This window comes from Gymnogyps californianus, chromosome Z, assembly GCF_018139145.2.
Source record: "Gymnogyps californianus isolate 813 chromosome Z, ASM1813914v2, whole genome shotgun sequence".
NCBI classification, from domain to species: domain Eukaryota; kingdom Metazoa; phylum Chordata; class Aves; order Accipitriformes; family Cathartidae; genus Gymnogyps; species Gymnogyps californianus.
In genome coordinates this window covers 44301501-44423396 of record NC_059500.1, presented here as the reverse complement: position 1 = coordinate 44423396, position 121896 = coordinate 44301501, and the positions used below count along the sequence as shown (strand labels likewise).

Sequence of the window (121896 nt, the reverse complement as noted above, 5' to 3'; positions counted from 1 at the left end):
GCAGTTTCCATTTCTTTACAAATCATACTCTTCACAATTCAGTATTAAGGGGTTTTTTTTTATAGTTAACTAAATAACCGGGACTTTATTTTAGGTATTCAGCATTCTGTTGATAACATCTACTTTCAAATGCTTAACAGCTATGGCCAAAACCCCACTAATGAATTTTATGGCTACCTGTTGAAAAGCCATTGTGTATACAATCACTCCAATGCAGGTGAACCCTTGTAAAAAGCCTCCTGGTTTTAACTTACATGTGAAATCAGCAGGACTATTTTCTTCATCGATCACCAAAAACATGTCAAGTTTTACTTAAAAACCCAACAAAAAGTTATATATTGCTTAGTTTTACTTCTGCAAGCTAAATAGCTCATTTTTTCAAAAACACGTGACTGTCAGCCTCCTTGCTGAGAGAGACTTGCTAGAAAAATAAAGACCTATTTACCAAAAGCAAATTCCAATTTTGGGGAAAAAAACCAACCAAAAATCAGACACAGAATTAGTCCAGTATAAGCTAGAAAAATTAACTGCACTTCTGATGCTACATTACTGATAAAACAGCAAAATACAAGAAACTTCCTTTTTATTTAAAACTACTATTGAGAAAAAGTAGGTTTTTTGGAGAAAGAGGCCACTATGAAAGGTTTGAAAAAAAATCATGTACTTCAAATCCGTTACTGTTTTACACAAGTTTTAAGAATCAAAGTTCTTAATCATCAATTCTCTGCAGGTTCTCATCTTTCACGATCTCTGAAGTCTTGAAAGCCAGATGTTCCAAAAAGTTCTACAAAAACACTGTATATTTTTTTTATATATATATATATATATATGTATCACTGTTCATCCATCCTTCCAAGTCGCCGCCGCCGCCTACAGAAAGCCTTTAAGTTCCATTTGTTTGCCTCCAACATAAAAGGTCCATTGTAGACAAACAACACCGTCATCTTGTCATTGTAAGTGAGATTCTGCAGGAGCTGGGGAAAAACACAAAAAACAAAGTCAAAATAGCTAGAAGAGATGTTCCCCATTATCCAAAAAAGGTGAAGGAGGTCTACGTAAAGCGTTAGATCTCAAAAGGTCAATATAGCAGGATTATAGCCTTTCTGACAGATTATATATATTTGTTCCTAGAAACCCCCCAAAGACAATCCACTGATTTTTCAGGCAACTTCCATGCTTCACTATTCTTACTACAAGAAAATCTTCGTATCTAATCTGTATCTTCTTGCTGCAAATGAGGTCATTACTTTTTTGCCATATCCACAATGGGCAGAGAATATTGGCTATTTTTCCTTTTTTGCCAGGGCAGGGCAGGAGGTAGAGTTACTTGGGCACAATTATTATGTCTCTCTTCAGCCTCGTGCTCCTCTGAGCTAAGCAATTTCTGTTAGTGGAAACTCAAAACTTTCAAAACTTCTTAAAAGTTGCACTGCTGTCTTCTGGAGTAACTCCAGCAACTGTACTACTTTTCTGAAGTGTAACAGCCAAAGCTGGACACTTACCATAGTCCAAATCTTGTCAGGCACAAGCCCAGCAGATTGACAGATGTCATGCATGTTGCAGTGCTCAGGATGACTTTTAGCAATTTACTTGCAACTGATGCTTAACTTGTCAACCACAGCAACTTCTCTCTCCCCAGTCCTTCAGGCATTTATGCCTTAGTTAGACCAGATGCTGTTGATGATTCTTCCCACTTAAATACAGAGTCCTATGCTTGTCTGTGCTGAAATGCATCCTGTTTTCAAATAAAGTTACCTAATCTAAGATTGTTTTGAATTCTAATCTTGTTCTACAGCAAAGAAGCATTCACTCCCAACATGGTGATTATCTGCATGTTTAATAAATGTAATCTGTTTCAGCATAGATTGATATTAAAAATACTGATTTTCAAACCCAAGACTCACTCCTAAGGAATACATTGTATTCAGAACACAATTTTCCTAATCAACTCTACTGCATATTAATCTATACCTCTTCCCCTCTGTAGCTTGCTTAAAAATACAGCTGGGGAAAGTGTCAACATACTGAAAAAACCCACGATAACAATTTTTCCAGTATCCACTGGATACATACATGGAACTTAGCTTGGTATGACAATTTGTCATACTTTCTAGTATGTGATTACATACTTGCTTTCTAGTAAGTGATGACATATAGTGTAGGCTCAGGAACTGCAGGTAAGCCACTGGAACAGCAAAGTCTGGCTTTCTCCTAAGCCTACTCTGTATATTATCTTTTAATTATCCTCTGATGCAGCCTACTCAAACTATCTCATGGGCTAAAACCTTTACATGAAGTGCTATCTCCATAATGTTCTTTGTGGTACGCCATTACAACTTCACTATGTTAACTGTGGTGATCACCTACCTGCAGGGGCGTGGAGAAGAAAGAAATACCTTCATAACGCCATCTCTTGCTGCTGAATAGTGGTGCAACACATTCCTTGATCTTCCTCTTACCATAATGTTAAATGGACTTTTTTTTTTTAAGCCTCTGAAATTTCTTACTTCTGCTTTCTCATTTTTACTCTGATCTTTCTGGTTAGCTCTGCACGCTCGATTTCCCCCCTTCTCTATTCTTAGTAATTTGACAATGAGCACAACTTTTAAAACAGACTCTGAACCCTAGATAGTCATCTTCTACAGTTCCTTATATGCGGGAAGCATTATAGTTAGTAGAGCTATCTCTATCCTTTCAACACCAAACTAATTTCTTATTTCTCAAAGTAGGAGACAGCACAGAAAAGCAGATCCAATAAGGAGAGAAATCACAAGAAGACAAAAGGGGACAGATAACACACACAACAAAAAAGAAGTAATGTGGACAGGAAACGACCAAACTGTGTAGAAGTAAGAATACTGCAAGATCAGAAGGAACAACAAGCATCACCTTCCTCCTGCTCCCAGTCAGGTAAATGCTGTAGGTAGCTTTTCTCAGAAAACTGCTATTTACAGAAAAGAATAGCACATACCAGCCAGATTTTCTAAAATGCAGTGAAGTACAGGATGCAGGAGAACTGACATGTTAATAAAAAGCGTACAGCCCATTACTGAACGCTTGCCTCCTTGGTGTACAAGTAACCTTTTACTGGTTCAATCTGTCTTGGATCAAGTTGAACACAACATTAGCCTCTGCTAAAGGTGCAGGTGAACAGCCACCCTACTTACTAGTCCTTTCAAGCCACAGCATCACATCACCGCATTACGTAGTAAGTCAATTATAATTTTTTTTTAATGGAAGAGCACAACTAAGCACTGGTCATTCTTGACTGAAAAGTCCTCTTCAAGCCATTCTCCACGGAGCATAGCACTGACTTTTTCTGAGCTTTTAAGTCTCAGATTATTACTTGAATAGTTTTCCTCCATTAATGTGGGACTCCTCGAGTTCTTCTGACGTCAGCAGCACTAGCCTGTTCCAATATCAGTATCTGACCTGTTTGGAAGTTGGTCTCTGCTATAATCCCAATTCTCTGTGAGCTAGAGGCATTACATTTGACAGCCTTGTTACACAGTACCCCTATCCACTGGTGGTTAACCTGTGATACTTCCACAGAGGCCACAATTCCAGAATGTGTTTATGATGAGATGAGCCTTGTAATACGTTGTCTGAATTCCTGCCAGGACTCTCCTTAAAATGGGCAAACTCTCTCACAGTTACCCTTTAACATTACGTTCTTAGGTAAAACAGAGATAAGTTATACAGTGTTTATAGTGATATTATCACAAAAAACTCAACTCTCATACGCATTAAACTTTCAATTTCATTTTCTGCCACGCACCTTTGGTGTAATAAAGAAGTACTGAGACGTGCTTTCTTTACAAGCAGTTTTCACAACCATTTCAAAAACTCTTCTTTCATTCATTGGATCCATTCCCTAAAAGAAAAAAAAGAAGTCTGTTCTCTCCACTGTGTCATAAGCATCTATACAGTAAGAGGTTATATACTGCACTATTGATCCTCACCTGATTTATTTCATCTACAACCCTGAAAGGACATCTGTTGAGTTCCTGTAGAGCCATCAGGTACAACATGGTGGAAACACTTTTCTCACCTCCACTCTGATGATATGGAGTCAATTCATGAAGTTCAGTGCTACTGTGGAATTTGACTCTAATGCGAATCCCGTACTTGTCGTACTCCTCCTACAAAAGCCAGTACCTGTTAAACTCAGTTTCTCTGTACTACAGCTTATTTGATAATGACATGCAAATTAAAGGAAGTTTACGTCAAATGTTCCACAGGGGTCTACGAACTACTCAGGTTCAACTTAATATCAATATATTAATTCTGTTTCATATATTTTCCTTAACTCTGATCTATTCTTGTTAGATAGAGAATTTTCAATACCACTCCCTCCTTGTGACACCGATTTGTTAATTTCTGAATCCTGGTAAGAAAGACTTCATACATATTAAGAACTTTGACAAGAAAAAAAAATTCTTGGCTAGAAAAAGGAGAAAGCAATGCCCCTATAAATTCCATTCATCAGAAAAAATCCATTAGGGTACATGACGCTATCAACTTGAACACTAGGTGATGGGGAGGGGTGTGTGTGTAGGTTAAGATCCCATCTGAACCTCTTCAAGTACAAGCAGTCCAATTAAATCCTTCACTTGTCCTCCACTAGCAGATTGAGATACAAAGCCCCTACAAAATCCACCATGACAGCAATTTCCCTATCATACTCAGTCAGGAAAACCACACACAAGGATTCCTACCCTGGCCTTTTCTTTAACAGAAAACTGACACTTGTCAGCAGTCTGAGTCAATGATACATTGGTGTGGGGATAACAGATGTGGTTCAAAAGAAGGCCCATGCAAGCAAATACATTCATGACTTCAAGAAAAAAAGAAACCTTTGGAGTACTTGCTAATATTTCTGAAGTTCAGGTAAACTCAGTGCAGGAATGGGAATGCAATCTCCAGTGGAGAAAGCCCATTGGTTACCATTTGGTCTACATAAGACACAATCTTTATATGCACCTATCAAGTTAATGAGAGGTACAGGGAAGATTCAAAAGTTTTAGGAATATGAGTTCCAAGACGTCTATCCATATTCACTGTGGAAGCAGAAATCCTGCACTTGGAGGTCATTGACTCACATTCTTCTGATAACACAATTGTAATGCTTAGGGTAGCAGAAAGGAGTTGAGGTGATTCCTGATGGTTACTCACAGAATACTTCTAGATTTGGAAAGGAGAGTTGTGGCAAAGAGACAATGAAAAGCCCATCCCATAGAAGGTGGCACATGCCAGTTTGGTTCAGATTGCCACGTACCACAGTCATCAACAGCCATATGAACCTGGGTGACCTGGCAGAGTAGAGTCCCACTGTAGGGCTGTCTTTTATGAAGAACAACAAGGTCTAAAAGCCACCATGAGTAAATAAGCCAAACCATCTTCAAGTCTTAAAACTGCCTTAAGGAACTTCAAGTCTGTAGCAACAATTTTCAGCTTCTTTGCTACCTTCAGGTCTTGCTTTGGGATGAGTAATGTACATACCAGCTAGCATCTAACGTTGGAGAGGATCTATCAAATCCTCTCAGATCAGCTAATCTGCTAAATGAGAAGAATGAGCTGTCTTTTGGTGTTCCTGGTGTTTTACTACACCTGCAGGCAGACAAACATCCTCAGGACTGGAAAGTGTAAGGTCTTATACTGGTATTTTCTTTCATGTACTACAAACCTCTGGTGCTTCTGGTGTACCAGTATTATAGAAACATGGAACTGTGAATCCTTGAGACTGAGGCAAATGCATACACACTTTAGGAGAGAATTAAGGTGACCTGACACAGTTATAAACTCATGTTTGTTAAGTGCCAACTTTTTCCAATTTTGAAGACAGGTCACCTTTCTTACCCTTGATGTTTTCCCTGTTGGCAACGGGTTGACACTTCCAAAGACAAACTGAAGACCTGCCTTGAGAAGGAGTGCTATATGACCATGACAGACACACTGGAACAAAGCAACGCTTAATGCAGCTAAAACTATTTGCAAACTGATTTTGGTTACCATTTCTTTCTCCCCCACTATGGAAGAAATTTCTTCTTTGGCATTTAATGCAGCTTATCAGAAGAATAATTAGCTTCTTGGATTTGCAGATTGTAGCTTGATAGCCATGCCTGATAATCAGGAGCCTAAGAAGGAAAATCATGGGGCATGCTTTCAAAACAAACGAATGTTGCTGCGCTGACCTTTCTGGAGGTGGTATTTTGCTAAGGGGAGCTAATAAGACATTCTCCTAATCAGTGGAGATAACAGCACCATAGCTTAGATGAACTTTCTCCGTTTTAGTAGGATTTGGTACTTGATTGTCAGGATCAATCTCAACAGACCACAGTCTGGCTTGCTTATGACCAGGAACACTTAGCATAGTGCAGTGAAAAAATATCCTTAAGTTCACAATTTAGTTCCTGTTTCTTCTCTAGCAGATACTTGCAGAGCTTTTGCTATACTCTTTGGAAAGGGACGGTGCTGTGGGACATCAAGAACACAATGACTTCATGTAAGGAGAAATAAAAAACAAGACCTAAGGCCTCTAGCCCACTGTACTTTCAGATGCATTGGCACAGACTGAAACTAGGCTCGGAGAAGTGTACAAGGTACAGGCTGGCAAAACCTCCAGTAAAAAAGACTCGCCCTCCAGCACAGCCACAATGGCATCAGAAAGTCAGGCCTTTGTTGCCAAACTACTGGGAATGCCAGTTCATATAACTGACATATTCCAGGACCTGTCAAGAACGATGCTCAAAACTCCCTGCGGGGAACTGAGGAAGGTGAGGGTTATCACTGCTAGCACTCTGAATTCTGGTTACCAAGTGCTACCAAGGAAAGTCAGAACGTTCACTGAGGTTTCTGCTAGGATGTCAAGGAAGAACCTGGTGAAGTATTTCACACAGTAGGTACTATCACCAAGGACATCATCAGATCTCAAGGTTCCTGCAGGGCAGGCTAACAGAGGCTTGAACTTCAGTGTCACAGGAATATTTCTAACAAAGATAATTCTGCCTCAAGTGTCCCTCTTTTGATATTTACAGGTCAGGGCAAAAGAGTATCCTGCAGAGAAGAAGGGTAAGGAATCCAAGCTCTAGAACAGATTATCCACCTCTCTGTACTATAGCCGCTGATCCTTTGAGGAAAAAGTTTTAGTCATTAGCACAGTACCACTAGCTAACCTCTTAAACTACTTGTGACATCTTTGCAAGAGAAAAGCAAGATATTCAGAAAGACAGTCCAGACTCCCCTTGCTTTTAAACTGCTTTACTGTTTTTCTGTGTACTCTCTCCCAACTTACTTTTAGATAAAAGATAGTATTTGATAAAAGATGTAATATAGATCTGACTCTGTAGGTAACTATCAAAAGAACTGAAAAGTCCATGATTTAATGTCCTACTGTTTCATAATACTAGTTTCTATGTAAACATTTTTATGCAGTTCATGTAAAGAGCCTTGTCAGTCACTATTCTGCCCCCAAAAATAACTACCACTTCAAATATTTTAAGAAAAGCTGCTTGAGTAATTTACAACAGCAAAAAAAATGTTTAAGTGTCAACTTTCATTATTGTGGAGTCTATGCATTACATATGAGAGTCTTAAAATCATCATTACAGAGATCAATTTAAAACAAAATACCCAATTTCTCTTCAGCCCACTGCACTGAGTATTTCTCCCCAAGGTACTATTGATGCTTTAAACTCTTCATCAGAGGTAAATCCTGCCTACAAATGTTACACAGGGCATGACAGGCTGGGCCAAATGATTGCTACTTCCAAAACAGACAAAATGCCAGCAGACTTGAGTAGAAACTACATGTAGAACCAAATCAATACAACTCTTAATGATAGTAGATTTAGCCACTAAATGATAATAGAATAGCACAAATTAGCTACAAATGTAGAATTAAATCACTAACTTAATAAATCTGAGTTACAGCTAACGTAAATACAATGCTTCTAACCAAGCCCTGTCAGTTGCAAGAAGCTTCCAAAAGCGAGTGAGCTGAAGTCCCATGCATCTGGACAAAGACTCATTTTCCTTTAATCAGACTGCTAAGTCAGTTCTAGCACAAAAAAAGTGTGTTCATCAGTAAAAGTTCGTTACTGTTTTTAAAAGAACATCTTTCCTACAATCCAAATGACAACTTGTTATTTTTTCTCTAGCAATATACAAGCAAAAGATGATGCATGAAAATATGAATGTTATTCTTCCATATGAAAATCATACCTCATTTTCCACATGAAGATCAACTTCACCAACACACTGCATAGAACTAAAGAAGTTACTGAATTTCTCATTAATTTGCTCAATCAGCGTTTTCAAGGGGTTTAGCCACCTTTCTTTGACCTAGAAGTAGACATAGCCACGTAAAACCATTTTTAATAACTAAATTTTCCTTTAGAGATAGCATTTAAATTAAAAAATACCGTAATTACAGAAGCTAACATCTCAGCTGACACTCAAGACAACTTGGAATGTCACCCTTTATTTCTGTACATACGTTCTATTCTAATAAAGACATACTGATACAGAAGTGATAATTTCAGCTATTACCTGTGAAATGTTTTGCTTATAGCTATCCAATTCATTTTTCTTTTCCTCTAGATATTCCGTCAACTGCTGTATTTCTCGTGTCTGCTTATTGTATTCTTCAACAACCTGCCAGAATAAAAAAACCCCAAGCAGTCAACAAAATGTTTGCCAGTTCTAACCTTGACTGTAAAAATATCACACTGCACTGATTCTGTTCAAACACAATTATACAGATTATTGCACTGTACACTGAACAAGATACATTTCTAGCTTTAAAGCAAAGAAACTGTAAAGCATTGCTTATTTCAGGTTACTGCAACTTTTTGTTCTTTTTAAAAGGCACAGAACACACTGTTCTTTTGGAAGAACTTACTTAAAATTTTAATAGATGCAGAATCTGGCATTTACAGCACATTGTTCCTGCTGTCTAGCTTATTATACCAAGAGATCTAGCACAGAGTGGGAAGCAAGTACAATACGGCTGGAGGGGGAGGAACGGAGGGCGGAGGGAAAGCAGTGAACATACCGAAGCATTCAGGCCTGTGAAACAGGAGGCCCTGGTTTTCTCTTCATTCAGAAAAGCATCAATTTCCTCCAACGTGGTTGGAAGAGCCTGAAAAGCCTACAAGAGAAAGGATGCATGTGTTACACAGCAATACTAATGAAGGACTCAAGTTTGCTAAAAAGAAATCAAATAAGCCATAAAATATTCTATTACTTTTAATCAGGATGTCACATATTCAAAATTTAACACAGCAAGATTCCCTCACAAACTATTCTGGACAGAGAAAGAATGCTAGAAGTTCTACTGTGTAACAAAGATACACAATTAATTGCTCCTTAGTTGCCTACCTTGTGCAGGTACAGATGCTCACAGACTTGGTATAAGCCAGGGGATATGCTAGTTAAGCCACGCAAATACTTCTAGAGGCTGGGAAGACCTCCAGGTCAGTAGGTGGGCCCAGATTTCAGTTATTTTGTGTTGCTCCATTAGAGCAAGAAACTAGAAAAACACGGCCTCTAATTATTTCTACGAACACAAGACTATGGATTTTAAATGAAATTTCCGATCAAATTTTCTCTCCCCTGTGCACAGAACAAAGTGATAGTCAGAGGATATCCCAGCACTACTTAAAGGTGCTTTAAAAGGGTAAATGACAACGTATCAGCCAACACTAACAGAAGTACACATTATCCTTTACTCGTAGCCTTCTAATATAAAATATATAATATTCTTTGCTGGAGAAGTTAGAATGGTGTACATCATCCAAAATTTAAGAGATATGTGGAGTTTTGGTTTTGTACGTACAGTTTGAAATTCTTTTGGAAGATGTTGATCAGGACTCAGTTTGCAGACCTGTCGAGCTTTTTTCAGCAATTCCTTGCAGTTCTCTGTAAGAACTCGCTTCCTTTCATCCAGTTCACGAAATTGTTGCTGTTAGAAAAGATATTAAAGATATTAAAATACACATTATTTTTATTTTATTATAAATATCCAGAGGTGACACTAGCACACTGGCAACAAACAACATCCGAATCAGAGAATGTAGGTGAAATCAGACTGCTTAAAGATCGAAAATCTTTGTTTCAACACACAGAACTCATTCTGCCTCTCTGCGTGAAGTCAACAGACGTCAAGGTAAACTGATCAAAAGCATGTTTTTGTAGTATAGCTAAATTTATTTTCTCTCAACGAGACAAGTGTGCATGTAGATTCAATATATGTCTCAAACCAGACTATTTTACAGGAAATACCCTATAAGCCAAAACACAACTACTGTGAGCCTTATTTTTTATTAGTTCCCATTTAACTGCTTGGGAGAACATGGCAGACATGATGTACACTGAATGGTATTTTAGCTGAAATTTTACAGAGTAAACATCATAATTACACAATCAGAAGTACTTCCTTTGCTGTTGCATATTCTACCTCTGCAATACAGCCAGAAAAATACAAAATGGCAACACACATAATTTTTAAACTAGTGCTGAAAAATAAGTGAAAAGCAGGTACAGTTTCTGGTTTTGAACAGTGGTCCCAAGGCTAAACTCACTGGAACTTAGTATACGTAAGTGGCCAGCCCAGCCCTATGACTTTTATAATGCAATGTTATCACAACAGTAGTTAAAATACAATACACAAAATAGGATACCTTCATGAAAAGTGTTTCATGAAGTGTTTCAAGCTGAAGATTATCTCAAATAAGCAGTATTCAGGCAAAATACTTGGAAAGCCTCAAGTATCTCTTCCTCTCCGTCCCCAGAAATCTCACTCACTTATCTCTATACATGTGGTCCCTACCGCAGGCCTGTTGCTTCCAAATGCTGAGCTGGCAGTGCTTGGGAGTAACTGCTTGCTGCTGTCTCCCAGCTCAGGTGAGCACCCAACTACAGATAGCAGGGAGCTGCCAACCACTTAGAAGTGAAAAGGAGTACATACCAAGACACGGGAGCTTTTAATCCAAGTTATTTTACTATACATTTACTCAGTGATTACACACGCAATCTATCACATGTAACACAGTTACACCACAGGAATACACTGTTTTCACTTTTTTCAGAGGCATAAAACTCTAATTCAAAATCCATATGCACAATATTTTGCTTCAGAACTTTCTTCTGACAGTTTGGAAAGTTTATTTATGTTCCTACACTTGGGAGAGCTTTATCTTCCCAATTTTTATTGTTGTATACTTCAGTTAAATATGGGAGCCCTCCAGTGGCAAAAAAATTTTGAAGTGTTCATTTGGAGGTTATACAGTCAGATAAATAAGATTTTTAAATTCCACATTTTTAAAATACAGGACACAGACACTGATAGCAACTCACCTTACTTTCTGGCAATTTAACTAATCTTTATTTACTAAATACAACAGAAGCAGTAGTAATAGACACGATCATGAGTGATCATCCATGGAGCTCTCACACTCACTCAAGAATTAGGGCTGCTGTTCTCTACAGCATATATCAACTCAAAAATCCTGTTTTTCCTTCCCTCCACCAAGCACTACGAAACAGATTTTGCATTAGACGTAAGCATTTCACAATCTTCACAAACACACTGTAAAGATATTTTTCTACACTGTGTTGATGTTTTCAGAAAGGTTAAAAAAAAAAGGCTTTTTTTAGATTCCCTCCTCCCCCCGCTTCATAAAGTCTATTGTAGAGAAGGAAGGAAATGTCAGATGTGGGGCAAGAAGGACTGGCATTAGAGCTATACAGGTAAAATAGCAGTAAGTGGAGGATAGCCCTCTTTTTGGTTACAGCCAAGATCTGATGTCATTCTGAATTAGCACAAATAAAACTGTACACCACAACGCTTATGTTCCATTACATATCTGCATATGCCCTGTAATACATTCAATAAACATTTTTTTAGGAACATTTTATAAAGTTCTAAATTAAAACTGGACTGTATTTTGGATGTCAGAAATCTGAAAGCCAACTGGCTTCATCTGAAATGTGTTTGACCTCATGATAACGAAGGCAAAGGATCCAGTGAAAGGCAACACACCCCTACTTTTTCATACAAGAAACATCAATTTTATACTTATGTGTTTCACCATTTCCAGAGCCAAAGTCTGAATCATGTGAAGTGGGGAATCTCAGCTCTCAATTGTACATAAAGCTCCCATTTGAAACCCCGCAGAGTTGCATGAAACAAGATTTCGAGTTGATCTCTAGGCACTAAAAATCTGAAATAGATTCAATGTTGAATATGCCTGAGCCAAGCCTAAGGCAAGTAAAATTCTTCAGGGTGTGAAAAGGAAAATTCATATTTGGGCAGAGGAAAACCTCAGCAAGACCGGGAAGCAACAGACATTTGATGTGGTTATGAAGCACATACTAGAATAAATGCACTGACAGTTCAACAAGGTTAAGTCTCAATTTTCATTCAGGTTTGCCAGTTGATTGTCATGGCCACATGCTAAATAAAGTTAGATAAATATAAATAAATAAAAATACACAAGTTTTGATTCCTTCTCCCTCCTATATATTCAAAAGGGCAATGTTAAGGTTCCTGTTGATTTCCTGAAGGTGCCTCAATAAAACCATCTAGATAAAAAAGCAACTCCAAGTAGAAAAAATTATTGTTTTGAACAGAGATGCTACCATGAAAAATCATAGCTTAGACAGAGCTTTACATTTGTTTCAGCCAACAGCATAAGAACCAACTTGGAAAGAGCTTTATCCAGGTACTTCAGGAAAGTTCTGTACTAGTGTGGAGCTTCAATTACAGCTTCCTGAAAGGCATCTACCAAACAGCAGAAACCAATTATATTCTGTATGCACAAGCAATTTGTATTCTGTTGCACTCATCAGTATTGCAACCGGTTTTGTGCAAAATAAGAAGCTGGTTAAAGAAAATATAGTTACTAGTAGCCAATGTTTTCTCATGAATGTGTGTTTGAACGCATGCTTGGTGACAGCATTTAATTATTTGAAGTTTGGAAATTTATACATAGAAAAACAGAATCTGCATTTTCTTACAACTTGGCTTAAGAAGCAAATGCTGCGATGTACATACTGAGTATTGATACCAATTATTTAAACACATTTACACCAAATGAACCTGAAAATTAACAAGCTATCAAAGTAAGACAATTAGCAAGACTCTTTCAAACAACCATCATAAACACGCAGGCAACTGTGCCAATTATCTAATGAGCAGATGGGGCTAACAATCCTCCCTAACGTTCATTATGGGTCACAAACACAGATTTGCTTCTTAGGCTCATTAAATAAATTAAATACAAGGAGTTGTTAAAATAACACTAAGGTTCCCACTTGAACTGCAATGACAAAATACAAACCCCAGAAATCTGTTGTTGCTAACTTGACTTGTTCAAAAACATGTACTTTTTTGGCCTTTCCACCTAAGGGGTTAAAAACACCACCATAAAGCAACAAACATGCTGCTCTCTCCACAGCATCCCAGTGCCAAGACCTCACAAAAGGAACATATGTGATCTTCTCCTAGATGTATTAAGTGGAGTTTGTGTTTGCTTCAAATCTTAATCAGATATTTACTCAGGTATTATAAAGACTCAAGATTGCCTGGGAGATAAACACCATGAGTAAGCGCTAAGTATTAACAAAGTTTTGCGGCTTCTTTGGCTGATACCCACCATTCCAATTTCAATGAATGCATCATGACCAGCACATGACCTACAAAAATGTCTGATGATTAAATAGAGAATTAATGGTCCCATAATTGCAACATTTAGGTTCCAATTTAGTTCACTACACAGCTTTTTTACAACATACTTATTTCTATTTCTGTTTGGCTTCCTCCTTTTTGCAAGTTTATTTATTTTATAAAAACATGCAGCAACTGTTTGCAAGACTTCCTCAAAGTGTTGTGATGGCATCCTCATGGGCAGCTTTGGAGCAAGACTACCTTAACACAGCACTGCTGCAGAAAAAAATTTATCACAGCCAAAGCCACTAAGAAGTTGGAGGGAAGGGCCAATTTAAACGTACTATTTCAAATAACACTTAATTTGAGATGAAGCTAAGAAATACTGAGTTTTCCCCATGAAAGCGCATCTCTTAAGGCACAAAATAAGAAACAAACCACAAAGTGTACAACATACGTCATTCACAGGGCAATACAGGAAAGAGAACTTCTAAAAAAAGGGGCTAAAGACTTAATTCAAAGACTCAACATGCAGTATATGGGGAAGCGTGGCATTGGACTTCCATGTATGTGAAAATTTAAGATGCACTTGAATACTCAGAAGAGTTTTCCTCCAGAGCAGTTAAATTTCTTGAAATCCTAATTATTAGGATTACTGATTTTAGGTTTTTTTTCTGTTTTAATGTTCCTAGAACCAACCATCCAAAATATAAGCTCTGATATCATTTCCTCTATATATGTGGTTGAATGTAACCCAGTAACAACGACTAATGGGACCTCAGCTGACTCAAACACCTCTTCACTAGGGAAGAAGGCAATTTTTTTTTAATCAAGAATTATCAGAACTTTTACCTTACAAATCCTGTCTACTGATCTGACCAGACATCTACATATGCACCAGCCCAAGTTACTCTCTAAACGATGAAGATGATGGGCACAGAGAGAACTAAAACCATTAAACAAATTTCCCAGTGATGATACACATGACTCACATGAGGTTCACGGCTTTGTAACACATTCTTACTCCTTACTGAGCTCCAGCAATGAAGGATTTGCACTGGATTTTGATAAAGTCTAATAACAGCTGCATCACATGAGAGAACTGATGCAACAGTGATTTTCCAAGTAACATGCTGGACTTGTCTCTGTCTTCAAGTTGCTTTTTGCTCCTCTTGGGAAGTTCTCCTCTTCCTAATTTTCCTGCAAGTGATGATACCTATAACCTCAAGTGGTTTTCTAAATACATGCCAAGGTCATTCTTTTTGGAAGTGCATATCCATCCAAAATATCTATCACTTACCTTTTGAACTGCTTTCCAATTTAACAGCAATTTTTTTTTGTGTGCGTGGATCAAATTGAATTAGCAGTAGGTTATAGTTAACCTGACTCTTGCAAGATAGGAAAAAAAATTACCATCCTTTACTTTGACAGTTTTTTCCCCAGTACATTGAAAGATTGTACTACTACACAAATACAAAAATTGACCTCTACGCACCAATCCATGAGAGATCACAGCATCCTCTGCTCTTAGAAGAGAGTACTTCTCTGTGGAACTAATTCCTCAGAGACTGTCTCTTTACCTGAACACAGCATAGCTTCCTAATATGATCAATAGAAGGACCGTTCATCCTCCTTTCTGTCCTCCAACAAAGGCATTTAATTACAGTATGAGAAAATAAGCTATAAAAGAAAGGTAAAACAGCTCTGCTGTACTCTGATACAGTACTTTCTGGTTCATCTTGAGCTTGCATCTCCCACGATGCTACTTGTCTACAACAGACTTGGAAGAAAAATAATACTTCCAAGTAACAGCTAGCCTTTTGACACACTCTATGCATTATAATAAAAATATCCAGGACATGATGACTGTTCAGCACATTTTCACAGAAGCTTAGCTGTCTTAATTGAGGAAGGCAAAGCTCCTATTCAGCTTTAAATGAAGAGGCTGAAGTCAAACTACAGAAATCAAGGCTAAATATTTAGCAGTACTAATACCCATTTCTGAACAAAGACACAGAAGCATTCTTTTCTACACCATAAAGGCTTCCACAGAAGATGTTTTCATAGTAGATATCCCAGTATTCATAGAAATGGTTACCTCTGCAGCTCTTAGTTGTACGCTTGCTGCTTTATACTCTGATTCTAGTCTGTTCTTCTCAGCAGCCACTGTAGTGCTCTGAAGAACCAAATCTGCTTTGAGGATGTTCAGTGATACGCAATTCTACATAGGAAAACAGAAAATGTCATTTTTTTCCCCAAGAGACTCAAAACTGATATAATCACTATCAGGCTTTAGAAACTATCCATTTTTTAGTCATAGCATACAATCTCACACTGTGTTCAGCTCTTCAACACTGCTGTCTGTCAAATTCAATGAAAAAGAAAGGTGACTTACTGGTGACCCAGTATAGTATAGTATAGTGTACCAAGATGTATAGCCCCCACATACTTTTAATCTGTAAACACATACATATCACTTGCAACCAAACCATTTTACACCAAAAAAGCACGTTCTCTTTCCCTATGCCATATACTCACATGTGAAATGTGAGAAAAGACAAAGCCATCTCAATTCTTTCTCAGAGACAGAATCCAAAAGGTGGATTTTGATGGACTTCAGAAGTCACACACAGAGATGGAAAAAGGTCAAAAAATAAACACATAAGATATATGCCTCTCTCACTGACAATGCCAGATGACTGACCAGATGTACAGTGACTCTAGTGTCTTGTGTCTTAACTGGAATAGTGTATGACAATAGAAGGAGGCTCTACTTTGGAAGTTTCATAACAGGCTTTAGTGATCCCCAGAACCTGGTTTGACAACTTTGACATTAAAATGGTTGCTTCTTTAAACAAGTCAGCCTCAGGAATGGTCTAGATGCTGCAAAATCAGCAATATATTCTTGACTGTGTGAAGGGTAGCTTCAAACCTTGAATTATGGGGCATTGAGAACACCGGTTTACCATTATTTTTTTTTATGATGGGCATATAAAGACAAAGGAATCCTCTCTCTTAACGAAAGGGAGGACAAGGTTCCAACCATAGACCAAGGGGACCTGTAGGACGAAGTTTTGAGAGTGTTAGCTTCTGACCACGATAGTGAGCCAAGGTCTGAGATGTCTATCGTTCCTCATTTCAACACAAAGTTTCTACAGTGTGAACTTGGACATAGGAATAAGTTTATTTGTTTCCAATCCACTTAAACAGTTGAAAAACAATTATCAGAGAAGTAAACTGAAAAAAAAAAGTCATAACGAAAGGAGATGAAAAATGGAAAAAGCTAAGATTATTCAAAGACAACAGCACAAAGAGAACTACATGCAAAAGCAGTATCAGAATCTGAAACAGTGGAACAACGCTGTTTCTGTCGACTGGTTGTAAAGTATTGACGTGTATTAGGTACGTGCCAGGTACACTCTGCCTTGCGTATTTGTGTAAATATACATGCAGCCTGTCACTCTATTTGACTGTTCCACACAAGGCCCAGAACTCTTAAAAAAGTAGATCATGTTGCCACCACGCAAACACACAAAAATCCCATACATGTTTTAAAGTTCCTTCTGTGGCAGAAGTGAGTATGCCTGAAACATATGACTACCTAAATTTTTATCACTTTAATAGCCTACAGCTAGTATAACTGCAAAATCTATTGAAGAAAGTACAAAGACTCCCATAAACTTGGAAGCATTCATGAAGTCTGGTTTGGGGATGACCAGAAATGTATGGATTTCAACAATCTTGATAAAACATATAACGAAACATCTTTCTTGTATCAGATAATTTTCTTCTCTTCAGTATGTACTAGCATATATTTTCTACAGCACACAAAGTGTGAAAATTAAGCTGATACACAACTGAAATAAATCCATTTTGTAATCAATAACTATTTCAGGCAAATACCATCCCTCCTCCCCTACACAGCTGGTATACTGAGAAATACACAGTATATGTTAAATCCATTTTCCTATACTGGGTGAAAAAAAGATTAAGACACTCCTTCAGGCAGGTCATACAGCAGTCAGTAAACAACTTCATCTGCACTTTACAACAGCGACACACTTGGACAGTTTACGTACTGAGAAATGGGCATCAAATACAAAAATCAAAAAGCATATTCTAGAAAGTCTTGTTTTAAATACATAGCATTTGCACAAGTTTTGAAATGAGTTACTTTCCAGTACTGTTATTACTTGCACAAGTTCTGTAAGTTCTATAATCTATAGCCTAGGCAGCCTTTTAACATGGCAGGTGTCTTCTACCATTCTTTGGCATTTTCAAAATTGCTTTGGCTAGCTGACCCAAAGGTGATCTCTGAAACACTTCAATTGTTGCAATCCATGCCTATGAACAAATAGAAACAGCCCACCCATTTGGAATATTTTCTTCTTTATTTATTATATAAATACCAGCCTCCCTTGAAAGGTAATACTCAACTCTTTTCAGGGGGAAGCAAGAACATTTTTCAATGTTACGAAGGCATGATGAAGGAACAACATACACGCTCAAAGCGGCTGCAAGAATGGCACCATTTCTTGCTGACTGCAAAAGCACAAGCAGATTCCCTTGGAACTGAAAGTAACTGTTTCTTGTGCCTTGGTCATTAAAAAAACCCTAAGAAAATTCACCTTGTGGCAGCTCCCATTATTAGGGCTTACAGGCTAAGCTGAAGCACCAATTAAGTCCAGACTGGTTTTTTGAGTTAAAGAAAACCTCATGACATTGGAGCCTGAGACTTGAGCACTTTTCCCATCCTAGCCCCCTTCCACAATCATGGATCCTTACACTTTTTTTTCAATAAAAACAAAAAAAAGGAGATTATGAACTAGGACGGAAGGAACAGTTCACAGAATTATGCAGTATTCCAAAAATGTCTAAGCTGAAATGGTTACACAGTTCATTCCTAGTTCATTCCTGTATTTACTGAATCAGACCATGGATTCTAAGACTTCAGTCACTGAGAGTCTAAATCAATGCAAGCAAATGATCTACAAATTGAATCAACAGATGAACAAGTTCAAGTTCATCTAAGCTGCAAAAGATGTTTATATTGAAGCAAGTTAGCTCGTAAACATTTACAGTAACACATCCAAATGTTGCACACCTCCTACTTAAGTTACAAGAATTGGACTTTTCACAATAGTGGAACACATAGCAAGTTAAAAATACATACCTTTATGAGATGCATTAATTCAGTAACAAGTCTTGCTTTTTGGATGTTTATTTCTTTGATCTTTAAATTTGCCTGTTGGGATTCCTTCTCTAGGTTGATAGCATCTTGTTCCAGCTGTCTTAAACTATGGGAGGAATCAGTATTTGATTAATAGTGATTAAAAATAAATTGTACAAAACCATAAAAATTCTTAATCTTGGTGATAAACCAACAGCTAGCAAGAATAGGAATTTGTACACCTAAACATTCCAAAGACATTAGAGGCATTCCCAATCTATGCACTTTAAACCTAAGAAATTCAAAAGACAAAAAATTCCTAATTAAAGAAACTCTGATTTTGGCTACTAAGGGCATCACTCAGCAACCATACTCCTTTACTTCTGTAAATTTCAGATTTAAAAAAAAAAAAAAAAATCAGCATAAGGATGATATTTTTCTTCTGCTGCTAGTTCCTTGCAACAATACAACATAGGAGAGTTCAGGAGGTTTGCTTAATTCTTGTTATATATACTAACAAAAAAAATTATGTCCTGAACTTACTGCAGAAAACCAGAATTTTCACTTGTTTTAAACCTCAAAACACGTAACTATGAAGAACTTCATATGAAATGATCATGATGTTTAGTGAGCTGCAAAGCATTTGGAGATCTTCAAAAATGGCCAAACAGGCCAAGAGGATGATCCAGGAAACTACAAACTAATCATTCTTACTTTGATCCCTGGGAAAATTGTGGAACAAGTCCCCTCAGAAAACAATTCTAGGGGCATAAGGGAGGAGGTGATCAGGAAGAATCAGCAAGCGTTTACCAAGGGTATATCATACCTGATGAACCCAATTGTAAAACGACAGGATGACAGGAGATCAAGTGGTTGCCATTTACCTCAATTTTAGCAAGCCTTTCTGTGAAGTTATCTGATAAAAGCTCACCTGCACACTCAAAAAGAAGAGATAATAGCAGGTGGGGAAAGCCCAAATAATATCCTACCCTGGCTACCTCCAGGCCCATCACAGGAGCCATCAGCCCATGAAATGCCCATCTCCACAAGCCCAGAGGAGCACAAGGGCACCCTAGCAGGCGGGAACCCAAATTAAGGACTAAGAGGAAGGGACACCCTGTCCCAGGACAGCCTCAGCACCAGTTTCCAGGTGTGAAACCCAACAAGGTAAGTCAACACCACAGCACCCTCTGGACTGAGGGGGGTTGTTTCGTGGGGGTACAGGAGACATTATGGGATGCAGCAGAAAAGCACTTTGCAACTGTGCAGGACTTACTATTGGATATTCAGGGGAGAAACCAAATGTGGGGAAAGGGAGAGATCTAGATGATTTGGAAAGGAACAAGTGTGGGAACACAGAGGGATATGGAGATAAAAGGGACAGCTGCAAGTAAATAGTTGGCTGGTCAATACACTTGTCCAGACATGCCCAATTGGCACACCCTCTTCTCATTCAATTCCATTTTTCACTCTTTTCCTGGGTGAGGGACCCTCTACTCAACATTCATGTGTGTGAATGGAAGCCTAAGTGCAAGCAACTATAATCACAAGTCAGAGGAGAGGGCCTGCTTGTCTGTGATGCCAGCAACTGGAGAGACCAGAGTGAGTAGACTTATGTGACAGCCACTGAAGTGGGACCATAGGTCAGAGGCCCATGTGTCCATGGCACCAGCACTTGGTACAAGTGCAGGTGTGCAAGTGAGTGTGTGATCCCTAGCGAAGACCAAGCCAGACTAGCTGGTAAGTAGGTGAAGTGGCCTGGGACCCAAGGGGGCATCTGTGTCACTAAGGGTGAGACCACAGGAAGAGATGGCTATTGGAGGGACCAGGGGAGTCCAGCCTGGCTGCCAGAGCCCATGAGGTCTGCTGTCTCCAGGGGTGAGACCTGCTGGCATGTGTTTGTATTTAAGGGTAAGATGACAGGGGTACTTGCTGTTGGGGGGGACTACGAGAGTCATGGCTACCTCTGCGCATTTGTATGCCTGTGTGTCCCTGAGGGCAAGACTGCGGAGCTGGCTACTGGGAAACCAGGGAGTCCCAGCCAGTTCTGCATATGTGTGCAGATGGGTGAGGGACGCAGCCTGTACAGGCAACAGGAGCAGGGCTGCAGCCTTGGGCGTTTGCATGTCCAGGTACCAGCAACTGGGGAGACTGAGGTCCAGGGGCAGCTACTATGCAGACTCAGTGTCTGGACCCAGCTGCTGATGGGATCCACACTGCCCGTATGTATGCGTAGGAGTCTCACTAGGGGAGCCCCATCCTGCTCAGACAGAGTAGGAACATGATGAGGCCACTGGTGCTGTCTTTACCCAATTGCTCTGTGTGTTCATCTGTGCTGTGTGCCTGGCCACGTGTAAATACATACATACGTGCTGTTTAGATGTGCTCTGTGTGAAGGTGTCTACTGGGAAGACAGGCTTCGCCTCACTACTGGTTGCACCTGGGAGCATTAAGCTGCATCAGCCCCACCTTCCTCTCAGAACCCATTCGCCTAACTTTTTTAATGCTGTCTCCCACAATATTGTTGTACTCAAGTCGGAAGACTACAGTCTGGATGGATGGAAGACTAGGTAGGTAAAAAAAAAAAAAAAAAATGGTTGGATGGTCAGGCTCAGAGGGTCATGGTTAGTCTGCTGTATTCTGCCTGGAGGCCAGTATCAAGTGGGGTACCACAGGATTAAGTCCTGGGACCTGTCCTGTTTAACATGCCCGCCAGGGACACAGAGGAGCAGACAGACGGCACTCTCATCAAGTTTTCAGACAACAGTAAACTGGGGGGAGCAACAGGCCTGTCATTCAGAGGTGTCTGCTGAGGCGGGAGGAAGGGGTTGACAGAAGGCTCATAAGATTCAGTAAGGACAAATGCTGAGTCCTGCCCCTAGGAAGAAAGTGGGTCTGGCAGGGATACAGGCTCGGGACAGACTGGCTGTGGAGAAGGTCTGCAGGGAAGGACTTGAGGTATTGGTGGACAGTGAGCTGAGCGTAAGCCAGCAGTGCGCCCTGGCAGCAACAAGGTTCCCCAGCATGCTTGGCTGTACGAATGGAAGCACAGGCAGGAAGAGAGTGATTTTTCCTCTCTGTTCAATGCTGCACCCAGTTTTGTCCCCTGCCCCAAACCTCAACAAATTGGAACAAACTTGGAAAGCAACCAAGATGGTCAGGGGCTATAGCACAGGCCTTGCAAGGACAGGATGAGGGTGCTCAGCTTGTTCACCCTAGACAAGAGACAGCTTCGGGGCACCTAATAGCAACCCCCCACTACCCTTCCCACAAGGAAGCCACTGACAGGATGGAACCAGGCTCTTATGAGGTGCATAGCAGAAGGCTGACAGACAGTGGACATAAGTTGAAACAAGGAAGATCCACACTGGATGTCAGTAGAAACTTTTTCCCCATAAGGACAGTCAAGCAGTGGAACAGGATGTCCAAATGGGTTGTGCAATCTCCATGGAGACTTTCAAGATGCAGTGGGATACAGCCCTGAAAACCTGGTCTGAATTCAGTGTTGACCTTGCTTTGAAAGTGTGGCTGGACTACAGACTACATGAAGTCCCTTCCAACCTAAGTGATTCTGTCATTGTATATTACTTTCAAAATTATATCCAGCTTTATTCAGATACTCATATCAATTAGAAACATGAATATTTGAAAATAGTTATACTCACTGCAAGGATTATTTAAATAATTTCTATCTCTACAGAAACACATCCACATTATACAAGAAAATTTGTAATGTCCTTGTCTGTAATTGTCAGGATTCTTACCTCTATTCAAAATTAAGAGTGTTAATTGTTTTTTCAAAGGGAAAGATTTAAATAAATATTTGTTTAGGTAAAGGGTGCACCTCCTGCCTTCAAACTGTATTCTGTATTCTAGTAAAACACCATGACAATACATGTATCCCTAATAAGAAGACTGAGAGCAATACTTGGCTTTGAGGCTAAGCTCACATTCACACTGTTTAAAGCTGCTTCTTTTCACAGCAACCTGGACACATGTGACTGTACAGCAGTTGATTCTAGTCCTGCTATCATCCCTGCAGCCCTGTTTTTCTTTTCTCTGCGCCCCCCCGCCCCCCGGCCCTTTTCAGTTTAATGTACCATAAGTAACACAAGAGCTGTGCACACAAGCACCAGCACCAACTTTTGGAACATGAGAAGTAGTGTGGCGTAAGAACATATAGGAGTATTTGAGGGTACAAGGTCTGCTGGGACCATGTTACAGGAGTGGAGGGTGTGAAGCCTGGGGCAATCTCGTCTACACTGCCTTCTGGGAGTGTGAGCTTAAGTAAAATACCTCTTGAACCATGCCCAGGTTCTCCCTTATGACAAAGCAGTAACAGAAGAACTAACTGCAGAGGCCCACAAGACCAGAAAATACATTACGACAAATACTGTGGACAATCAGGGTCCAACTTGATCCCTGACATGCTTACTTAGTACGTTATGGTATTATCTAGGTACGTGCTACCAAGACAGAAGACTATGGTAATATTTGGGTAAATGAGTGCAATGATCTCTCACTGGAATCCTATGATTTTATTACAGAAAACCATTTGGAACATTGTCACATGGTTTCTCAAATACTGTGTTAACCTCCATTTCTAAACACCTTCTTTATCTTGATTATCACCTGTATCTGATGCTCAACTACTGCTTACTTTGTAAGCGTAAAAGCACACTGCAGTAAGAGGAAGCCAAAATACCTTTGTTATTAAAATTGTTCATGTTTCATAGATAATATGGCTAGTTTCCTACCTATCATACTTCACACCAATTTTTGATTCCAACTGTCTCCTCCTGTTTCCTCTCTCTAAAAGCTCCTTCTTCTGTTGCCTGAGCTCATTGTCTCTGTGTTCCAGATGTTTCTGTCTCTCAAACAATGTAGTTGAAAACGTATCCAATGACTTTAACGTGTTATTGATGACCTGAAATAGAAGAACACACACGACTAGCATTCCTACTACAAACACACCATACTAACACATGCAAGGCTATTGTCATGGTTTAACCCCAGCCAGCAACTAAGCACCACGCAGCCGCTCACCGCTCCCCCTTCCCCCTCCAAGGGGGATGGGGAGGAGGATCGGAAAAAAAAAAAAACCTAAAACTCGTGGGTTGAGATAAGAACAGTATAACTAAAGTAAAATAAAATATAGTACTACTAAAAATATAATAATAGTAATGAAAAGGAATATAACAAAAAAAAAAAAAAAGAGAGAAATAAAATCCAAGTAAAGACAAGTGATGCACAATGCAATTGCTCACCACCCGCTGATCAATGCCCGAGCAGCGACCCGCCCCCCTGGCCAACTCCCCCTGTTTATATGTTGAGCATGACTTCCTATTGTATGGAATATCTCTTTGGCTAGTTCGGGTCAGCTGTCCTGGCTATGCTCCCTCCCAGCTTCTTGTGCACCTGCTTGCTGGCAGAGCATGGGAAACTGAAAAATCCTTAACTTAGGATAAGCACTACTTAGCAACAACTAAAACATCAGCATGTTATCAACATTATTCTCACACTAAATCCAAAACACAGCACTGTACCATCTACTAAGAAGAAAATTAACTCTATCCCAGCCAAAACCAAGATAGCTATGCTTATTGCACGATACAATGGGTAGTAGGTCACATCATATACAGCACAGAAATAAATTCCTACCTGTTGCTGGTTTTCCAACTGTCTTCTTTCATCTGTATCCACTGAACTAGTGAGAAACTGTGCCGCCCTCAGGGATGTGTTAGTAGAGAAGGTTAGGTTTGTATAAGCAGATACTTTAACAACGTATTTTTCTTCTGCTGTGTACATTTGCCTAAGGTTGGCTTCTTGTATGACCTAAAAAACACACGAAAATATTAATCTGACAAAAGCATTACTTAAGGCAAGGCTTTTCAGAACAAGAACTAAACTAGCTAAAATCCACAGTAAAGAACTTCAGCTTATGCAAGACTGTGACTTGTTAACAAGCCTTTGCAAAAAGATGATGCTAAGTTTAATGCATCATTATACTTGTAATTCAGACTGGTCGGCAAAGAACTGTTAAGATACTGTCAGCGTATGTCACCATAACCAATAAAACAGGTTCTGATTGTTCTGATATTACAGATAGACACTGTAAAAATCCGTTAATATTTGTACTGCATCATGAACAAGGATTGTACTTGCTGTAGATGTATAACATGCAAATGTAGTCTGTGTACCAAAGAACCAGAAGTACTTAAGAAATTAATAGATGAAACCATAAGATGAGCTGTAATGCATGAACTTCAGTGAAGCAAATGTATCCGTAGGGAAAAAAAATGAGGAGTATAGTACTTCAAAAAGATATAAAGTGTCCAGTAAACCAGGAACAGCAAAAAGCCTCCGTAGGACAATGTAAATTTGACTAAAGATTTTTTCAGTTTATATACACAGTACCAGCAATATTCTGTTGATTTGGTTCCTGGACACTGACAACCGTGTACTTTGCTTTACAGCTCAGACTGTGGTTGAAGACATTTCCATCCTAGCCCTTTTTCCACACGCTGAGCTCTATGAAACAGGTCTCCTTTTAAACTAAAGCTTTCTCTGGCATGTGTGAAACAAAATGTTGCAAACAACGCATTTCTCAATCAAAAATAATAAAAACAGAAAAAACTTTACACGACTGAACTGAGAAAGTGCCGTGTGCAACACATTCAGAATAGTGGCTCATCTTTGCTGCTAGACCAGTGATTTTTCACTTTCTGCCCACAGAGCTCTGGAAAGGAGAGAGCTTCTAAGGAGTAATTCTGACTGGTTTACAAAATGTAACTCAAAAGACCTATTATATAGGTAATCTGCTTCATCAGGTGATAAACACAAAGTGGTGGAAGAATTGCAGTTTAAAGACAAAAGTGCTTAGAAAAAAACATTAAGACAAGAGCTTTTCATCTAGGACTTCCTCCACTTTTACTTTCCTCTTCCTCATTCTTAGAGCCTCAGAAACACAGATGATAGGAAGGAGCAACAGCTATCCCAATAAAACAAAAATTGTTCTCTATTCGCAGAGCCTGTTCCCTGAGTTTCTCAAAAAAGCAACTCTTATTGTTCTCAAAGAGCCTAAAGTAGTCTTCTGAATTCAAAGAAGAGTTCACTGTCTGTACAAGAGAGATAACAGATGTCCAGCATAGACTGAGAAGTGAATAAGGATTGAAGTTGAAAACTGTCATGTGTTACCCATTATAATCCAGCAATGATGAGCTTGCAAGAACCCATGAAAGACTAAGCTAGGGAGATTGCTCCTAGTGGCAGCTCTTAGCCTGTTTCCAAGAATCCAAAAGTGTTATATACTATTTATCGCATCAATTCTGACTGAAGCTATACAACTGTATTTGCCAGGAACTGAACATCTTAATGTATTGGGAAAAAAAAAAAAGGGCAAAAAAAAAAGCAAAAAAAAAAAGGCAGCTTCTCATTGTTGCTTTAAACATGACAGGTCAGCATTGTCATGTAACATTAACGGTTTGATTAAAATTTTGCCCAGAATACCTCAAGTACTTAAAGAAGTTATTATAATAAAACAACTTCATATAACTGACTTGGAACAGTATGCAGGTGAAAAATATATTTAATTTTCTGTGAAGTACTGCATTAGATTGACTGGGTTTGTTAAAATGTCTTGCAATATGTCTGTGTATAATGAACTGTTCTCACTTTCAAAGGCCAAATAAAAGGCTAAAGCAATTTTTTGCTTTCTCCACATTAACTTGCCAAAGAATTTCCGAAATAAAACTCTAGACCACAGGTGTGTTTGTGCTATTTAGGACATCTCACCCTTTCAATCATGTTTCTGGTCTTCTCTGTTCCCACAGGGACATCATGAACATGGTACTGGGAGCAAAGATAACTCATCACAGGATGAGGAGCATCAAATAACTCTCGTAAATATGAGAAAAATCCGTATCGGCTGGAGAGGAGAAAAAAAAGCATGCATCAGAAATAAAATTTGGCAAGTAAGCAAGCTGAAGTTACTGAAGGGTCAGAAACAAGTCCCGCTAACCCAGAATTGAATTGGTGAAAGTTTGATTTGCACAGAAAATTCTAATATATAGGAACAACACCAAAAGATTGTATTTAAAACCATTCCCCACTGATATAATCTGATACATACTGCAATTCTTCAATAGGTCTCGAAGGTAACCTTTCAGCACATGACTCAGCAGGTGCGCATACAGCATTCACTCTCAGTTTCTGATGATCGCGCATCTAAATATAGATTACATTAGATTATTTGGTAAAAAAGAGCAGAAAAATTCACTATATGAAAACTAAGTATTTACTCTTGATTCACAGAATCAGAATTATTTTAAACTGACAACCTCTGGAAGAACCCACAAAAATCCACTCTGGCTCAGGCATGACTGAGTTCTCTAACAGCCTAGCTCAGTTAACGTTTCTCTGTTAAAATACCATGCATTAGAGAAAACAAAAGCAATCAAAGAAATCCAGAGCCAGGTGCTCAATCTAAATAGCCAAGCTGGATGTAATAAGGAAGCCCCCTCTTTCAGGCTGTATGGCCATTTTGCACAGATAATGGCAGACCACTAGCTACAGAGGCTCTGAAAAGCCTGATCCTAACAGGGCAGAAAAGATCAAGGATACAAACGAAAGACCAGTTTAGCTGCTTAAAGCAGCCTTGCACTGAGTTCCACAACCATGGAGGCAAGACAAACCCCCAGAAGCTCAGATATCACCACTACTGTTCACGTATATAAAAATGACTAGCTTCTGTGAAGGGCAGATAGGTCTCCAAAAATTGCGGGACAGTTTGTCATTAATCGCACTATTCTGTGGACAGTAGTTGGGAAGCATTATGACAGTTAATGCCATATCTCATGGCTTTATTCTCCTGCATCATCTGTTTGGCTCTCAAAGGGAACAACCTCCTTATTGCTCCAGGAAACAGCAGTATTAAGAAAATATAAGCCTGACTTGCTGCTTGGACCATTGTCTTCTCACAGAAGATATTCTCTCACCTCTTTAGTCAGGAGGCATTGGAAAAGCTTGGTACTAAATTTGTAGCTTCCTGCTCTTGTCATTTTCTTGTACACAGTATCTTCTCCTCAGTGATTATTGCCTTGTCAAGGCAGACAAAAATTATTTCTAAAAAGAAATATTTTCTTAATATTCCTGCATCCCTCCAGTTGGTCTAGGCTTTAAAAAAAAAAATCTTACTCCAGAAGAAAACTTCAATCCAGAAGAAAACCTTTGAATACTTTGTACAGCTATTGTGCTGATCTTGCCAATCAATCAAAACTTAAATACAGACATACTTGGTAAACTCCAAAGTTTAGGGCTCCTAGATCAGTATTTAATCAATTTTTAAAATTGGTGCCTACTTGCCTCCACAAGAAACATTTCCATATCTTCTTGACTCTCAAAAACAAAAGCCCTCATGTCATTGGCGGAAATGTGATTTTCAACATATTTAGCGTGTCTATTATCTTTCATATTGATCTGATAAAGAAAGGTAATGAGAAAGCGATTTAATACAATTGGACTTAACACCCCCGACCAAAACATTTTAAGCAGTCAGATGATATCCAAGCCTATATCTAATGAAAACAAAGACAATGTTTAAACGTCTTTAAAGACATATTCCCTGCCTTTTTGCTATCAATTCTCTTGGGAGGAAACCCACAGTAACCCACATGTCATTGTGTTTAGTTTTTAGCCATCAATATCCTTGCTCAGCATTCCTAGAGCTATCAGTCTCCACCATACCACCTCCCCCTCTTGTGCTCCACCCTAACCTTATAACTGCAGCCACCACCATCTCACGTCTAGAGGCTCTGCTGCAGTACTACTAAAGGTATCTCACTGTTTAGAAATGATTAACCTAAGGAATCAAAACCAGAAAATGCCACACTCCACAAGTTATTCATATGCAACTCCCTTTGATTTGCACACAGTGAATACCACCAAATACAAATGCAGAATTGTGAAGACAGACGTAAACAGATTGACTGAATTCTCTCTGAACTCTTAAAAAAAAAAAAAAATCCACACTTAAGATGGATGAAGCTTTTCGTATCTGAATGGAATGTTATTGTTAGAATTCCTCAGTAACTCTCACTAGTAATTAGACATTATGGCACTATACGTGACATACAAAGACAAAATTACACATAACAACACAATTTAATAACCTCAAGTTATCCAAAGGCTGGGTACACTTACTAGCAATTTGAAAGCTAGAATTTATAAGTACATGAGACTAACTTACATTATATCAAAGAAAACAAATTCAGACATTAGTGGATGTTACAGAGGTTAATGAGGCCTTAAAGTAAAAGCAAAAGCATCCTATCAAGGCATATATAAAATTAACTTGATGTGGTCTTCCAGGAAGAATTAGCAGTTCCGGTAATAACAGGAAATACTTGGTATTTTATACTAAACAAATGTCATTTTAACAGTTCCAGCACACGCACAAAGTGTAAGAATTGGTATACAAATATTCTACGTTCTAACTTAAATTGTCGCAATACACTATTAAAATAAGCTTGCAATTCTGAAGAGGAAGAGGAGGAGTGCACTGGAGTTCTTCATCCTCTTCATATTACATGGAGCACATATTGCAAGAGGCTGGGATAATGGTGGAGGAATGCACTAGAAAACCAGTAGTCTCTTTGAAAATTTAGCCCTACTATTCCTAGCTAGTACAGCATCTGTCGAACCAAAATACAAAACAAAACCAGGGACAGATTAGGTGTTTCTGTGTCTGTGGTTTGCTTTGCACAGCCAGCTACAAAAACAGCTGGGCATCACAGTGACATGTTGTAACCGTTGCTGAGCAGGTTGTGCTATAAGGTGAGGTATTCAATTGTAACTACCACTGCTTTTTTAAGCAGCAAATAAGAACTACTTAAGTCTAAATAATTGGACGTACCTTAGAGGAAATCCGCAATGGGCACCTTAATAAAGGAGTGCTCCTTGAGGAGGGAATGGGAAGGAACCACCCCATCTTACTCAATGTTCAGTATTACTACATTGCCTAAGGAATTAAAATTACAAATAGTTCACCATGCTAATGTATCCTGCATGTAATTGGCAGCTCATTTTAAGATGTGTCTTGAAAGTCTTAAAGTCATTCTCGATGTCTTGCAAGGCACATATAAACTAAAGATTAACTGGTTAGAGTGATATGCAAATAAATTTTCTTACTTCAAGCATCATGGGTTCACAAACTTTTTTTTTAAACTTGTCTTTGTTCTTTCTTAGCCACATAAGAGCAGAGTGTGTGTCTCGGAATCTCCCCTTAAGATTCTCTTCCTTCATATTCATTATATTACTAAGTTGTCCAAGGCGATCAATTATTCCTGTAATTTAAGGCAATTTCTTAAACAGAGTCCATAGCAAGTACACACTGTAACTGGCATTTTCCAATATTTATTGACTATGCTACTCCAGCAATAAGGTTGTTAGATTATAAAAGTTTCTTTTCCCACAATCAAGATGCTGCTTATTCTAAAGAAATCTTAAGAACTACTAAAGCTTAAAAGCTAAAATAAAATCAAGACTTACCCAAAGGATAACAAAATGTGGTAGTGCAGTAAAAACACAGGAATTTAGTGCTAAAAATATCTCTCTCCTACATTTGTTCTACCTTCGTATTTAAAACAAAAAACACCCCAAGAGGAAAGAGGTAGTGGGACTAGCAACATGAAATCTCTGAGTGTTATGTCATGCTTGCAGAAAACAAAATGTGTGACAATAGACTGTGTGCGAAAGCATTTGCTATTCAGGAAAAACAGAGATCAAATACTTTCTGTGCTTCTCAAGGTAAAATATATAGCATCTCCTTCCCTAGGTGACTTGGTCTATACCTCAGTTTCTTCTTGGATTCTATGACAAGTTAAGTGCCAGACAGATAGGTACGTGCAAATGTACTACACTCACCGAGGAATATATATACACAACACCCCCTACCTGCCAAGCTATAATTTTTGAATTTTGTTTCTTAGAAAGAACTAACTGTAAATCCTAGGGTAGTATAAAGGAATTTACTATAATTAAGGTCAGCTCAAATTCATCTAGAAAAGACAAAAGCAGCATCAGTAGCTAATATACTGCCAAAGAGATAAAATATAAACACTGCATCTTCAAAGCAAACTGCTTTTTGCTTCAGGTTTGTGGGTTTTGTATCCTGCTAACAGTACACACTTTCATTTAATAATAGAAAAAAATGAAACTGGCAAAGCAGTCTCCTTACCCAGAGATCAGAGGCAACTAATTTTTTTGAAGGATAGTTTTAAGGTCAATTGCCACTTCTGAATTTTCTTGTTCTTTCTATTTTGAAAGCGGTTTCTGTTACTTTTAATAAAACTGGTAACAGACAAGAAGACTGCTATACATGTAAGATACAACCATGAGGCTTGAGGTAAATGTCTCAAATTATTTCCCTACAGCAGGACAAGTAGATTCTGTATGAACAGTCATTAAAATAAAAGAAAAAAATCAACAAACAAAACCCCAAGTAACTTACTTTTGTTTTCCCTCTCTTGGTTCATTTTCTTTGCTCTTAGATCACTGATATCACTATCAATATTTGCCCTTTCTTCTTGTAATTTTTTCAGCTCATTATTAACAGCATCAGTTTGTGGCTGAAGATTCTCACAGACTGCCATTGTATCAAGCTCATTCTTCCAGTCCTCTATCATCTTGTGAGTGTTGTGTATTTTCCTCTGTCTGTCCATTTCTTCATCTTTTTTCATTCTCAAAGCTTGATGAATTTCTTCAATCTAGGAATTTTGATTATTTCCAACATTAAAGGAGTTTAGTATACAAAACCTACGACAAATAACTAGGATACCTGTGCAACTGGTATTAAATGCTGATGTAACCATGCACTAAAACCGTAAGAGTCTGTCATAGTTCCAACAGCCCTGTGACAGCTGAGGAACTGACATGACTTTGTTAAGATTTAGGAACGTTTAAGCGAAAATACAATCAAGCCTTTAAATCAATTTTTGAAGTTCCTTTATTTTTACAAAAGCAGAAGCTTGAAGCTTAAGATCTTCCTTAACACATTTGAAAGTTAGTCTAAGATTGCATAAAACCTATAGCACAAACACAATGTGCAACATTGACTCTGCACCCTTATACATTTATTTTATACGTATCTTGACCGAGTGCTTAGATGAAGTTCTGTAGCTGTTTTACAACATATTTTTGCATTTTCTTTTTAAAAAATGCTGGACATATCCACCTAACAGAAGCAATAACCCTAGCCTCTCGCATAGAATATTTGAGGGCACATTTAATGCTGAGTGCATTACTGCACTATAGAGGCTGTAACTTTTCAAGGAAAGCCTGTAATATATAGTATGTATATGCATATTGTCTATTCCTACATTTGCTGCATCAAGGTAACCGATTTTATGTAGCATACAACTGTCCCTGAGTAATATCTGCTTGACTAATAGGCATTTTAAAGATTCATTGTGTACCGGAGGGAGTGAAATGTGCAAGCACTTGCAGCCTCTTCAGAGAAATTTCCCTCTCTGCTAACAGAAGAGTAGACAAAAACCTCCCATATATGTGTTTTACTGCAGAATTTAAGAAGTAGCATTCTGCCTGAATGCAGCATATGCTATAGCTAGTACTGAATTAATACATTAGCAAAGAAACACCAAAAAAAGTCACAAATACAAAGACTCTTACTTGTTTATCTTTCATCTCCAAAGCATCTTGCTTCTGTTTACAGTTTTGAGAAACGTCTTTGATTTCAGCAGCCTGCATACAGTAAGACATTTAAATTAGATAGTCATAAATTCACTTATATTTGTAAAAAGCAGTCATATTTTAAAGAACATTCTGTATAGGCATAACTAAGCATTTATTCCACATTTTATTCCTGACAAAGTCATACTCACCAGTTTCTTATTATTCTTACTTGTATCCCATATATTTTCAGCAATTTGTGAAGAACTGAATAATGGCATATAAACTGTTCACAACCATTCACCTATACATCTGCAAATTCAGGCATGACAGATAGAGGAAGTCTCCTAACCTAATCTGAAATTAAAATAACTCCATTCTCAATTTCAATAAAAATGTTACATTCAGATCATTACACTTATAAAATGTTCTTGCCTCTTTTTCCAAACCAACTTTTACCAAGGAAAGCCTATACTTAGCGCAAGAAAGGCATAAGTTCTTAGGCATAGGACAGCCAAAACAGAATTTGTCAAAGTCATCCTACCTCTGAAGTGCATTGTGCTAAATCTATATCCTACACTGCTGAGCTTGACAACTTGTTGGCTCATGTGTAGGCACTCATGTCACTACTCTTTCTCTATCCTTCTCAGCTTTCTATAGAGTTCTAGAATAATATAGGTCAGAAGGGACTTCCGGGCATCACCCAGTCCAATCCGTTGCTCAAAGCAGGTCTTACGAGGTCAGGTTGCCCGGCACTTGAGTCCTGAACACAGTGCAAGTGTACTATGCTTTCTCTACAAACTTAATTCCTCCCTCCTTGAACCCTCAAGGCTGAAAACAGTGCAAGCAGAATACTGGAACACTGCAGAAGGATGGAAGGACTGTAATTAAATTCCAGTGCAGACATGGAAAAAAACACACACAGTACTCTCACTGGAACAAATGTCTTCCTACAAACCAAGTCACACTGAAAAAGCTAAGATGCATCAAGAATGGAGAAAATAAAACTATGCAGAATCTTTTCCCTCCCACAACCTGAAAGATGCACAAAAATTTAAGACCCTGACTCCACAGCTGTTTGCCTGAAGGCAACATGGAACAATACATCTTGGTCTTGCAGTTGACTGCTACGCAGTACTGATTCTGTGATGCTCTCTCCAAAGACCTCAGGCAAGCACTCTGATGAGGAAGCTCTCTCCCATGAAACCGATGCAAAACATTCACAAAACAATTCTGAAGGCTCTCAAAATCAGGACACTAGTAAGGAACTGGAATTCAATTTCTCAATTATTGTTATATTTTCAGTTATTATATATCTATATATACCTACCTTACAGAACAGATTAACAACTGTAATTGTCCTTATGGTTTTCATGGTACAACCACAACACACCACTTTATACTGTCAAATTTTGCTAAAAAAATTGCATGGCATAGTCCACTCTGTTCAAATGCCTTTAAAGAGCCTAAAGTGGAAACTATTCTAGGCTTCTCTCACACAGTTTTATCAACCTCTTCCTACAAAATGGGCCAATTTTTTTTGCAGCATCTACACATCCTACACACCCAAAGCACAAAATTTTACCAGGAATCTTTAGTCTAACCAAATCCTTAAAAGGGTTTTAACACAGAGAAAGACAAGAGAAATAGTCATGCAGTGTCTCGATACATTAATTTCTTCCCAGATTTAGCTCCGCCTTTACTTTCAGTCCAGCTCCTTCCAGGCAAAATCTGTAACACCATGCCTGGCTTTTTGCCAGCAAAGTGCAAACAAGACATAATGAAGAGGTGGTTTATCTCTGCTCTAACATATATATCCTCAAGCCAAGAGCAAGATCTCAACAAGCAGTCAGGATTACAGTTATTTGATAATGGATATAAGCATGGACCAAAGGGCCTGAAGACAATTATGTTCCCCTACAGGTCTGTGTGTCCAAAATACAGAGGACTTAAAATGCTAAACTGCTTTCCCTTAGTGCCAAATTCAAGCAGTATCTATGAAAAAGTGAAGAACTAATGAAGAAGCAGCAATTTAAGCAATTTTAAGGTATGGTACTTAAAAGCCTTGAGGTTTTGCCTTAGGTCAAAACTATCTCCTGCCAGTGCAAGCAGCACTGATTCTCCTTTAAAAGAACTTCATTTTCATGGCCCAGCTAAGAAGGTATGTGGGAGGGAAACGGATATTAGTACCCAAAAAAGAGCTACTGTCACAAAAGTTCAAAAAGTAGCAATACATCTTTAACATCTTGTTAACTTGCCTGATGTCATGCAAATTGTTCATGGCATAACAAGGTGTATAATATATTCCCTTAGGCCTTTTTCCACAATTTTGGACTCTTCTTCTTGGGGGCTTCTTCAAGATGGAATATTAATCATTCAAATTAGACTTGGATATATCATTATCATCAGAGCAAAACTCAAGTTTGGAAATGTCTTATTATATACAACATAGTATCAGCTATACATTACAATCAAAATAACGGTAAATAATCACTGGAAAGCAGTATTAGAGTATCTCAGTAAGTCTTCTATAAATTATTTATTTCAAATGTAGCATCTTTCCTTCTTCCCATCTTTTTGGCTTCTGGAATATTGTAGAACAAAATGCACCTAATTCATTCTCTGGGCCCAAATTAGACACCACTTCAGCATACAGTTAACCTTGTGAACATCAGTGTGTGAAAGCCTTACTCCACAAGTTTAGATTGAGCAGAAAAATACGTTGATTCAAGCGTATGAGTCAATCAGCTAGTACATTCCCCCAATTTTTCTTTCACAGTTCTGTAGCAAATAGCCTATGCTGAGCATGCTCCCTGCAAGTTAAAACTAAAATGCTCGCTGTTTTGTGCTAGGTTTCTCATACAAACAGAATATAACTCATACCAACAGAGGATAACTTTTACATGAATATAGCCCAATACTTCTATGAATTGTGGTACCAATGGTTCAGTAGAATTCTTTCCTGTTTGGAAAAAATATATTAGTATAACATTAATTAAAATGAAAGATATGAGTAAAACCTAGCAGGATAATACCAAGCAGTGAAAACAAAGCTTAGCACTTCACAAGCATGAAGGCCCTTACTGCATCTTGAAAATTAATTTCAAGCTTCCAGCTGTTAACTTTCCTCTAAGGAAGTAAACATACTCTTAAACAAAAACCCACAAAACAAACAAAAAAATCCAACCACATCCAAAAAAGCCCATTTCAATAAAACTGCAACATTTTTAAACATTTAGATATTTTGAATCACAGCATAATAAACTCTTGCAGTACTGTGGAGCACAAAATTCAAAGGATACATTTAGTAAAGGGCTTTCTTAATAATAATAATGATGTACTTGGGTAAGTAGTATTGCCTTCAGTTCATATCACAACAAAAACAGAAGTGGTGTGAACAATAATCTGTGTTTTTTGTTCGTCTGGTCTTTCTGGTTTGTTTTTGGTTGTTTGTTTTTGTGGGGGTTTTTGTTTGTTTGTTTGTGGGGAGGGTGTTTGTTGTGTTTTTTTTTAAAGAAAGCACATGGACAGTGTATTAGCTCACAGTGCACTAAATGCCACTGACATTTCAGACCCTGATTCTACAAGATGCTGTATGACAGCAGTCCTCTACAGGTGTCACACGTGTCTCCACACCAAGTCCTTTGATCAGATCAGTTATCTTCAAACAGAACTCACTGCAGCAAACATTCTCATGTTGTTATTTAACTTTGGTTATCCATTAAAAATTTCTGCAGCCTATGCATATAATGACTTCTGCAGCCTGAATAGTACATGATAGTTAAAATCCTGCAGAGAATTACAGTACTTTCCTATTTGTCATACAGATAGTAATTTTCCATATCCATAGAGAGAGCAGCTATTCAAAAAACAGATAGTAAGCTGTAAGGCATAGGCAGGTTTCCCATTAAATTCTCTTATGCATAAAAGTATTCACAACTGATGGAGGATTACTGTCTAATAAAAAAATTATACCCTACTTATGGAATTAGGTTAAATATTAGACCAACGCTTTTAGGCCAGAAAACTTGTAATTTAGCTTAAATTAACCACCCAAACTGGCTACATTTTAAGAAGATAAACAGAGCATCCACAAACCCAAACTACAGAACAGATGAAAACAGGCAACTAATTCAGTATAGGTATCTAACTTAGGGAAACTGTAACATTACATCCCTGACAATTCTGAAGGTTCTATAAAGATAATTATAAAATTTGTGTGCTCTTATAATACCAAGAGAGTGGATTTTCAGAGTTGCTACTGAAGGTTTACTAAGAAATGTATTCCTTGAGTTTTACTGCTTTTAATGGAACAGAGACATGGAGAAGGCAGTGGAACCAAGGGCACGAGTACTTCAGAAAAATTTTTCTGAAACACATCATTATGGCACACTAGAAAGAGAGAGGTTATTGCTTTACACTTTACAAAGCTGAACACAGAACATCTGAAATATTACATACATTAACTGAGAACTTAAAATACCTACCTTATCTCTGATTTCCATATCCAGGCTCTTAAAATATTCTTCAGTTTCCTGGATTTTTTTTGTCACTGGGGACTGCATTTCTTTCAGATTCTTCAGTTCTTCCTTGGCTTGGTCTCGGCTTTGTTTCACTTCCTCGTGCTGCTGACGAACATTTTCATATTCCTTGAAGGAGTTCAAAGTAAAATAATTAAAGACTTCTGTCTTCTATTCCCGTATTTTATATTGCTCTAACATTTTATCTAACTGTACATGAGTTTTAGGAGAAAAATCTCATTCAGAAGCCAGCATTAGAGCAACTACTTAAGTAATCCTCCTGTTACTAGTCACTATAACTAGGAGATGTAGGGATCATTCAGTCCCCAGTGAACAAGCACACACATTTAATGGTTCTTAAATAATATGCAATTCAAGTAGCAGAAGAAACGACCAATTTGTCTGCAATTACCTTGCCTCTAAGTCCATCTGGGATCGGTGTGGAAAAAGTAATTCTTTAGCCCCTTCTGTCCATAGTTTGAGCACTACTTAGGCAGAAGTCCTCAAGCTAAGGAGCAAATAACCACAGAAAACTTCAGGAGAAAGAAAAGGGAGGAGCTGGACAGATCGTCAGAGCCAGTAACAGACATAACCCTGAAGTAAACCAACGAGAGAGAGCAGAACAGAACTTTCGAAAACAAACAAAAACTCCACCATACACCACAAATACCAGAGAAGTCAGTATCTAGGGAGTTTAACTGGAGATGCATTCCTGAGCAGAAAGAGATGGTAAGCAGTGTCCTCCACTTCAAGAAGGTAGGAATTTTGGGGGAGAAAGTAGTTTAGGTCAAAGGAGTGATTACTAGTGAATTTTTTTGTGTTATGCTCTCTGGAGGGGAAAAAAAAAAAAAGAACAAAAACCCTCCCCAAAACAAACAAACAAAAACAAGAAAAAAGAACATGATTGTTAAGTGTTCATGAGAAAAAAAGATACTCAGAGGACCAGAGGGAGGAGGAGTAGATACATGTACGTGGGGGTGCAGAGGAAGGGAAAGCTGTTGGATTTGGCAGGCACTAAAGAAAGCCCCTGGTTTAGAGCATATGCCTGGATTATTCCAGGAGCGTTAAAAAAATAATAAGATAGCCTGCAAGCTCTATCTGTAACAGCTAACTTTGCTTTACCTGCTACCACTTTTTTCTAGTTAGTTATTTAATTACCCTGCTTGTAAACACATACAATTAATCACAAATAAATCAACCTAGGCTATAAAATCCAAATTGTTTCTTCATAGTATCTTTTTCATAAAGCCAAAAAGTATTTGAAGAAAGCTGCTGTAATTCTGTGATGTGGAGTACAATCAGCAGCCACCATTACAAATTTACAGGGGTAAAGCAATTATACTTCCACTTAGCTGACAGAATAAGCTTAAAATTTAGCTCTGCTCTAAATAAGGTATTATATATCAAGGTTAAAGCAAGTGCACACACATACAATTACACTTCAGTTCTTCAGATACAAAGTACAGGCAAGTTTCCCTAGAAATTCTTATGACACGGTTTTTATGCAGCAAATCTCTTTAACACTTTAAGAAAACCTGACTTTCACTAGACCCCTGTATTTCAGTAACCTTTATGCAAATAACCTTGATGCTTGTAATTATGCACTTAGCTAAAGATCCACAGGACTTCCAACGGATTTCAGCCCTCCCAAGAGATATTTGTGCCTAACTATATTAAAAAAAAAAAAAAAATCTTTTCTCAATTGTGAATGGAAGAGGAGGAAAAGAAGAATGGACACAGCTTGGTCAAAACACATTTTCAGAATTATGTGTTTTCAGGACATATAGAGCAGGAGGAACAGGACCTCCTGCTGCTATACTACCTTAAAACTACCTTAAGCTTAAGCTTGGAGAGGTAAGAAACCCCTTTTCTTTAAGACCCTACAAAAGAAGGGCTATCTATGTCAAAAATACTGTAGCTCCTTAAATCTGCTCACTGATTGTAGATGACACAATCATTTGATGGAACTCCCATTAAGGTACACACAAGAACACAAAACATCCCCTAAATCTCTGAGTCCAAATCTTTAATGTTGTACTCCTAGGGTCCATTTTATGGAATTTAAAGCAGATGCTCAAAAGCCTATTAGACATAGACATATATAAAAATGGTGTATAATTCTCCACATACAGAAGCAGCTGGTACTGACTAGAAAAAACACTTGACTAGAAACGTGTTCCTCAGGTGAAGAGCAGTGGAGTCTTCAGGATAAAAACGCGGTCCTACAGTGGTTAAATAGCAAAACAAGTTCAGCACTAGACTTCCTCTTTTCTACTAGGATCAAGAGACAATCTAGTGTCATATTTCAGTTGATCTGTTTTCAGGGTGCCTGTCTTCTCCATTTCATAACATACTGCAGTGTTTACACATCTGCCTCCTGGCTGATTTGGAGGCTCACCTAGCTATTCTGTTTTGCTACAGAGGCAATTCTAAACAGCTAGGTATGTTTGGTCTACAAGTAGAAACCTACCTTTTGGGGAGGATGGGGGAGAAGGAAGATCCACAGAAGGAAGAATAAACTCCTGTGCTACTCTCAACTTTGGTGAACCCAATTTTAAGACATCAAATATGTTTATTCTTAGGATTAAACAGTGCTAGGCCAGATGACAAAGAAACATGCCCTTGTAAGAGAATGCATTTCTTCTTTTAGAGAGAGCTTGATATTTTGCAATATAGGAGAATACCAAGAGATCTATCAGAAAGATTTGACAAACCACAAAATAGCAACAATCTTGTACACTGAAGATCACAATTGAATGTGAAATTTTGTTGCAGCCTGTAGGTCAAATATCTTCTACCTAGCAAAACAATTATGTTGATGACCCTTGATTTCAACTGTAGATTATCCACAGGCAACTGACTTCTGGTAAACAATCTGGTACACACTACTGATTCTGTACTACAACTCGGAACTTCACACAGGTGTCAAAACACACTGTTGTTTCTATGGATTCAGTGGCCAAAAAGTTAAATTTCTCCTGATTGAGTGGACCCAGCAAAAGTATTTAATATACTCAGCAACGCAAACTGTCTAGAATACAGCAGTGAAAGAGTAAGGTGTGAAGAAGTCTGTCTAAATTTGCTTAAGAAACACGTAACTAACAGCAACGTTCTCAAACTTATGGAAGGCAATTTAACTGACAGCAGATAAGATTCTTAACTTAGTTTCCCCCCACCAGTTTCCAACCAGCCTTCAGAGTTCTGTATCTGCAAATATCTTACAGTAGAGAACAATCAGCACCAGTCTACGTTAACTATGCAAGACCTACATCTCCCCTAATAAAATAACTCTCTTCTTGTTAACTAAGCCAGGCTAATGCATGCATAGTAGGAAAAACCTGCATCATTCAGCAACTGTGGAAGTCCAATCCTAACGGCACAGAGCATATAGCGCACCTCCTTAGCACCTACCACCATCCATCTATTTCAATTACTGCTCCTATATCACCCTGTGCTGTTAGCATGGAGGTTTGAAGGTAGTGAAGGTACATCCCCTGAATCCAGTTGCTCTCCAAGATACAAGGGACAAAGTTCTTTGTATACCTATGTGAGGCTTTGTTATCTGCAAAATTGCAACAAAATACCTTACAAAAGTTTTCTACATCCTCCACAAGTATTACATGTAAGTTTTCATAAGTTCTGTATTTCATGAATTCTATAACGCTTGCAAACAAGGCAAACTACATATTGCTTCAATATAATAAAATCCACATCAGCTTAAACTGTTTATAATAATTTAATCTGACTGACTGTTCAACATTAAACTAAACTACAATCATCGAAGTGCTGTTCAGAAAGACTTATTTTGCTTTGTATAAATGACCTGTCCTTGATTCTAGGCTCTTTTAAATTTGTTTAAAATTTCCATCTCTCTAAATGCCAACATTTTTGAGATTGGCAACCTATATTCACCATGATTTATGTCATGCACACCAAACCTCAATTAGTAAATTAAAATTAGCAAAAGAGGAAGGCAACCTGTAAAAAACCAAAAAACACGTTTTGGAAAAAAAAAAAGTTACGGCTGGAAAGAAGCAAGTGGAACTGGCTAGGCACTTAAATTAAGCCAGTTGTGTCTGCAAGGAATAAAAGGAGTACTGCTCTTGGCTCATATTACTGGTTTTCCTAAAGAGGCAGTAACTACTTAAGTTACTTCTTAAGCAACTCTTTCAGTCCAGCTACATATGCAAGCAAGCCTCTGCTCAAAGTCAGGCCAAGAACAGTATTTCAAGACATGGCCTGTTTGCACCAAGCAATTGTAATGATGTTCAAGTTACTCTGGTCAAGTTTCTTTTAAAGAAACTTTTGACATATTTCTAATATTGCAGTATTAGGAAAAATGGGTTAGGTGGGAAAAACACTGCAAAGACAATAAAAACTTACCACCCAAGGCCTTTTCCTCTCAAGCATCTCAATTAAGTCTAGATGGCGCTTGCGCTCATGGTATCTCTCAACATCTTGTTTGTATCGTTCAATCCTCTGTCTCATTTTCTCCAAAGAGTTAGTTTTGTCTCTGCACAAGTTCTGTAAGAACATACATTTTCATGTTTTACAGTATCTACTTTGTGAAAATACTTTTCAGAAATAGTCCACACCTCATCTGTGCATTAAAGCAGAAATTTAACACTAGAGAGGACATTTTAGTACAGCAGTAATTAGAGGGGAACAACTCAGCTAGGAACAGTTGTCCAGCTTTTTCATATTTGTTTATCACATACCTTCTGTGAAAAGATATCCGATTTAAACAGAAATCTTAATCTGAAGACATTTCTGCCCCCCCCGCTGGAAGTTACTCCCTCCAGCTCAAGCCTCCATTAATCTAGACGTTTCTAAACCACCATAACTGGTTTTGATAAATACAAGCAGCAAAAATACTTGTGAAAGATCTTGTAGAGATTTGTAACAGAAACCTTAAGGTTGGTATGTGAATGCAGTACGTACGAGTGGAAATGCATGCGTGCACACAAGCATAAGAAGAAACAGCAGAACAAAGGATTAAAAGAATGGCCGGTATGGCTAATGATAGACACTGTTCCCAGAACACTGTTCCCAAGACACCATTCCCAGCAGTAACAGCAAGGAACACATTATTTCTGCAAAGATCCCTAAGCCTGCGCTCTGTTAAGATCAGGGCACAAGTAACTGTCAGGGAAAGACCCTGTGTCCTAAAACCAGGACGGCAACAAGGTTGCAGCTTGTTGCATACACTCTCCCTTTTCCTCTTTAACTGTTAATATTCCAAACCAGGAAAAACACCTAGTAGGCAACAATCTCGTCCATAATTTATGGACGTTGAAGTCAGCAAGATTAAAGCAAAGGACCACCCTGTAACAGCTGATGACTTCTAAAAGGCATAAAAGATCTGTCCAGAAATGTTGTTGCCAGTTAAGAGTCCCAGAGAGGTGACGAGTACTTGACAACAGGCATCCCTTGTCCTCTCTGTCCAGACCACTTGCACACATGTGTCTTCATGCTTATGAGTAAGCGAGTGTCAGAGTGAATGAATTCTGAGAGAAGATGAGCATGATTTGGTAAAATCAACTTACCGCAGACTTTGTAAATAAATACCACGTTCCAATTCTACAAGACCTCACATTAAATTTTATTATGCTTATTTCCCTACAGTCACTGCTCTCTGTCTCTATAATGTGCATATTTACCTCCAGTTCTCTTTCCTTTTCTCTGAAGTTTTTCAGTTCACAGTGAAATTGGTACATTTCTGGAGGACCGATGGATTTTTCGGTGGCTTCAAGCAACTCAATCTTACTCAGTTTTGCAAATTCTCCAACTTTGTCCTACAAAACAAAAAAAGTTACAAAGATACAGTATTAGTTAGAACACTGCAATACAGTAATACTGGATTTAAATACTGCAACTTACTTCTCATGCACATCACCTGACTTACAGTTCGATGCCACATAGCTCTGGCATAGTTAAGCATAGGATGACCACTTCATAGAGTAGCAACCAAACCCTCCTAAACCTTTGTAAGATATCATACATGGTTTTCTTGGAGCTGTTCTGGAATGATTTAAGCTTAAACCTACCAAAACCTGGCAGCTTTTGAGGGTAGCTGTTGAGGACATGGGTTGGTTCATTATTTTTGAATTGGGTATCATTCTTCTGAACAAGACAGTTTAGTACAGACAATTAGAGGTTTTATTCCACTGTATTCTTAATATTGGTTCTCAGGCTGCTGAGGCTACACCTTCCCAGTATAAATGCTACGATTAACTCAAAAGTTAAGTGATGTAGAAGTTAATATTAAGGCTGGCAGCCACGGTTATCAGGAAGCATTGCTGCTGTCCAAGCCAGAGGAACAGCTCAAAACCAAGACTGGAGTGAAAGGTGTTCTTCCCATTGCTACAGTGGCAGACAGCAAATAAACCAAAACTTTCAACACAGTAATGTTCACTGAACTGACATTTAGGTACCAAAGAAAAAAAGCTGTTTTAAATACAAAAGTTATGCTGGCAGAGTATGCAGGAAGTTCTACTCTAAACAAATATTGTGAATGTGTAAATGAAAAAAAAAAAAAAAACCCAAACCCCAGAATATTTGTTTCTGCAATATTGACTTTCTCAATTTTAATGTTTTTCAGCATGTCTTCTTGAATGCACTTCTCCTTGAATTGAACAATAAACCCATAGTTGGGTAGGGTCTGATAAGGTTTCCTGCTACTACCATCCCTGATGATCCACTTGAACTGGGAAGGTCTTAGGAAGGAACCCACCGTAACTTTTTTTTAAGGTGCAATTGTGAGGCAACTTAGTTATCTGCACAGAAGTCTTGACATACCTGAGCATGGATTCAGATATGGAAACTGCCTATAGTATTCTTTAATCTTCTCTCTCCTTTAGGAGCTATTTTCAGTCAGGATGATTTTACTCTTACATAATTTGATCCTAAATATCTTTAAGTCCTATGCTATGCTCAAGAAACTGTTGAGCCACAGACATTACCAAAAAGGCTCTAGTAGCAGTCTCTGTTGCAACTGTAGAGTCATTTAGTAGGACTGCTTTCTGGTTTTTGGATAAAGAAATCCAGACAACTCTTCCCCTTCACTTACCAAGTACAGGATCCAGTCCTGAGGAACTGACTGGATATAACCAGAGAAAAGTGCATGCAGGCATTGACTGGGGAAGTCAGAGATACAGAACTGCAGGAACTATGCAGGTAAAGGTACAGAGACAGTGCTAGATCTCAAGACCTTACAAAAATTTCCCTACAGATTTGTTGTTTAAGAACATCTCTAGAGCAGCAGACAGGACAGAGAGATACCACTGCTAGTGCTGCTACTCAAACACTAACATGGGGAACATCAGCAACTTTCCTTTCAGTGTCAACTGACAGCAGGTACAAAACCGTCACGCAGTTCCTCCTTTCTTTCACCGTCACACCAGTATGGCTACCTCCTCCTTGTCATTCTTTGTGCTGTCCCATTAAATCGCTGAAGTGCTACAAAAGCTAAGAAACAACAAAACCCTCTCAAAACACAGCACTCCATTTGCACCCACTGTCTTTCAAAATTCATTCATACCTGAGGAAGAAACTGGCACAAATTGTCCACCTGGATGTTTAAGGCTGCAATCTGCTCTTCTACTGTTTTCAGGGTTGTTGGCTTTCTGTTGATAAACCATGTTGATGTGTTGTTCACCACTTGAATCTCACGTGTGATAATGATATTGTCAGGTGTCTTAGACCTGATTAATAAAAAGAAGTGTTTACACTTTTGAGAATACGCAAAGGTTACCAAGTGTCAAAGTATGCTAGAGTTATGGTATTAAAACTTTTAGATATCTAAATATTTAAGATAAATTAACTGGACAGTAGCAGCAGATTCACATTTTATGCTTCAGAAAATGTCTAGTACTTCAGTGATGAATTAACCTCACATGGAAAACATCAAGAATATGCGCAAATCTTAACTCAGAGGAAGTTATTTATATAAATGACACGTTCATACATTCAGCATGAGTCATTTAAAAGTTGTTACAGATGTGAATAGTTCATATAAAAGTGTATTTTTTATATGACATTTATAATAAGATTTTAAATTGGTTTGCAGGAGGTGCACACTAATGCTATGCCTTTAAAGTAAAAAATATTAGTGTACGGAACTACATCAATAAGCTGTATATACATGCCACTTTGGGAAGAAAAATAGTATCATACAGTATGAAAAATACTAATCTGTTTTCATTTTCTTTTAAAGAACAGCAAAGATGCATCAGTTATCCACTTAGTTCTCTAGCTCAACACTTACCTTCAAAAATTTACTCTGGTTAAGATGCATCAATAACAAATGAGCAGTGAGATAGTCATAAACTCTTGAAATTTTGGCCACCATTTTGATTTAGAAATTGTCTAGTGCCTGTTCAGTTAGCATATTCTTAAAGATGGAGGATAAGGGCTCATAACAGTTTGGAGGCCTTGTACCTTAGGAGACTTAAGAATAGAGGTCAAAGCAGAAGTGAGTAATTCAACAGCTTCCAGTGTTTGGAATAAGTGCCACAGGGATATAAGCCTACTCCTCGAAGACTCTATGATTATTTCCTCACAAGTATCCACTACCTTATTTTAATATACCAGACTTCCTTCAAAAGACATACAAAGCCATGCTCCTTTCTTTTATCAAATTAAGGACTTTCTACTACTATAACTCTTGATTTTAGTTACAATCCAAGGGCCAAATCCAACCAAGACAGCGCACGCTTATAGAACTCAAATTTTAAAATTCCTGTCAAAAAGCAATCTTCTGCATCATTGCTCTCTCACCCTAGATGTTGCATTTAAGTATTTTCTACCAATTAGACAAAGGACTGAATTACACTGCAACCACTACAGTAAAAGTGCTAAGTCTTCACATACTGCAAGTCTCTCTTCAGACTTTCAAGTAACATCGGGATGTATTTATGCTGAAACAATCACACCATGTACCTGAAAGACATCCTACCCCCTGACCAATTGCTTGCCCAGTCTCCAAAGAATGTCTTACTTGACCACTCCCACAAGAATGAAAGTGGATGGGATGTTTTCAAAGACCTGTTCCAGAATATCTTTTTTCCTTAACATAATTTTCTTTTTATACAATCTGATCAGGGTGGCCAATTGTTATACAAATTAACTCAGGCTCTGAATCACTTGATTAGCTCTATGTTCTATCTAGTTCAGGCAAACAGATCAGGTTAAGGCTTATCAAAACCACCTGTGCTATTGCAGCTTCATGTTAAGATGTCCACAAAAAAGCACCCATTTAGAAACTCTATTAGGATAGTCTCTCTTTAGTTGTCAAAAAAATAATCCTTACAGGAGGCATGTAATATTGCCATGTAACCACAAGTTACGGATGGAATTTTACAGAGTTAAGTCCATATGATCTTCAGTTGCTCTGTTTTGCAAAAGCTTACCTAGAAGACTGCAATAGCCAGAATTAGTCAGATCTACTTTTTTTTCCCTTTTGTTTCAGTGTGTGTTGTTTTCAGTAAGAATGCAAAGAAGCCTCTCACACCAGCAGTATCAGTATAAGCAAGTGAAGGTAGAACATTTGGTTTTAAAATTTAGACTTTGTCTTTTTTTTTTTTCTTCTTTAAAAACAATTTCCAACCACTACATCATGATGGCAGTACTGACTGTATCTGAATCATCTGAACCTTAAATGTAATCAAAAGCTAAACACACCATATACATCAATCTTTATATATTCTTTGTACATCAAGAAAAGGTAAAGTGCTTCAGAAAGCAAAATCAAGACCAGCCATCACTGCTTGTTTCTTGCATGGTAGTTATTTAACCTTAAAATTTTGAAGTCTGGGTAAAAAACCCCAAAAAAGTAAATCACCAGCTTAAAGACAGACTTCTGTACACCAGATTTTTTTTCACAACTTTGTGAATGACTGTGTGGGGAAATAATCTAATTAAAAATGCATGAGGAAACATAATTTTACTACTTACAGTTCAATTTCTACAACTCCTTTCAAGCACCCCTGCTTTACAAAGAGACCAACCTACAAAATTAATTATAGAAGTTATTATTGCAAAATAACAGTGTATTAAAATGTAATCTCTTAGAAAAATATGTATTTTTATAAAAGAGTTTCTGTAATGGGATATTTTATCGAAAACTACAATTAAAAACTAAAATTTATTTTGGCTGTGTATTAGCTAAAAATAAAGGAAGACGCTATTATCTTTCTCATAACTAACAGCATTAGAACTTCCTCCACAGGTTAACAATTTCTGATCAATTTCAACCTCCCAAACTGAAGGAATTATAATCAGCACATCCACGGAGAGGAAGAAGTTCTCATTAATTTGGGGAACAAAGGCAATACAAATGAAAGACATTGCCAAATATCTGTACAAATAGAACTGCCAATTCTAACAGTACAAAAATACGTAAACATGAAAAGCCAATAAAAATACCAACACACAGTGCTGCCATGCAGTCAATTTCCATGTTTACACTTGCTCAAGACTGAGCTGCAACCTGAGAATATGTACAATCATTTAGGTACCCAGATTCAGTGCTCCAAAGATCTACTGAAATATATTCCATCCAATCAGAATATCCAACAAAGCAAGAGCAAAACTTAAAAATCTGACAATACAAACTTCCTACTATAGTATCAACACAGGATCTCTTGGGAGCAAAAACCAAAAATAATAGTAGCACAAACCAAAACAATCCAACTTCCATTTAAACCAAATATCAGTGGCTCCATGCTTTTAGATAAATTCTCAGACACCTTAAAGATGTTATTTCTACAGGTTCTATACACTTAGAAATTTAAGTTAGACTTTTTTTTTTATTTCTTTAGTTAGTATTTCCAATGAAATGTTATTTATGCATTACGTGGCATTTTCCTATCCCACTGTGGAGGCTTAGAAATCTTCAAATATAACCTCTAGTCTACTCAGGTTTCAGTACAATTCAGGTGTTTCCATTTCATAATTCAGCCACGACAACAAGTAGTTAAGTAAGACAAAACCCCTTTGTAAAAGCCTTTGTCTCTGGACCAGGTTATTCTACAATTTGGACACCTTTTTATAAAAAATAAAGCAAATCAAGGAAGACGGTCTTTTTCCCCCTCCTCTGCTGGAAGGAGCTCTTATTGACATTCACATTAAACATGAAAACTACAAAAGTTCATAGTTACCTTATCAGCTCGCCCTATGAAAGAAGGTTTTCCAGCCAGTCCCAGGCAGATGGCACAAACAATGCTTGACTTTCCTGTTCCATTAGCACCCACAATCATGTTCAGATTGGGTCCTGGACGTACTTCACAGACGTCATATGTTCTGGAAAGCACAATAATTTTTTGAACCTTATAAACACTATGTCACCTTAAAAAAAATTTACTTGCTTAAAAACAATTTATGATTGTATTAAACATGACAGATAATTTTATCCAATCTAGACTCAATCCTCAAATACTGTTTTGTAAGAAAATCTCAGAGTGAAAACTAACACTACAATAAAACACTGTGGACTACTTTCCTACCAGTCAGAGTACTTACAACAACTTTCTTCAAAACAAAAGATTATAAAGAATGAAATTCAGCCACATAATGACAATTTTTATTGAGTTTACTAGGAAATCATATTATTTTACATATTAAAAAAAAAGAAGAAAGAAAGAAAATTGAGTGAATTCAGTCAAGTCTGTTACATTTAATTCCAGCTGCCTGTTGCACCGCAGTCACAAAAGGAGATTCCACTTGTCTAACCCATACAATGTACTTGGGTCTTAAGCTCTGCAAGACGTCTGTGGAACTCCATATTGATACATTATGCAGTAGCTTTCTTGAGTTACAAGAACCTAAAACATTAGCCTGTTATCAGTGATTTTTTTTTTTTTTAAATTGTATTAGACATCTTCCATCATGTGCATCCAGCATGCCTGCTGCAATAGCAACTACAGGAAGAGACCAAGCCCTAGCATGCAAATTCAAGATTAATGTTGGTATGATCAGTAACATCCCAAATTGATAATGAACTCCACCATTCGATGTTCTGTTCCCGCACTGTACCAAATACACAGAGAGGAACTGAGACACCAATACCAAAGAAGAAACAGAAAGCAGTTAATGATAAGACAATAACATAATCCATGTACTTCTAGAAGAGAAGGTATTTGAAGCCTTAATACTGAGGTTTAAACTACCATGTTTGAAGCTTCATTTGACATCTGTAGTGTGACCCGTGAACTATGCTACTCAGAACTGTTTTCAAGGCTGACATGGAGCTAACAGCATACCAGCCATAAGAAAACAGCCTGAAAATGTCTACTAGTAACTACAATAGCTCCAAACAGAACGATATTCCCAATACACAGAAGCTGGAGAAAGCACATGCAAAAGATAACACCACAGATATTTTATCCTAATAGTTCCCAAGGCCTGTCCCCGCTGCATTATGAACATCTTCTGCACTCTCCCCTCCTTCACTGCTTGACAATCACGTAAATGGGAGAAAAAAAGCATGCAGAGGCTGACATGGACAACAGGAACCACCACCTTAGGGGAAGAAAGGCCGACACGACCATCACTGGGGAACGCACCCCCACAGAAACGACACTGCACTACGAACCTACGGGACTCGTAATCCACACAGCAGGTCCTCTCCCTTCTCTGAGCAAGGCATCACCTTCCAGGGAAAAAACGTTTCACGCACTCCCTCTTCCAGCCCCGACTCGCCTCGATACCCAAGGCCTTATTAAGGTCCCCCGTTAACCGAATGTGACTCCCCGCTCCGTGCAACAAGGCGGAGAACGGCCGCAGCGAGCGCATCCCTGCCTCGCCAGCCCGCTGCCCCAGGTTTGGCCCTCCTGACTTAACCGCCAGCTCCCCAGCCCCACACCCGCTTTAAAACGAGGCGGGGGGGGGGACGACGACGACGACGACGACACGAAGCCGAGGCCGCCCAAGCTAGCGACCGACCTCTGAGACGGCAGGGAGTCCGCACGCCAGCGGCCGCAGCCGCCCCGCGGCCAATGGCGGCCGCTCGGCCGCCGCCACCTGGGAGGGGAAAGCGCCCACTGCTCACTCACAGAAAGTTCTCCATGAAGATCCTGACGATAGAGCCCTCGACGAAGCGGGGGCGCGCCTCAGCGCTCCTCACAGCCTGCTGGCTGCCCCCAGCGCCGAGCTGACAGGCGCCCAGGCTCCATTTCCCCGGCGTCGCCACCGCCATCTTCCCCCTCAGCCCGCCCTCACCCCCTGGCCGCGGGGACGCGCCCCGCGCCTCGCTCTCATTGGCGGGCGGGAAACAGCGGGCAGGTGAGGAGCCGCGTTCATTGGCTGGTGGGGCGGGACTAAGCCGCGATGAAGCTTTTAATTGGCTTGCAGCGTGCCGTGCTGGTGCCTATTGGCTGGAGGAGAGCGGGGAGGTAAGGGGGATCCGGGAGGGAGGTTGTGGTGCTGCTTTCGGTTTCAGACAACGATGCGGGAGGCGGCGGGGTGTGGCCGCGGCCGTGGTCCCCGGCGCTGAGGCGGCCGAACGGGCGTGAGGCGCGGCCTGGGCCCGTCCCGGCCGGCGGGAGGAATCCCTTCCCGCCTCGCGGGCCGTACCTCCCGGCGAGTGCTGCGGCGGGAGGACGGCGCCTCCCGGCCGGCGTGCTCTGCAGTGAGGCGGCGCGGGGCGTCAAGAGTCGAGCGCTGCGCGGAGGGAGAGTGCCGGTGCCTGCGCCGCGGCCCCGGAGGCGGCTCCCTCAGTGCTCACCCCTCAGAAGAGGGGTGACCGGCACCGAGGCCCGCCTTTAGTGTCCTTCTCGGAGGTCCCTGCCCGGAGCGCGGTGGGAAGGTGTTGGGCAGGCCTCGGGGCTGCAGGCCCCGGCCCCCTCGGCTGCCACCGACCGCTACCGCTAGCGGCCTTTCCACAGCGGCTGAGCAGCGTAACGCGGCGCGGGAGAGCGGTGGTAGCGGTTTTCCCACGAGGTGGCAGCAGAGCCGAGCAGTTGGGCGGCCAGTGCTGCAGAGGTGGGCACCTTCCAAGCATCCCCCTTCCTTCATGGGGACAGGCTTGGGTTGCCGGCGAGCGAACTCTTGTTTTCATGTTCCGGCGCCTGTCTGGGTTTGCTTACTTTTTCTTAGTTTTTAACAAAACAACAGGAAAAACATTTTTTACATGTGTTACTTCAGAGATCAGGAAGTCTGTAGGAAGGAGAGATGTCCTTAAGAAATGATCCTAGAGGAATGCGTGTGTGTGAGATTTTGGCCTCTTGACTGCAGGGCAATCACCAGTGTCACAGATTCCTGCAGATGCCTTACCTTTCCCACATGCTTTATTTTTTCTCTCAGACCAAGAGTTTCTGCTGGAGCACAGGGCCTCAAAAGTAGCCAAAGCTGCTATAAGGGATGAGGAAGCTGATTAAAACTGCTGAAAAACAGATAAGAAACTGCTTGTGCTTAAGTGGAACTACGTAAAGGAATCGACATGTAACTAGAATGATTTGTCCTAGAAAGTTTACAAGGAAAACGATGTTTTTCCAATATGAACCAGATACTTGGCATGTGGAGGCTTGCAAGGCCACCTGTACCTAAGCAACTGTATCTGTAATACCCTGCAAAGACCAAGACTGCCATGGTAAAGACATCAGTGTCTTTGGGTATGGATGTAGCAGAATTTGGACCAATGAGGAAAAGTAATTTTAAGGCAGGTGGCTTCTTTGAGAGGAATTTAGGTAAATAAAGGGAGGTACAACGGCAGTGAAAAGGTTGTTCCAGATACAGGGAAAAAATGGGGGAAGAAAGATTAAGATCCACTAAAGAATGAAGGGGACTTCTGCTCCAACAGTATGAGTGCAGGTGCCCACAGATAGTAATGAAGCTCACCTGCCTGTCCAAGCCCACCAGGACATCAAGACAGCCACTTTGGATAACCTACTGGACTCTCCACCAGGTCCGTGTCCAGAAGACTTGGTGTAGAAGAATAAAGCAGCATAGAAATGCACCCTAGTACTATGTGGTATGGAGGTGAAAGGATAATAAAATTGTAAGTATGTCATTCATAAGATTTGTGATAATAGCTTTGTAATAGAGTGTGAAATTATATAATTGTAAATTAGTAACACTGGTGTGTCTATTAGTTACTTAGAATATTAGTTGATATATTAGTTGGTAGTGTTTTACTTAATCAATAAAAATTGTAGTCTCCTGAATCAGTTGTGTCTCAAGCTTGCAGACCAAAAGGGTAGAGTTGGACTCATTAAGTAACAGTGACTTCCAGCCAAAAGAGAAGGAGGCAGTAGATTAAGGAACCATTTCAACATATTCCCACTAGAGACTGCTGAAGAGATCTCTTTTTCCCAGAGTTTGTCAGGGAACATTTTCCAGGATCTGGCGAGTATGGATGCTGGTAAGAGCTGGAAAAAGGAGACGGCGAAGGCTGCAAAGTAGGCAGTGCTTGGACCCAGACGAGTCCTTGAAAGAAGACAGGGAGGATGTAAAAGCTAATACAGAATGTAAGAGCAGCAAGATGTAACACAGTACTTAGCAGTGAACAAAGGAACATAGCAGAATATGCAGTTGGCTAAGAAAGAGACCAAAATGCTGATTTTCAGAAAAACCATATGCAAGTGGGAAAAACAGAAAGGTGCAGGAGGTGGACAGGAAAACAACAGAGGAAGGATGGAAGAAAACAGCAAGAAGATGAACATAGATCCAAGTAATGTAAAGGAGTATTGAAATTTTATTCATTCATACTTAAGCAACTAAGAAACTTGAAATCACAAATTGAAATGTTAAAATTAAGTAAATTTGACATCTGACACCTAGTGTTTTGTTTGAGGTAGGACAAGACTGATGTTTTCTCTTTTTCAACATGTGAGGGGTAGAACCTTTCAGTGTGTCATGTTGCAGGAAAAGCCTGCCCTCTTCAGCCTTTTACCTTACACAGTGGTCCTTTCGGAGCAGTGCGTCTCTTCAGTGTGGGAGTCACGCTTGTGAGCTGTGTTCAGATCCAGGTAGATAAAATGCCAGGTCTTTTAGTGCTCAGCTTGAGCTGTCTTAGTGAAGCTTCATGACTGTAAAGTTGGATTTATGTTAGGTTTATTTTGGTGTGACACAATAGTCAGCCAGCATACAGTTTCATTAACATTAAAGTGAAGCTAGAATAACAATGATATTTTGTGTTGTTATTCTAGTTTTCCATTGGTGTAACTGAGATCTGAATTTTGCCCTCTTTTTGGAAATTAATAAGGATAATGACAGAATGTCAACTAATGGAAAATATTTAAGGACTAAAAAGAGTATTAAACAAGAGTGCAATAAAAGGGCTTTTCCTCTGATCTCAGGACAAGTTCAGTTCCACTCCAGCACAAAGCTACATTTAGAGCAATCAAATACAAGCATGTTAGTGTTTGGGGTGTTTTAGCTGCTTTTGAAGGTTTCTGTTTCATTTCCATGGACTTCCCATTTTATGGACTGTGCCACAACTGGGATCAAAGCAATTATTTGTAGGTTCTCCAGTAGCTTTTGAAGAAATTTTCAGACAGTAAACAGGCCTAGTACAGCAAGTCTCAGAACTGTTCTTTGCCCTGCTGTGGTCCTTGTACAGCTACTGCAGCAGTGAGAAAGGAACAAATAGTAAATAAAAATGGATCCAGGGCAGAAGTTAGTTGCACAGGGAGTTTCCTATTTGAACAGAGCTGATGGAATGTTTTCTGTCTCACTATAAAACTGAAGTTTGCCAGTGGAGATATCTTTAATGCACCTTCCCTAGTTTTCAGATGTTTTGCAGTCATTCTTTCACTACTCTGTGAATTTCCTATTCTGTAAACTGATATTCAGCAGGCACTAAAGTAATTTAAAGCCACCTTTCAAATTCTCCCTCTGTTCTTTAATTCCTGCAGCAGAAATGGGTGGAAAGGTGCTGTTGTTCCCTACTGAAGGAAGAACTTAGGCTTTTTTTTGCAGTCAGGACAGTGCTTTGCACCCTATGGATAAATACTACCCTCAGTGATACCGACAAAATCATTGTACCAGTGAGGTCCCTAAGGAACACTCAGTGGAGAGCAGAATAGAGTACTTTGCTTATGTTCTTATTCATATCAGCCTAAATCCAATTACTTTGATAGAATAAAGCAGAGTTGCATAAATTGTTAGAGGTAGGAATCCAATAGTTATACTTCGTGCTTCATTTCATTTACAGAAAAGTCCCATCAGAAGTATGGAGAACCACCAAGCCTGATGATTTTAACCACTTCATTTTCACTTGTTTTCTGCTTAGATAATTTGATCTGAATGTTGATACCAAAGCATATGCTTTACAGAACAACAGTAAAACTGTATTGACTCTTAGGAAACAGTCCATTGATTCTGGTTGCTTTCATTTTCAGAATAATAGCAAGAGTGATGCGTTCATAACCAGCTGCCAGCTGGGACTGTAGGTAGCTAGGATAGCTGGTTAAGATGTCAATTCCTTTTGGCTCTTCCTCAGTCTCTAGGAAATAATAAGCTGCTTCAATCTGTGTGGTCAAATAAACACACTAGTACTGAATGTATTTAATTGAACAATCTCTTCAATTGTTTGTGTCACTGAAATGAAAACTTACTAAAGATGCAAGGGGCTAGATTGTCCCAGGTGCTGTTGATCCTTATAGGCTGTTAGGAAAAGTGTACACTTTGTTCTGAAAGGAGCAAAAGCTATTCCCACTTTTCAGGGCTCACATCTTGCAGCAACAGCTTGAATGTGGTGGCTGTAAGAAAAATTTCTACAGCTCAATACCGGAACTTCCTGCAACAGATCAGATTGCTTTGTCAGCTCTCTTAAGTGATGTGACCCACACGTTTCATTCTCTTTGTATTCAAAATATGGAATTCAGGCTATTATATTAGGTTCAGTTGTTTCTCATTACACCAATAACTCCGAAGTCTAGAGCAGAGCAATAAGATGATTTTCAAAGTTACATTTTATTAGGAAGTTATAATAATTTCAAAACAAAACCTTACACACAAACACATAAAATCTTAAAAATTAACAAGTTGTGTGAATTCAGTTTCCTATTAATATAAATGCAAGACATCTGTGGTTGGGTAAAGTGTAAGTACATTCTCTGTGAGTGTACAAATTGATTTATTAAAAAAATCCCCAAGACTTGTATGCCAGAAAGCATATGGCTTCAAAAGGTTTCATTTCATGTAGTTCAAAATGTCAGCAGCTTACACTGAATTATACTGGAACACTAAAAGTGAGTTTATTATTGGCAAGGATGACAAATATATTTGTTATAGTAAAAGCATACAAAACCACAAAAAATTGCCAGCAGAGTATTAAGAGTTTCCCAGAGAGATTTGTCATGAATAATTGCACTTAACCTGTAGGCTATTACTAGTAGCTAGTACTATTTTCTTTATTATTTCAAAATATTTATAAGTTCCTTAACAAAAATCCGTTCTGTACCCAACACAAAACATTCACTGAATGCAGATTTAAGGTAACACAATATTGGATTTTAATTGTGCACCTTTACTTTCCTCTTTTTACCTATATACCAGAAAGGTTAAAAAAAAAAAAAAAAGCATTAAAATGAATGATCTGTGCAAAATGGGAAGCCTTTACGTAATAACTGATACCTCATGCAAAGGAGAAAAAATATTAAAACAAACAGTCTAAGAAGCCCTGAGTCAATAATTTCATTGCAAAGGCGGGGAACATGAGTGCTCTGAGTTCTTCCTATACATCGGTGCATACTCAAACCAGTCCAGTATTTACTTAAAACGCAGTTTGTGCAGTTTCTTCCATACAAATCTTCTACACACATTCCTTTCAGCAGGCTGTATTTAATACTCAATTTCGTTTAAGCTGTCAGGATAGCCTGATGAGAACTGAATTTCTTCCACTTCTAGAATACAAAGAAGGGGGAAATACTGTAATTATTTGTATTTTTATCATACATAAGAATGCATAAGACAGAATGTAATTACCATGCTGGATTTAAATGGGACTGCCATGTGGTTTTTAAAAAGTGTTACAGCATCTTTACTAGTCCAGATTCTGAGGATGGTCTCTCATCTTATTAGAAAACAAAAATTCTACACTAACCCAGCAGCATGATACTAAATTCAGATCCATTCAGTGGGGATTCAAGGGAAAAAGTATCACCTGTCTAATTACAAAAAGCACTGTGAATTGCTAGGTGTCTCCTAAGAGAAACAAAGTATGTTTAAACTTACCTAAACAGGGTCCTGCCTGGAACAGAATATCATCAATAGCAGTGTCACTTCTTATTGACACACCGCGGATCGCCTCAAAAATAATCTGTAAAGGTAAGACACAGCTTTTCATGAATCCCACAGGAGGAAGGACTAAAATAAATAATACCCATGCAGTCTATTCAAGGATCTAGTGTGTCCTGAAAGCCTGCTTCTTGGAAAGAAACTTCTGTGCTACTTCAGTGGACTGATTGCCCTGGTCAGAGAATTTGGGTGTGTGCTATGTTGAAGGAAGCAAATTTACTCTCACAATTTGTTAAGAAATTGCTGTGTGTTACAGACCACTGATAAATTTTTCTCTAGTGATTTGGCATATTTATCTTGCTTTTTAGCCCAAATGTGTTGCTGTGTGTTGCCCATATGCAATCAAGACTTGAGGGGGAAAAAAAAACCCATTACAATATTATGGTGTGGTCTTACTGCTAAGCTAAACTTGCTTTTCAGTAAAAGGTTTCTCCCCCCCCCCCCCCCCCCCCCCCCCCCCCCCCCCAATTAATTTCCAGGCTCTTAAGGCAAAGTGATTAAAAAAACCCACACAACAGCTTTGGTTAGTGATCAGTGCAGTTTTGTGCCCAGTGCTGTTTCAGTCAATAGCAGTTTCAGCTTCCTCTTTGACAGAGAAGCTGAAGCAAGCTTTGTCTCTGGCAATACTGAAATGATGACACTGTGGAAACTGAAGGCAGAGCTCTGGCTTTGCATCATCCCTTGCCTTTGGTGCTACCTCAGAAAGACCATCCTGCAAGAAGCAGCCATTTTATCACAGCTTAGTAGTTATGTCAAATCTAGACAGGGCTTTACACAGTTGAAGGAAAAGAAATTGCACGAGTGATCTAAATGAAAACTACCACTGCTGACAAGAAACGAAGGAAAACAGCATTTAAATACTTTAAAAAATAATTTTGAATTAATTAATAAACTATTTTCATACTTGCAACCTATTAATGTCTTTAATAATTCCCTCCCTACCTTCATTTGTAAGAAATTACGCGTTACTTCAGCTTGTTCAGGTGTCCATTCAATGCTATCTACATTTTAACATTTTAACCCAAAACTTGGATTCTAGCACATAGTTCAGTTCAGTATTCCATTTTGACTGCTTTTTGTTTTTTCTTACCTGGTAGTTTCTATCACTTTCATATTCTATCAGTCCCCTTAGCCATGAGATGCTTTGTTCCCCTGTCCTCCTCCACAAAGGAATCTCTTCATCATCACCTTCCTTTTTGAGATAAACACTTAATAATCCAGTCCCAGCTCCATACATGTGATAGAAAAATGTCAAGCACTGTTTTCCAGAGGTTCCTCTCAATGATCTTGAAACTAGGTACGCTCTCTGTCCATAGACCATGTCAGATGCCTCTATATACATGTAGTATCCTTAAAAAGATACACAAGCAAATATTAGTGAAGTAGAATACATTCTCAGCATGTTCACTACGCTCAACGTGCTCATTATATAAAAAACTATGATTGAAACTTTTGATAAAGATTTTTATGCTGTAGACTTATATTTGTGAACTGTAATATTTGTGATATTGTAATAATTGTGTAGTGTAATAATGGTAACACTTGTGAGTGCTAATATAAGAACACTTAAGAACTTGTTTATATCTAATTAAATACATAGCAACAGAAAGGAATACAAAGTAAGAAAAAATTATAGCTGTTCTTAAACCAGGAATGCACTCTGACAGTGGCCCATTAATTGAAATTCAGAGCAAGCTGCATGTACCTCTGAGGGTACAGTTTAGGCAACGGTTGGAGCTGATGCTATTAGCAAAGCAAACGAAATACCTCTTTTAAATCACATATGACATCAATAATATTTTTCTTTCTGTGATCAAGATGTGAAGACACGAGGAAAACTAGACTCTCTAGAATCCATGAATGAATGAAAGATTGTCATGAACTCTCATCTGTTGAAAAATTAGTCATTAATTGGTGGCAGGCAAATTAATCCCCCCCCGCAATCCACTATTCGGTTATTTCCAATTGGAGCAAACTGAGGTGTGTCAGAAGACTGAGGAGCATCCCCACATCCCATCTGCTGCGTATGGCAGCTGTTCTGTGTCTTGAGATGTACACTCCACCAGCAGGCAATGAACTCAGATTTTTGCAGCAGCTCTTCATGCAGTCCCACTGCTCCCTTTCTGTGGTGTTGGAGAAAACAAGCTGCCCTTCTGCCACCACAAGTCCTGGCAGTGAGATTGCCCTCAGGGGGAGAGGGGATTCCTAAGGATCAGTGAGGCAGGAGAAAAGCTGAGAGCGGCAAGAGCAGCCGGTGGATGCTCGGGGTGTCTCTCATGATACTCAGAGTCCTATTATCTACACAAACCCCTGCTGAAGACATCCCCTCTAACCGAGGCTGTAGTTTGGTGGTGAGCAGCAGTAGAGAGAAAGGGTGAAAAGGAAGATTATCTACAGCTGTATGTCTGTAAAGAAAAGATAGTTTCATACTATCAAAAGATAGTGTGTTGGAGAATTCCCAAGGCTATTTATACCAAACCTAGTGCAAGCCATTGCGAGGATTTTGATGTTCACTATGCTTAAAAGTTCTTTCAGTTAAAAATCAAAACCTACAGCTCCTACTACAGTATAATAAAATAACTTGCCTTTAGTTCTAAGGCCTGAATCATATTATAAACTTGTTGGAAAGACTAGATCAGCTCTTGGTTTTGTGAATTCAAATCCACATATTTCTCAGCACATCTTGCTGCAGAGATGTGTGAAATAAGGAATAAACACTGTTGTCACAGGCCAGGCTTAAAAGATTCTCTTGCTTCACCGGTTCTGAAGTCGAGCTATCGGCCTCAGATCTCAGAATACTTAGTGGTCTATATAAACTGAAAATAGGTCTAAAGTCAGTTTCTGCCTTAGAAATCAAGAAAATTGTGCTGACAGCCCATTTCTTTTCTTGAGCAAGAAACTCGAGTGTTGCTCCTGTTATAAGGAGAGGGTTATTGTCCTTGGAAACACAAAAGCTGGGATTTAGAGTATTTGAAAGAGGAAGAATAAAATCTATTATCTAGGGAATAACCAGGGGAAAAAAAGGCAACAAACAAACCTGAATGTTGAATCCTTTTATGGAACTGAGTTTGGTTACCTACCAAAACAACCAGCAACTTTAATGTGATGTAGTCCTTTTGGATTTTATTTTGTAGAAAAAGAAGGGTCTGCCAGACAATACAGAGATGGCCTACAGATGCCTCTCCAAGAGTCTCACCCACATTTCAAAATAAAAATTCTCAAATGAACTTTAAAAACCATTAGGAAAAATTCTCACTTATTTTAAAGCTGGTGATCACATGTCTAGTTGATGCAGAAGAACTGGACAGCACGAGTAACAAAGACTTACAGACAGTATGTCATCTAATTCACTCTAATGTCATCTGATTTTTAAATGGAAAAGGGACAAGAATTTCAATACTCCCTTTTGAAAGTCATTCCACAGTACAAAGGTATCATTATTGGGAAAATGTTCTTGATTTGTAGATAGCCTACATTTTCCACTTAGATAACTTAGCCAATAGATCTGGTCAGAATATGGTCAGATTTGTAAGTATGTTTCTTATTTTTATTTCATAACACATAAGAGAAGTTTTAAGCTTTAAAACTTACTTATCTCTGAAGGCTATTCATATTTCTACCCAGAATCAGTACTGTTTAGAATTAACAATGGAAGAACATGATCTGAAATTTCAAGCCAAAGAGAAACATTCCCATCTGCATTCTCAATTCCACATGTAGGATTTTGGCCATACAATCCCCCACACCGTGAATTTACATCTCTCTAGTCAATTTCCGTACTTTGCTCAGGATGCAGCTATTAGAGAAATTTTACAGGGAGATAGGAAAGGGAGATTTTGCTGAACGTGCACAAAGCCATCTTTTTAGATAAAGAGATCAGAAACAAGACAAAACATTTGTTATTTTATTAACTAGAAGCATTTGTTATTTTGTTAACTAGAAACAAAACAATTTTCCAGAGTAACTTGAATTAAGCTTGCATAGAGCGAGACTTCATATGCACAGCTGAAATAACTATGCTTGATAATGCATAACGTGGTTTACACTCAATCACAGTCGACAGAATAATAATAGCTTTTGGTGAGCCTTTTGAGCAGGCCAACTGCTTTTGTAATCCAGCTAAAATTTTTAACAGATGGATAGATGGCTACTGTGAGCTTGTCTGCAACTGACTTTGTAACTTGTTGAATGAATGCTAACCACTGTGAAGGAGGGCAAATCCAAAGGTGCCCTAAGCCTTTTTAAACCTATGTAAGTATTTAAAGTTCACAAGCCTTAGGGCAGTTTCATCCATTATACTGAAGTCAGTGGAGTTGTTACTGAGGTCCTCTTCTGCAGGAACACGAGCACCCAACGCAGTGACGCAGTTCATCATTTCCAAAAGTCACCAGGTACTGCCCCTCGTGTGGGGGCAATTCTGCTGCAGTTTTCTGTGCGCTCACTCATGCTAATGGGGGCCCCACTTGCCTAAATACTTTAAATTACACAAGTAAGCTTACGGAGCAGATTTTCAAGACAAACAGTCTGTGGGACTTCTTTTATTACCCATGTTTTCTTCTAAGTTTGAACAGGAAGGTGTTCATGGAGAAGAGATCCCAACCACTTGTTTGCCTTTTAGTTTCAGGGAATGTTCACGTAAGCTAGGGGTTTGGAAGAAGGCTTTTCTGCAGGGCCTGGAGAGTCATCCTGTCCTTTTTTCTCCCAATGAAAAGGGCTACTTTAGGACATGAAGACCGAATTAGCCGCTTGGTCTGCAGATAATTCAGATAAATCACATTCTCAAAACCATCTGTGGGTCCCTAAGAAACGTGTTTACTTCCTTTGATTAATAACTGTTCTGAACAGACCAGTAAAAACTTTCTCTGTGTTCTAGGTTATAATTTCAAAGTATTTTTGATTAATTATCAATCTCTGTTCTGAAAGTTCAATGCAGAGCTTAACTCACCTACCCCAGTAGTGTGGTCTCCTTTTGGTCCAGTGTAAGAAGTGGGAGTTGGACCCCTCCTCCTGTGCCAACTCCCACGACCTCTCTTCTTCTGGGTAAACACACACTCATCTTTTTCAAAAGTACACTCTCCAGGATTGGGCAGCAATAGATCTATAAGGAGAGGATATTGTTTAAAACTGCAAATACGTTAGACAGATATATGGAGAGAGATTACACAAGCAATGTATTGCATTCACTCACCTGCTGAAATCTCTTATATGTAGCTAGCCATACTTACAGTAGTCACAAGCTTATAAAAGCTAGCTTCAAACCAATGTACGAAATTTAATGTCATTTTCTTCACAGCTTTGGGGAAATCTGTGCCCTAGTCTGCCTCACTAACATGTACTAATACTCTTTAAAACATCTCGTACAGTTTATTATCTCATCATAGCTCTTACTCCACAATGGGCTCTACCAGTGTAATTTTCTTCACTACTGTGGCACCCCAAGCAGTTTAATGAGCTCCAGCATCTGTAACATGCATATTAAATGGGTCTTGTCAAAGATTGGAGTTTCTGTGATCTGAAATCAAACACCACATTTAGCTCTCCTGTATTCCCTTGGCACCAGATTCTAATACTGCATACATCAGACCACAGAGCTGCAATTACTAGAGTATTTTCATTATTTCAATTCTGTTAGATGATGCAGAAGAAAGTTTGACAATTCAGGTGCTTGCCAGGAAGCTTCTGTCAGCTCTTCTGCTATAATCTGAATTTGTAGTTCAGGAGTAGACACTCTGAGCTGCTTTCACCTTTTGAAAATGAGGAAGCCTTGAGGCGTCACACACTCTGGGGCATTTTTCGGGCGTTTTTTTGCTGCCATCAGTGGCAAGTCCCAGTATGACTATACACCCAAGTATCAGTTCTGCACCTTTGGTTCCTTTTCGAATTACTTAGGAACTACAGAAAGGCAACACAGAAAACTGTTGGAAATACTTTAGAAAAATGGCATCTTGTTTTATACATGTGAATTCTTTCTGTTCTGTAATGGTTAGCCGCCTGAATGCATGAAATCCAATCAAAAGAGGTCATTAAAAAGTTATTATTACATGGGAATATAAATGGCATGGTAGATCAGCCTCATCACCATTTCAAAGGCATGGCTTTATTCCGAAGAAGAATGGGATTATAGATTGTGCCTGTCTCATGAGAATGGTTTCCAAATTAGGATACAATTGTTGCATTGTCAAACCTCAAAAAGCCCAGAAGAGGGAGTTTGAGTGAGTTCAGAGAGGTTAGCCTGTGCATGTCAGAGGGTTAAGTCTCACTCAGAAACATTCAGTTCCTCCCACTACAGGAGGGAGAGTTAGACTCATCTTATCTGTCTTCATTAGAGAACTGCAGCTCAGATAAGGGACTGTGTCTTGGCCTTGCACAACTGTACTTCTGGACTAAAAATAATAATGCTGTGTTTTGAAAATACTGCTTTGGGGTCCATTCCTGGTTTCCTAAAAGCCATTTGAAAACTCCTTTCCCCTCAGTTTGACTGTTGTTTTTTTTTAAATTGTAATGCCCCAAAAGGAACGCTCACCTATATACAACTGCACCGGAGTCAGTGAAGTTAATTAGGAGTTAGCTGGTACCCCTGTGAACAAAAACTGGTCCTCGCTGTATGTATGCTACTGCAAAAATAGGATTTATGCAATACTTGCTGGAAAAAGAAAAGAAATGAAACCACAGTGGGATGAGGGCAGCTGTAGGATAGGCTTGGAAAACGAAGGTATGTGATGAACTCTTACTAAAAAGGGTAGCAGCTGTTGGATGACAAATATACATGGTCTTACCAGCAGCCTGGCAGCTTCCCAGGCTCAATGATACATCATCCAGTGCCACAAGTCCACAGTCCCAGAAGCTTTTACACCAGCTGACAAAGACAACCTGCAATACACAAAGGAAGTTTCAGGTATCTTACAAAAGCTGGCACGTCTGAAATTTTAGATTGTTCCAAATGCGCTAATACTTTTGACGTCTACAGAACAGAAATGATGAATCCACTTTGTTTTGGCATATGCTAATACTGCCAGTGACTGAAATTTCAAATCCAGTGGGGTTTAGATGTATGTTTTCATTTAATAGAAAGTGTTTTCTCACTTCTACAGGCAAATGATGTATCTCTGCATGTAGTTTCCATTTTACTAGGACAGAGTGTATTTTTTAGTGTATGAGAGAACACGACTCGCTGAGGTTGTTGCGGTTTCCCCCCCCCCCCAAAAAAAACCCCAACACAAACAGCTCAAATGTCCTCAGCTATCTTATGCTTACAACCAGGAGGTTTTATCCATAGAAAAATAAATTTGAAAGAGTAATGCAGAGTGATGGCCAAGAGAAATGGCTGTGGCAAAAAACAAAGAACAATAGAGATGAGATGAAACTACTGCATAAAATGGGATTATTCAGAAATTACACAAGGTCATGATATCATAGAGCAGGAGGCTGGAAATGCTAAGAATCACTCACAGTGTTCATCTGAGTTTGTAAAGATTAAGAATAGCGTCCAAGATGTATTTGACTACACATTCATTCTGCCATGGAAAATATAAGTCACTCATAAGATGACAAAATAAATTGTAAAGAAACTGTAAGATTCCCAGCTGCCCTTCTCCCCAGGTTGACACAGATCTGTTCGAATTACAGAAGACACAATAAGGTTTATTTGGTGAAAATACTGCTGGCAGTTTTCTTTGCATAACTACTGCAAACCATCTGTCTGACCATTGGGGTTATGACCAAAATTTGGGAGGAGCTTTTCAAAACAATTCCTTTGTGATGAGGTCTGAGCTAGTGACTGGAGACGAATGAGTGTCACTTCTAACAGTTTAATATTCTGGAACAACTGTGAACACCTCAGTTACATATCTGAGGTTAAATGCTGACTGACAGTTTTATGTGGATACAAAAGGTTGTTAAAAGTTGTTCATGCATTATTTAATATGTCCTCTTTTAACAGGCTTGGTAACACCTTCAATATGGTCATTATACAGGATTTTGCTAGAATGCTTTGCTATGTAGTATTTATTTAACCATCTGCTTATAAAACAGCCTGGGACATAACTACACTTAAACCTTTGAAGCATGTATGAGTTATGCTGCCCACGATGGAGCAATTTTCAAAACCATTTTCCATTCAGTGCTATCAATCCTGGTAATAGTGATTATCTGTCATGAAAACTGTTACAGGTGTGGACTTGAGGAGTGCCCCTGCACAGCATGCACAACTGTTCAGTGTACAGTGGCCTAAAAACGGCCTCTTCTTTTTTTTCTTTTTTTTCTGTAGAGCTGCTCTCTTAGCCTTAAGGTTTAACAGGACAAAACTGTTTCCTACTTTGTAAGTTCATTCTCAAGAAACAGGCACAATCTATTAAAAAATGGTAGCATCTCTTGGAATAAAACATACAATAAATACTGACGTTGGGTGGACGTCATTCGCCAGACTTTTAATAAATGCATTCTGGTGAACATTTGTAATAAACTAAAGACATATTATAGTCCTAAACCCAAGAATCTTCAGAAAACCACACATGAAAGGGTGAGGTCAGTCCTCGTTTGTGAAACAACATTTCCACACTGTGGAATCATGTTCTAAGTGATGTTTTCCTATTGACATCATTGGGAGCAGGATCAAGTTCTTTATTCTTAAATTGCAATAATTTGTTCCATACAAGGTATGTAATTACCCATTGGATCCTGCAGAAAGCCCTCCATTTCAAAAGCATCGCAACAATAACTGTTGGTCTCTCAAAGGCCATTGAACCAGTAGCCTTTGTACAATCAAAGGATTGATCTGTTTCAGTGACACTTGTACTTGTTCAGCTTTGTCATCCGTAGCTTTAGCGTTACTAATTCTCCACTCGCTTTTTGTGGTATTGAGTGACACGCTGCCACGAGCAGACTTTATAATTGGCACAGTGATGGGGTGGGGGTGCTTGTGCTTGGGAATGTGGGGTTTCCAGTATTAGCTATAGCAAATGTACTGAAATTGTTCATTGCCCCCTCAGCTTATTTTGTTGTTATATTCTTGCTTTAGTTTTAAGCAATGGGGTATAAGATATTTTTATTCACAGGTCAAATTTGTTCACTCTTCTTTTGTCCTAAATGTGTCCTTTTTTGTCATAAAGGGACATCTTTGACTATTTGAACTTTACCTACCAAAATTGTATCAATTTGGATTTACTCAGCTACTCATTTTCACCTTATGTCAGATCTCTGAATGCTTTCTCGATGGGACTAATCTCATGATGCTTTACATTTGTTCTTATTTTGAATTAAAATATTTCCTAGGTCAGTTCTTCCAAAAGAAATTTTTATGAAGTTATCTCATGCCTTGGAGAAGAGAATAGGGGATCTTTGTGCTCAGCCCACACTTTCTTTATAAAACATGACAGATGAACAACATGCTAATTGTTTCAAACTAGGTAACAGATCTTCCTGGACTTGCATGCTATCTTTGAGGCTAAGTTAAAAACTTTATCAAATACAGGCAGTTGTTGCCTGTGTTACTGAAAAATAAAACATTTTCCTCTCATGTCTCTTTTTGTTCCAATAATAGGACACAGCCAGGGCACTAGTTTCCTTCCAAATCATTGCCCCGATTTCTGGAAGCTGGTTTGTTTATTTTCCAGTGTTTAATCAATGTTCCTGGCCTGCAGCCTCAAAGTATCAATAATCAGTTCTTAGCATCTATCCTGGATTATATCAGTAATGAGCAACACCAGATGAGAACAGCTGGCAGAGCAAGCAGGGTTTCACTTCTCCCATGACACGTCATTGGGTTGTGCTGCAGACACCGAGTGAGGTAGAAGGGACTTCTCATCCTTAGCACTCTGCATCTCTACAAGTAGATGTAAGTTAAAACGTATGCATATGAAGTTTACCTGCTTTTGGAGGAGAAGAAAGAGTAGGACATGCAGTAGGGTACCTCCATCAAGAAGTGTACGGAAGGACTAATGGGGAAGCTTGTAAAAGGAGGTTTGGAGGGAGCTGGACTGAGAACAGGAGAAAAGGAGAGAAGATGCCCCCAGATTCCTATGGGTTCTGTGTATTTTCTTTCCTACTTGTTTATCCCAGAAAATATAGCTCTTGCTCAATTAGAGAGCCAGACCAGCCAAACAAAAGAAAAACTGTGACAGCAGCCAAATCTGGTGACTTAAAAGCAAGCTATGCCTCTGCAGCAAATTAATTTACCTGATTCCATCCTAGTGAATATTCCTAGGTTTAAACTACATACTGTATATCAGCGTAGACACAAAACTCAGTCTGTCACTTAGACACATATTTAGGTTCAATTTCTTAAAGGAGAAAGGCAGTTATAGTGGAGTCTGAGGTGGGGTTTTGTGAGAAGCAACTGCTTTAATTTCCATAGAGTGACACAAAACTCAGTATTAGAAAATCCAAAAATAATTCAAGCACCACAAACAAAAGTGAGACATGACACAAAGAAGCAGTCAAGATGTTTTCACAAAACAGGGAGCCTGACTTTTCAGTCAGTTACACTAGTACACAGCTGTGTAAGCATGTAAGCCAGGGACCCATCACTGGCACAGCGAATGGGAGAACCATTCGGATTGTCCCAGGGCTGTTCGATGCCAATGTTATCAGCGTAGCCCAAATTACTTTTAACTAGTTTAATTAAACTAGATTTTAAATGGCTTGTTTTTCTTTGGCTTAAACAGTCAGAAACTCATTTATCAAGAACCCAAGTAAGCTATTAAGCCAAAATTAGAATGTCTGCAAGCTTCTGTCATTTAAAATAAATTGATTGAAAATGGCACTTGCCAGGCAAGTTCAATTTCTTGCCATGTAAATACAATGAGCTTCTGCGGGAAAAATAATGACTTATGAAAGCTTCTACATAAATAATTGGACAACACTGGTAATAAGCTTGTGACATTTGAACAAATATTTTTGAAAATCTTTCCTGTCCAAGGGCAAATGGGTTGCAGAAACAAACAATGAAAGAGAAACATAAAGCTAACAGAACAACCTAGGGCCACAGGCTGTTAATGCCACGTCTATATTCACTGGATTGCACTGTCTAGTAGAGAATACTGCCTGCACAGAAATGTATACAGGACACTGATATCCTCAGCTGTTCCCCAGGGTCCTCCTAGATTTCCAGAAATCTGCTATTACAGCTCTATCCTCTTTTCAGTGAAGCAGTTTCCTTGGCTCTTTTTGTAAGAGGGAATGGTTCTTGCCTTTAGACTGAGGAGTCTTGTCAGATGATGTGGCATCGTAATATCACAATTTTAAGTACCCAGAACAAAAACTGAGCAAAAAAAGGAAATGTCAGTTAAGTATCACAGATACCAAAAGGACGTGTGTAATATTTCGTGCAACATATCTCCTTGCTTAGCTACTGTGAAGATGCAGGCCACTTAGGTAACACTTTATAACCTGAATAATTTTTACAGTTTCCAATATGTCATTTCCACAACTGTATACCAAACACCACAGACAGTAGGGTAAACACTTTGCAAGCACTAATCCTACTATTTACAGACCCTAATATTCTTATTTAAATAGGCATTTCCAGTGACTGTTCTTTAAGAAATTTCTTGGGTTAGAGGTGAGAGAAGGAAGGACAGAAGGGCCATACTATGAAACTGCAGCTCATTCCAACCTCTTTAGGTGGCATACCTTATCGTAGGAAGACTGATCAAGGGTTGTGTCAGAACAGTACCAAAAACCTCCTTTATTTGACACAAGTGGGGGTTTTTCAGTGGAGGAGGAGATGAGGACTAGGATGTCTGCCCTCCTCCACATGATACCTGACTGGAGAACTGTGTCCTTTATGCTATTGACTCAGTCACAGGGATCTAGCACTTCATCATATATCCAAGATTGCTTTAGTCATTTACCTATGACTTCGGTGGAGAGACACAAATTTCTCAGCAGCAAAGAGAAATGCTAGAATAATTTAATATTGAGCATCATCACAGTGATGATGTGGGAACAAAGGTCCAAAGACCCTCATATCAAGCCCTAGGAAGGCGGACGGGTGATAATGGATGTTCAGGGAAAACAGTACAAGAAACAAATCAACCATAAAGCTATTTGTGCCCTTATATTGTGTTCAGCCCCCAGAGAGTTGAAGAACTTGCTGAACTGGAGGTACCACTGTGTATATAGTCACTGTGAGGTCTATTTTCCATGAATTTGCCTAATCCCTTTTTAAATGCATGTATACTATTGGCCTCCACAGCATCCTGCAGCAAACGATTTCAGTGTTTAGTCATGGCCAAAAAAGTCCTCCCTTTTGTTTGTTTTAAAACATGTAAATATTGAAGTGCAACACTCAGTCACTTGATTTTGCTTTCTCACAACTGCAACTAAAATTAGTTATGGAGGATGGGTGAAAACAAACAGATGAACTCAAGGAAAGAGAGTGAGGGGAAAAAAAACATCAGAGAGGAAGAAAAGTAGACTGAAAGAATGAAAACCCAAGAAATGCTGCCACAACTACTCTGATGGAAGTAGGGTGGACTGTTATGATGCCAGCTACCTTTCTGAGGATTTGTTTTTGAAACCTGTGGGAGGTATTTAAGCACTACAGCACTAGGTAACGTTGCAAAAACTTGCATGAATGGATAAACAACATGAGATGTTTGCTTCTGAAAACCTGAGCTTCAGAATGGTGAACCAAATCTAGCAGAAATTAACCCAACTGATGTAAGTAGACCCGACTGCACTCAAACCTTCATTTTAATCTAGGCATTTGGACTTTGTTGTGAAGTTGCATAAAAGAAATATCTTTCCATGATGGCATATACACACAAACACACACACACAATATTAAAATGCAGATTCTTGCTCCACGGTGCATGTGAGCATCTCCAGGTTACATATGCCATATGTGAATTTTTTGTTCAGTTAGCTCTGACGTTTTCCTGCCATGTATTGGCCTGGAAGATCAGTTTCAGTACATTCAATCAGATCAAAAGAATCTACATATTTCAGACTCAGATTTTTATGCTGCTCTTTAAGAGGCTTACACAATAAACCATGAAGAGTTTAATTTATTTTAATCAATGTTAGGAATTTATTTTTTATTTCTTCCTTCTCACATCTATTCCCTGGGCACTACAGAGTATAAAACCAATACTGTATGTGTACAGGATCATAGGTACTTACACTAACTAAAAGAGAGAGTGCCTCAAGTACAATTGAGAAATCAGGATTTTAAATTTCCTGCCTTCTCAGTAGCATTATATAGCATATGTATTTGCAGCATGTACACATATATACACACACATATATATATGTATAAACATTTGTGCCTTGCTTAGCTGGATCATACCCACCTAACCTTTTCAACGTGGTAGTTTCAAAGTGTCATATTAAAGCCTGTTGGCCAGCTTCACGTTTCCTGCTCACAGAACACAAGCCAACAATCTGTGCCAGACTGCCATTAGCTAATTCAAAAAGAACTTGCAAAAACCATTACAGAAACCAAGAGATGAAAATCTGAGCTTTTTTATTGTCCTGATGCAAACAAATATGTTATCAAAATTAAAACATATCAGACGGATTTTATATTGTTTTCAAAGCCTTGGGAGTAGGATTCATAGTGGAAGGAAGATGAAAGACATAGGTAATCAGGTGGTTTAGAACAACTGTTTTCTGGCTGCAAAATCATTACAACCTTCAGGACTCCCTGGCCAAAGCAGCGTAACAACTGCCTCGCTGACTTTACTGGTCATTAAGGAACTGCCAGGAGACTGTTTACTATTTCCACAGGCGCTGACCCAATCTACAAGTCACACCCAGTAACCAAGAAGTTGATCAGCCAAACTACTGTGCATGCCTACAACTTCTTATCATCCAAGTCTAGACATAATGCATCTCAGTAAACAATACAATAGGCACATCAGCCACCACATCTGTATTAGAGGAAAGGTGGTAGCCCTATCTTATTTTGAGACCACCTCACTCCATTAAAAGACTGTTTTTCACTTGCTTATAACATTGCCAAGATCCAATGATTTCAGCTCAGATTTTCCATGCTGAGTCCTTGCTTCAGGCTTGTTTTGGAAGATCTAAGCCAAAAGAGTTCCATCATTTCCGAGAACAAGGCTAGGAAAAAAGGTTTTATTTTGCCCCTATTTAAAAAATTCTTTGAAAAGCTTGGGCACTCCTAGGCTTTGGAGTAGGAGCATGAAATGTGTCAGGGTTTGTTCTTTGTGCCAGAACTGTGCTTTCTGTCAAGTCATTAGTTTTTGAAAAATGAAAATTTTTAAGAACTGGGACAAGCAGGGCAAACAGACTGGGACATAGACAGGATTAGAGGGAAAAAAATTGGACTGTCCAGAGCTGAGGAGCCAGGAGTAAGATGGGGAATTGGGGGGAGAGAGGGGGCAGGTTGCTGCCTACACAGCAGGACAGATAAGACAAAGATGCAGCAGTGAGGAGGCAAGAGACACAAGGACAGGTTGGAGAAGACAGGACAAGAGAGGTAAAGCTTCAGTGAGCTTGTTTCTGTCATGTTTCTCTATACTGTCTCTCCCTCCAGAGCCTGAAGTATAATCCCTGACTTGCTGGTTCCCACCACTCCTTGCTGTCAGGCAAAACGTGCTCTGATGCACCTCCACTGCTGGCCTACATTGAAGACGCCCATTGAAATGAGTGTTCCTTGTCATCTATTTCACTAGGTCCTAGGCAGACTCATCTTTACAGATAACTAATCTAAGTGTTTACACAATGCTGCACAGTGCTCCTTCATTTCCTTCTGTTGGCTTGCAAAAGAAAAAACAAACAAAATACAGCATGAAAGGACTTTTAGAAGTATTAAGGTTGAAGAGTTGGCCATGAGATTGCAAGGAAAAGCCAGAATCAGGTTCACCGTGCAACTTCATTCAAGCCTGCTTGTGAGTATTGCAAGCAGACAACCTGTAACTACACCAGTTTTTCCCACTTGCCTTATGGCAAGCAGACACATGCTTAAACTTTGGCATCATTTGTCTTTTGTATGCTACCTTCTCAGCCGTAAACATATCTTGATATACTTTTCCGTATTAACATGCTTCAGAACTTCACCTATTGTCTTCCAGGTACTATTTGTCTAAGGAAAACTTTATAAACTGATGGGTGTATATACATACACAGCCATCATGAAATCCATAAAACCGTTATACAAAGTTCAGAACATGATAGCTTGTGCACGATTTATTATGTACCAATGGCATCTACTACATATGCAAAACTGCAACTTAATCCCTATTCTAAACCTAATTTAATCTTCCAATCCAGCAAAAAAGACAGTGTGAGAGAATAGGTTTAAACCAAGGCTAAGGTAGAACTTCACACCCCACCCCTCCCTAAATACATAGTTATTTGGCTAAGGGGTGTCTGAATCATGATATTCTGAACACATGCTGAGTTCTCTAAAGCACAATAAATCTCACTTTTTGTGATATTTGAGGAATGCCTCCTCAACAGAAACACGTTGCGACTTGTTTCCATGGGAAAGAAGGCTTCCCCATCACAAGACCTGAAGGACCCACTGAAGGTTTTTGAGAATTGCCAGAGGCCAACAAACCCTCTTGATGCAGAGCATGGGGCTTCTTCCCTCCTGCAGGCCTTCGGGCTCAGAAGCAGCGAGGATATTCCCTTGACTTTTTTATCCTCCTCTGTGTTGCTCTCCCCATCTGTTACTGCCTACAGACAGACTGGTAACTACAGACATGAAAGCTGCAATTCACGAAAAGCTTTCCGTCCCAGGCAAGCTTCTTCACAAGTGTTTTAGATATACTGATTTCTAGGAAAACATAAAAATAGTTTTTCATAAATTCATATTGGAAAAAATTTTCCATGTAAATGTCAGAAGCTGAAAAAACTGCCACCTCCAAGGCTATAAACCATTTTTAACAGTCATGCTCAGCTGTCATCACTACTCATACAGTGTATTACGCTACACAAGCTACTGAACCTTTTTAGAAGTAATAACGAAATACGTAAACAGGGGATGGCAAAAGTATGTTATAAGCTTGCCTTTTTAACCTTTTCATGATTTAAAAAAAAGAGAAAAATACTTTTCTGCAAAAATTTTGGGATGATACTATGAGAGACTTTTCTATCATGAACTTGCTGGGCAGTAATAAATTTTTTTTTCTATATCAGTTGAAAGGGAATTACAAATTCTATTATGTTTTATGCATAAAAAATATGTACATAAAAATCCCATCAATTTTTTAAGGTATTAGATATCTGAGAGAAAACAGTAGCCAACAATTAGGACTGAAATTTTCGGCATATATTTCCCTTTTAACACAGTTAGACAACTTTTTTTTTTGGTGAACTTTTCTTTTACAGTGTATTTACTTTGAAGAAAAACACTTTTTTTTTCCCCAGGAAATGTTAAACTCAATAACTAGTGCCATTTCAAAAATTACTTTAGAGTGGGGAAAATGCTTAAGATGTTTGTCTATAATTTAGAAATACTTGAGTTAGAAGACAAGCTTTCATTCCTATGTTTATAGTACTATCACACTGAAAAAAAGCTGGATTTATCTCAGTGTCATCAGGTAGTGATCCATCTGGTCCTCATTAGATGACTCACAGATAGTGAAAACCCATTGCAGAAAGCGGGATAACCACAGAAGTAGCACCTACACAAATTTGTGTAAAAGTCAGTCTTTGTAAAAAGAGTGGAGATGAAGAATACCAGCAGCTTGAGGACTTATTCAGGAGGTGATCTGAAATATTATGTTACTCTTATTAACTTGCTGAGATAACAAAGTGACCTCTCCAACCAGACATTGCAAATACTTCAAGTCCGTTACACTGACTTCTGGTTTCATATTTTAACCCAGTGGTTGAGTTTAGGAAAGTAGGATCAGCCTCCCATTTTGACCAGAACTTACCAGTACTGACTTTTTAGATTAATTAAAATCTGTAATTGAGTACGGTGATGCAAATCACATAGGACACAAACAAACAAAAATGAGTGAACGTGGAGCCTGCTGAGAAACCAAGACACAACTGGCTCTCGTTAGAGCTCCTCAGGTGAATCACCACAAACACCGTGACTACAGTTCAGCACACCAGGCCAACACTGCCCCATTCCTGGTATGAAGCCCCTTTATTGGGGCTCCCATGGGAGCCAGGCTCTGAAGAAATACTCTACTCCCCACTGTACTGCCTGGGGAACTCTATTTCACTTTGTAGGTATAGTTCACTTTGGATTAATCCCCGGATAACAAAGAACCCTGGGAGGAGAAGGCAAGGAAAATCTCCATCCAGAATTCGGTAGATTTGAAGAGTTGGCTCTTACCTTGCAAGGCATAGGCTTTTTGAAGGAGATTTCAGCTTGAGTCCAAACTCCCTTTGGAGAGTCCAAGACGGACCAGATTTTCTCTTGAACGACATGATTCTCCTCAAAGATATAAACAGCAAGAGTGCCACTCATTTTGAAAAACCCATATAAGGCATAATAAAAACGCAGACAAAACTGCAAGTTTCCTGGCAGGGTCGGGCCATACAGACGTCCAATGTACCCAGGCTGTGACGTAAACTTTGTGTTTGCCAACAAGTAATAACCTGCAAGACAGCACAATTATTGAATGTTTCTAATATGCAATTAGCACGGCTGATTTGCTATTAAAGCAGCTTCCGTTATTGCATCAGACTTTGGTTACGAAAATAGTTTCTACTGGCAGGAAACAGATTATCACACTCTGTTTGAAAGGAAATAAGAATTTTTCTAAAAGCATCCCAGCCACTTGAAGCTAAACTGGCACATGGCTAAGTTACCAGAAATAAGCACTTTTCAAATTTACACTGAAAAATTCTCTGGCCTGCTGGCCTCACTGGAAACCTGGCTGTTTCCAGGGTACCACTCCAAGAGCGAAGAATGAAGGATGGGGCATAAGGCCTATTATTCCCTGCACCAAGTATAAAGAGGTGAGACTTTAGCACATATGATTAAGAACCATGAATACTCTACACAAAGAGATGCGTGAGTTTCAGAACTTATTAGGAGGCCTTTCACTACATGGCTTCACTACACAGCATTTCACAGTTTTCTCTTAAAAATGTCAACTGTCCTAAGCCTGGAAGAGCTAAAAGCCCACCATTCCTCTATATTAAAAGCAATGCGTTAGGCTACGATTATATTTGCTTGCATATTTTTGTAGAATCATCCCTTCAATGGCTACAGATCAGTATAGTGAAGATACTCTGATTTACGGCCTTGCGTGACTATTCAATAGGTGACCTTCCCCCTTTACATGGGGGGAGGCGCAGCCAGAGTCCCAGCTAGGACAGAGCAGGGTACACCGATTTTTAATGGCAGGGAGCTGCAGTGGGGCAATCTAACCAGTGTGCCGATGACATTATTTAACAGAGTGAACAATGATACAACAGGTTAACCTTTATATCCAGTTTGACTCTTCTAGTGAAAAGGAGTTCTGATTTACCAAACCCGGTAGTGTGATCTCCTGTTCTATACACGTTACGCTTCACTTTCACTCTGCTCCATCCTGGGCCATCTTTGTGATCCTGATAAAAATTACACAGATCTTCCTCAAAATTGCAGCCTGCCTCGGCAGGATTGAAAGGAGTTCCTAAAAGACAGACGCGTATGTTCTGTTAGGAAGAGCACAGTATAATAAGCATAGGTATTATTTGAAGCACAAGGATGCCAAAGTATACTGTTTCATCTTTCTTTGCATTACAGAAGATAAGCATGTGCAAATATGTTACACATATATAGCGCAAAGTCACAACGATATCGAACTATAAATTTTCTGTTGCAAGTGGGTGTTATTTTCTTTTTTTTGCTGGAGGCGGGAGGAAACTTCCCTCACAGCCCCTATAAAATATAAATAAGCTACAGATATTAAGAGAAGATTCCTCCTTCAGGACATAATGCACAAAGACATTCAGACCATTTGTTTTTATCCTTCTCCTTCATTCAAAAGATATTTGGACAAAATGAGTGTGAGTGTGCGCCTGTGTGTGCATGGGTGTCATATTTTCATTTCAGTTTCCAAGGGGATAACTTTCTAACATCAACATTTAATATTCTTTTAAAGAGCACTTTTTTAAAAACCCTTTTGTAGTCATGTATAATGTGTGTGCATATGCATGCCGTAAGTATGTAAGTCTTTTGGTTCATGTACCACCTCACGGCTACTGACCTCTGGAGCTATGCCTCACTCATTTAAGCACTGCACCAAAGAAAGCTGTACCATATATAGTGAAGTTGATGAAAAGCTAAGTTAAGCTCCCCAGGCCTGCTGATGGCTCCCTCTTGACCTGCGATGTGAAATTCATGGGTCAGGATTTGCTTTAGTCTGAAAAAATCCCCCTGGTGAACAGGTGCTTTCAAGTAAAACATTTCTACTTTAAAAGCCTCATCAGTCCCTTTTACCAGATGCCGGGGGAAGGAGGGACACAGCCCAAAGCCATCGTGCAATTTTTGGCTACGTCAGGAGTCAGGATCCTGTAAGCATCACTCTATGGCAGCACGCACAACCCTTCTGCGTGGAGGCTAAGAGGGTCTTCCTGGCAAGGGCAGGGACACAGGTGATCAGCTTCAGAAGCAGCAAAATTTTGGCATTGGAGAGATGCCTGTGGTCTTTTCAGCCTCAAATAAGCCAGATCTAAGCACTGCCCATGTGTCTTTCTCTGCCTACAGAGAAAAAGGAGGCAGCCCTGGCCTCCCCCCGCTGCTTTCCTAGCTAAAGAAAACACAGTTGGAGCACCACCAGGTCCATGCAGCATTAAAGATTCATCCTTTGGTAAGCAAGTTTAATACTCTGGTACCTTTTCCTTCCGTTTGGCTAACATTGAGACCTTTGTTGATGAAAACTTCCACAAAAATAAGGAAAAAGCTTAATGCTGTTATATACACTGCTGTGGCTGACTACAAGGAGAATGAAGATATCTTGCTTTTTAACTTCTCTACTCAAAACAATTGAAGATGGAAATAGGAGGTAAGTCTGAAGGATTAACCAGCTTTGTTGTAGTTCAACAAAATATAAAGCAAATGATTGGCATTCATTTCTCAAACAGAAAAAAAAACCCAAAACTTAAAATCAAGAGTTAGTTGGCAAAGCTCTAGCTGAACCTATCAAATTTACCGGTCAGAGTAGATCTGAACTTGGGCCGTGATAGCGTGACTAAATCAGGGTTGGGGCAGAAAATACTATAAAATTTGTCCCATACCTCAACACATATAAGCCATCTGAAAATTGAAATGGAAAACACAGAAGAGCACACAGCTCCAATCCATGGCATACTGCAAACATAACTCAGGATTTTTGTTGCAAAACAAAGCAAAAACAGAACAGGCATTGAGGAGTTAATGAAACAACTAGATTTACTCAGCTAAGAGTTGTGGATTAATAACATATTTGGAATCTACCTCCTATTGATACTTCAGCAGTGCAGGTAAACCTAGCAGAGACTCCAAGCAGATAAAAAAGAGCAAAAAATCTCTTTTTCCTTGATCACTTCAAAACATTAGCCAAAAATTCAAACTTGTGACCGAAAGAATGGATGGGCTCAGTGGGAAACCTCTAATCTACTTTTGACTATTGCTTAGTGCTACAGTAAAACCCAAGCAACCAGTACACAGCTACTTCAGAGGCTGCATTCACAAATGACAAACTCCTTCGTCCCAAGTGCCTCTACAGCCGAAGTCACGTGGATTCAGCTGACTTCTGCTGCTGTGAAAACCTATTAAAAACCTGCCAGACACGCCACTGTCTGGGATAACTAATATCTCCTGGAAGAGTGAAGACAGGAAGGCAAGGCTCCCGTTTTGGCTCTGAAGAACACCTCAGGGCACGTGGCACGGAAGAAGATATTCCCTACATTGGCAATGATGAAAAGCCAGGACATTTTCTTCCTCATACCATCACACCTGGGGAAATCCCTCTCTCTTTCTGCGACAGGCCTACAAGTGTTAATTTGTTCAAAAGCTGGGGTAATGCAAATAGAGCATTCAGTCCAGCACTCCAGTTGCAGATCCCTGAGGCAAGGTCTTTGGAGAGGAAGCATTAAGGACTGGTTTCTGGATCAAATGAATGGCATTAGTGTTTATCTGCTGTTTTGCTGCCAGGAGGAAGAGAAGCCCAGTGGTGCTCGTCAGTTGAGAAGGCAGCATCTGCACATCACTACCAAATATTGCAAGTACTCACAGACGGTTCAGAGGGGCAAAGCAAAGGGGGGAAACAAGGAAGGTAAATAGCAATAAGAACTCATACCTGTCTGATTGCTGCAGTAAACCGGAGAGAAAGCAATGTCATCAAGGGCAACATAACCTCCCTTGGCGCTATTGAAAGCAACTTCAAATATTACCTGGAAATTATAATCGTTTGTTATTCATCTACCATATAAACAACAATAATTTTGGTACACGTCTTCATATTACAGAATTCTGATTGGATGTCCCAGACAGACTCCAGGGCATCTCAGACAGCAATGCAGGTGTTGGGACAAATTAAATGATATCACTTATCAGGGATATAAATCAGATCCTGACACTGGCACCAGATCTTTGCCCACTCAAGGTCAAGGAAAAATCAAGGGGAACATAGCTCTTCTGCTGCTTTGTGAAGCGTCAGTTTTAAAGATGCAGTAAGGCTACTGTTATGATACCATACAAAGCCAGTATTCAGGGTCACCCGTCTGTATTGACTAGAGCTCCAAAGCTGCCTAATTATTACTGTATGTAGAATCTATCTGGATCAAGAGCTAAAAACAAACTGTGTGGATTACTCTGCTGTTACAATATTAAGTTTTACTGTTTTCTCTAAACATCCTCAGACACCAAAACCCATGCCTTGGCATCAGCTGGCAGACACCTTTGAAAAATTTAGTTAAGATAAGAACCAGAAAAGCTATCGCTGTGTTTTGTTTACCACAAAAATCAAACAATGTTTGTACTTGGCCATTCCCAAGGGATATCATTTCCTCAAGTAAGTGGAGGACAGTCCATAACTCTTCAGGAAGTGTCTTAAAATTTCTCTTAAGTATCAAAGCTCTGAGTTACAGGAAAACTTTGAGAAAAGGCTTGAATCACAAGGCAACCCCAGGGACAAAACAAGGATATAAGGACAAATGCTTCCAGAGTGAGATCCTGTTCAGTGAAAGCAATGCCTGTGATGTCTTGCCTAAGGCTGGAAGCCAAACTAGGAGAGTTGTGAAAGAATCCTGAGCAATCTCCTTTATCCGGATAAAACAAAGAGGAAGACCCTCTTGAAGGTTTAATCTTATTTCTATAAAGTGATCTCTAAAATAATGACTGTGTTGGATTACATAAAAATTCCTGGAGCAGAATAAAGGCTCATCTAGCCCAGTGTCTTGATTCCAACAGAGGTCACCTACAGAAAGAACTGAAGACAATGACAAGTTTTCAGTTCTTCTTCCGTCACATTGCAATCCTGATGGATTCTTTCTTTCCCATTAATTTGTCTAATCAGTTTTTGAACTGATCCAAATAATGGTATCCATAGTACGCTGTGGAATTGAGTTCTACAGTTATGTGATGTAGGAAAAAATCCTCCCTTTGGTTTATTTTAAAACTGTTACCTGGTAATTAAGAATTTGGAACAGCAATGTAAATTATGAGAAAAAGGGAACAGTTAATCTTTTCTGTGTCATTCATGATTTTTATGAACCTCTACCATATTCTACTTCAGTCATTTTTTTTACAGGCTGAAAACTGTTATTTCATTAAAGTAACTTCTCCATACTTTTGATTATCCCCATCTCCCTCTTGTAGGATATTCTTTTTTAACTGAGAGGGCTGGAGTTGCATCCTCTGCTGAACACAGGGGTACCCTGTGCATTCATCCAGTGATACGACATCCTCTGTTCTGCTGTTTATTCCAGTATAGATATTTTCCAACATTCCGGAAGGTTTTATGAATGCCACTAAGAACTGAGAGGATACTTTCACAAAACTAACCACAGTAATGCCAAGCTCTAAGTGATCATTAATTAATTTCCAACTATAGCACTAGGACTGTTTTTCCCCTTGCATGTTGCTTTATATTTATTAAGTAATTCACTTACCATGCAGTGTTATGAGACTTTATCACATCTAATCTCCTTTCCCATACCATTTGAAGTCTGACAATTCAAATGGATGACTTGGTCACAGACTTCACAGAGTATAAAAGGACTGTGTAACATCTGATGAAAATTAGCTTTACCCCTAATAATTTCTGAAAATCTGCAGGCTTACGGTGAATTAACAAATAACTTATGTAATGTTAAAGCAAGTAGAATGAAAGCCTATTTATTTGTAATCCTAGTATTAGAAGTATATATATAGGGAGAGAGTATATATATATATTTTTTTTTAAATTACACATATGTATAAAGTATATATTATACATTTGTATACATGTAAGTATATATGTGTATATATAATACATATACACTGTTAATTCCAATCTTGTAAGATATCTATATATGTATTAAAGAATATATATTTTACATATATATAAAGATATAATGTATATATGCGTGTGTGTATATATACCATGTATATACACATACACACACATTTTTATACATATGTGTGTGTGTGTGTGTGTGTGTGTGTGTGTATTTTTTATACATACATATATAAAAAATGTTTATCCAATCTTCTAAGGTTTGGGGATTTTTTCAGTAAACACTAGGGAATAAAAAATTCAATTTCTTTCTGATACTCTTGAAATTAATTACAGTAACCATAAGGAGCTGACTTTTACATCTAAGGACTACTGTACTATTAGGACCCAAGTTTGGACTCTATCTCGTGAAGCCGCAGAAAGACTGAATTGCAGGACTGTATAAGGTAGAGAATAGAGCTCGAATATTTTTAAAAATCTTTCTTCTGCAAAGGGAGGCATGCATTATTTTATGATACTCAGCATCCTCAAAAATGGATCATCGAGTCACAGAAATATGGGACTGAGAGAACATTGACATTATTTAGTAGGAACTGAAAGACCTCACATTAGTAGGACTCCACAACCTCCCAAGGTATTCTGTTCAAGCACTTCACCACCTGACTTCATCTTTGCTGAAAATCAGGCACCAGTATGGAAAGTGATTCCTCCTTGACCCTTATGCAGTGGACAAAGGAAACAACAGATCGCCAGCATCTTTATAACCATCTTTCAGATACTGGATGGCCACTGCCATGTTCCCAACTTGGCCTGAGTCAGCACTGATGTCTGATGCAACCTGGAAGTCGTAGCTGGACTGTACAGGAATGATTGCTTTACCTCCATGGGGTACGGCGCATTGAAGTCAACTTCTGCTAGCGCCCAGTCTGCACTCAGTGCACTGTCTGTTTTCCAGATCTCTTCATAAAAGCCACTTGTGTCTCTCAAGTAAATGGTAAAAACAATGCTACTCTCCTGCTTAAGTTGATAATAAAAAGATAAGCAGCCAGACATTGGCGCCGTGGTCTTTGGTGAGATTAGCTGGGCCACTTCCTGAAAATGTTTGACGTAAACAGAGTCCACATACATGTAGTGACCTAAAAGTATAAAAGAAACTTGGCATAAGGACACTCTTTAAAGGACACCACTTAAAAGAAGTATCAGGAGATGGGCAGGGACTAGACATGTATCTCTACGACCGGGACAACAATGGTTGATTCCTAGGAAATTTTAATAATTCTAAGAGATTTTTTTTTTCTCCTTTCCTCCTATATACAACCCAAAGTTGTTCGGCTAAGATACCACTGGCAAAACAGTCAGTCTCACCAATTTTTTAAGTATTTATTCAAGACCTTTATATTAAAGAAAGTAATAAACTCTCTGAATTTTGGGATCCATTCATAAATGGAAAAATGTGTTACAAGTGAGTAAATTTCCTGCCTCCCAACAGCTCAGTATAGTATTTAGTCTTCTTCCAAGTGCAACTTTTACTGAGGCAATGCAAGTGAATGAACAAGACTGTAAGTCATGTGTTTCCTCGCGTTTTCCTCAGCAGTTCCTTTAATACTTCAAATGAATTGGCAAATAACTTTTATTCTGCACATCTCACTGCTTGTATAATTCTGCTTGGTCTATCTAGGATTTGGTTTCTAAATGTTTTATCTTTACTGTATGGACTGTTTTTTTGTAAAATCCTCAAAAAAGACTTTTGGGAGATGTTAATAAACAGAAAAATGCATTACAGATGAGTAGACTCCCTCCGCCTCAACAGCCAATGTGACCTGCAGGGTTTTCAAAGGGTACCAGCTTCTCAGACTTTGATTTGGGGAGAGCTATCTCAATTTAAACAGGACACATCCATGTGCATGGATATGCTGTGCATCTGTAGTTTTTCTTCTTCTACACTCCCAGAAACACAGCATCAAACAGTATCAATTGGCGAACAGAAAAATGGTTCTTCAGAAGTAGAAAACTTAGAGGAGAATGAAGTGTCAAACTGACAGGGGTACTTCAGCATGGACACTGCAAACTGTGCCATTAGGTTTGTATCTACACCACTACGTTAATTAGCTAATAGTGTTCTCAAACCTGGAGATGTCACTTCTCGCTTCACTCCAGAGGAAGGAGGGGAAAGGGCTTGCTTGGCTGTGGGTCTCCTCCAGCCTGCCCACTGCCAGGGGTCTGGTGACACTTCAGCGGTTCCTACCCGAGAAGTTCTGGGCTTCGTTTTTGCTCTGCAGTTTTACCACATTTCATAGCTTAATTATGATCTCCCTGGCTGATGTACCTTCATAGCACAATTCTTGCAAAAAGAAGGCTCTTCTGTGACTTTTGGCTTCTTGGGGTCTTCTCAGTCGCTGGTCAGCAGTGAGGGTTTGGTGTGAAAAAGAAACACTGTGGCTACAAGAAAACAGATCCCTCCCAGTTGGTGGCGTTTCCTATCACATACAGTACTTTATTTAATAGGTAGAGCCACTGTCTGCTGCTGGTTGAAGCTGTGGTGAGTTAAACTTCCATCAAAATTTTACTAGCATTTAGGTGCCGTAGGGTGATGCAGGGCCGGACTGACACTCCGTACTCAACTCACACAATTGTGAAATAAATAAAAAGGCACAGCGGCATGAGTTAAGGAAAGAGGATCAACCGTGCTTTTCATGATGCAATTCCTTGCACCATCACAAGCGTCACGTTGCCTGAGACGCACAGTGTGATGCAGCAGCCAGAACTCCTGACCATCGCCTGCTGCGGTACTTCATGCAACACTACATCAAATGCTAAGATATCCCCCAACCCTTCTCTGTGACTCTGTAAAACATTCTCCTCTCAACAAGGTGGCTGGGACAAGTATTTCATACAGGGCAAGTGCTGAAAATCCTTTAACTCTTTACAGCATTCTGCCTCCGACAGACTGTATTAACAGCACCACATTTGACTGAAAGAAACAAAACTCCGAAACTGTCCTTTAACCCGAGAGTCTCCAAACACGTTTCAATCCCTTAGCTTTCCTCCTCAACTTTCCCAATAGCCACTGGAAAGAAAACCCCTGCCAGATGTACAGAGCCATGGTACAAGATTTTAAAACTCATTGTGGCCCATACCTTTAGAATTCACAGAAAGATGAATTTTCCCCCTCTGTCCAAAATTTTATCCTTATTTTGAGTAATTTTGAAGCCTAGCAAAGGGCATAACAACCTTATTATAAAGCTTACAGGAAACTTTGTGTGAACTTCCGCAAATTCCCCCCATCTTTTTCTAATCCCTTTTTCCACATAAGTCATTCTTACCCCACCCAATGCCAGGAGAAAAGAAAGAACTCACATAATAATTTGCAGTATAAGAGTTAGACGTGGATCACAGACTCAAATTTTCCACTATACTTCTGTTTCACATTTGTTGCTTACCCAGTTCACTGTTAAGTGTGTGGTCTTTGGGCAGGATAGACTGAGAATTGCGAATGTTCCCTCCACCAACAAACCAGTTGACATTGGGGTTCCAGCGGTTCACAAAGCCACAAAGATGATTTTCTTCAAAGTCACATTCTGCAATTGCAGACATCACCAGCTCAGTGCACACATTTTCATTATAGAAACTGCAAGAGAGGCTACTGCTAAGCACTGGCCTCGTTTGACATACGGCAGTGCAGATAACACCTATATTTATAAAACTGGACACAGCACTTAACAGCTTATGATAAATGGAAGTAAACTTAGCCACAATTTTTGATCAATTTTTTATAGAATTTTCATTTCCATCCTGTTCGGTCCGATCTATCTTTTCATTATTTGGCAATATAGGACTGCTGTAATTTAGAACCAAATAAAATAGATTTAAAATATACCACTTCATAGTATTAAATAGTTAGAGCAGAGCTTCCACATGTAAATCAGGCACGGTTAGAAGCAAAGCAGGACTAGTATTTCATAGTGGTAATGAGACTGCTTTGTTTCCTTCACAGAGCCAAAGAATTGTGACAATTCGGTTGGACTCCATCAGAGCTCCCCAGAAATGCAAAGGTCTCCCAGCCTCCTAGCCACTGAAATTTTTGAACTTCATTAGCGGTTTTTGGCAAACATCATGAGGAAATAGCAGTAAGTGTAAATATCGACAGAGTTTTGACTCTGAAGCCTGCAAGATGCCACTGTAAGGAAGCATGAGCTGGCAGACAGCAGAAATAATGTCACAGCTGTTATGCCTAATATTTACAGCAGTCTAGTTTTGTGAAAAAATAACACTTGTTCCTGCTTGAACAATAAATAGCTTTAGAATGAATTATTGCATGTGAAATGTCTATATATATCACAGAGATGGGTGAATAAAAACATGTATTACTGTGTGCGACCTTAGCTTAAAAAATATCTATATCGCGTATGGCAGCTTACTTTCAATAAGGAAAAAGCCATTGTCTTTTTTCTAAACCCAGACCTTTAATTCAGTCTTAGAACTACCAACAAGGCATTTTTTTCTATGCAGAGAATATGGGAGCTGAGCAGACAGTACTTACCAATACAATAACCAGGAGTTATTTTAATTTCAAAAACTGCTACACTGGCGGATTTATCTTGTCCCATTTCACCTTCCAGTACAATCTGCACAATATAAACCAAACTGTAAATTTTAGGGTTTCAGTATTTCCATTATCACCCTGGACGTTTAAACAGGATAAACAGGAGAACCAATTAAATATATGTGGGGGGGCTCATCATCCTGACAGTCAGGAGAGGTGCTTTGCTGGAAGAGCTTGGCAGAATGCATTACAGATGGAGTCAATGCCCTTCCTCGAGGACAGAAGGCACACTGAAGGACAATGAGACAAGGCCAAAAAATCCCACACCTCATATAAGAGTATGGGACTCCAGATTCCTCAGCTGTGGCTATGCCCGACGTTATTGTGAGAGATGCGGTGTGACAGGGTTTGGCTAGAAATACTCGCCTCTCAGCTTCTGACTCCTCCCAGAAGGGCACAGAGGACAGGAATGAGTGAGCACAGCTGAGGTCCCGTATCTGCTACAGGATGCCAGCAGCGCCGCAGGGCTGCCTCGAGGCGAGGTGAGGCATCCTCACTGCATGGCTCAGCCGGCCGTGCTCTCCCGTGAGCTGCGCCACGCGTTCGCTGGGAAGAGCACCGACTGCCTGACTCAAGCCAGCTCTGCTCACTGGTTTTAGGGACAGAGAGGTCAACTGACTCACACGCTGCCAGCCCTAGAGGTGAAAGCCAAGAATAGGGCCCAGAGCGGAAATGTTCGAAAAGCACGGACGTACACCCCAACACAGAAAGCCTGTGCCATCTTTGAAAATCAGGCTTACCTTGTACTTCTTTGTGCTGTTCATTAAATCTAAGCTAGCTATGAGCCAGCTGTCTGAAGGCTCCTTGGCTGACCACAGCAAACGATCAAAGCTCTCTCCTTCCTGCCTCAGGTACAGGTTGAGCCTGGTGGGATCAGGCGACGTCTCTGAAGTTGTTGCTATCTGATAGATCAGTCTGACACAGCTCCACTCCTCAGAGTACAGCTCAGGGCTGGACAGCACTGCTTTCTCACCCTCATAAGATGTATCCACAGAAATGTAATGTCCTGGGAACAGACACATATCAGAATAACAGATGTCAGAGGCTTTGCTTTTGCATCCCTGGACAAAAGTACTTATTTATAAAGGAATGGTTGTTCTGGGGCTAGGTCAGGAGATTGAGACCGCCACTCATTCGTTAAGCAAGTCATTTAACCTTTTGATATCCCACTGTACCCACAGAAATGTCACTTCATGTGTCTCACAGTATTTTTAATCACAATTTTAAAATTACTGGAAATCTTCAGAGAAAGACATTATATCAGTGTAAAACAGATTATTAAGTAAGTATTGCCCTCCAGAACTGATAGCTGTAGACAGATGATTTGATTGACAAGATAATTTACACAGGCAGGAATATGCTGCAGGAATATTTAGTTGTTTTACAGATCAAAACTTTTTAACTTCATTTTTATAATTTAGATTTTAAAACAGTACATAAAAAACATATTCCAGCCAAAAACTTCTAAAGCATTTCTGGTTTCAAAGAAGAAAACTAGAAAGACAGTCTTAAGTAGTAAAACTAACATGTACAAATCTGCTGATTCAAAAAAGTGCTAAATGTAAAGCCACATTTAAACATATCAGCAGTGTCAATGGGATTATTTCAAAATTACTCTATGGATGGATGTTTGTCGTGGTTTAACCCCAGCCAGCAACTAAGCACCACCCAGCTGCTCACCCCTCACCCCTCCCAGGGGGATGGGGAGGAGGATTGGAAAAAAAAAGGTAAAACTCGTGGGTTGAGATAAGAACAGTTTAATAACTAAAGTAAGATAAAATATAATACTACCTAAGAATAATAATAATAATATAATAATTGTAATGAAAAGGAATATAACAAAAAAAAAGATAAATAAAACCCAAGAAAAGACAAGTGATGCACAATGCAATTGCTCACCACCCGCTGACCGATGCCCCAGCAGCGATCTGCCCCCCTGGCCAACTCCCCCCTGTTTATATACTGAGCCATGACGTTCTATGGTATGGAATATCCCTTTGGCTAGTTCGGGTCAGCTGCCCTGGCTATGCTCCCTCCCAGCTTCTTGCACACCTGCTTGCTGGCAGAGCATGGGAAACTGAAAATCCTTAACTTAGGATAAGCGCTACTTAGCAACAACTGAAACATCAGCGTTACCAACATTATTCTCACACTAAATCCAAAACACAGCACTGTACCATCTACTAAGAAGAAAATTAACTCTATCCCAGCCGAAACCAAGGCGATGTTTTAGGAGCAGGGCCTAAAACATAACCTTCTCTATAAAAAGAAAAGAAAGGATGTGATGACAAGCTAAAAATTGCACAAGGAGGCCAAAAAAATGCCAGAGAAACAACATGTAGAAAAAGGAGGCAACAGTAAATAAATCACAGTGAAACAGAAGCCTGGTCCTGGAGACTTTACTAACACATCAAAACCAAGATCAGGACAGCAAAACGGGATACAGGAGTCACAGAAACCTGGAATGCAATGCCAGAAACAAGTGAAACACAGAGAGAAAGAAAATTTTAAAAAATCCAACAGAACAGCAAAACTAGCTAGGATATCCATGTCTGAAACATTATCCCATAGACGATCTGGAAAATGATCCTCCTAACCTAGTGGCAATGTATATCAGCCAAAGCCCATTCCTGATACTAATTCTCAGCAGCCAGGCTGCAAGCAAGAATCATAAGAGCTGTCAGGGACTGTGTCGAGTCAGTCCTTCACCCAGCAGCACATCACACTGATCCTCTCTAGACTCCCCAGAGCATATATTTCTTCTTCTTTAATCTCATTTCCCTTGACCACAGAGCTTGTCTCAGTTTCCACACATGTGTAAGCACTTGCTTAACTTGGACACATCAGCAGTCGGACTGATGTTAAATATATTGCTTGCCTTTGAGGCACACCCTGCCCTCCCAAATCCTGCCTGAACCCTCCAACTCTATCAAGCCACCCTAGGGATGCTTCCTAGGAGCTGCCCTATTGCCTTTTCAAAAGTATTCTCTCCGATGTGAAAAAAATCATCCGCATGGACAGTCACCGCCCCCCAAGGCAAAGAGCAGGTACAGATCTGGTCTATGAGGTTCCCGATGTCCTCTCCCATACACCCCTGGGAAGAATCCAGGAGCAGGCAGCAGCTCTGACAACACCTGATTCCTTGGGCAGTGCATGTTACAGCATCCCCCTGTATCTGCTCCCTCTCTCACCTGCAGACACTGTGCACAGCAACCCATTTGTACTGTACATTTTTGTTTAACAGATGTAAGATAAATGATTGCTGCTTACTTAGGGGGTAGATGCAGCCCTAAGCAGTATAAGGGGCTGTGTAAATATAGAAAAGTTGCATTTTCCTTCCCTTTTTAGGGAATGGAAATTTTTTTGCCTCTTACCATAATTTCTCTTTATATCTACTGTGTCTGGTTTTAGTCTCTTGGAGGAATATACAAAATCACTGGTTAAGTACAAGTAACTTGTTACTGCACAGCATATGAAAGAAAAATAAACACAGGAATAAATATTTTAAAATAGGCACCTAATGTGCCTGCCAAATACTTAATCTGCCACTACGTAAAATGTGAGTGCATAAAACATCCACTTGCATACAGATATCCAGTTAGTTCACAAGTTTGCACGCACAGCATTTAATTGTTGGCATGTGCTAGTCCAAGGTATGCATGTTTTTTCACATGCATGGAGGACAGAGGGAAATCACCAAGGCTCTATCAGAAGTTGAATGCTTCTCACACATTTGTTTTTAATTGATATAAGTGGCAATACCCAGTTCAGATGAAGAATCTGTGTTTTTAGGCTAGTCTGAATTTGGATCATTTTGCTTACAAAGAAACCTACAATTCAGAATCCATGCCTGGCAATTTCAGTTTAGATTTCAGCCCTATTTTTGTCTGCACTTCATGAGAAATCCCATAGGAAACAGAGCCTTCTTATAATATTCATCTTTTCTTTTTTTTTCCCCCAGAAATAAATTAGTGTCGACACAGGAAAACACATTCACATGAAGACCTCAAATTACCAGCTATGAGGCTTAAATGGCTGCCTGGCTTTAAGGCTTAATTATAAGTAGACTAAGGTTCTTCTACAAAAATAGTGATTTAAAAGAGAAAGAAAACCTCTTAGAGTTTTCAGTTGGGATGATTATGTCACTATAAACTTGACTCTGCGTTCTCTGTTTGCTGTACACTTGCTCTCACTTGGTCTGATTCCCCACTGATATGAGAGCAAAGATCATGAACTCTCTTTTTAATCGGGATTTTTTTTTGGTTGCTTTTTCTAAAAAGATTAATTTGACCTATTCATTAAGTCTCCAGAAGCAGAGTGCTCTCACCCCCAACCTGCTAATCATTTTAGCATCTTCTGGAAGTTTAAATGTGTGATTGGCTCCTTTGAAATCAATGGGAGCACTGATAGAGAGCTTTATGTGTAAGTTTAAATGCTTTGCTAATCAGGATCAGGGAGCCTGCCACTTTGCAGTATCAAGCACAGAAAATGCTAATGTTAAACTTCTTCCAAATGAATGCTGGCATTGACTAAATGGCCTTTATACTAAACTGTATTTCAGTAATAGCAACGACATGTGCCATTGCTGCAGAAAGGAAGGTCTCACAATGCAGACCTCAAGGACTGACACAGAGCAATTGTGAGAGCAAATCAATGCGAAGAGAGGGCTCCTTGGGGTAAAGAAGCAGACAACTTTCCACACTTGTTTGTGGGAGTAACAGAAGGATATTTAGCAGTCTATGGAGAATTTGATGAATGCACAGTGCTGTAGCCTGAAATCTCTCATTGAAAATGTAACATGCAGCTTCATTTTGCAGCATTCCACACAATTTTTTTCCTCAAAATCCTCCTCCTCCAAATGCCCGTAGCACTTAATTTATAGCAGTCATTCAGGAGTTATCAAGAGAGGGCTACTCTTCAAAATCACAGGAAAGCAAAAGAGAGGTAGTCACAAAACGCTAGGAAAAGCCTGATGACGCAGAAAAACAAGCATATAATTTCTGGCAATTACTTGCTCAGGGGGTAGATGCAGCCCTAAGCAGTATAAGGGGCTGGGCAAATACAGGAAAACTGCACTTTTTTTCCATTTTTACGGAGTGGCATTGGGGTTTGCCATTATGGTGAAGACACCATACAAGCTTCTTCACAGACGACAAAAGCCAGGATCCGCTAACTACCTTTGAGGGCTAACAGCTAGCAGTTCCCTGGTGAAGGCAAACACCTACAGCCAGAAGAGATGGGAGAAAGGGGACTCTCAGATGTATTTCCCTCACCACTTACTCACTACGCAGGCTGGCGAGTAATGCACTTTTTACCCACATTCCTATAATGACTTTTTACCTACTGTGTAACTTCACCATCTTCTCCTTGACAGTTGAATCAAATTGTACGGGACCAAGCATGTGTTCGTTTTACATTCCTCCATGTCCAAGCAAAATATTGAGCCTAGGGGGGATTAGGACCCAGTGTTTCAAACTCATCCCTCCTCAATGCAACTATACATTGCGGTGGTAAGACAGACAAAATGAGACCTTTAAAATCCTTCTGTATGCATGTCTGTCATCTTGCTGCTCTAATAAGCAGTTCCATACAGAGTCTCTCTCAATTACAGTTGGTGATACATTAACGCTATGAGTCATTCACTCAAATTTTCCAAATCTATATTTAATTTTTTTTTATTTACTTACCAAATAGGCATCAATACATCAGTCAGCAGTGATTATATCAATGGCTTAGGGGAAGTGGGGTTGAGACCAGCAATACTACTTTTTCCCAAAAGCAGTGCAGAAACTACACGGATTGCTTTCTCTGGAAATAACACAAACAAGACAAAATGCCAGACACTGGCTAATAAACTAAACCAAATTCTATTGACAAAATAAAAAAAAACAACTGGGATAACTAAAATTACCAGTTAGCTTTTCAATGATATATTTCCTCTGTAAAAATTTGGAAGGGTAACCACAGACATGTTAGATTCTTCGTGGGGTTTATATCTGACACAGCTGTTCGCTTAGTTCAGCAACAGTGCAGCTTTACAAGAAAAACTGCATATAAGTAGTGAGGTCCAAGAGAAACAGTATTAAGGAAATATGAAGCAGAAAAAGTTGGGGAATTTACACTTGATTAGGCACTCATTTATACAGAAAATTGGCAAGAAATGTCTTAAAGTTGCCAGTCACGTTTGGATTTTCTCTGTACTTCCCATACAGAAACAGGGAAGAGTATTACCAGGGCTTCTTAGGAAAAAAATTGATCTACTGATAACTTCTCTGGAGTCTCAGTGTCTGGATTTTGGGCCATGGCTTTAGGCGTTTTTTTTAAATATTCTACTGCCAAAAAAAAAACCCCCAAAACCAAAAAGGGCAGCAAAGCACTTCATTTTTCAGGACCTATTAAGCCTTCTTACATGTCCAGGAAAAGTTAGTTAAAAATACTAACAATACAGCCAGAGACACATCGTTTTGCAAATCAAGTTTGCACAGGGAGGCTATCCCTGGGTACAGATGAGGTTTAGATGAAGGTTCAGAGTTTCAGTTAAAAACACAGAAAGTCTACCAGCTACTTCATATGAGATTTTGGGTGAACCTAGGAGAAGGCTTGTGGCACCAGATAGGAAAGCTTCAGACTCAACACTCCGCTTTTCATTCAATTTCTTTTCAGTAGAAAGCAAACTTTTCCACTAAAGCGGACATTTTTGCTGACAATTTGTCTTGAAAAACAGAGCTATGTGGATCAACGTTAAATTTGTCCTATCTATGAAAAGCTGAAGTTTTCTGAAGAAAATTTTTCCTCTAATCAGGAACAGTCACCATGCATTTTGGTAAAGCTTTTTGGAGGGAGGAGCTGGAGGGTGAGGTGGGTTTTTTTCAAATTTTTTTAGGCACTGTCTTGGGAAAGCAAAAAATTGCATGAGCAAGTGACTTTTCAATTGGAGGGAAAGGTTTTGCCCTACAATTCCATGAAGAAAGTAAAAGAAATCCCCAAACCAATCAAACACACAAAAGACTACACAAATATTTCAGCTGGGCCCACAAAATTGTGCTGGGATTAGGGAATCAGCTTAAACTGCAATTATAGTGGTGACTTTTAATGAGAAGTCAAACGAATGCAGTTTGGAATACTTTAATATCTTTCGACCTACAAGCAGAGGGCTGCTATCAGAGCCGGAGGTCTTTGCAGCAAGTTTTGGTCCATGCAGCCTTAAAAGCTAGGCAGCATAGGGCTAGAGGGCACTGAGCCTGAGCCCCAGGTCCCCATGCCAGATGCCATGGTGCAGCTCCCAGCTGGCTGCAGGCTTCCCCTTTGCTGCCCTCGCCTGCCTGCCACAGGGCAGGTCCCCTCTGGGCAGCCTCGGCCGCAACATCACCAAACCTGACGGGCATCAAGAGCCATCATGAGCCATCAAGACCTCTTGTGTGAGCAAGGTCTCTCGGACGATGCTTGGAGAAAGCATCGCCTCTCGCCACCACTGCTGGACCCAAGGAGGAGATCTGTCCACCACCCAGGCCCCTGGGGGCTCTGCCCCACGCCCGCCTCCCCAGCCTGATCTGGCAGACAGGGAAGTGTGGCAACAGCGGTCCACCCTTGCGAGAGTCGGTGTTTAACCACTTCCCCTTGGCCCTTGGGAGACTGGCGGTAGCAGCAGTTTCTCGCCCAGATGGACAGATGCATGTATGACGCACACAGGGCTGAGCGGCAAAGTCTGGCCCACGTTAATGAAGGTAGAGGCTCAGTCCCAAAACATCCAGGGTGGTGCCATGATGAAAGCTGCTTGACCCTGCAGGGCATAACTGGTATTTTCATTCCCATCAAGCCACCAATGACTTTATTTCTGGTAAGCTGTTAGATTCACACCAGAAGAACTGCATGGTATACGCTGGGACCAATTAGTGTTGTTGTAATAGGAAAAAACTTTTTGGTCTTTAAACCTCCTTGTCTCCTCCGTGGCTTCTTAAAAGCAGCTCTGTGAAAATAGCTGAGGGATGGACAAGCAGGAGGTGGTCTGTGTTTGTTGTCTGCAGTGGCTGACATGCACTGCTACTGTCAAGGCTCTTCCTCCTCTTGTTTGTCTACAGGGGCACCTCAAGCCTAAAGCTGTCACCTTTCTGCAGCAAAAGCCCGTGGTCCTGCCTGGCCGCTGCCAGCTGCCCGAACCCCCCTCACTGCCCAGGCAGGGAGGGCACCTGAGGACTCCACTAAATCTGCTCTGTACTACTCAGCTTCTTCAGGGGGAACAATGAGGTTTCCAGGCAACTTTCACGAAGCTGAGTGGTATTTACTGAAAACAAAAGCATTTTGTAGAAAAGCACAGCCTCGGGCGACGAACACCCAGGCAGTTCACCCAGGCAGTCACGCACCTTTCTCCTGCTGGATGGACAGCCCTGACAACAGGAGCTGCCCCGGCAGCTTTCTCTCCAGCTCACCTTACTTCACAAACTGAGTCTCCCTCCGGGGACTGAGATTTATCGTGTGACCCTTTGTTTGCCGCGGCCACCAGACCGGGCCAGAGAGCTCATGTTTCCCAGCCCCGGGGGATGAATCTTCAAAGGCTCCTTTCCCGGAGGAGGGCTTGGATTAACTACCAGCTCCACCTCCTGCCCTGTCCTTTGCTCCCCCAGAAAGTTCAGAAATACAGCTGTTAGCAGGCCTGTCAAAAACCATAAAAGTTATACAATTAGCCCTGAAACACTCTGTCACTGCGGCTTCTGGTCGCAGCTACTACCACACTGGCAAAGCCTTCCAGCCTCAACCCGTCAGCGTGCCTGTGAAAGCCTGGCAAAGGTCCACCTTGCGCTGCCGTTTTCTGTTTCTGATTTGGAAGAGTTGCTCCACTGCACTGGGGACGCTTGAACTTGTAAGAGCTTTCTGGCAACAGCCGGGTCCTCTCCTTGCTCTCCCTCTTGAAGTCCCAAGATCCTTACATCATGCACTAATTACACCAGATCTTCTGTTTGTTCCAAACACAAGCATGTGGGTTTGTTTTCTTTCACAATGACCTCACAGATTTTTATATACTCTTCAAGTTTTCTTTCTGCTTGTTCCAACCGACCCATCAGTCCCAGTGAGCTGTTGTTCAGACCACTCAGTCCTCCTTTTCATGCTGTTCATTACATAATTTTGACAATTTTTTATCTGCTGACACAAAGGCTGCCAAGTTCTTCTCCTGTATCTCTGGTTTTTCTTGCAACAGCTCTTTTAAAAAGCAATCTCTGTGACTTCTATTAGCTGGTATACTTGAGCAGGACGTAGGTAAGATTTGGAGACTCAAGATTCTCTGCTGTGAACTTCTGAATCGGAAATAATTCAGAAAAGCCTTTTCTTTATTCTTTGGCATCCTAAATCAGTTTCCATTGTCCCCAGTGCACAGGGACTATTAAAGATAAAAACCAGATAAAGTAGAAATCATCAGGCATCTATTTGTTCACAGTCCTCCTCTCTTTCGTGACTAGCTCTATCCCTTTGCTAAATCATGTTTCCACCAGGACCAAGCACTGTGATAGCTCTTCCAGCACAGCTGCTTGTCCTGGCAGAGTGCATCACACGGCTGCCTTCCTTCAGCAAAAGAATATTAAATTTCACTCCTATAGTATTCCCTTGCATTATGTTGTCTATTTACTTTCTTCATTGCTCCTTTCATTTATTTATGCAGATGCACATGCACATGGTGTGATGTGGTGGAGTATGCCTGTAACGTACTACGAGCTCTGCTTTGTATTATGTGCTGAGCATGTCTCAGCCCGCCCAAGGCAAACCTACCCATCCACAGTCTACACAGCTTTGGCACTTTTTTTAAGAAAAATCCATCAGATTTGTAAGCCAGACCAAATTGCTGGCCTGCACCCCACAGGGGAACCAACACGAGGAAGCTGATGAGCCAGGCCATGAGACAGGGGACTTCTTGCTGTGTTGTAAGAGAGGGGGTTTCTGGGGCCATGCTTCTCCTCGGATCAAAGTGACAAGCACAGCCACGGTAAGAGTTTGAGAGTGAGAAGAAAGAGATACTCCAACCCAACCAATCCTGATTTGGTTGCTGCATGTCAGGATTTCCATTGATCTGGAAGATCACGCTTTTGTGCTTGAAAAGCAAAGACTTCTTCGCTGAGAAACTTCCTTGGTATGCTCCAAAGGGGTTGCACTAAAAGCCTGTGGTGCTCACTATCTAAGCAAAACTCTGAAGCAAACCTGCACTCAGCCAGGGAAGCGGGAAGACTCTGGTCACAGCAAGCAGCGGCCCCGGGAGGCAGAGGACAAGCGAGCCTTGGAGCCAGGACGAGCAGGAACAAAAGTCTGCCCAGCATGACTTGGCTTAGGTGCACAAGGGAGTGGGGTCACAGCGTTCGGGGGGGTCCTGGGCCAGGCTGCAACACTGCCCTTGGGGAAAAAAAAAAACCTCAATCAGTAGCCTTCTGGAGTGCATCTGCAAACCACAGGGACGCACTCCGTGAAAGACTATAAAAGCAAAACTTTTCTACTGCATGGATCCACTCTCTCTGCGTCTGCCAAATCACTTGGCCTACTGCATTACCCTGAAAACCAGCTCATCTGCCTAAACACTCGTCTGTCTTTCCCAGCTACATCAGATCAACTAATAAAATGTAACCTTTGCCCACAAGCCTTGTCCCTCCAAGGAAAGTTATAAATGTGCTTGGCCTATATAAATTACATTTAGTCTGATACTCACCTGGGCCCTAGGTCCTACATATTTGGTTTCAAAATATTTGAAATATTTATTTGGTTTCACTGGCTTCAGAAGCTGAACTCCTGTGAGTTCATTTTCCTGCTTTCCATAAGCTTGGTGGTTCTATACTCTTTTTTTACACCAGGATCGTTAGGATGACTGGCAGGCTCATGGTGGGCAGATCAGTGATCTCACGTCACAAAATACAAACACAACTGCCAACAGACGAGGTACATACTTATATCCATGTCCTGAAATAGCTGGCTACAGAACATGCTTACAGGTGAGCTAATCAGATCCTGACGGGTGCTAGCAGTAACCTGGCAGAAGGTCACCTGAGGGAATCAGCCTAGCCACACCATCGGTTTCCAAAAGCTGTTGGAGGTTGCTGTCTTGTAACTTGTTTACCACTGGCTGCTGCTGTGGCAGCCTCTTAGCTGCTGCTGTGTTTACTCAATGGCCACTCTCGAGTAATCCACTCTAAGCGAGAAAGCGGACGCAGTGACTCATCTTCTGCCCCAGCAAGCTTCATCCTGGACCAGGAACATGCAATGGTGAAGATTTGGCATCTGCAACCACAAAACCTGCAGCCAAGGAACACATCTATTGATGCTGAACATCACAGCCACCAGGACCATGGCTAGTATTTCCTGGAGCTCTGCAAAACTGCATCCGGCAGTTAGCCACTTCAAAGATCAACACTGGCGGCTTCAATTTACCAGGGATCCTTCTAGGCTTGCAGTCCTGTACATCATTCCTGCCTGACAGGGAGCTGGTAGCAACTGAGGATGTGTGTGAGTGTCTATAGACAGACTGAGCCAAAATCCACAGAACTGGAGAACGGGGTTTTCAAGGGTTTATCAAAATAGCCCCAGGTTAGATAACTGTAATCTCTAAAACATCTCATACACATTTTAGGGGAATGGAAGTACTTGTACATTTAATCCTGAAGTTTACATTTGCCATTTGAGCTTTAAATATAACCTGTTATACCATCACATTCATTAGGTATCGAAGCCCCTATGTTCAGAGATGTTTGCCAAAGGATTTTTCATTCAAGTATAATGCATCCAGCTTCCTGCCTCTTCCCTTCCAGCAGAAAGTACACTTCAAATGATACATATCCACGCTCCATGGTACAGTACATCCATCGGAAGCTGAGCACAGGGGCTCTGGTCATAACCCTACTCCTGCAAGGGAGCTCCTTTCGACAAACATAAATGATGACTTCTGGCTGAGTACCCTTAAACACAAACTGTTAAAACTGGCAAAATTAAACAAGAGGTTAATTTCACAGCCCAGGAAGCCTGGAATTCAATTTATCAAGGCTATTCTGAGCTTTGTTTTTTCTTCTTCAACTACTACACTCTATCCCTTTTTGTTGAGTGGATAACTTTAAAAATATGAAATGCTACATATCAAAAGGCAGGAATGAAAGCTTGCTGTGTTTTTTTCCAGAAACTTGCATGTACTTATTAACCCCAGAATGACTTTCCAGTTTTTCCAGGGATTACAGAAAATTGCATATTGATAAATTTACTGCTGGTCTCAAAATTCAGAAGACCTCGAAGTATTTTACAGGATGCTGTGGGCCTCTGTGGGGAGGGGCTGATGCCCTATGGTTCCCTCCCCTCTGCCTCAGTAGTTGAAGTCTCTAGTACCACTGGAAGGAGATTCAGTTGTGGAGCTTCAGCTCCAAGCAAGACATTTGGACTACCAAGAATTACATTTGTAAGGATCACTTGGCATCAAAAGCAACAGACACCTCCTTGTACAAACTCCAGTCTAAGGGAACAGGAAGAAATGGATGCCAATGAATGTTATGAATGTTTAGGCATTTAGGAGATTTAGGCACCAATATTTTGCTTTCTACAAGGTATCTAATTGCTGACCGTAATCAACAGAGTTTTGATACATTTTAGCTTCCCTGGGCTTTGTGTCTTAACTAAAACAGCCAGTCCAAGTCAGTGAACCACCTTATACATCTGAATTCATCTCAGGCCATCGGATGTCACCCAGAATATGCACAGGGCTCTGCCAGCTGTCTGGCCTCGTCCACTCTTCACACGTCTGTCACGTCGTGGTGGCCTCTCTGCTTCCCCTCGCTAGGCAATGGTCAACAAACGAGTTCTTTTAGGCAGCCCCTTCACATGCTCCCCAGCTGCCCAGGGACACTTGTCATCGCAGATGCTCAGACTTTATTCTTAACACAGGCCCCAAATATTTCCATTTTTTTTCTAGATAACTTTGGAAGTGAAAAGCTACTGAAAGTTTTGGTGAATTTTAGCACTTACTGCAACATCATTCCAGTGAATATCTAGTATTATCCTCAGGCATTTGCTTGCAAGGGCATTTAGCATACCCCAGTTGAGCTATAAGATACATTTATCAAGACAGAAATAGCACTTGAGATATAAACTGGTCACTGGAAAAAATCTGTCAGTCTGACCCTGCCAGTTCATGACACTGTTTCCTTCAGGATATCCTCACTGACTCCCATTTCACTGCCAAAGTAAGTAAAAGCTTGTCAAAACTTTCCAAAGTATTAGAGTTTATGGGCCCTCATTAGATTTTTAATTTTTTTTTTTTCCCCTAACAGATTATAAGGCTATTAGGCCTCATTCTACTTTACATCCTAAATATCCTAGGGTGATCACACAGATGTTAATGAAGTTTAGGTAAATCCATAAAACACCATTTAGATTAATTTACCTTAGTGCACTTGGGCTGCCAAATCTCACTGGACACTTAACACTACCTGCAAGGAGCAGTTCCCTTGCAAATGTGCACCCCAATTTATTGCTCAGAATGTAATCAAATGACCCCCAAAGGCCCCAGCAGATCCGACCCCGTATCCTCCCAGCTGGCTGTTAGTACCCAACAGTGGTCACAGATGGATGCTCAGGGAAGAATTAAGTGTAAAACAACCACATTGAGATACTTGCCCTGGTGCCCTCCCAGTCCCTGCTGCCATTTTTCAGCGTGGAGGACTGCTTGAGCTGGTTGTGGTATCAACTGTATCAACAGATCAGCCCGACTGAGCAGCACGTGCCTCGTACTTATTCTAAATAAAAAGAAACTATGCAGAAAATAAACCCTGCAGAAATAACTTTGCTCTGTCTGCCAAGCTTTGTGTGGTCTTTCTAAAAACAGTCCTTAGTCCAGTTTTTCTGAGAAAGCCTTTTACTGTCATATTTGCCATAAACTTCAGAAGTTAGTTGAGACAAGGCAAATGCTGGAACGCTTGAAGGTGTTACCAAAGTTCATACAGTGTCAACAAACACATTCAGCACTGGACCCAACGCATTTTCTGTATGTTTACAGTTTCCCCAGGAACAGTGAATTTGCTGCTGGAAAAGTATTTTCCACAAACACGCAGCCTTTGGGGGGAAATCGGAGCCAGGAGCTCGCGCCGGGCGCAAGCGAGCGCTCCCATACGCTGCTCTCCGCACTTGACAGCGCCGGCTGGAGTCCTGGCGTGCCTGGCTGGCCACTGGCAATGACTCACTGCTTTGTTTCTGGTGTCAAGAAACAGATTTTCAAGTCTCAAATTGTCCTGGCAGCTGATCGCACCAGTTTTGCCTGTTACCCTGCAGAGTCAGAAACTTGTGCTGCCTGCAGAGAAAGCTCGTTGTTTACTGAAGAAATTTGCAGTTGTACTCACCCAAGAAGTATCAATGGACATCTTGGGGATTACAGAGGCAATTAACTCCTTATTAAATGTTAACAAGTGATCAGACTAGCTCCACAACTTTTATTTTGGGTTTAAATCTCACACATATGCCGCCCCGTCTCTTAAAAGTGAAGGTGTAGGATTGTCTTTTCCAGCCTCCACTCCAAGCTATAAACTCAAATAGCATTGACAGCTGCTCTGCAACTCACACACAAGAGACATTTGCCGTGAAATGTGTTATCAGTGCAACTTTCTGACATGGTCCCCAGGCTCTCCCTTTACTGTGGAGCAGGAGAAAGACCCATTTCCAGAGCACAGAGAGGGTGAAACTCCCAGAGCTGCTGCTCCTCATCCACACCTCAAAAGCTGAGAGTAAACTAGGCCACAAGAGTAGCTGCTTGCCAAGTTTTATCTTGGAAAACAAGGGAAATACTTATGACTGTTGGGAACTTGGGAAAAAAAAAGACAACTTTTTAATGCGTGATACTGAAATAACCCAAAGTACTGAGCCAGTATTCCTATAACTGCGATACTCTGAGGGAGGAAAACACAAGGTCTCACACACCAGTCTTCAAAGTCTGGTCTTTAACACTACGAAGAAGCTGATCCAAGCTGACCTAGTACACAACAACCATCTAAGGCCAAAAATCTTCACATTCAGAATTTAGGAAAATGTAATTTCACAAGATCACTGCAAAACAGAACTTTGTGATACAGATTTTTTACTTTAAAAAAGAAAAACGCTAATGAAGGGGGGGATCAATAAAATATATCATGCAAATAGGTAACTAAATTTTCTGTAAATTTTTAAGAAGCAAAAAAGCACACAATGCTTTAGAGAGCGAGGGATACAGCATGCAACACAAAGAAAGCAACCAGTCAGGGATATTTAAATATATGGTTATTTCCTTGCTTTTAAAAGTGCTCTGTTTTATTTTGTTTTCCACGGGATTTTTTTTTTCCATGCTAGCTTTTTAAAATTCTGCTTTAAAAAAGAAACCAAAGTCCGCACTATCTTTTACATTTTGCAAATAAAGCAATTGCTTCTTTGTAATGCTTCCAACTCTTGAGGCAAAATACAGGAGTATTAACCGTCAGGAAACTGGCCTCAAGAAATGCCCATGGTTGTCCTTGCAACCCTCTGGGGAGGAAAATGGCTCTGCTTCCCAGATGTTCTCAGACCTGTGAACCAAGCTGTTTCAGGAGAATATAGACTGATTCCAGCAGGGGAAGCATACAACAAATTTTAAACCTGCTTTCCTCCTCTACATCTCTGTACCACGTGAAGCCCAGTCAGGAGAAAATTAAACCCACAGAGCCTTACTGAAAACAGATCTAACTGGGTAGCTCAACCTCCGCTCAACTATTTCATGAGAGAATAAACCTGTAGTTACTTCTTTGTATCTCCCTCCCTAAGTAATTCAGTAGTATACGAGGGCTTAAATTCTGCATCAGATATAAAAGTGGAAAGGAAACGGTATAAATCGAAAAGTTTGTTTAATCATGGCCTGAGGGATTGCCAACGGACCACTGAGTAGAAACTATAAGCACAAGCTCAATTATCTCCTATATTAAGCAAAAGCTGTGGCTGCCTGCCAGACGATGAGAAATAACTGTATGGCAAAGAGGCCTGCTGATAGGCAGGTCAGTGACAGGCAGAAGGCTGGCAGCTACCGAAACCCGCTGCACCTTTGTGTAGATCTCTTGGCATTTAACGTTTGTTCTTTGTCATGGAGGAAATGTGTCACAAGAAGCAGCTGGCAACCTCACTTGGACAGGAAAGGAGCCCTCCGGTGCAGGATGTGAGGCAGACATGTGCATTCCCTACTGACTAATTTTCGTGGTTAAAACTGATGAAGACATTCCCCATCAGGCACTCACCTACAGAACACAGTGCACAGGCTTGCTATTGCTGGTGTGACCTGCACACTGTATAAATGCAGCGTCTCCTGTCCGGCTCATTACCTTCTTTACTCGTTTGCTGAATGTCCAGGACATCCAAAATCCCTAACATCAAAATTTCCTTCTGGGAACATTTTCCCTCTGAAATTTATATCCTTTCTTTTCAGGGAAAAAGGGGACATAGACATTTGATAGGACAATGAAATAGTTTACTAAGTCTTCCTTATTGAAAAGCAACTGTGGGCCACTTTTTAAAGATGCTTACCCTTCTTGTGGGTGTTCCTGGTTATATCAAAACAAATGTGAGATAAACCAAACTGGGCACACTTTGACTGTGTCTGGCTGACATTATCAATTATTTCTTCTGCAGAAGCAATGATGAAGGAGATTCCCATTGTAGCACCATGGCTTGAATTTTCAAATAAAATCACACCTCACCTTTTTGAATACCCTTCCACAACAGCTCAGAGTTTGGTGCTAGAATTCAGCCTCAGGGTGGCCTTTTAATAAACATTAATTGAAAAGGAGAAGTATACTTTCTGCTCCAGGAGAGCTGAAACTTTGCTTTTAGTTTGTGTATGGTCATATTGTGTATTAGTACAAGTGTTGCCATAGAATTACAACATATGGAAACCTGGGCAACAGATCATGCAAACAGACATAATCCTAATAATGAAGTATGTAAACAAACACAAAGTAAATTCCACTGCAACCAAACTGTACTTATCAGACAGACCTGTTGTAGTATGTTTCTGTGCCGGCTATGAAAGAAACATGGTAGCATAGCTGAATATAAAAATGAGGTTCAACAAAATTCAGAGCCTGGTCAAGATCAGTCAAATATTAATTATGATATTCAAAACTAGCAGCCATTTGTTAACCTCAGAAAATTCTCAGGTATTGAGAACAATCTTTGATACAGAGAGATACACATTTGATGGATGACTACTCAATGGATAAGGAATTAGCTGGATGGCCACATCCAAAGAGTTACAGTCAATGGCTCAATATCCAAATGGAAACCAGTAATGAGTGGCATCCCTCAAGGGTCCGTACTGGGATCAATCCTGTTTAATATCTTCATCAATGACATAGAGAGTGGGATTCAGTGCACCCTACAGCAAGTCTGTAGATGACACCAAGCTGAGTGGTGCCGTTGATTTGCTTGAGGGAATGGATGCCATCCAGAGGGACCTTGACAGGCTTGAGGAGTGGGCCTGTGCGAACCTCATGAAGTTCAACAAGGCCAAGTACAAGGTCCTGCACCTGGGTCAGGGCAATCCCCAGTATCAGTACAGACTGGAGGATGAAGGAATTGAGAGTAGCCCTGCGGAGAAGGACTTGGGCACACTGGTGGATAAAAAATTGGACATGAACCCACAATATGCGCTTGCAGCCCAGAAAGCCAATTGTGTCCTGGGCTGTGTAAAAAGCAGCATAGCTAGCAGGTCAAGGCAGGTGATTCTGCCCCTCTACTCCACTCTGGTGAGAACCCCACCTGGAGTACTGCATCCAGCTCTGGGGTTCCCAGCACAAGAAAGACATGGACGTGTACAGCAGGTCCAGAGGAGGGCCACAAAAATGATCAGAGAGGGCTGGAGCACGTCTCCTGTGAAGACAGACTGAGAGAGTTGGGGTTGTTCAGCCTGGAGAAAAGAAAACCCCAGGGAGACCTTACTGCAGTCTTTCAATATATGAAGGGGGCTTACAAGAAAGATGGAGAGAGACTTCTTACCCGGGCCTCCAGTGACAGGACAAGGGGCAATGGTTTTAAACTGAAAGAGGGTATATTTAGGTTGGACATAAGGAAGAAACTTTTTACAATGAGAGTGGTGAGACACTGGAACAGGTTGCCCAAAGAAGTTGTGGATGGCCCATCCCTGGAAGTGTTCAAGGTCAGATTGGATGGGTCTTTGAGCAACTGATCTAGTGAAAGATGTCCCTGCCCATGGCAGAGGGGTTAGACTAGATGATCTTTGAAGGTCCCTTCCAACCCAAACCGTTCTATGATTCTATGACATTAAATATGAATGCAATTGTGCAATAAGTTGATGGGATAGGAGAATAAAGCAATGAGTATAGAGTACTTAATTACACTCACTATTTGAAAATCAATTAATTTAATTAATATGTTAGTTGAAAACTAAAAATATGTCACCACTGAAGATAACAGCAGTCAGTTATTTTGAGTAATATCTATGTAATCAGTTTGATTTTAATCTGACCAGGGAATAAGTTAATGTATTCACCTCCAGAATAACAGTCTGGAGCTGAACAACCCATCTCAGGCTCATTTCTGACCCTTAGTGAAGTTGTCACAGAGCAGGTCCATCCTCCCTCCCATATTATTGCTCTTTGGTTATGGGTGCTTGCAGACATGTTGCTGACACAGGGCTGTTATTATCAGCTACAGATGATGGGCAGCAGAAGCAGTTGGGATGGAGTGCTCGGTATTTCATAATTTTTATAATTCTCTCAGCTTTCTGGGAAAATTTTAAGGTTTGTTGTTTGGCAATTCACCTCTATAAAATGTTGGTAGAGCTAAAAAGGTTGAAAAGCAGAGCCATGACTCCAGGTTAAGTATAAAAATTCCATGGTGCATATCCATTCCTATTTGACCTGGACTCCTTCAGCATCCCTCTCTCAACGGATTTACTGTGGTCTAACTATCTAATGCCTTCATGACTTGAGACAATCTCTATCACTCTAGACTCTCATCCATGCCCTTGCAGGGCTGTATTTCTTGTAGCCCTCAGGTAGCTCAGTGGGTAACAGTGACCATAGGAGCACTAATGGAAACCCTGCAGCAGATTTCCCGTGCACATCATGCAACCTCCTCAGCAACCTGTCAGTAGAGTCACCAGTAAAACACACAGATCCACTGTGTAGGTACAGCCTGCAAACATCTCTCTCCAAAAGGTCTTACAGGCTGCCTTCTTCTATCAGGCTAGTGCGACACATTATTACGAGGACCCTTCAGATTGCCACCCTTCCCTCAGGGAGTTGTCTGCAGTAAAATACAGGTCATACACATGCTATACAAACTAGGATGGTACAATCACCAAATCAGAAAAGGCCTCAAGAGGGAGGTTGTGCTTCTCAAGAGGAGCTAGTGCAGATGTCCAGCAGGCAACAATTCCATTTTCCAGCAAGTTTCAAAGATTAAGGTTTTTTTTCTCTTTTCACAGAATCATTTGAATGTTTTCAAACTGTGGACTTATATTGAAACTTCTACTGCTCTGGGCTTCAGCTGGAGCTCTTCCTTTCTCTCTCACTTTCTCTCTCTCTCGAGTAGCAAACAGAGATACCTAAGCTGACAAGTGGGTGCCACATGCAATCTTGCAGTAAGCCGCTACGTTATTTCTCTTAAGAATAGTGGACTAACTTGCAGGTTGACTAAAGGCACAGCCGTGAAATTCCCTTCTAGATGCATGACTAACAGAAAACACAAAATGGTCTATCAAAAAGAAACAGCACAAAAGCTAAGCGACTCTGGAAAGGCTAACTAACAGAAAAAGATCTAGCTGACCCAGCACAAGAAAAGATTATCGGAGTCCTCTGCTAGTAAGGGGTGATTGATCACGTAACTCTCTTTTTGGTTTCAACACCCACCAGCTGTGAAGTCTACTCCAAATTCATGAGTGCTTTTTCATATAAAAACAAACACTGATTACAGCTCTTTGCCTTTTACCTACATGGGGTGGTCCAAACTACACATACCACTCATTTCCATATATGACAACTTCACTGTGCAAAGTTCTCTCTTCTTTTTCAAACAAACTACAGTTACTGCCCTAATAACTCTCCAGTTTGACACTTAGTTTAAAATAAGCACTGGAAGTGGCTATATTTAGAGAACAATCTGGTGTTGGTATAAATCCTCTCATGTTTCCACTTAAGCACACAAGAATATTCTTGGCCAGGAAAGAAATCCCTCTGCAAAAGGCCTTGTAAGAATTAAAATGGAAAGCAGTGACTATAAAGGAACTAGTAAAGATTCATATGTTTGAACTCCTCCTGCTTGTTACTAAACTTCAACTAATCTTACAGAAGGCAACAGGTTAGATTAGCATTGCCTAGCTATAAGTATGCATATTTAAAATGCTGCAAGTCACCCTACTTGAAATGCTATTAGCAACAGCTTAAAATGAAGCATTCACATAGCTACATGTAAGTTTTCAGGAATATATATGAAGATGTTAATAATTGGTTTGCTGACAGTAAGTACTGTGAAGCTGAATATGCAACTGCAGATGCAGATGCTAAGCAAACCAGTATACTGACACAGACTTATAAACAGACTTTATTCCGCATACTGACAGATTTTATCGTTGTTTGTGCCCTGGACATTATCATGTCTCCAAGGCATATCTCTAAGGGAAAAAAAATCAAGTAAATCTGGTTTTCTTAAATATATTTATTGTTGCTATATTGGGTACACTTTAAAAATTCAGGTACCAGGATGCTTGTATTTGCAGTTTTCATTTGTGTATGCGTATGTACTCTAGCACTCAAGGTAGCCTTTACTTCCCTTTACAAGAAGTTAGGAATTTAAACAATCAGAAATTAGTTTACACTTAGGAAAACCATAACCATTGATCTTCTGATTACTGGGAAGGCTCCAAATTTGTTCACAGCTATGGGAGTATACTGCTACTTAAGCTATGGCTCAAAGCCTGAGCAGTACTAAAAGCTCCTCATTTTCTTGCTGCCTGTATTGAGTAAATTTTCTACTGAACTCTTAAGGATGGCACCAAAATGTAAGGCTCTATAATGGAAAATTACTCACTGTAGAGTAGAGGCAAGACATAAAAACAATGGCGTTATCCCAGCTTTGCTACAGATACTCACTGTTGTTCTGCCATAATCATACAGGACAAAATTAGCTATCACCTGACACTTGGGTACTCAGATATGATTTTCCTGGGATGAAAAAGGTGTCAGTAAGATTGTGAAGCATGGCGTGACACATGGAAATGTGTCTCCAAGTCTCTGGTCTTCTGGTTCCAGGCCCTACTTAGAGCTTGTAAATTTTTGTGACTGCTTGCCACAAATGTGTACATGTTTAAGGCAGGGAATACACTTCTCTGTACGATAGGCACCTGGCACATGGGGGAAGGAGAGAAGAAGGGATTTGCTAAGAGCAGACAACACTAATAAATACTGATAATGAACTGCAGGTCAGCTTGGGGATACATGGCTTGGGACAATTAAGGCCTCTATTTCCCAGACACATGCAAGGCAGACAGCGCAGGCATCTATGTCTGTTTCATCACTTGCCTGAACCTATTCTGATGAGCTGAGAGCAACTCAGAGTCCATATCCATTCATTCGTCTGCCTCCCTGCTGACTCCACTAAACAATTATGCCAATTACTGTCAACTCTGTCGCATAGCCTTAAATGAACTCAACTCACTTTGGCTAAACAGCTGCGAGACAGTACTTTCAGTCAAGGAGGTTCATTTGCAGGATGATCTGCCAAGAGTGATTAGAGGGAGCAGAACTATTTTGCTAAAGCTTCCTCAGGATAACAACCACGTGTAAAACAGCACACACCAAAGACAAGGAGTCTTCAAGTGGAAAGTACTAAAAAAGTAGGAAATTATGAAGAACAGACCCTTTTGCAAAATGCATCAAAGTGCACTACGCCTTAGCTTATCTGTTTCCCATGAAATCTTGCAGCTATGAGCATTAGAAAACCTTAGCTACATGATAATCAAGCCCCAGAAATACAAGTAAGGAACAAGTTCTCCATATCCTGTTAACAATTAAGAGATCTTTCATCTAACAGGGGACCTGCAACAAACTCATTTCTTCTCTTGAATGAGGGTGCAGAGATTTCATAAGTACATACACATAAATGGACTCAGACATGTACACATACATGTGACAATACTGTTTAGTTCTTACCTTAAAGAGTACCAGAAATTCTCATGTTCTTCACTGTGGGCAGGGATCTCTCTGAAAGACCACTGCAGTAGGGCTTTTCTTAGCTTTCAGTCAAAAATGTGAAGATATCACAGAACCACAGGATGGTTGAGGTTGGAAGGGACCTCTGGAGGTCATCTGGTCCAATCCCCCTGCTCAAGCAGAGCTACCTACAGCCAGTTGCCCAGGACCGTGTCCAGATGGCTTTTGAATATCTCCAAGGATGGAGACTCCAGAACCTCCCAGCCACCCTCACAGTGAAAAAGTGTTTCCTGATGTTCAGAGGGAACATCCTATGTTTCAGTTTGTGCCCATTGCCTCTGGTTTTGTCACTGGGCACAACTGAAAAGAGCCTGGCTCCATCCTCTTTGCACCCTCCCTTCAGGTATTTGTATTTATTTATACAGGATTCCCCTTGAGCCATCTTTTCTCCAGGCTGAACCATCCCAGCTCTCTCAGACTCCCCTCAGAGGAGCGATGCTCCAGTCCCTTCATCGTCTTCATGACCCTTCATTGGGCTCTCTCCAGTATGTCCATATCTCTCTTGTACTGGGGAGGCCAGAACTGGACTGGGGTTTCACCAGTGCTGAACAGAGGGGAAGGATCACCTCCCTCCACCTGCTGGCAACCGTCCTCCTAATGCAGCGCAGGACACCATTAGCCGCCTTTGCCGCAAGGGCACATTGCTGGCTCATGTTCAACTTGGTATCCACCAGGACACCCAGGTCCTTCTCTGCCAAGCTGCTTTCTAACTAGGCAGCCCCCAGCATACATTCTGGCACAGGGTTGTTCCTCCCCAGGTGCAGGACTCTGCACTTCTCCTTGTTGAACTTCATGAGGTTCCTGTCAGCCCATTTCTCCAGCCTGTTGAGGTACCTCTGGAAGCCAGCGTTACCCTCCCATACATCAGTCACTCCTCTCAGTTTTGTATCATCATCAAACTTGCTGAGGGTATACTCTACCCCATCATCCAGATCATTAATGAGGATGTTGAACAGGATTGGACCCAATATTGACCTCTAGGGTACGCCACTAGTGACTGGCCTCCAACTAGACTTTGTTCCAGTGATCACCACCCTGTGGGCTGGGCCCAACCATTCAGCAAGTTTTCAATCTTCACCTCACCTCTGCTCATCCAGCCCACACTTCATCAGCTTCTCTATGAGGATCTTACAGGTATAGAAAGTCAAACAAACAAAAACAACCAAACAGAACTTCCAGGTATGTGAAATGTAAATAGGTGCTAAAAGTATTGAAAAAGTTTCAAATTAAGACTGGAAGCCCTCTTTCATTGTTCTTCAGCTTCTCATTGTTTATAATGCTACAGCCTCAACAGCTAAGTTTCCACTTACTTCTCCAGCAAGAGAAGCCTAGACTTCATATTTCTAAACTGATCTCAGCTAAGGTGCCTTTATACACCAAAGAGGCAAAAGAGACAAATTATTTTTTGTCTCCCCTTTGAAAACAGTTTTTAAGTATGCCTTTGAGCATTTCTACGGTCCACCTGCAGAAAGCAGCCATGCCACCAGACAGCTCTATTTCTGTATCACCCACATCACCTTGGATGCAACTCATGTTGCCTTCCCCATCAGCAACGTGAGTTGCCTTGCCTTCCCACAGCAACTACACCTCAAAGAATATAGTCTTGCAAATACCAATATTAATAAAACCAATAATAATAATCACTGTTGCCTCAGAAAGATTTTTAAATACAGAACATATTGGTTAAGCTCATTAGTTCTAACCTCTGTTATGACAGGGGACATGCCCCTTTCTTTAAAGGAAAATAAACCAGATTTTCCTATTGTCTTTTTCCTGTTGTATTTTCCTCCTCTCAGATTTTCTAGATGAAGTCCTTAACACGCAACACTGTATTTATGTATTTGCTTCCCAGTATGTATATGAACTTAAGCAAACCAAGAGATTTCTGAACACAGAAAGCATATCAGAGGCAACTCAAAAAATCCAGATGCTATCCAAAATTTTCTGGATGAGATGCTATTACACCTAGACATTGCAATAAAGCTGTGCCATCCAAGACCTGCCAACATCCACAACAGGAAATAAAAGAGTCAGGGAAAAGTCAGAGTGTTATCTATAACTCCCCAAGAAAGTGAGCATTATTGTTTTCCAAAGAAAATACCCCAGAAGACAAATTATCATCACTCTGCAAAAAATATAAGGAAGAAAAATTAAGGCAGAACTCATGGGTTTTAACTCTGAAAGGCTCAGGCACGTTCTCCTGAGGGCAGGATTACTGACTCCTGAGGGATTTAGTGGTATGGCCCAATAGCCGCATGGACATAGAAAAGTATCTATTGCCCACTCATCCTTCCCACACTATTTCCTGGACATATCTTCTCCCTATCCCATGCAATGAAGCATCTTTATTCCCCTGTTATAGCCCCTGGACTTGTGGCTCCCTTCCACCCTGCTCTTCTCAACATATGCCCAGAACTGATGACTCTTCTGCAACATAATGGAAAATAATTGGAGCACTTCAGTTTGCCACAGCATAAAAAACAGGGAATGTGCTCCCAAAGGACCCTTCAGTGCTCACAAGTCTTGCAGTACCCATGAAGACTTTAACTCAGAAGTGGCTTTGCCTTACAGCTACCTATATGTATATGAGGCTAGCCTGGATTCTCATAGCCAGGCACCAACCTCATCATCTAACCCTGGCGTGTAGAGACAGCCATTAAAATGATGTTTGCATCCTTTCTGTATTTCACAGTTCCCTGTTCCAGACAGAGTACTCATCCTACCTGCTGACACCAGCCTTCTTCAAGGGACTTCTCAAGTCATGTTCGTGATAGTTACTGAAAAACAAAAAACTATGTTCCAGGCTGGACAAAACATGGTTCAGCAAATGTAAAGCAGGCCTATGAATGGAGACACATTTTCATTGCAAGATGTACAAATGAATCAGGGAGTGACATTGGATATTTTAGTTTACCCATCTATACATCAGCTGAGGATTTCTACTGCAAGTAGAAAGTGCTTTGTGGAGCACTTAGAGCTTTATTGAAGAAAAGTGTTTACATAGTTAATCTAAACTTTGTTCTTAGATACAGTGCATTAAAACATGATCTTTAATGTTATTTTCAGAAAACAGGGAAATATTCTGCTTTTTCACAGAGCAGGTAGGATTGTTTGGCTTCCTTACCCTCCAGGCATGACTTTTTGCCACAAATGCATCTGCTCCAAAGCTGAATGCAATAGCATTTCCCTAGACACCACTGTCACACAGAAGCCTGCTTCGACTTTTGTTCAACCATGAGTGCAAACTTGAAGAAACTCATCAAGTCACGAGAGAGCCTCTTTAAGTACTTTAATGGTTTGCTAATTGAAAACTGTGAAGATCCTGTTTCCTAAAAGACTCTGGCTGATATTTCAAATGGAAATCTAATTACCATGATTCATGGCTATTTTCATACTAGGACTTGCAAGGTTTTCAGAACAAAGCAAAGTGTTAGTAACATGTAGCTCCTAGTTTATCAGAGAATACATCTATTTAAAACAATGTTCAAAGTACACCATTACTCAGACTACTACAGTTGTCTAATATACTGATCTTGAGCCACGTTTGCCAAAAGAAAATGTGTTGGAGTAATGGCCATACAGTGTAGAAGAAACACTGTTAATCAAAGAGCATTTTTAAAGTGGTGGGCACTAGATTGTTATGTAAAATTGTAGGAATCTTTGGCTTGATTATTGTATGAAGAAGGACTATAATAATCAGAGTTGAATCTTTGGCTGCCTAGAACCACAGGGAAGGACTGTGGTTAAAAGGTTAACTCTTTTAAATGGGAGTAATAAAATATGTTCAAATGACATAAAGGCTTCTAAGCAATCAAAGCCTTGTATGAAGTTACACGGATGACTATGCTGGCCTTTTATCTGATGTTCTGTAGCATTACTGCTACAAAGTAAAATTAAGACAGTAAAAACTGAAAGATTTAAGGAGAATATCTCTTTTTTTGGAAGCATATTTTCTTCAGATGTGACAGTAGAAGGCTTGACCCTGTTTGATAAGTTTAATCAGTCAACTAATTATAGCGTTGCCTGTACTGCTCTTGCACACAGTGGCTGGGGATGAAAAATCTCAGAAGGTAATATAACGGGAGAACTACAAAAAAAGGGAACACGAGACAAGTAGTTGTAACTGGTTTTGGCTTATTTTTTCAACAAGCTTTCAAAGATTACCACTTGATAATATTCTATATAATAAGACTATTAGGGCATTTTCAGGCTGATTCAATTACAACTCTGAACAGTCTGTACCATATGCAAGGTGAACAAGTCTTTTTTACTAGTAGAAACGCTTCTGAAATATCTGTGGACACCCTTCAGCACAAGTGCAAGCTTATTTTTCCTCACTACAGATCTTGACCCACCTTAGATCTTGACCAAAATTTATACTGAAAATTGACAGTGCTGAAAAGACCTTTCATTCCCTCCAAAAAAATGAACTGGCAAATGATTGGCTCTCCTTTTCATTTTCAAGATGATTACATATGCAGTGCAATAAGTGCAATGACCACAAAGTACTACCTGTCAGCAGTTTTACTGATATAAAAACTCACGCCATGCACGCACCCTGAAATTCCTAAAAAGAAACTTGAGTTCAATTCATGTAGGTCTTTCATTTTTTCAGAAAACTGAAAATATTTCTAGCTGTTTTCAGCAAGTGATTTCACACATTTGTAGTTGTATTTTAGCAGACTTGAACAATATTTGCAAGATCAGTATCCATCCTGTTTATAACAGAAGCTGAAAACATATTATTTAACTTCCTATTAATGGAGAAGACAACAGTACAAAGCTAGAGTGATTTCCTAATACTGGGCCCTATCCATCTCCATCAGAGCCAGCCACAGCAGCTGTGATTTCAGGCAGGAAGCCATACCTCACCCTCCAGCGTTCGACTGAGACATGCCCAGATCCCTGCAGCCTTTCAAGCAAACTCTGGGTATAGTCACCTTGCATACATGTCCAAGCTGCAGTGGTGTGACCGTACTCTCTCTGGGTAGGCTGTGCAACCAACAAGCGCAGTTGCATTATAAATTAAAGCTAGCCCAGCTTATGTCCAAATGAGCTGAAGGCTCATACTGAGGGGCTGCTACACAGATGCACAGCTAGTTTTTCATGTAAACTTGCAGCATTTTGAAACATGAAGCTGCAATATAATGTTTAGTAAGTGTGGTTTACAGTGCTGTATCAGTGGCAGAGAATCATACAAGCTGCTCCACCCTACTAATGAGTAACAAACCTCGTTACCTGGAGGGAATAATTTTTTCTCTGGGGTTACACGCAAGTCATTTGTTTGACTGAGGTGATTTGGCCTCCATCACCACTCCCAAACACTCTTTTGCCCTCCTACAGTTTTTTCATTTTTTTTTCAAATTCTAGTGGTAAATTATTTATTTTCAGCTGTTTTCATGCAAAACAAAGTCCAGCCTATTGTTGGGAGTTGCAGGTATATTCAGTAAACATGAATTTTATAACAGTCATCCTCCCTCTCTTGTGGCCAGCCTCCACAGCTCAGTGTAAAATGCACTAAAATAGCTTGTTCAATCTCTAGGCACTGAATCACTAACAGCTGTATGTGAAAATACACTTCTGAGAATGTTACTATCCTGTGGAGGAGAGGAATGCTTTGAAACTCATCTCTCACACAGTGAGTCACCGATAACAATTTAGGATTCGTTTGTTCTCCTGCTGCAAATGGAAAACCAAGACTTATCAGAAGTGTCACGCACAGGCAGCTGCTGCTGAAGCCCTCCATGAACAGAAAGTGCTCTTGGCCATCTTTTTTTGCACAAGACCTGCCTCTGAAGATGAGCAAAAAGCATACTAATAACTGTAATTTGGGCATAGTTCAATAAAAATGCTACGTCCCAGAAGCCTAGGACAGAAGTTATACCTGGGCAAGCAAAGTGTCACATTTCCTACTGCTATCAGCAAGACAAGCGAGAGGCTGGAGCAAGGCTGAATGCTACTCACACATGGTACTACTAAGCTGCTGGTGACAAACTGAACAAGAAAATAGCACGAAGAAATGAGTTTCTAACACAAGAGTAGTGGCTGAGTAGTCAAAGTGGAGTGTACAGGAGAAATGGCACCAGAGGTGAAGGAGAAATAAGAAGAACACAATAGTCTAAGTGTACCAGAAGTCTGTGAGAGTAAGTCTTTTTTTTTTTTCCCCCCTGGGAGTGACTAGGAGGGACAGTTGTCACTTCAAATGCAATTATTTTGGCCAGGAAGACAAACACTTTAATTATCGAGTCAAGGCAAAACAGACCGTGTGCCACTTCTAATGGCTTCTCCACTCCTCAAACGGCATTTGGTGCAGAGATGCCCAGGCTACAGGTTTGGGAGACCCAAACGAATAAGCTCCCATGGCAGGGTGGATTTATCCGCTGAAAACCTTGCCAGCAAGCGAGCATTGTGGTATGCCAGCCTGGTTCTGCTGCAGCTAGGTACAAGCTGTGCAAGTTTCCCTGAATTACCCTCTCCTTTACTCCCAATTATACAGTTATCACAAACATGGGAGACCACTTGTCTCATCTTAGGGTTGTACAAAGCCAGCAATGTTACACCTTTTTTACCTTTTCAAATTGCTTACTTTCCTATGTACAGGAAAGTACTGCAGATAGATAGAAAGAAAACTGAGACTACCGATGTGCCAATCTAGCTGCCAGGAGGTTTGTAACTGAGCACGACACAGCACACATCAGATATGAACTGCGCTTGGTGTGCAACAAAATCTAGGATCACCAGTGATTACCTGTTTCATTACTCTGCATAATACAACCAAATGATGTGGCATTCAAAATGAGAGAGCTTAAGTCAAAAGAGGTCAGTTTTAAGTCACATGGCACAGCTGTGAATACAAGCTGTTTAAATGGTATGCAGGCCATGTTTAGATTTGAGATTCCTTATGCTGCTGCTCTCATGCCTGACTTATCTGATGGCCTGGGATGGCTGTCCTGTCTCTCAAAATTATTTTCCATCTTAAAACCATTTTAAAGTGTAGCTATATGATAAGTATCTCCCAAAAGACAAACTTCAGTTTCCTGACACTGTTGTGATGTTGCGTGCTTACCTGCTTACCATAAACTGTTACCTGATGGATGCCCATTTTGAGTGTATCACAGTAACACAGTCTCGGACTAATGCAGCAAAAAGTAGGCATGTTTTAAGGAGAAGAAAATCATGCTATTTTTATATATGTCGTAATTTATTACATCACTCTTCTGAATGAAATCTATTTCTTTTTAAGGATGAGTCTCCTTTGGAATATTACAGAAAGATAAAACATTATTAAAAAACTCTGAAATGCATGCTATTAAAATATATCCTTGGAGGCATGAGATTTGAAGTAATACACACTTCCAGAATTTTAGAAGGAAAGCAACACACACAAAAATATGCATTTAAAGCTGCCAATGATCATATGAGAGCCAGATGCATATGGCTGTATCAACTACCAGTTATAGCTTTAGCAGTTCAGTGCCACATAGCTCATTATAGAAGATCAACATGGAAAGCTGCTTGACAACACTCCACAGAAGAGCAAAGGTGATAAGGTGACAACTGTATAAAACCTGTTGCCACTACTACTAAAATAGCTCCAAGTCTAGTGCAATTGGCAGTGCATGGGCTCATTTAACAATGATCCCTTGCTTTTTGGAGCACACCGCTAATATAAACAACCTCTCTTCCCTATAGCTTGCAGTGGTAATAGACAAATTTCTTATCTAAGGCTTAAATCCAGGCAAGCAGATGCAGCACAGCAAACTCCATTAGTGCAAATTTGAGCTGACAGCCCAAATGCACATTAGTTGTAGCTCTATTAAACTGGTCTCTGTTAAAATGAAGGGAGACTGAGAACAAAACATACCCAGAGAGACAGGCACACAAAATGCTGTACAGATATTCTTTGCAAAAATGTAAACATTGTCCAGAGTCACAGAAAAGACGTGCCATAGTTATTGTGTCTAATGAAACTTATCTATAATAATGCTATGAGCAGGATGTTCTTACAGTCAGGTTATGGCTGGCTCTGTGCTAGACAGGACTGGGAGGAAAGCAAAAAATGCCAAAAGCCAACCCTGCAGAATGGCTGCAACTGACGTAAGGCTGTGTTTGCTACTGCTGTTTCAAGTGGGTCTACATGGCTTTATTTATTACTCTACTCAGGATTACTGCCTATTACATACAGCATCTTCCTCTGTTTTAAAGTTTGTTCTACACTTACAAAGCACATGTGTCCTCTGAAATAAATGTGCAATTTGGTTAAACAAAATCTCAAGATTATTTGATGAAATCCTATCATACGAAGTTTGACAGTATGTATTAGAATTAACCAGGTCTTTCCCTTGCAACACATATACTGCTGACACAGAAGTAAATTCCTGTGGAAACTGGCCACTATGCACCTGCAAAGCTTTATGCCCCAACAGAACTGGACATGAACTCATCCTAAATACCTGTGGGTGTTGGTGGTAAGCAACATGGTATTCGAGCTCCTCAACTATCTCTAAATACCACAGTAGTGATGAATATAGATCTGCTTTCTAAATTTTTCATCCATTAGTTGGGTCCAAGGAGCTTGATCTTTATCTTATATTCTGTACCTGGATTTTTTAAAATAAATTATCTGTTCAGAGGCATCATGAATGCAAAAATATTTATGGGAGCATGCCTACACCTCTGAAGTTAAAATGGACCATTGACACCTTGGTTTATGTGTACTAGCAAATCACTTAAAGCTTGCAGATCTTATCACTGGTCCATTGACCACACACAAATTCATCTGTTGCTCATCAGATTTCAGAGCCAGGATTATGTGATGATGCCCTTTTCCTGAGCAACATTACTGTGTTTCTTGGGTGTCTACAAACACCCACTTCATGAAGCACATCACATTTGCATGGGATTTCCCAGCTTACACTGAAAACAGAACTGGCACATTAGGAAACATGCTGCCTCAGGCATGACGCTGTGTTTACCCAGCCTGGGCCATGACTTCAGCTGGGTGTGCTTCTCAGCCATAGGTAAGCTCGCAAGAAATTTATATCCTCAGCTGTTTCTGTATTTTACATTTTTCTTTACACAGTGGTTATCTGCTAAAAATCACTGTAATCCTAAAATGCAAACACCGAGTTAGCAGATGACTGACTCAAAAAGCTGACAGTTAAGAAGAGCACCTTGATGTTTATACTTGAAGGTCCTATTCCTGAATTCAGAGCCATGTGAGAGAGCTTAAGGCTTACAGAGGGTTTCACTGAAGCAGAATTTTGTGGGACCACAGGTCCACTGGACAGTTATTACAGTAAAATGCCTGATTTGTTTCTTGTGTAGCTGGTATCCCCACTTCGTTAGGGCCTGATTACCAGTCTTGAGTAAAGCAGTAAAGAGTGAAACAGCTGTCTGTTTTAGCACTGACTATTTTGTTTTGTAAATGGGCCCTAAAATGCCAGTCAATTACAGGTATCAAAACTTTAGCTAAAAAAAAATCAAAATCTTTTCAATTATAAAAATTCTAAAATTAAACACCAAAAAAACCTCTTATTCCAGAACTACCAGAATACTCAAGAGAAGCCAGAGACATTTTAAAAAGTAGCTAAACCTTAGAAATCAACTGGTTTAAGTGGGAATGCATAGCTGTAAGCAAAAGCAAAATTTAGCCTCACACTTCCTTTCTGTGCCTGGCCCTTCAGAAGATACTGGCTTCCTTGGCAACTGGGCAAAAAACTTTCAAGTATGGAGTGGAAATTTCTGGGCAGGATTTTAGTTATATTTACATCATCTTGACAGTTTGGCACAAGACCACACTATTGAGAGATTTATAAGATGAAAGAACTTGCACTGCAAGTCAGATAATCCCTGTAAGAGATTTGCTGTATATAACTCTATATTACAAAAATATTTTAAAATAATAAAGTGATTTTGAAGCAATGCAAGGAGAAGTGGAACAATTCAAAGCTAATCTGCCACTCCCATCCTTAACTTCCTCTGTTGTCCCAGTGAATTACCACATCTACATACACTGACCTGCAAATACCAGGGCACCGGTGCTGCTAAAAGGAACATGGTTTTACTAGATAAAAGAGTAAAAGAGCATCTAAAAAAGACTGTTTTTGCATACCTGCTACGTAGGTTTAGATGAACTATTTTCAACTAGATTTAATTATGACTCTATGAATGTATTTCTGAAGAGGCTACTATCTTGTGTGCCAAACATCTGCACGGAACGACTTACTATGATTAAATTACAGACTGCAGAAAAAAGGTTTATAATGGAAATGCTGACAGAACTATGCCTATTAAGAGAGCTGGTATACCACATATCCTCCCAGAGTATAACAGTTCAGTTACATATCTCTGAAAAACAAGATCTACAATGACAGAAGCTGTGTAGCCACTGGTATGCTTATGGTCGCATAGCAAAATCAAACTACAACAACCAAAACAGTGTTCTGTGGGCCAAAAAAAGTAGGCTGCTGCTGATCCAAATCTCTGATCAAATTTCCCTGTTTCTGGAAGCACCGTAGCATGGATGTGCACAACATGATGTACATCCATTTCTGCAGATACTAGTCCCAGCAACTCACAGTCCCTTGGAGCTGAATCAATACTACTACCATGTGGCTCCGCATTAATCACAAGGAGAAAGTGCTGCTTCCAAGACAGGCAGCTTAAGAGGGCATGATGTTAAGAGGCATAGCTGGGAAAGCAGAGATCATTACTAGATTTCCACTAGTATCTTCAAAAATACAGGAAAATCTAGGTATATTTAAATAAAAAAAGAAGAAGAGAAAAATCAATTATTTTAATCATGACATTCTCACAGCCTTTTCTAAGTTAGCACTCTTCGTACATTCTCAAGCCCTAATGATTAATCTAAAAATTAACAATTAAGGTGACTTACTTTGCATATGTGAGAACTGGGTACAAATCAGAAAAAAAAAAAAAAGCTTCATTATCAACTGAGGAACAAGTGGAATGACAAAACTGGACCAGCCAGTTTTGAATGGAGCTCTGATGAGGGGTAATGAGGGGTGTCTACCTCTTTGTATCTGTACTCACCTCTTCATTATTCTCGGCACCTGTTTTAGAGCTTAAAAACTTTGAAAACACATAGTCCCTTTTACTGTGTGAGCACAACTTTCACTTTAGGAATGACATTGTGGCCAAAACATAACCAAAACTAAATTACTTTATTACCCAGTTACAACCATGTTGTATTTATTTTTGTTTAGTCTTTGGTTTGTTTGTATTGATTCTGTCGAAAATGGGAGCCTACACTAAAAACTTATCAAGTAAGAGTTACAGTTGCATGGAAACTCTGTACAGTGACTGGATTTTCTTCTCTCTTTCAACGGCAGTCAGTCCTAGTAAAGTCTAATACAACTTACAGAGAGATTAATGCTTATCTTTTTCCCATTGAACTGTAGGTACCATAAAATGGAGAAAAGTCTTAATTGAACATGTTGTAAAGATACTCTTCACAAAGATTGTCTCCTGCCCTGAAACTGCATCCACATCTAGAGCAGAACCCAAAATACATTTACAAAAAACAATAACGCAGCTTAACAGGAATTTGACAGATGTGTTTCTTCTAGGAAGAGGATAAGTTACCTACAGCAGATTTGATAAAAGACACCTTTTCCCAACAGAAAGGGAAAGGAATAGGAAAGAGGTTTGCGATGCATCCTGCAGAAACCTGCGGAGAGACCTGTCCCGGGGGGGGAACGGACGCCTCCCCGCAGCGCCTGCAGATCAGCTGCCCGGGGACGGGCACCCAGAGACCGAAACTGCACACAGGAGGGATCGACGGCGGCCGTTTCCCCGGGAAAGTTGAGCAGCGCGGCACCGCCGGGCGGCAGCGGCACCTCGGGATGCCGCCCGGCGCAGCGCTGCGCGCCGCCACCGCGGCCGCGGGCTGCAGCAGCGCCCGGCGGGGGGGGGGGACGGGACGGACGGGGACGGGGACGGCAGCGCCCGGGGTGCAGCAGCAGCGCCCGGGGGTGGGCTGTACGCCCGGGGGGAGCTGTACGCCCCGGGGGGGCCAGCAGCGCTCTTACCTTCCCCGTGCAGTACCCAGGGCAGATGCGCGTAGTCCCACTCGTAGCCGCAGGCGCTGTCCTCAAAGGCGCACGACCCGGGGGAGAGCAAGGCCGCCCCGGCGAGCCGCAGAGCTGCAAGGACAAAGCGAGCCCCGGTCACGGCCCGGCCGGCCCGGGGGCCGCGGGCTGGGGGCCGCCGCCGACCCCGCCGCAGCGCCCACCCCGCACCCCGGCCGGGCGGGGGGCGTCGCGGCGCGTCCCCCGCCGCCGCTTACCGTGCGCGGCGAGGAGGCAGAGCCGCAGCATCTTCCGCGCCGGGGGAGCCGGGGCTGGCGGCGGAGGGGCGGGCGGGCGCGGCGGCCGGGAGCGCGGGGGCGCGGCCGCGCCGAGCCCGGGCTGGGGCTGCTGCGGCGGCGGCGGCGGCGGCGGCGGCGGGGCTGAGCGCGGCCCTCGGCACCCCGGCGGGGCGCAGGGAGGCGAGCCGCGGCGGCGGGAGGGCGGGAGAGGGGCGGGGAGGGCCGGCGGGCACCCCGGTGGGCGGCCCGTCCCACCCCCGGCTCGGAGCGGGGTCGGCCCCGGGCCGTCGCCCAGGGCCGGGGCGGCTGGGGCCGGAGTGTCCTCGAGGATGGGGGTGCCACCGCCTCTCCGGGCAACCTGCTGAAGTGCATCACCCTCCTCACAGTAAAAATGTGCTTTCTAATGTTTAAGTGGATTTTCCTATGTTTCAGCTTGTGCCCACTGCCTTGCTCCCGTCGCTGGGTACCACTAGAAGAGCCTGGCTCCGTCTGACGTACTCCACCGACCGGTATTTGTACACATTAGTAAGATGCCCACTCACACCCGTCTGCAGAAGACAAAGCGGCTCCCACCCCACCAGGGCTCCTGTGCCACCACAACCTGCCCTGCTATCCTTCTCTGCCACAAAACCTGCCATACCGGAGGGCCATGGCAGGGTACCCTCGCTCTTTTAGGTAAGAAAGGTGCAGGAGCTTCTGGGGTGCTCCGAGAGCTTTAGTTCATAGGGTTACAGGATAACTCAGGAGGGAACCACAGGAGGTCTCCAGTCCAAGCCCTGCCCAAAGCACAGCCAGCTCTGAGCTCAGACCAGGCAGCTCAGGGCCGTATCCAGTTGGGGCTTGATAACCTCCAAGGCTGGAGATGGCACAACCTGTCTGGGCCTCGGCTCCACTGCCAGGCTGTCCTTGTGGGGAAAGGGTTTCTTCCTTACGGACACTGAATTTCTGCTGTTTCAGCTGTACTGCTGCCTCTCGCCCTCCCGCCACGCGCCACTGTGAAGAGCCCATCTGCGTCTCCTCCATCCCCTCCCATCCATACTGGGGCTGCTGTTGGGTGTCCCCAAAGTCATCCCTCTTCCCGGCTGAACCAGCCCCAGTCCCACAGCCTCTCCTCGCAGGACAAGGGCTCCAGGCCCACTGTCTCCGTGGCTTCCCCTCACCTCCTACCAGTTTGTCAGTGTCATTCCTGTACTGGGGACCCAAACTGCAGGCAGTGCGCAGACAAGGGCTGTCAGGCACCAAGCCGGGGACAGTCCCTGCCCTCCCCTGGTTCTTGGGGCCGTGTCCTGCTCACACTGCCCCAGGCACCACTGGCCCTCTTTGCTGCCCAGCCATATGGCTGGCCTCGGTTCAGTTCACTGCCCACCAGTGCCCAGGGCCCTCCCCCAGAGCGGCTCCCCAGCGCCGCCAGCCCCAGCCTGCATCTCTGCAGGGCCCTGCCTTCCAGCTGCTGGGCTCAACATTTGCCCTTGTTGAATTTCCTGTGTTCCTTGTTGGCCCCCGCTCAGGTCCCCCTCAATGCCACTCCTGCCACCAGCATATCTACTGGTCCCCACATCTGGTGTCATCTGGAAACTTGACACACCTGCCCTCTGTTCCCTCCACCAAGTCAGATCTAGTGGCTAAGACCATGTAACATAGTCTACAGCCCGTATCCTCCCTGTTCAATGGTTTTGCATTCATCTTGTCTTGCTTGCTTCAGCAGTTGTTGTGCAGCACACTTTCCGATTGAAATGTCTGGGAAAACCTAGCTGTCCAGAGGATTCCTCAGTCTATCCCAAGGTAAATTCACTTCAGCCGTGCTTTTGAGTCATCACCTAAACTAATCAGGTACAGTGAGAAATCTGAACAATTGACTTCCTGAAAATGTCCTTCAAAATTACAGAAGTAACCAAGAGGATGTAGGAAGTCAGAACCTTTTTGGGGGACCACTCTGGTACCACTTTCTACTGATCCATGGGCACCAGGGAAGCAGGAACGAGCATCAATCCATAGAGACCTGCATTTCAACAAAAACTGCTTTAATTCATGCCAACTAAACTCTTCTTAGTTGTAACATGTAGTCATATTTCTTAATTTTCTCAGAGTCTGTATTAAAATTTGCTTCTCATGGAAATGGGTATTCTAAGTACAATCACAGGCTTCAATATTAGATCATTTGGTAAAGCTATGTCAGGGAAGTACTAAGAATAGTGTAGAACAGCTACATGGGGTTTTTCTTCAGCCATTTTGAGCACCTACCTTGGAGATACCCATTGGCAATTTAATTTTTAATTTGCAATTTCTTCAGTTTCCCCAAAAACATACTAATATTTGGATCCCTCATTTATGGGTTTGCACAGTGACGTTCTCAGTTTTCTTGTTCAGACAGTTAGATTACACAAAATTTGCTGCATAGTTCACCTTCCCAAAACTCCTTGTCCCCTTTCCTTTCCTATAGGGGCTAGTGTACTGGCAGTACAGTGAACTCTGCTCTGTCATTCACCTACACTTGCTGTGTTCACAATACTTCTGTAATATGAAATTTACAGCTGTTTGTTTAGCTTTTGCCTCAGAGCCAAAAATCATAGAATCATAGAGTGGTTTGGGTTGGAAAGGACCTTAAAGATCATCTAGTTCCAACCCCTCTGCCATGGGCAGGGACACCTTCCACTAGACCAGGTTGCCCAAAGCCCCATCCAACCTGGCCTTGAACAATTCCAGGGAGGGGGCATCCACAACCTCTCTGTGCAACCTGTTCCAGTGCCTCACCACACTCATGGTGAAGAACTCCTTCCTTACATCTAATCTAAATCTACCCTCTTTCAGTTTAAAGCCATTACCCCTTGTCCTATCACTACATGCCCTTGTAAAAAGGCCCTCTCCGGCTTTCTTTTAGGCCCCTTTAGGCACTGGAAGGCTGCTATAAGGTGTTCCCAGAGCCTTCTCTTCTCCAGGCTGAACAACCCCAACTCTCTCTGCCTGTCTTCACAGGAGAGGTGCACTAGCCCTCTGATCATCTTCATGGCCTTCCTCTGGACTTGCTCCAACAGGTCCATGTCCTTCTTATGTTGGGGCCCCCAGAGCTGAACGCAGTACTCCAGGTGGGGTCTCACGAGAGCAGAGTAGAGGAG

At 40.6% G+C, this 121896-nt stretch overlaps 2 protein-coding genes across 2 annotated transcripts; both read right to left on the bottom strand.

The window, feature by feature from the left end:
• Positions 1-639: 639 nt before the first annotated feature.
• On the bottom strand, positions 640-50174 carry SMC5 (structural maintenance of chromosomes 5). The gene is made up of 24 exons (XM_050913524.1): positions 50098-50174; positions 48205-48346; positions 47000-47052; positions 44586-44748; positions 42706-42840; positions 41429-41569; positions 37013-37174; positions 32526-32597; positions 31348-31603; positions 30027-30181; positions 28203-28316; positions 26971-27065; positions 26634-26766; positions 24501-24674; positions 23597-23766; positions 18843-18966; positions 15768-15890; positions 9839-9964; positions 9056-9151; positions 8551-8655; positions 8224-8343; positions 3963-4142; positions 3779-3874; positions 640-974 (listed from the first exon to the last, which is right to left on the bottom strand). The coding sequence occupies exons 1-24, from the start codon at positions 50109-50111 to the stop codon at positions 834-836; spliced, it is 3090 nt and encodes a 1029-aa protein (XP_050769481.1). The 5' UTR covers positions 50112-50174; the 3' UTR covers positions 640-833.
• Positions 50175-54939: 4765 nt separating this feature from the next.
• MAMDC2 (MAM domain containing 2) lies at positions 54940-118793 on the bottom strand. The gene is made up of 14 exons (XM_050913105.1): positions 118763-118793; positions 118506-118619; positions 84967-85232; positions 84164-84248; positions 83064-83201; positions 80503-80759; positions 77485-77578; positions 74689-74835; positions 73545-73810; positions 63061-63154; positions 61230-61382; positions 57375-57634; positions 56222-56306; positions 54940-55890 (listed from the first exon to the last, which is right to left on the bottom strand). The coding sequence occupies exons 1-14, from the start codon at positions 118791-118793 to the stop codon at positions 55829-55831; spliced, it is 2052 nt and encodes a 683-aa protein (XP_050769062.1). The 3' UTR covers positions 54940-55828.
• Between the last annotated feature and the right edge of the window lie 3103 nt (positions 118794-121896).

Excerpts from the sequence above, each read along its gene's own strand:
- SMC5 (XM_050913524.1), bottom strand. Across the intron at positions 26,767-26,970 it reads AGACCTATTGAAGAATTGCA|CCGATACGGATTTTTCTCAT; the intron begins GTATGTATCAGA and ends TCTCCTCTCCAG. Across the intron at positions 975-3,778 it reads ACTTCTTTATTACACCAAAG|CTCCTGCAGAATCTCACTTA; the intron begins GTGCGTGGCAGA and ends GTTTTTCCCCAG.
- MAMDC2 (XM_050913105.1), bottom strand. The coding sequence starts at position 118,793 with ATGCTGCGGCTCTGCCTCCTCGCCGCGCACG. Across the intron at positions 85,233-118,505 it reads CTGGGTACTGCACGGGGAAG|GACATTACATTTCTGTGGAT; the intron begins GTAAGAGCGCTG and ends GTCTGTTCCCAG. Across the intron at positions 84,249-84,966 it reads ACAGCACAAAGAAGTACAAG|ATTGTACTGGAAGGTGAAAT; the intron begins GTAAGCCTGATT and ends TATATTGTGCAG.